This window comes from Pinus tabuliformis, chromosome X (assembly GCF_031772625.1).
Source record: "Pinus tabuliformis cultivar Carrire ecotype Pingquan chromosome X, CPIR1, whole genome shotgun sequence".
NCBI classification, from domain to species: Eukaryota; Viridiplantae; Streptophyta; class Pinopsida; order Pinales; family Pinaceae; genus Pinus; species Pinus tabuliformis.
The window spans coordinates 1,082,430,643-1,082,574,821 of NC_142308.1; positions in this window are offsets into that span (position 1 = coordinate 1,082,430,643).

Below are 144,179 nucleotides of genomic sequence, written 5' to 3' on the forward strand. Positions count from 1 at the left end.
CGTGAACACCCCCATACTACAAGGCTTTAGACCACCAGTTACTCACAGTTTAAGGATTGGGTGAATATGGAGAACACTGACCACACCAGCAGATGCACAGGACCCTATGATGGCCGGCTGCAACCAGTAAAGAGGTCTGCAAATCTAATTCCCTAGTGCACAGACAGGATGACAGCTCTCTGTCACTAAGTGAAAAGAAACCTGATTAACACATTCACTGATACATGCAAGATTCAAACACAGAGGTAGGATGACAGCTCCTCTAATGCTATACATCAAGAGTTCAGGAAAACTACATATTAGGCACAGCCTGGAACAGAATAGAAATGGAAAGTGAGCAATTAACAGCGAAAGAAGCTTGTATTAGCTGAAAATGAAGACGAGACGCTGCAAGTATCAAAGCAGTTACAGTCTCCAGAAGTTGAAACTAACATCAAAACAACAACCATTCACCCTAATTACATATGTTTTCTGGGTATATAAAGAGTTTCATTACAAAGGCATTCTATCATTCTAGGTGCGGAGGGGCCATAATTAACCACCAACAGCTTTAACTGCCTGATGGAGTTTCTGGCGCAATCTGCCTGCTTCGGTGAACAAATCCGATCTTATCAGGTGCTCTACTATCCTTCTCGGGCAGGTGGAGTGTCGTATGGATGAAATTCCATAAATGCTAAATGCATTTAACTGCTTGAGGCTTGTCCTTTTTCTTCTCGTCCATCCTTCCTGTTGAATGCGGTTGTTGAGGAGCTACTGCGTCGAGTACTGGATGCTGGCCACCTTCGTCCTTTCGGGAGTATGGAATGGTTATGGACATGGATAGTTGGGTCAGATCGAGGGGAAGAATCGACCGTTGGATTGGGCGGATTGACGGTGAATACGGCTTGGCGGGGACTATCAGGAAGGCGAGGCGGAAGATGATCGCAGGCCGTTGGATCTCAGGCGGGCAGATCCAACGGTCGCCGAGTGCTGAAAATGCACGGAGTTTATCGGGTGGGAAGAGCGGGCTTGAGTGGTAAGCGGTATTGCTCTCACTGCTATCGAGGGTCGGGCGGTAATCGTACAAGGGGGAGCGATCCCATTCATTGCATGACGTGTGGTGGCGGGGAAACACGAAAACCGCTTTTTATTGCGAGTTAATGTGCGGTTGGTTCACGAGAGCAGGGAAAGCGATCATCATCCAGTCGTGGTGGAGGTGATTAGATGGTGTAGATTTGATTGCACGGGTTTTTTATTGAATGCAGCGGGGAAACCGTTGGATTTGGATGCGGCGACTGACGGTTATGATTATGGTGGAGGGTTTGTGAAGGTGGGTGGTCGTGTGGGCGCGGGTTGATAGGTTTAAGCACCTGGGGCTTAAGGAGAAGCGCTTTATGTGTTTTTAGATGAAAGCAATTGTAAAGGAGGTGAGGGGAGAATGGGCGAGGAAATGGAGAAAGGATGAGGATGACCGATGTAGACCTCTTCTGAGCAAAAAACCAAGGAATGAGCTTACTTAGGCTCCCTGAACATCAGTGACATATAGCAGAACTAACACTGGCTCCTTCTGGGGATGAGATCCTCCCTGTGAGGTCTCAAGAACTTGCAGATCAATGCCTTTCCTGAAAGAACCAATTAGAAAAATTTCCTACTGTTCCATTGGGCATGGAGTCTGGCTGAGCTTATACTAAAAACTGATAAAATAACAAATTTACAATCTTAAGACGAGAAGACCTTAAGCAACATAAATTTTCAGAAAACGCCCATTTACTGGGCCATCAAAAACTGCTTCTCCTCCCATACTTTTTAGCATGAAGGTATTGTTCCCTTGGATATGAGAAATGATAAAAGGCCCTGTCCAGAAAGCATCAAATTTCCCATGGTTGCCTTTCTTCTCTTTCAGTGCATCCCACTTCAGAACCAAATCTCCAACTTGGAAATTATCTATTTTGGCTCTTTTGTCAAAAACTTCCTTGATTCTCTACTGATGTGTTGCTGACTTCTCAACTAGCTATTCTCTGATCTGATGTACCTCTGCTAAATCAACGATCCTTTTTTCCATGTCCTCTTCCTCATTCTGTTCTTCTTGTAGGAACTTTGCCACCGGGAGGGTTAACTGAATTGGGAATACAGCTTCAGTGCCATATACCAACTTACAAGGAGAATTCCCTGTGGATTTTTTGGTGGTCACTCTGTCGGCCCACAGTGCATATTTGAGCTTAGAATCCCAATTCTTTTTGTTGTCTTCCAACAACTTTTTAATTATCCTTATCAGGCTTTTGTTGGAAGATTCTGCTAGACCATTGCCTTGAGGGTAGTATGAGGTGGAATGAAGTAGTTTAATGCCCATTGAGTCACACATGTCCACCAATTCTTTTGCATTGAAGGCTGCTACATTGTCTATGACCAATTTATGTGGACAACCAAATCTGGTGAAGATATGCTCTATCAAAAACTTCATGAACACATTATGATCAGCCTTTCTGGTAGGGATTGATTCAATCCACTTAGTGAAGTAATCCATGGCTACTAATATCCATCTGTGATGGCCACTGGAATGCAAATTGATTTCTCCAATGAAATCCAAGTCCCATTGCTGAAAAGGGCCATTTGCATGTATTGGTTTTAGGGGTAGGGACTTCAATTTATGTTTCGCTTCAAATCTTTGGCACCTGTCACAAGATTTAACAAATAAAAAGACATCAGAGAATAAGGAGGGCCAATAGTACCCAGCTCTGAGAATCTTATGGACTATAGTTTTCCAATAATGATGCCCTCCACATAGGCTGGAATGAAATTGTTGCATAACCTTAATGGATTGTCCTTTGTCCAAACACCTCAAAAGAATTCCAGAGGGGTCCCTCCAGTAGAGAAGATTTTCATGAATGCAATACTTTGCTGCCCCGAGCTTAAGAGTTCTGACTTGTCTTGCACTAAGACTTGGAGGGATTTCTAACTTCAGCAAAAATTTAGCTATTGCATAGTACCAATCACAAGAAGCTATATTTTCTGCCAATGACTGATTTTTCCCTGGTTCAGCTGCTTCCTCTTCTTCTGTTTGACCACTTTTTGCTTTTGTGCTTATGATATTTATGTCCAACGTTCTGCAATTTTCTTCAGCCAATAGTCTGGCAAGGCCCTGACCTCTGACCAGTTTAGTGGGCTTCAATTCTATATTAAATTCAACAAGCCTTGTAATCCATTTAGCCCTTCTTCCATCAGCATCTGATTGCGTTAGGACATCCTTTATTGAAGAAGAGGGCACATATGAAATTATCTTGGAATGCAGAATGTAAATTCTGAAAGCTTTCAAGGACTTTATAAGAGCATATGCCTGTTTTTCAATGATATCATACCTCAACTCAGCATCCCTTAAGGTTTTGCTGAAGAATGCCACTGGATGCTCTGAGCCTTCTTCATCTGCTTGCAATAAAACTGCTGCAAGGGTGTCTTCAGAGGCAAATGAAAATATATGGAACTCCTTGCTGTAATCTGGACTGCTTAACATAGGAGCTTCCATAATATCTTTCTTAATGGACTCAAAGGATTTTCTTCTTGCATCAATGCACTTGACTTCGGACCCCTTTCTCAACATGGAGGTAATATGTTTTACAAGTTCTGCAAAATTTGGGATGAACCTCCTCACAAAATTTATTTTGCCCAAAAAGGACTGGATATCCTTCTTTGATCTTGGGACAAACAAGGTCTATATTTCTTTTACTCTTTCTAGGTCAATTCGGACACCTGTAGCAGAAACAACATGTCCTAACAGCTTACCCTCTTCTAAAGCAAACTGTGACTTTTTAGGATTGACTGAAATCCCAAACCTTCTGCACTTCAGGAATACTTTCTTTAAATGTTGTAAATGGTCTTGATGGCTGCTGGAGTACATTGTTATATCATCTAAGTAGATAAGGACGAACTTATCCTTCTCTCCCACAAATGCTATATCCATAGCTCTCTGAAAGGTGGCTCCAGCATTCATCAGTCCAAAAGGCATCTTGGAATACATAAAAGTGCCCCAAGGAGTGGTGAATGCAGTCTTCTCTTGGTCATCTGGATGTACAACAACCTGATTATACCCTGAAAATCCATCCAAGAAAGACATTACTTTGGCTCCTGAGACCTTCTGCAGCAAATGCTCCATCTTGGGTAGAGGATAGTTGGCTTTCTTGGAGCATTTGTTCAAGTTTTTGAAATCAACACAGAGCCTGATTTCTCCACTTTTCTTCCTCACTACTACCGAATTTGCTACCCATTTTGAATATCTAAGAGGGACTGTGATTTTGGCAACCTGTAACTTTTTTATTTCTTTTTCAATTAGAGGAAGGAGCAAAGGATTTATGGATCTCAAATTCTACTTAAAAGGGAAGGTGTCTTTCTATAAAGGAATTTTATGCTGGATGATCTTTTTGTCATATGTTTTTAGGTTACTATATTCCCAGGCAAAGACATCAGCAAATTGCTTCATTAAATTGCAGTATTCAGTGCTTTGGGCAGCAAATAAATGAGTGGACAGATTTATGTATCTGGGCTGATCTGAACTCCCTATATTATGCTTACAGACTGCAGATTGGTCTTCTTTTTGGGAAGCCTTATAAGGCACATCATTTTGGTCAAACAACTTTTCTAATGGAACCAGACCCTTAGGTATATGATTGCTGGGCAATTGGACAATGCTTTCTTTACCAATTCTATTTCTGAGCTGGGATTGGGGACTTTCTTCCAAGGCTTCATTCTCTTGGTCAATTTGCATTTCGAAAAATTCATCAATGAATTGCAGAAATCTATTCACTTCATCATCATCTTCAAAAACTTTCCAATGCTGGACATTTTCAGGCAAAGATGGTCCATATTTCATCTGAACTTCATAAACTAGTTTGGGAGGCATGGGAGGGATAAACATGCTAGCAGACACAACGAGGGAATCAACAAGCTGATTTTTGGCTCTAGGGATATATGAGATACAATAATTATCAAAAGAATATTTGAGTCTCCATACCTCGTCTCTATATGCTTTCATCCTTGGGTGCTTTGCTTGAAATGTTCTATTTACTTGCTGAATGATAAGATCAGCATCTCCAAACACCTTTATGTTCCTGATTCCTCTGTCTTTGGCTACGTTAAGGCCCAATATTAGAGTCTCATATTCTGCTATATTGTTTGTGACTTGAAAGGCTAGCTTAAAAGGCAGATGTGTGCTTTCTTGTTCTGGAGATATCAACACCACCCCTGCTCCTGCAGTTTCCCTGGAGCATGCTCCATCAAAGAACATCTCCCAAACCTGACTTCCTTGCTCTCCCTCGGCCTAGATTATTGGTTTCCTGATCTGTATTGAGGCCTTATGGGATTCTTCAATTTGGAGAATACAAGCTCCAAAGTCAGTGTCCACAGCATAAATGGGATGATTAAAAGGATTCTTCTCATCACTGATGATGTAGGCCAGTTGTGCTTCTCTGTACAATCTCCTACTTTCTCCTCCAAAAACTAGGACAGTGGCATAAGATAGATCATTCTGTAGTGTCCCACCTTGTCTCTTAATCCATCCTCTAGACAACATCATGCCAAACTTAGGAGGGACATCTGCTACCACAATATCCATCATCATACTCTTCATGGGCAGCTGAGTTAGGGTAATGGCTAGGTCTTTGATTAATCCTAGGCATTTTACCTTCCTTGAATCAAAAAAGTCATGATATGGTCTAGTAATGTCAAGGCCTAACTCTTCCATGATAGCTTTAGGCATCAAATTGTGGCTGGCCCCTGTGTCTAGCAGGCAATTGTGGAGAATTTTGTCATGAATGGTCAAGGAGACATAAAATGATGGGGAATTATCATCGGCAGGTTCGTTCATCGGGCTAAGCACAACTACAAGCTTATCATCTTGCAAATTGACATAGTCGGTGGAGGTTTGTGTGGCTTTCAGCTCAAGAGCCTCAAGGATTGGCTTTCTAAAAACTTCACTCTTTACAAGTTCTATAAGAGGTACAAATATTTTTAACTTCTGGAGTTCTGACTCAAAATTGGAAGGGGAATGGGGCTTGTCAGGACCTCTTACCTCTTGAGCTGGTGCTTTAAGGATGACTGGATCAGCTGCTGGCTTCTTCTACCTGATATTCTGTTGCTCTGTTTGGACAACAGCTCTTTGGGCATGATTCTCCTTGACATTGTTTGCTTTTGACCTCAGGTTATATCTTTGTTGCTCACCAGTCTGCAAAACAGCCTCTCTGTCCCACTCTTGACTGGTTTGGTCCTTCAGTAATGATTCTTCATATGTAGCCAATGTCAAAAAGGTAGCACTGCCTTTGTCTTCCATGCAATGAATTTCATCCTCTTCTTCAAACTGCTCCTCCTCCATGACTACATTTTGGAAAGGAGCCTTAACCTTTTGTTCTTCACTTGCTTCTTTACCCCTTTGTATGATTTGCAACTGTTCATTTGATCTTCTGAATGGATTTGGATTTCTTGGAGCAAATGTGTCTTGAAACCTTGTTTTCCCAGAACTCTGCTCAACTTTCAGCTTAGATATCTCAGCAGCCAATGACTCTATCATCTTAGTCATCTTATCTAATTTGGGTTCTGAAGATGAAGCGGAGGAAGAAGAAGCCTCACCTCTCTGCCTTCTTCTATCAGCATGAGTTTTAAGCTTTTTTGCAGCCATAATATTTGATTCCACCTCTAAGGCTGCATCTTGCATGTCAGCTAGAGTGGCACATCTTCTTTATCTCTAGAGCAGGCATAAATCAGAGTCAAAAGCATTGGCATAAGTGAGTTTGGCAGAGGTGGGGGTAGGCTTTACTTCATCTGGTATCTTCTATACATACAGTTGAATCTTTTATTAAAATCAGGCAATGACTCCCTACTCTCCCTCTTTAGGTTTCCAAACTCTGTATGGTAATAGAGCAGATCTTTCCTATCTCCCCATTGTTTCAGGAATGCATCATCCAATGCTTCAATGTCTGCTATGGACCTATGGGGCAATTCTCTGAACCATTTCCTAGCCTCTCCATCAAGGCTCTGGACAAACACTCTCATCCACACATCATCTTCACTGATATCTAAGATATTAGCATAACTATAAAAAGACTCAAGGTGTTCTTCAACTGTTACTCCCTCTGTACCAGTGAATTTGGGCATATATTTTTGATACTCTCTTGCAGGCATAGCATTCAAAGGAACATGCAAGATCAGGGGTCCATACCTAGCAGCTATAATTCTTTCCATCTTTGTGGGAGCTTGCTGACCTACCATGACTAGGATAGGTGGAAGGATACTGGCAGATTGAATGGTAGGAAGTAACAAAATAGATGACAGACACAAAGGAATATGATGGACTATATGGGGGGCTTTCTTTCGACTGAGATCCAAAGGGGAAGTAACTGAACAAGGAGCTTTATGAATCTCTGAAGGTAGTTCTTCACTAACAATGTTAGGCTCGAAATATTCAAACTGTATATCCTCAGCAATAACCTTCTCCTTCAGCGATACATAAGATTTCTTAGGCTTACCTGATCCTGATGCTCCTTTCTGTGATGTTTTCTTCTGCTTAGCAATCTTCTCAGGGTTAGGCACTGGGTCAGCGGGTGATTTCTGAGGATTTTTCAGAGTATGCCTCACAAACTGAGCTAGAACTGTAATGTGGAGTCGCCACTAGGTTGGTTCTCCAATAGAGTCACCAGATAGATGATTACAACCAGAAATGTGTCCAGACCTTGTCTATCATCAAAGCATGGAACTGTGTTGTTCTCCTAGGGAAGCTGAGCTTCAATCTTCGATCCCGACAACGGCGCCAATCAATGTTATCACCCCAAGAAACTCTCCTAGGTTGTAGCTCGGAGATGCTCGGGAACATTACAAACTCAACTTGATGTTGGAAATGGATGAATGGAAGGAATGATGCTTGTTCAAGCTAGATAACCACTTCTACTTTGCTTGACTCTAGACATGTGTGAACACCCCCAGACTACAAGGCTTTAGACCACCAATTACTCACAGTTTAAGGATTGGGTGAATATGGAGAACACTGACCACACCAGCAGATGCAATTTTCCTGCTTCAGTGAACAAATCCGATCTTCTCAGGTGCTCTAATGTCCTTCTCGGGCAGGTGGAGTGTCGTATGGATGAAATTCCATAATTGCTAAATGCATTTAACTGCTCGAGGCTTGTCCTTTTTCTTCTCGGCCATCCTTCCTGTTGAATGCGGTTGTTGAGGAGCTACTGCGCCGAGTACTGGATGCTGGCCACCTTCGTCCTTTCAGGAGTATGGAATGGTTATGGACGTGGATAGTCAGGTCAGATCGAGGGGAAGATTCGGCCGTTGGATTGGGCGGATCGATGACAGATACGACTTGGCGGGGACTATCGGGAAGGCGAGGTGGAAGATGATCGCAGGCCGTTGGATCTCGGGCGGGCAGATCCAACGGTTGCTGGGCACTGAAAATGCACGGAGTTTATCGGGCAGGAAGAGCGGGCTTGAGCGGTAAGCGGTATTGCTCGCACCGCTATAGAGGGTCAGGCAGTAATCATACGAGGGGGAGTGATCCCATTCATCGCATGACGTGTGGCAGAGGGGAAACATGGAAACCACTTTTTATCACGAGTTAACGTGCGGTTGGTTCGTGGGAGCAGGGAAAGCGATCATCGTTCGATCGTGGTGGAGGTGATCGCACGGTGTAGATTTGATCGCACGGTTTTTTTATTTAATGCAGCGGGGGAACCATTGGATTTGGATGCGGCGATCGATGGTTATGATTATGGCGGAGGGTTTGTGAAGGTGGGTGGTCGTGTGGGTGCGGGTTGATAGGTTTAAGCGCCTGGGGCTTAAGGAGAAGCGCTTTATGTGATTTTAAATGGAAGCAAGTGTAAAGGAGATGAGAGGAGAATGGGCGAGGAAATGGAGAAAGGACGAGGACTACCGGTGTAGACCTTTTCTGAGCAAAAAAACGAGGAAATGAGCTTACTTAGGCTCCCCAAACATCAACGACATATAGCAGAGCTAACAATACCTGCTCAAAACTCCATTGCATGTCCAATATACAATCTAATATATACCATTCCATACATCAAACTACTAATTACACTAGCATATGGAACATGAGACATGCCCCTTTTCTCTTTTTGTGCCTTGGGACATTGATCTTCAGATAACTTTACATCTACAGGTATATGGACCTTTATAAGTTTACATTCCTACATATTAAGCCTTTGCAATATTGTCTCAACATATTTCTTCCAATTTAACCATAATTTCCTATTTAACTGATTTCTTTTAATTTCCATGCCCAAAATGAAATTTGTAACACCAAGATGCTTCATCTTGAATTTAGAGGATAATTGAGTTTTCACATCCTGGATGATTCTTGTCATTTCCAATAAGAAACGTATCATACACATACAAGACCAAATAAATAAGACAATCACCAACTAATTTGAAATATGCAAAATGATCTACTTTGCTCCTTGTGAAGCCAATTCCCAATATATAAGAATAAATTTTTTGATACCACATCCATCATGATTAATTTAACCCATGTAGGGAAATTTTTAGCTTGTATACAAGATCTTTCCTTCCCTTCACTACAAAAACTTATGGCTACTTCATATAGGTTTCTTCTTGCAAATCCCCCTGTTGTCTTCATGTCCATTTGTTCTACTATAAAGTCAAAAGCACTAACAATAGATAAAAGAAGTTTGACAGAAGTTAACTTGGTGTTGATGGCCAAAAATTACCTCATCAACATTTGGGAAGACCACCTAGTCAAAGCCCCAACTAAGCTCTTATCAATTTGGATTGATGGTTCTGATTGGTTCTATTGGGTCTAGTTACCCTGATCCCAATTTTTTTTCTTATAGATGCATCAAAATTACATGTAACTGAGTTTATTAAAAATCATGAAACATAAGCTTATAAATTAAGAGTAAAAACATAATCATGCATGAGATCAAGACACGGAGATTTTATTATGGAGTTCATCCAATTTGAACTACGTCTTCGGGCCCGACTCAATAGTGGTGATCCGGATTTAAATAGGAATGCAACAAATTACAGAGATAACCATAAACACAGATATGTAGCAGAAATAATACTTCATTTCATTAATGTAAAATACTAAAATATGCTTACAAACAGAAATGGAAATACACCAGCTAGGGCGATGGTAGCTTATCTCTGAGAAGAGATGTGGCGGCATGCATCTAAATTGAACCACAATGAGGCTCAAGGGCCTTTTTATTATTGAACAATAAGAGAAAACCCTAAACAACCAAAATCCTAATCCAAGGAGATGTAACACCAAGAGTTTATGGGCCCCGTTGGGGTGAGTTGGACATCCAACTTCCTGGGGTCGTGATATGGTCATATTATCTCTGTTTGACGTGCATGATAGCCCGTTGGAAAGATCTCTCCGAGGACTACGATTAAAAATACGACTTTAGACAGCAAATCGATGGCAGTAGATTTCCAGAAAACGCCGTTTAGGCCTCAAAATGGCTCCAGAAGTTTAGGACCCGAAAAACTGCTAAAAATAGTAAACTGTGCTACAATTAATGAAACTGAAAAACTGAAAGAAGCAATGGTGGGGGTCCACGTGGAATTGGCGGGTGGTCACCAATATCCACTTGGATCATTCCTCTCCCCTTAGGAAGCAATGGTTCCCATTGCGTTGAGTTCCTCCATGAGATGAGGAAACTTTTGCTGAAATTGGTCCTTGGTGAGCCACTTGCCCTGGTGAAGGAGTTGGCCTGCTTTGATAACTTGATACAGTTGAATATTCTGATGGCAAGTGTGCTTGATCTGTGTGTCCATGATTCGGTCAGTTGCAACTTGTTCCATGTAATTTGGATTTAATTCTATGGGTGTGAGCTGTTCTGTAATGTCGGATGTGTCTAGTAATGGTGGAAAGTATGGCCGAAAGCGGTCCACATTGAACACTAGGTGTAGGCCAAGGAATGGTGGAATGTTGATCTCAAATGCATTGTCTCCCACAACTTTGGTAATGATGTAAGGACCATATCGGAGTGGTCTGAGTTTCCGATAGGCTCTGGTAAGGCGTTCCTTTTGTCGCCCACCTGAAACTTGTGTGGTACCCAATGTTGATCATGTCGCTACTTGTACTTGGCATTTGATTTCTCCAGAATGTCGTGGACCTGTTAGAGAATATGTTGGATGTGCTCAATGAAGTTGTTTGCCTTATCTATTTCAGAATAGACATGAGCCGAATCTGTGTGAGTAGCTGCAAATGGCATGGCCACATCAATGGGACATATTGCTTGGAATCCCAAGCCCACCTAAAAAGGGCTGTGGCTAGTCGAGTTGTGGAGAGCCCGGTTGTAGCTGTGCTGAACATAAGGGAGGCTCTCATCCCATGTGCGTGCATTCTTTGAGTTGTACATGTGCAGAATGTGTACGATCATCTTGTTGACAACCTCTGTATGGCCATCAGTTTGAGGATGGAAGGGTGTGGACTTAGTGAGTTTGGTGTCCAACTTTGACCAGAGACTGAACCAAAATGTACTAAGGAACCTGCTATCCCGATCTGAGATGATAGATTGTGGGATCCCAAAGTGTACCCACGCTCGTTCAAAGAAGAGTTTAGCAATGGCTTCTGCTGTGATATTTTTATTGCAGCCCACCATAATGGCCATCTTTGAGAACCTATCAACGACCACAAAAACACAGTCGTTTCCATGCTTAGTGGAAGGAAGGCCTGACATGTAATCCATGGAGATGGATTCCCAAGGTCGACTAGGGGTAGGCGGCGGGGTATAGAGGTGTTACTTCTTGATGGTCAGTTTGGCAATGGCACAGGTAGTGCATGATCTGATGTACTTCCCGACATCCTATCGAAGATTCGGCCAATAGAAATACTTCTACAGTATTGCCACCATTTTCTCGACCCTGAAATGCCCAACAGCTTGACTGTAGTGTGCTTCACAAATAATCTTGGCATGCTCGCTTGAAGGAACACAAAGGTGACCTAGGTGGCATAATAGGGAATCCCGGAGGTGAAAATCTGGAACATGTTGACCCTCCAAGAGTGTTTGGTATGTGTGGTCGAATTCTGGGTCGCTTTTGTAGAGAAGTGGCCAATCAGAAGTCTCATGCCCACAAGAGTTGATCACGGTGGTTAACGCCATGATTGGTGGTCGACTGAGGAAATCTGCAACATTATTGGTGTTGACCCTCTTATACTTGATATTCAAATGGAACTGTTGCAGGTATGTGGACCACTTCTGATGGCGATCATTTTGCAATTTCCCTTGGGTTTTTATGAAAAATAGGGGTCGGTGGTCTATGTGGATGACCGTTTCCTTCCCTAAAATGTAATGCTTCCATTATCGACAGGCCTGCATAATGGAATACATCTCTTTGTCATAAGTGGGATACATTCGGACTGTGTCTGAAAGTGTCTCACTGTGATATGCCACTGAATGCTCATGTTGAGTAAGGACTGCCCCAATATCATAGTCAAAGGCATCTATCTCGACCTCAAATGGTTGTTGCAAGTCTGGTAATGCGAGCACTGTTCCAAATCCCCCTGTTGTCTTCATGTCCATTTTTTCTACTATAAAGTCAAAAGCACTAACAATAGATTAAAGAAGTTTGATAGAAGTTAATTTGGTGTTGATGGCCAAAAATGACCTCATCAACATTTGGGAATATCACCTAGTCAAAGCCCCAACCAAGCTCTTATCCGTTTGGATTGACAGTTCTGATTGGTTCTATTGGGTCCAGTTACCCTAATCCGATTTTTTTTTTTCTTATAGATGCATCAAAATTACATGTAACTGAGCTTATTAAAAATCATGAAACATAAGCTTATAAATTAAGAGTAAAAACATAATCATGCATGAGATCAAGACACAGAGATTTTATTACGAAGTTTGTCCAATTTGGATTACGTCTTTCGGCCCGAATCAACAGTGGGGAGGCCTTCATTTAGTAAGTGGCATGAAAAGAGAATAAGTACAAGTAGATTTAACATAAACACCCTTATACCTCCAATCTGGAAGATAACTCACAAATGGAGAGGCCAACTCTAGAAAAAGACAACATCACTAAACCCTGGTGAAAAATCATGCAGAAATGCTTTTTCGAACACCCAATTATGATAATTAGGCTTCCTGCACCTCTCAGAACCTTTAGATACTTGAGGTAAGGTTCCAACCACCTACAAAGAGTAGGTGCCACTGCTCTACAATGGTATTCTGAGAAATCCCGTAGTTTCTCTCCCTTTTCTCCAACGTGGATAGTCCTTTATATATGTTGGCAGTAAATCTCTCAATTCCCGGGCAATTCTAAACCAATGACAAATTTAGTAGGCAGGTCTATTTTTTTTAATACAAAGGATCTTGGGTTCCACATAATATGCAACAACAAACCTCATAAATATGGCAAAACTCTTAACCGCGTATTTAACCCTGCAACCTTTTACTATCGACGTTTTTCCCATCGATGTTTCCAATCAGCGGATAAACTAAAAGCCTATACATCAGGCGCCCTGCGATAACTGTAGAACCGACAAACTATTAACCATGATATGTAATATATCATGTCCGGGAGTCCATACCACGAATCACAATCGGCGGAAACCAAAATTAGTACAACATGCAACTGCTTCCCCTTTGCGAAAAACGATTGTAATATCACAAATCACAACATAATTATGCGATTGGGATGTATTGCATCGCAAGCATGACTTGCTTCGGGGGCCAATTCTTTCACCTTCTCCTTTTGCGATGGGCGATTGCGAGTTGATCACATCGCAACCAAGACTTGCTTCGGGGGCCGATTCTTTCACCTTCTCCTTTTGGGATGAGCGATTGCGATTTGATCGCATCGCTACCATGGCTTGTTTGGGTTTGATTTTATTTACGCCGCGACCTCTTCCTTCTGCGATCTGCGATATGCGAGACCAATGGCAACCTTCCACTTGGCACTTCCCCATTCGCTAAGAGTGTCTGCCACGTCATCTCCTCCTGCCACTTGTTCAAGTCAAACATAAACTTTGACTTGCTCTAACTTCTTCATATGAGCTCGGATTTGAGTGTCGTTTGCATCATTGGAATCAAAATAACGAGAACTTCGATCCGATGCTAAGTTTACCCAAATTATGCCACTTTGAGTTTTTGAGCCTTTTACATGCCACTAGTACTTTTCGAAGATCCACCTGGATCATACCCCATCAGCCTTCCTGATGACTTATGATGTATCTAATTATTCATCAACAAAAAGAGGCAATCAAATTTGCTCTCTTGCTGCTAGCTTGAAAGAAAGAAACCCTTAACTGAAACAAGGGCTCAACCAAGCCACACTAACTTAGTTGAAACAAGGGCTCAACCAAGCCATGCTAAAGTTTGCTCTAGCATAAGGAGACTTCTAAAAAAGATTTTTAAATGAAAATAAAAATGAATATAAAATGCAAGCAAGAAAAGGAAGTCTAATCTATTTTATCTCGATTAGGACAAGATAGATCTTACCCAATCAAGAACAAAATGATTTAAAAGAATGAGGATTTATCATGTGTTGTATGATTAATATCAAATTGCTGAAAAAGTTCTAACAACTGATATTTTAAGTGCCATGCATGTTGTGTTTTAGAGATTATAATAGTGAAAGATAAACCATCAAAAAGTGGGAACAGTTCGTACAATTCACTGAATATTAAATCTATTTTAAAAGACAAAATTCTGAGTATATTGTATTCATAAATTTGACTAAGCACAAGAGAAAATCATAAATAAATGTCAGATCTATAAAACTATTAGATCAGATAACTGATCTAGTAGACAATCATTCTCATATCAAACAAAAATGAAAAATATGAACACATCTACCATTAAAAGAATAAAATTTGTATTGACAAATAAAAATATTTGAATACAAATTGATAAGACTTGATTTTCTTGCTCTGGTTTCTCGATGAATCTCCAACAATTCTCCCAAAGTCGTTAGCTCTGCTAACATAAGAAAGAGTTGTGATAGTACAAAGTTCTCCTCACTAACATGACTTAAATCTTGAGGGAAAAATCCCCAAAGCACTCAGATCTGAGTATTTTTCTCTACCTACAACTAACATTTTCTTTACAAATATGCTCAAAGTCTCGAAATTGCAGAAAAGAGGAAACCATTCCTCATTCTCAAAATTTATATTTATAATTTACAAAAAATCCCCGAAAAGGGAGAGTTGTTAAAAGATTGGCTGAGATCTTCGATTTTAGTTGGGAAGAATCCCTTTCTCTTCTTTGCTGGTGCAATCTCATCGCTTCAATATCTCTTGCTTCATATCTCCAACAAATTCCATGCCAAAATAAAATTGAAACCAATTGAAATTGCACAACAAAATTGAAAATACAAATTTGGAAAAACAAATTCTCAAATTAAAATCTATTTAAATAAATGAAAATGAATGAAATTGATGCCTTCCATTAATCTATGTAATTATTTATTTGTTTCAAGAGAACATACTCTAATGAATTTGCAACAACCAAAAGCTTAAGTCAACCCAAATTTTCCAAAACAAATTTAGAAATCGATTATTTGGTACAAATTTAGAACTCTAATTTATGTGAAATTTTAGGCATAGTAAATGACCAAATATGATCATGCAACTACTTCCAAATTCTTTTCCATAATTTTAGCTTTCTAATAAGCCATCTCAAGCCTCATTTGCTTGAGCAAATCGTAAAATATGACTCTCCAAAGATTGAGTTTCAAAATTATTAAATATTCGAAAATACAAAGTTCGAGCAAAATTTGGAAAGTTTATGTTAATGTTTTGATTTTTTTTAAACAAATTTAGAAATAGTAATAAAATAGAATAAAAATAATATAGCACACACAAATAAATTAAATAGCAAAAGGTATCTAAACAAATAAAATTTATATTACACTTTAAATATCATAAATTACATATAAACCATAGATGCGAGTTATAAAAAAGGAGGTAATGTGAAGTATGATCTCACGGGAGACATAAATAATGAATGAGATGTATTGGGAAGAGGGGAGCACACGCTGAGTGTGGGACCCATCCCACCTTATAATATAATGAGCTCATCTAAAATTAAGGAAAAGGCCTTAAAGCCCTGCTCACTAAACCTTCAACTCCTCTTACATCATGCTATAATTAATATATTTTTATTTACAATACAAATATAAATGAAATGAAATGATATGATATTTTAAGGTTCATGAGACTAAAAATAGTCTATGAGACCATTAGTTTCCTGTTTTTCGCTCTTTGCAATTTAGTCTTTTTCCGATTCAAATTGATGATGAGCTAATCCAACCTTCCAACAATCTCCTCGCTAAAAAGACAATGCCAAGAAACTAATGCTAATATGTTCTCATAACTTTTTCTGATGTCTTTGAATGCATCACATTCCAAAATGAAATGTTTTTCCGATTCCACAGCCCCAGACGTGCAAAATGTGCACACCCTTTCTTCCCAAGCTTCTTTAGGCCTTTTCCACCATCCTGTTTCACACGAAAGTTGATGTGAGTTGGTCCTTAATTGAGTAATAAGAACCTTTGCCCTCCACGAAATGCTAGCTCCAATGAACTCTTTTTGTTGTAAATCACACGTAGGGTTGAATTCCTCAATGTAATATTTCTTCTTTCTACCCAACTCTTTTCCCCATACCTTTTTACAAAACTTCTCCATAACAAAATCCTTTAGCTCTTTGCTATTTGTGGGACATGCATTGAGGTAGATATCCCATTTTTGCATCCATGTGTAGTTTTGTTTCATCCATGTTTTCTTTCTTTCATTGATGCCCTCATTGAAGATAACATTATGCCATCTACCTACTCTCATTTGTTCAATTCTTTTTAGGTATCTTATGAGCCGCACCATAGCAATTTCTTCAATGAAAGTTGCTCCTGTTTCACTCAACATTATCTCGTAAGGTATCGAACTTTTTATTTTGAACTTGCCCATGATCAAGCATTTTTGGATTTTCTCAATTTGTTTCCATTTTGAGACGGGAGAGCTGCTATCCCACAATTCACACCCATATGGCATCACTGGACAAACTAGGAGTTCAAAAAGCACTTTAATCGTTTTCCAATCCCATAACTCTGCCTCTCTACATCTGTTTTGAAGAGCATATAATGCTTTCCACCCTCCTAAAATTCTCTTCTTTCTGCAGTCCTCCCAATTGAGTTTGTTGTTGAAATCAATCCCAAGGTACTTGTACTCCTTTACTTCTTCAAAAATGTTGTCTTCAAAGAAGAAAGTATGCTGGCTCTGCTTCCTTTTATTAGAAAAAATCATTATTTTGGTCTTGCTAGTATTGACTTGCATCCCCACTGCTCTACAAAAATGCTCAAGGGCATATAAGTGCATTTGAAATCCATGGGCCGATTTAGAAATCAATACAATATCATCAGCATATAAAAGAAGCTTTATCACAAACTCCCCCAACCGAACACCATCTCCACCTTGCATATTTAGCCACTCTTCTAATTTATCAATATATAGACCAAAAAGAGTGGGGGATAGAGGGCAACCTTGCTTGACTCCAATGTCACTTCTAAAGCTTTCTAAAAGGCTCTCAACTTCGGTAGTTCTATATAATGGTTAAATAAAAATTAATTAATAATTATAAAAAATAATTAAATAATTATAAAAAACAATATTTACAAATTAATTAAGATTTAAATTAATTAATTAACTAGTCGATTATATCTATATATTAAATTAATTAAATTTACAAATAAAAGTAAAATATATTTTTTACATATTTAAGTCTAGGTGGTGAAAATCAATCAAAATTTGAACAAGCGTCATTTTCAAACCGTAAGTCCAAATTCAACGAAAGTTTAGTCATTGGGAAGTTGGTAAGAAACCATACACAATGAAGCGATCAAAGTGGAGAACCGAGAAAAGTGAAAATCCCAAAAAATTAACAAAATCAAAGGATGATAGGAGTGATATGACCACAATTTACATAAAGGGTCTCCATATCTTTTGTAAAAAATTAGGGGTGGGGGGGGTTGTGGCCACAATAATGGCAACACATAAGGAAGAAGCAGTTATCTTTGGTTAAAAATATAATGAGTTTAAATTTACCAAAAGGTTGAAGTGATGAATTCCATCAAGCCTTCAAACATTAAAACATTTCCCATGGGTCCCACATTAATCAATCAATATAAGTTCTAAAAAGATAAGTACTTGAAACAAACTGAGTCTAAAACCATGAATCCATGTTTTTAGGGGAATATTTAATTTTAAGTTTACCTCATGTGAGTGATAGAAGAGATACATATAAGAAGTTTTTAAAAATTATATTTCCATTAACATAAATCATTTTCCTTACTTGACATTGCTTCACTACTAGCGAGCCTGTTCAGTACTCTAATGAAGTTGTCTTAGTACCACACAAGCATAACCCCACTTCCAGCGAGCCGGTTCAGTATCCCGACGAGTTTACTTGTGTTTCCCACACATACATGCTTTCAACCCTCTTTTACACCCTTTTGATAATGTTTATTTAGAGAAATGATTTTAACAATTGGGTGAAGAGGGTGGGGTGGTATAAGATATTTTAAACGAAATGTATATAATACTTATAAAATTTTGGCTTCTGCATCTTTCCCTACAACTATCAATCTAGAGGCTTTTATGTGAAGTGGAGGGATGGGTGGGATTCATTGAGTTAGACTCAAGCCAGTTCTTTCCTTGGAAAGATGAACCCTATCATTTGGAAAAGATGAATGTTCCTCAAAGGGAAAAGAATTAAGGTGAGAAGACTTAGAATTCAATAAAGATGTCCTTTTAAGGTAAATGAAAACTCATGAAATTGATAGAGTAAAATTTCCCAATGCATGTTGACCATTGTTGGCAAGAATTTTTTTTCGATATAAATCTTGGTAATATCATCAAATCAAATCCAAAGCGAAAGTGAAATCGACATAATCCAAAAATTGCGAAAGGAGAAAGGAAATGCAAAATAAAAGAAAAAAAGTTGAAACTAAAGAAAACATTGAAAGAAAACCTCAACAAGATGACTTATAAATATGTATCAACAAAAGAACCAGTATGAGGAGAGAATATATGCTTTTCTTAATTTGAGGTTTTGATGAATTATATCTCACAGATTTATAGGTAATTAGGCTTTTAATTCAAACAAAGGCTAGATAACAGTTATGAGAGAAAATGAAGTCAAATAAGATGTCTCTCTCCTTGCAAATTGTTTTTGTTTCAAAATTAAGCCTACATGGAAAACATCTTAACTATTTTATAATAAAAATAAGGCTTATGAAAACAAAATAGAACTTGAGAGACTCGTTGATTTAGCTTATTTGGAACTTGATTAACATCACAATTGCTTTGCCAAATGCAAAAAGGAGCAAAATAAGGAGAGAAAATCTCACATTTCAGTAAGCATAGGTGCTAGTTTTCAAAGAAATTCTCGAAGTCCTATTAAAATAGAGCAAATTAGGAAATACTAAACACAAGGCTAAAATGAAAATCAGAAAAATAATTTTTTTTCTCGGTAAAAGACTATCTAAACTATTGTATTATATGTACATGAAAACTTTTACAAACAGTGAGACATGCCTGCCAGGGCCAGCAAATGCACCCTAGATTTCTTGGCTTGAGCGCAGAGAGCTCCCATGCAGGGGCAACATCTACAAAATTCCCAGCTTCCAAAAGCTCCCGCGCAGGGGCAGCACCGACTAGACTTCCCATAATCCTTGCCAAAATTAACAAAATTCCCCCAGAGAGGCCCAACAGACATGAAAACTAATGCACTAAGGTGCAACTTTACACAAAATAGACACAGGACTGCCCACGCAGGGGCTTACTACTGATATTGACTGAGTGCTATGGCTATCAGACAACCAAAACTGAACCAACATAAACTGAACAGTGTAGAGAATTGACCAGAGACCATACAAACATGAACAAGACAGAGACAGAGGTGTCTGCTGCCAATAAACATAACCGAATTGCAAAACCAAATTACCCGCTGTTGCTTCAATCCTGGAATCGGGCTGAGAGTGGACGGATAGCTGCGAGATGTGCCTCAGCGTCTTCACAGAGGCTTTTATCTTCCTTGATGTACGCCCATCCATGTCCCTCTTCGACGCCTTCCCACATCGCCCTCCATTTTTCCTCGTCAATGCCCGGAGGTGCCGGCCCCAATGTAAGTGAGGGGGCCTGCATAGGTTCCTTCCCCCTGCTGCTTGCTTCCATCGATGGTTGCACAGCTGTAACAACCTCTCCAGAACCTCCCGGTGGCATTGGTGGTGGCGCCGCTGAAGCTTCCCCTCCAGAATCTCCCTGAGGCGTTTCCAACGTGCCCTGCTGATTCCCAGCTTCCGTTCCTTCAGGTAATTTGGTGAACAGGACTGAGACGTGGGCATTGAGCCCAGCATTATCTGCTGAGCCACCCAAAGTGAAAATGACCGAGCCAAACGCGGGCAGCATAGGCTCTCCCTCTCTGGCACCGCCAACCTCCAAGAATTGCTCAGCTGGAAGCGGAATTGCTCTAGCTCTTCGATGACAGTAGCAACAACAACAATGGTGATGCTCGTTTGCTGCAGGTTGTCGAGACGAAGATCCACGCAATGGCCCTCTCCTACAGGGTTGTCGCTCCCACACTTTCGCCATGTATACCTTGCAGCCTTCCTTGAATGCCTGAGAAGTGCCTTGGGCTCGATTACTGAGCGCAACCACCACCGAGATGAATTCTTTTGCGAGTAAGCTGGCTCGTATAGCTAATTGTTCTGGATTGCTTCCGAATTGCTTATCCCTCCCACAGCATTGCCCACAGCTAGAGCTCCCACCTGCGTTCCAGGATGGCCAGACCTCCACTCTCCGCGCAGCGTTCTGAACCTTCTCTTCCCTAAATCCAACATTCCTCTGTATCTGCATCGCGTCCTCGGCACCTTAACGGACTCAATTCCCTCGTAGCCTGTGTGCATTAACTGCATACTACTACCCCGATCGCTTTGTATTGAATGCTTCAGACTCAAAGATTGAACCAGATATCTAAGCCGGCGTTTCTTCAAGAGGCCGTGCTGTTCACCTGGGGTGGCACATGCGTGGCATGTGGCTCACCGTCCTTGAGAGTGTCAACACCCGCATCCGGGAAAATCAGAAAAATAAATAATTAAAATAAGCATATAAAATTTTCTTCTAAAAATTTTGGTTATGATTTAACTTAAAGGTCATGATCTTCTCCAAATTTCAGGCTTTTTAATAAGTAATACCTTCTTATGATAAGAATTTAAAATGTGAAGAAATTTTAATTTTAATGAAAATTACAATATGCATAGGATCATCAATTTCATTTGAATCTAAACTAAGGTGAGAAATAAGCTTATAAAGCTTACTAGAAAAGAAAAAACTACATGTTCGAGATGAAAACAACGAAACTTTTCCCAAAAATGTACTTTGTTTTCTATTCCAGCAGCAATTATCCGCATTTGGTTCTCCTACTTTGTTTATGATCTTTATATGCATAACTAAACGATTCTAATTTTTCATCATCTCCAAGATTTACATAAAATCCCATGGAATCAAACGAAAGTTCCAACCTCTGTAATGGTTTATATAAATATAGAGAGAGGACTTGGTTTAATTCATAATGGGCATTAGATTGGAGAAATATAAATATAAATAAAACAACCGCAATTTAATTTACCTTTCCACGTTCTAAGTGTGCATACGATTTTTTCGCATTAATATGGTAGCTACTCAAGCATGATAGGTATTGAAATTTGATTGGAATGAGAAACATGTTGGCAATCGTAAATAATTACATAATCTTAGGAGCTCAAGCCCAAAATGAATAAATGATACACACTAGGATGAATAGTTCTGGGATGACATGGAGGGAAAAACAGATTGATCCAATAGAGATCAATGTAGATGTCGCATGAAGTGGTTGAGTCATTTTAGGAATGGGAGCCCATAAGAAATGGTATAAGTGCACATTGAAAAGGTTACCAGGATGACTAGGCTACAAGATGATATGGCAGTAAGGGAAAGATTATGTGTTCAAGCATAGAGCAAAGGAAGAAGCACAGGTGGATCTTACGAGTGACATGTTATGGTGAGCTATTTCGTTTGTCCATCCGGCTTATTTGAATGAAAGAGTGCAAGTAACTTCTGAAATGAGTGAGAGCGGGATGATGTGAAAATGGAAGGCACACGGGACCAATAAAAAATGTAGAGTGAGGACCCACATATGCCATACTGTGTATTACATCACCTTGGAAAGTGAACCTCAGGAGAATGAAAGAGAGCATCATGTGAACGCTGTGGGAAGAAAACTTCTGGGATATGTCATAGAGAGAAGCAATGGTTATAGTTGGGGTTAGGATGTGTGTAATGTGTGCAAGAATAATAAAAGGAAAAAGAGGGTCTGCCCATCCATGTCATCCAGGGAATGATATCCTGAAAGAAATGAAGATGTGCTTTAAGGGAAAACCAGGTTGAGGTGGCTCCAGGATCACGTGGAAAGTTGGAAATGAATGCCCAACAAAAATACCAAGAAGGTAAGCAAAAGAGGAATTCATATGCAGATGATGAATGGACCAGATTGTTGAGTAATCACTAAGTTGTCCTGAAGCTTATATAAAAATATGAAACCAAAAAGTAAGCTATGAAATGATTACCTCGAGGACGACTGTAAAAGGTTTGAGTCAGGTTGGCCTTTGCAAATGTGGAAATTTAGAAAGTAGAGGGGCATAGTTCTAGGAGGGAGGAAAAAAAACAATAAAATAGATTAGAGGTAAAAACTTGACTTGAAAATTATTCAAGAAGGGATTCATGAAGGATTTTTTAACAGAGAGGTATTATGATGAGAAATCTAGGGAATTCCATGAATTAAGATTGGGTAATTTAATAGTGAATGAATTTTTTAATAAATTCATGAGCCTATTGTGGTATGTGCCATATCTTAAAGAAAAAGAAAAAAATCAAAGGTTTATCATTGTTTACCTTTTTCCTACAAAGAAAGGATTGAATTGATAATCTAAAAATAATGGATGAAAAAATAAGAAAAACAAAACTATGTTACACCCAGAACAAACAGAAAAGTGACAACTCTAAGAATTGGATGGCAAAGAAGAGTGAAAAAATTAAGTTCAAAAAGAAAGGATTTAAGAAACCTGCATTCTCCAATACTTCTAAAATTTTTCAGGGGGGGAATTATACTAGGAATATGAATCAACAAAGAAATCTTAAGCAGGGAAGTGGGTAGGTAACAACAACATGGAATAGAAAAGGAAGTGGGTAGGTAACAACAACATGGAATAGAAAAGTTGATGAAATTATTAGGCTTCCAATTAAGTGTTGGGGTTGTAACGAAAATCATTTGTGGAGGAATTTTCCAAAAAATCCTTTATATAAGAGGGAAAAAATGCATAATAAACAAGAGGCCTCTACAGTAAATGATTTTTCCTGTAACATTCCAAGGATTAATGCAGTTCTAGATGATAAATAGGTTGGCCATCAATCCACCATGGTAGAGATTCAAGGTAAAATCTTCGGAAAATATATATTTGTGTTAATTGATCGTGAATCTAGTTTGAGTTATATTTCTCCTTCTATAATTGAAAAATGTGGTCTTAAGAAAGACAAACAAAGTAAACCTTAATTAGTGCAATTAGCTACAAGAACCAAAAGAAGGGTTACTAAGATTAGCAAAGACTATTCAATAGATTTAAATGGATTGCACACCTAACTTGACTTGAATATTTTTCCTTTGGAATCACATGATATCCTTATTCACATGGATTGGTTAGGACAACATAGGGTAGCCTTGAATTATTTGGAAATATATTTTATATGTGTCAATGATGAAGGAGTAACTCGCATAGTAAAAGGGGTACCAAGGGCCATTTCAATAAGGCACATATCTTCCTTACAATTAAAGAAATGTGCTAAAAAAGGATGTAAACTGTATGCAATTCAAATTGAATATCACTCTAACAATAATCAGAAACCTTCCATAGAAGATTATTCCATCCTAGAAAAATATAAGGATGTTTTTCCTAAGGAAATCCTAGGACTACCTCCATGAAGGGACATATATTTCACTATATATCTTATCTGTGGAGCAATCCCAACATATAAATCTCCATGCAGAATGAGTATTCCATAATTAATGGAACTAAAAATACAACTACAAGAGATATTATACAAGAAATAAATAATACCCAATGTGTCACCTTGGGGTGCACTAGTTTTATTTGTGAAAAAGAAAGATGGAACCTTTAGACTTTGCATAGACTACCGATGACTCAACAAAATGAAAATCAAGAATAAGTATCCATTACCTAGGATTGATGACTTGTTTGATTCGGTCAAAGGAGCCGCTATCTTTTCAAAGATTGACTTAAGATCTGGATATCATTATATGAGAATTAAAGATGGAGGAATTCATAAGACAACTTTTAGAACATCATACGGGCATTATGAGTTCATTGTATTTCCTTTCGAACTCACTAATGCACCGACCTCTTTTGTGTTCGATGAATAGTGTAATCAGGCCTTATTTAGACACATTTATCATTGTGTTTATCGATGATATCTTAGTCTATTCAAAGAACAAAGAGGAACATGACTAACATTTGCAAATGGTTCTCCAAACACTTAGAGAAAATGAACTATATGCTAATTTTAGCAAATGTGCATTTTATCAAACACAAATTCATTATTTGGGGCATGTTATATTTAAAGAGGGGATTGTTGTAGATCTAGAGAAGATAAAGGCCATTATGGAATGGCCAGTGCCTAAGGATGTGGCTAACATTAGGTATTTCATGGGGATCATGGGTTATTATAGGAGGTTCATAGAGGGGTTTTCCAAATTAGCTTACCCAATTAATTCTTTATAGAAGAAGGGAACTAAATTTGTTTGGAATCATAAATGTGAGGACAAGTTTGAAAATCCAAAGTAATTATGTATGTTGCTCCAATTTTAAAGATCAACGACCCCAACAAAGACTTTATAATATGTATTGATTCTTGTAAAGAAGGTTTGGGGGGAGTATTAATGTAAGAAGGTCATGTGGTAAGCTATGAATCTCAAAAGATTAAATATCATGAGAAAAATTATGTAACCCATGATTTGGAATTAGCATCTATTATTCATGCTTTGAAAATGTGGAGGCACTACTTTATATGGAGGAAATATCAACTGAAAATTGACAATATTAGTCTTAAATATTTTTTTATCACTCAAACTTAAATGCTAAGAAAGCTAGGTGGTTGGCATTCCTTAGTGAGTATGATTTTCAAAATAATACATATTAAGGGAAAGGGAAATGAAATAATAGATGTTATTAGCAGGAAATTAAAATAGATTTTGATTATTTCTACAAGTAGTTGGAAAATAGATTAGTCTGAAAAAAGTAAAAACAATTGCAGATTTTGATGAAGAATATGTTAGAATCAAGGAAAAAACTTAAAAATCAGTCTCAAGATGAGGAAGGAAATTATTTTTCGGTTATGAAGAATATTTGTTGGTGTATAAAGAGAGAAGTTATATACCCAATGATTAAAACATAAAATTATTTATCCCTCATGAGTTACATAAAAATCCTACAACAGGTCATCTTGGTTATCAGAAGCTAATAACCATGATAAGAAAGGATTTCTATTAGCATAATATGAAGTTAGAAACAACAATGTATGTAGCAAAATTTTTAGAATGTCAACAAGTTAAAGCTTTCCATCAACATCTGACTCGATTATTACAACCTTTACCCATCCTAGAGTGGAAGTGGGAGGTAGTATTCCTAGATTTTATCACTAGATTTCCAAAACAAGAAAAAAACATGACTTTATAATGGTTGTGGTAGAAAAACTTAGTAAAGCAACACATTTCATACTTGTAAAGTCTGCCAACAAAGCCATTAATATAGTAGACATATTCATGAAGGAAATCTTTAGACTACATGGTATGCCTAAGACTGTAATTTCAGATCGAGATGTGAAATTTACCTCTAAGTTTTGGAAAGGTTTATTTGAAGGCATGGGTAAAAAATTGAACTTTAGTACAACTTATCATCCCCAAACCAATTTTCAAACATAAAGGACCAATCAAATCCAAGAGGACATGTTGAAAATGTATGTTGTGGATAGGTCCACTAAGTTGGGAGATTATTTGCATTTAGTCGATTTTTCTTACAATAATGGGTATCATACTTCCCTAAAGGTGAGTCCTTTTGAAGTAATGTATGGGGGATGGTGTACAATACCTTTAAGTTGGGATCATCGTAAAGACAGGTTGTTTTAGGACCATATATGTTGAAGGAAATGGAGGAAATAATCAAACATGTGAAACACAATCTAAAAACAACTCTAGACTGATGAAAAGCTACACAAATTTAAAAAAAATTCACAAAGAATTTAAGGTTGGTGACCACGTTTATAATGAAAGTGAAAGCTAAGAAAAACACTCTTAGAATTGATAGTTGTGCCAAGTTGTCACCCATATATTGTGGACCATTTGAAGTGTTAGCAAGGATAGGTCCAGTTGCATATTAGCTTGCTCTTCTAGCAAGCATATAAGTTCATGATGTGTTTCATGTATCTTTATTAGAAAAATATGTACATGATCTAGCTCACATAATTGATTTGAATTTGGTGCAGGTATAACTAGAGGGAGAGTTCCTGGCAGAACCTTTATGCACACTATACTAGAGGGAAGTCATGCTCTGAAATAGAACCATAGCCCAAGTCAAAGTACAATGGAAACACTTCAACCCAGAGGAGGCAACTTGGGAATTGGAAGATGCTTTTAAAGAAGCATATCCACATTTATTTTGAGACTGGGTTGAATTCCAGAGCATACACCGGGATGGTGTCGAACTCAAGTGGGGGAGGGTGTGATATCCCCTGACTTAGTTTCATTTGTGAATATCGTATAGGTCAATTGTGTTAATATTTCCATTTTAAGACTTAAATGGAATTGGTTTATCAATATTTTATTACTGAGAGTTACTTTATGTACATATGTTTTATTGAGTTATTAGTAGAAATATAAAAAATTAATTCAAAGGTTGCAAATGACAAAAAGAGAAATTATGGACTGCAAGTTAGGGGTTGGATTTAATAACCCTTGGATGATCTAAGACCTGGGCATCTACTGAGGATTATATTATTTAATTACAAAAAATTTATTGATCAATAACGCTACCAGGAGGACAAGACATTGTCTTAAGAAACCGGGGAGAGTGAGGAAGTATAGTGGATAGAAAGGGGGGAAGAAAAGAAAATAGAATGTTATGTTGACTTTCAGACCATTGAAGCTCGGGGGTAATCATTCAGGAGAAAGATTCAAGGTTTGGAGGAGATTTGCAACTCCAATATTATCTTTCGGGGAAATACTTGTCAAGTCGGTATTCTAAACCCCTTGTTATTTGTTTTATGTTAAGTGATGTTATATGCAAAAACAATGTTATTATATTGTGAGAAAGTTTTCTAAATGTTTTATGCAAGCGAAAGAAAAAAAAGACATAAATATATGCTTTTAAATATTATATATAGAGTAGCGTAGAACATGTCATAAAATGGCTGAATAGAATATGTTTTTATATTTATGATAAGAGTTTCTCTATACAATTCTATGACAAACATTTATTTTTTGTTTGCACTGATGAAAATACTAATTAAAATTTGTAAATACATGCAAATATGAAGAATTGAGCAAAGAATTACATAGTTAAAAAAAACATTGCGTACAGTACACTGGTAACGTCCCTTCTTTCTATAAAACCTCATTGAAAACACGATTGTAATTACAATCTTAAACAAATACAATGGTGAAGCCAAACAAGATTAATACATTGGAAATAATGGAATTTGGAGTCATTCTCCTATGTCACACAAGTTTAATTATAAACATAAAATATATAGATAGATAGCTTCTGAATGACAAAGAAAATAAACGCAGTTATAGGCTATATTGATTAAGAGATTGAACGCTTTTTGGTAGTCCAAATGAAAGCTCAACAAACATTGTCACTGTAAGGAATGGGAGATTAAATAGAAAGGTCAAGTATGACCCATTTCATAGATAAAAAGGAGAAAAATATCCATAGACTCAAGTTTTACAACCTTAGTTAATATAATAAGCCCTTACAAAATATTAAGTAAAGACCCTGCATACAATATGGCTTTTACAAAATAACATATTTGTTATCTGGAATGGTAAAAAGGACCTTTGAGACAAAATTCAACAACAAATTTACCTACTGACTAAAGGTTCTTACCATGGTACTTTTAAATAATTACAATGAAGGCACACTTTCCTTTTAACCTTAAATTCTCTTTCATGGTAATGTACTACATAGCCTCCCTCGTAACTAAATTAAAAACAAAACCCTAGTAACTAAATTGAAATAGAACCCTAGTGTCTTTATCCTTGATGAAAGAGTCAACCATATACATAATAAGCACATAATAAGCGAACATGAGTTTAGGAGCACCCAACCTAAAAATAAGGAGCCGAAAAACCTATTAAGTATTGGAAAGGATCTACAATAAGTATAAAGGAAAAGATTTCAAAATACGCTAGAGTCTAACTGTACATGTGAATTATCAACACTATTAAAACATAAGTGGTGACATATTAACAAAAAACAATATCAATGAAGAGAATAAGAGACAATAGGTTCTCAATATATGTGAGGAGAACCCTGTGTTTTAGAAACCACACCCTTTTACCTAATGCAAAGATAAAAATTTGTTAAAAGTATAAAAAGAAATTGCTTTAAAAAAATATTAATTAATAAATTGAGGAAGGGTTAAAAGCCCTGCGCATGAATGGAAAATTTTGTATAAGAAATAAAGTAGCCATGACACCATGTTTATAATTGTGGGCATAACATAAATATTTATTCCAAACATGGCCAAAAGAAAATAGGATGTGCTAGTGTTTTCAAATTTAAAACTCTATCTTAAGAAAATGACTAAGAAATATACCAAGAATGGAAAGAGAGTAATGGGGGATTAGTTTCTTTGAAGAAACGCTAACTTATGGAGTTGTTTTTAGTGCGATTTTTTGGACTTTCCGGTGCTGGAATTCAGTGAAAAAATTTAAGGTGAAATCTTGATTTGTGTTATTTAAACTAGTTTTTTTTATTGTATACATGGATTCAACAACCTGGAAAACCTCTAGGGCACTTCGATTGCACAGGATTACCCATCAAGCTTGTGATTTCAATAAATTTCTGCCGGATTTTAGAGAAATTAAACCAGAAAAGCCCACCGTAAAAACTTCCAAAAAATCACACTAAAGACAACTCTATAACTTATTACCTTATGAAAAAAGGTCATAAACAACTCCATATGTATGTGTTAAGTATGCAATGAGAAACAAAAAAAAAAAAAAAAAAGGCATTTCAGAACCCTGGAATTTTTCAAAAACATAAAAGAAATAATGTCGTTAAAAAAAGAGGAATGAAAATGTTACTTGGAAAAGAAGGGAACGAAAATAAATTTTGGTCACGACTTCAATTAAAAAAATAAAATGCAAACCAGTTGAAGATTGTTCCTCGCTTGTGATAGAGACCGAGAAGAGTCTCAATATCATAACCTTCAAGACCAAGTGAAAAAAGGAAGGAATAAATTAAAACTTATGAACAATTAGTAAAGGGAATGTAAAAATCTGAAAAGAAATAAATAAATTAATTTATACCTATTTGACCACATTGAGCCACAAGGTACCTGCATCAAAGGAAAAGAGTTTAAGCCCGAAGGAGAATGGGAATTACAATTATTCCTAACCAAGTAGAGTATGGTGAGTTGAAAGAACCCTATTGCAAAGGAGAGCAAAGCTCTATCGGAAAACCAAGGCAAAATGACCGGATGAACCACCAGAGAGAAGGTCGACAAGGCTGAAACCTAAACCCTAACATTGATCACCATTGGATCAAGAAGATTAAACCATAGTCATCGATTGAAAGTTCACATGTTACTAAGTGTCTTCACAAGAAAACAGGTGGGGAAAGATTTGTGTGGATTGTTAAAAACGATCCATGTGGATAAGCAGGGTCCACATAAATGAAATTCATCTTCCAGTTGTAGAATGTAGTCCCCACAATTAAATTCATATACCAAATGTGAGACATATCAATGCTTGGTGTAATGGTGTATAGTTATAATATAACAAGAAGATCGAAAGATTGAATCCCATGGTGGCCATTGGTAAGGTGCATATAACCATACAAGTTTTTGAATAATTAAAACATAGAATGTGACGAAACTCACTATATACCATGGAATAACATGTAAAGTAAAGGGACTTATAACTTTATCATAAAGAATGAAAACGGGGGTGAAAAACCATAAGTTTTATAACACCATTTTTACAAAATAAGTTAAAGAATCAAGCCCTACATTGACACAATAAAGAGGTGTTTATTTTTGTACAAAATTTTTCCTTCGACAAAAAAATAAGTTTAAGCTTACTATACGATTAAAACATAGTAAGGGAAGGATATAATGGATTAGAAGTTTCCACATAAAAACCTTACGATAAGGAAAATAACAAACTTAAATGGAATGGTAAGGAAATGAGCCTAGCTAATAATAAAAGTTAAAAAAATTAACTTGTGTTTAAATATTATTAAGGAAAAATTTAGTTAATAAATAAGTTAGTATCATAGCACTGAGTAATAGTCTTATAGAGTACTACTTTAGTACTGGGAATTAGTCAACAATATTTTCTTTTTAGGTTGTATTTTTTTGGGGGTTCATTACAACAATGGGAAGATCATGGTCACATCCATGGAATCCACACAATGGGAAGATCATGGTCACATCCAAGAATCCACACAAAGCTCCTCCAAGAAACAACGACAAGTGAATAAGATCATGGAATAACATAAATATATCCTCTCCTCACCCAGGGGGGTACCTCTGCACTATGGGTTCAATAATTCAACCGGTCTAACCCCCAATGCATTACTACCCAATAGGCCAACCTACCATCTCTCTCTCCTGGAGAATGAGGAAATATAGCGAAAAATTCAAGAGCTACTCCAAAAAGGGAACATCCAACCAAGATCCTCACCTTGTGAAAGGCTAATTGTACTTGTGTAAAAGAAAGATGGGACTTGGCGTCTCTACATTTATTATTGGGCCTTGAACAAAATCATAGCTAGGAATTGGTACCCCATTCTTTAGATTGACGACCTTCTTGACCAACTCAAAGTTTCCAAGTATTTCAGTAATATTGATTTGAATTTTGACTACCGCCAAGTCCCAATAGAACCAACTGATGTGTGGAATATTTCTTTCAGGTCTAAGGAGGCTCTTTTTGAATGGTTGATCATGCCTTTTGGTCTGGCAAATGCCCCGATAAATTTCATGAGGATGATCAATGATATATTGCACCCTTTCACCAACTCATTCGTGGTTGTCTATCTGGATGATATCCACATCTTTAGCAAGAATTGGGAAGAACACTTGCATCATATTCACCAGGTCCTCCACACTTTGCAGTAGCACAAGCTATGTGCTAACTTAGAAAAATGCTCTTTCAGCAAGGACAAGGTCTAATACCTAAGCTACATTATTGAGGAGCAAGGAGTGCATTTGGATTCAACTAAGTTCCAGACTTCCACCTTCAGGATGCACTATTATGCTAACTGGGACACCTTTGTTTTACTTTAAGCGAGCGTGCCACGCTGATTTGGGAGGCATATTATAGTAGAGTAGCAAGGCACATTGGTGTGGAGAAAACAATGGTAGTATTAAAAAAGTATTTTTTTTTGGTCAAAACTTTGACAGGATGTTGGCAAGTATATTAGGTCCTGCACCACCCAAGCCATTGCCAAACCAACCATTAAGAAGCAATACATGTACACCCCTTTGCCTACTCCTAGCTAGCCTTGGGAATCCATCTCAATGGAATATATGTATGACCTTCCTACTAACAAGCATGGTAATGACTATGCATTTGTGGTAGTTGATATATTTTCCAAGATGGCCATTATGATTTCCTGCAAGAAGAGTATCACAACAGAAGCCACTGCCAAGCTTTTCTTCGAACATGTATGGGTACATTTTGGGATCCCACAAATCATCATATCAGATCGGGATAGAAGGTTCCTAAGCACATTCTTGTTGATCCTCTAGTCAATGTTGGATACCCATCCCACCAAATCAACTTCCTTCACCCCCAAACTGATAGCCAGATAGACACTGTCAATAGGGTTACCGTGTACATTCAATGCATGTAAATGTCCAAGCATCCATGCACATGGGACGATAGTCTCCCTTATATTTAACACAACTACAATAGATCTCTCCATAGCTAAACTATCCATAGCCATTTTCATGTGGACATGAGATTTCAACCATTGGGTCCCATTGATGTCGCACTTCCATTTTCAACTACACATGATGAATCTACACATGTTCAATCTGAAGATGAAAAAGCTACCAATTTTATTGAATGAATTAATCACATCTGATAACAAGCCCATGATATATTAGAAAAAATCCAATGCTAAGTAAAAATAACGCCATGATCAACTTTGGGTGCCACATAAGTTTTAGGTGGGAGACAAGGTTTGGTTACATTTGCATAAGGAATGCCTTACAGGAGCCCATTGGAAGCCTCAACCACTCCATTATGGATCTTACACCATTACCAAGGTTGTGGGGGGTAACACTTTTGAAAAAGGTATTCCGCCTACCTTGGCCTACATCCAATGTTAATTACAGACCACCTTCGACCACACTATCCACCACTATTTGACATATCATAAATCACAGAGCAGTCGAAACCAACAGAGCTCAACCTAGATTACATTGAACATGCCAAAATTTATCAAATCATGAAAACAAAAATTAAGAGCACTCATCAATAGACGATCCAGATGTATCAATTTGTCAAAGTAGGCCAACTTTTGCACCAGGACAAGTGGTTCACTAGGGACCATGTTCAACGCAAGTTCCCCATCTAATGGAGGCACTCAATGCAATGGATACCATTGCTTTATAAGCGGGGAGGAGTTATACAAGTGGATATTAGTTTCCAACCACCTATTCCACTTGGCTTACAACATAGTTTCCTATTTTGGAGCACAATTTCCTATTTTGGCAATTTTCTAATTTTGGTAGTTTTCAGGTCCTAAATTTCCAGAGCCATTTTGAGGTGATAAACAATTTTTTTTTGGGAAACATGATGATGGTAGTAAAAAATATTACTCCTTAGATACAAATTTTCAATGGGCTATCATGCACGCTAAACATAGATCATATGGCAAATTTATAACCTCGAGAAGATGGCATTCCAACTTACCCCATTGGGGCCCATAAGCTGTTGGCGCTTCATCTCATAGGGTTAGTTTTTTTTTTTTTTTGAAATTAGGATTTTATGATTGATTCTTCATGATAAAAGGCCTAAAAGTCTCATTGTAATACAATTTAGGAAGGTGTGTATCCGTCACATCTCTTCTCAAAAGATAAGCTACCATCGTTCAAGCTAGTTTACTTCCATTCTACTTGTATACAATTTTCATCATTTTTCATTATTTAATTAAAGTCAAGTTTCATTGCATCTTTGTGTTTTTGGTTAATAATTTATATTTCGTTTCGCTCCCTTCATAAACTCAGATAAATCATTAACACCTTTAAGCTAAGTAGTTGACACCATAGCCCAAGCAAGATACACACTAGTAGACTCTTTGACATCCTTAGCCGAAATTTTAAATTTTTTCCCTTTCATCTTATTGTTCTAGCAATATAGGTTTTTTAATTGTAGATTTAGATTGCAATTTGTTTCAAATATTATGAACTAGAAGAATTTTGAGGTTTAAAATGGACCTCCTAAGGAAAATAATAAAATAGGAGTTATTAATTTTTGAACGATTTATTTATTTATTATTATTATTTTATAACTTATTCTCTATATATTGTTACTCAAATTTCAAGTGTATGAACTTGTTGGATGCATAATTAAATTCAACATAAAAAAATATCCACTCTACGTACTTTGATGTGTTTAATTTCTTTTCTTAGTGTAGGTATACTCAAAAGTATGTAGAGTGTGTATATGTTGGATGCAAAATTCAATTTTACATCCAACCAGTTCTTACAAATGACATTTGAGTAAACCTATACAAAGATAAGTCGAAAATGCAATTAAATAAGGTTGTTTTCTTCTTTTTCCTCCAAAAATATGCATCCCAAGGGATGAATAATCATCTTGAATCCTTTTTTTTTTTCATTTAAAGTTGTTTTTTTTGATATATTTTTCATTTTATTCCTATTTATTTATCTCAAAATTCCCCCTATGGTAATGATATAAATCTAGATTGGAATTGAGATTTTCCTTATAAGATGGAGGATCTACTGCATTGGATTAAGTCTTTGCGTCTACACACTTCTTTGAATATCTTGAGCTTCTATGTGATCCATGCTTTTTAAACCCAAAACATAAATGTTCATATAAGATAAAACCATAGCAAAGCCACTATGACTTGAAAAATTTCCTTCCTCTTTGAATAGCTTACCATTCATTGAAAGCACCAATAGAGTTACAAAAACACAAAACTTCCATGAATTCATGTTCCAACACTTAAACTTTAAAAATCATTTTCCAATACCCTTAAATTATGTGCATTAAATGAAACTTGGAGAGAGGAGAGCCAAGAATAGAGACCAAAAATAGACACAATGAAGAGATGGACAACATCCTAGATACTAAGACCTAGTTACATTCTAGTTATGATTGTATGCAATGAAAGAGATGTATTCTGGAGGTCATAGGGCATGATGAAGGAAATTCATGGCTAGCAAGTTCTAGATCTTGCAACTCAAAGCTAAAGAAAGTTCTAGCAGGAGATATTATGGATCCTTAGGTGGAGTTTAAGAAAAAATTACACATTAGAAGTGTCACCAAGTGTTCCTTGGGTTGCACTATTAGTGATTAGGATGATGTAGTGTGCTCCATATCCTTGCCATACATAACACTTTACAACTTCCCCATTCATTTCCATGTAATTCATACAAAAATATTCTTTCTTATGATTAATTTATATTCCATTCAACAAGGTCTAGACAAGAAATCCAAAGTCAAATACAAGTAAAAAAGGCTAGAAATGAAGAGAAAATGAAAAAAAGTTAACAAAAATGGAAAAAATTTGAACTATGAAACCTCACTATGAGATCAATGCTTGTAGTTCCATGCTTAACAATGCATATCTAAAGTAAAAGAGATTTGATAAATCAAAGAAATAATTAAATAAATAAAGAAAAAGGCAAAGAAGGTGTTGGTAAGAAAGAATTTAGCGGAAATGGTAACTTAAAGCTAAAATCTCTCTCTTAAAGGTTTATGTGTAAAACATCCCTAGCTCTTGAAAGCTACTTGGAAAATATTAAAGAAATATACATCATATTACATAACTTTGAGGTTCAATACATGAAGTTTCCTTTTCCCCTTCCATAAGTTATCCATCATATCGCTTACCTTGAACTTAGTAATATAGGAAATACCTCTTGTATTAGGATTTGCTACATGTAATAAAGGTTAAGGTTATCCTCTCATGGTAAAACTTATGGAAATATGTTAGAAACCTAATCTTTATGGATTATGGTATATTGTATTATTCTCTTGAGGAAGAATACAAAGGGTCACAAATGAATGTGAATAGTCTTCGAGAGTCCAGGAGACCTTGGAAGATTAATCCAATGGTTAGAAGAAAATATATTTATGTATATCATACTAATGACATATGTATCACACATTTATCTTACTCTCTCCTCCATTTTCTTGTGTCGAACAATGGTATGAGAGTTGTGGCTTTGTGGCCCAAGAGCCATGAGTTTTGTGATCTTCCATGCAACCTTAGTGAATTTTTCCTTTCTTTGATGAATTTATACATTGTTGTGTGAGTTTCTCTTGTACACAATTGTTTCCTTTCTTAAATTTCACTCTAACAATTGGCATTCCATTTGTGTAGAAAATCCTGTAGATTCACAAGCTCATGTAATTTACTAAAGCAAAAGACAAGAATCTACTTATACTTTCAACCAGTGAAAGCCAATAGATCGATGAAAACAATATGAACAAGAAGAAGACAAATCAATGGCACATAACACAAGATGTATCTGTGGAAATCCACTGCTCAAAACCCCGCTATCTGTATTGCATATATCAGAAATATAAGTGAAGATACAAATCTTGTTCTCACTAGAACAATTCCACACAAGTATGCTCAACTCTCTCAGCTCACAAGCTAGCTCAAGCCAGATCATTTAGCCTATTCTATAGCTCTCCGAGCCCCTAATCTCTTGTGTAATTCCAAGGATGAATAGCCCATATTTAAAGGGAATTCATGCTTCCAAAACTGTGCAATACAAACATAGTATCAATCTTTGATGCATGCATGATATTTACAGTCTAGTAAATAAAACCACTGATAGTGCATTGTCCTTGCACTCTATTCTCAACTGGGTCTTTCTCTAAACTGATATGCATCAGTTTCTCATGAGGGAATCTCCACTTAATTGGAGTAGCACTAGTGGATGCATTAGTGCACCAACTGACTGTTAGTCCTCCATCAGTTCCAAAAACAATTTAGAACTAATTTAACTGAACTTAACTTAGTAAACTGAGTGATCTACTTTCCAAATCATACTGGACCCCAAAAACTTAGGGAGAACATTTACATGACTACAAAAAGACTTCCAAATTGAAATTCCTAAGCTAATTAAGTTAATTAAACTTAATTAACTATTTACAAGTTTCTATGAGAATAGAATTTGATTTTAATTCTCAGTTTAATTCAAGGACAAATTAAACTGGAATTTCTTGTTGCCATTTCTCAACACTCCCTCTCAATAAGAAAGGGATTATCAGCTACCTCGATCCTGTCTTTGTGAAACTCGAATTTACATCTTGAAAATTCCTTTTTCAAAATGTCAACATCTTGCTCCTTCGTGGGAATGTACTCTAACAACATAATCTGCCTCAATACACAATCTCTAAGATGATGATATCAGATATCAATATGCTTGGACTGATCATGAAAAACTGGATTTTCAAAGAGTTTGATACAACTATGATTATCGTAGTAAATCATAGTTGGATCCATCTGCTGACCAAACAAACCAACCAGGATCTTCCTCATCCATATGGCCTTACATGATGTCTGACTCACAACCATGTGCTTTGTCTCTTCCGAACTGAGTGCAACCGATCTCTATTTCCTGCTATACCAAGAAACTGTTGCTGACCCAATACTGAAGATCCCTCCTGATGTGATCTTCATGTCAGATGGAATCCCTTCCCAACCTACATTGGTGAATCCTTGAAGCTTCACTCCCTCTGTACCATAATCCATACTGAGAAGTGCCCATCAGGTATCTCAACACATGCTTTGCCGCCTTCCAATACAACTTGGTAGGCCTAACCATCGCTTGACTAAGCTAGTTAACTACATAGCACATATCCAGTCGTGTGTTCACCAAGTACATGAGTGAACCCACAAGATGCCTGTAAATAATAGCTTCCACTACTTCCCCTGAAGTAGCATCCTCCTTCCTCCAGTTACCTGCTAGAGGAGTCTCCATGGGTTTGCTGCTCTCCATGCAGAATCTGTTGAGTATCTCATTGACATACTTTCCCTGAGACACAAACAACTCCCCATCTCCCTACCTCCATTCCAAGAAAGTAATGCATGAGCCGCATGTCCTTCATCTCAAACTCTCTTGCAAGGTCCTCCTTACAAGACTTGATCAGCTGATCATCACCTGTCAGTATGAGATCATCAACACAAAGTAAAATGATCAACAATTTACCTTCCACCACTATGTGGTACAAGTTCACATCTGCTTCACTCTTCGCGAAGCCCAACCTGGTGAATTAGTTATCTATCCTAATGTACCAAGCACAGGGTGCTTGCTTCAGCCCATACAACACTCTCTTGAGTCGGCACACATGCGACTCATGGTCAAAGGTTTCAAAACCTTCAGGCTGCTCTATGTACACCTCTTCCTCAATCATGCCATTAAGGAAGGCTATCTTCACATCCATCTGATGTATCTTCCAACCCATCTGTGCTGATAGTGCCAATATAGATATGATTGATGAGTACCTTGCAACAGGAGCAAAGGTCTCATCATAGTCAATCCCCTCTACCTGTGAAAAGCCACGGGCCACAAATATAGCCTTATGCTTCTCCACACTACCATCTATAGCTTGCTTTACCTTGTAAAGCCAATGGGAGCTCACCACTGACTTTTCCTCTGGTCTCGGGACCACATCCCAAACACTGTTATGAACTATGGAGTCATACTCCTCCATCATGACATCAACCCAAATTGGCTACTGCATTCCTTCCTTAAAGGAAGATGGCTCTTTCACAACATTCGCCCATAAGATCCATGTATCCAGTGTACCTCTCAGGTGACCTCCTCTGCCGACGCTGAGAAGTGGGTTCTCCCACATTCTCCCATGAATCATCCAACAATTCGTTAGCCTCTCTGGTGTGCTTTCTTCCCTCTTTGGAAGACTCTACCCGAGTGGATGTCTCCACTCCCAGATCCTTTGCATGTGGCTTCTCCACATCAATCTAAGGCTCCTCAACCTTAGGAGCTCAAAACTCCTCATTCGCATGAAACTTGCATGGCCTTCTCCTCATCGAATTTGACATCCCTGTGAACCACTGTCATCCTGCTGGTCGTCAAGTACACCTGATAGTTGTGAGGTGTATCAGTGTACCCCAAAAATATCCCCACCTCTGATGTCGGATCAAGCTTCTTCTGTGCATCTTTAGTGACATGGAAATATACCGATGACCCAAAAATCCTGAAGTGACCAACATCTGGCCTCTTAACAGAATAAGCCTCATCTGGTGTCTTCATCTCAAGTATCTGATGTGGGCTACGGTTCTGAACATAAGCTATTGTGTTGCCTGCCTCAGCCCACAAGTGTAGTGCTAGGCCTTGATCATGCAACATCACCCTCGCTGCCCCTACTATACTTCTGTTTTTCCTCTTGGCCACCCCATTATGCTAAGGGTTATGGGGTGTTGTCAACTCCCGTTTAATCCCTTCCACTGCACAGAAGTTCTTAAACTCATTTGAGACATACTCACCACCATTATCACTCCGTAGAGATTTAACCTTCTTGCTCGACTCTTTCTCCACCAATGCTTTAAACTCACAAAACTTTGTGAAAGTTTGATCCTTTTTCTACATGAAAAATATCCAACATTTACGAGAATAGTCATCAACAAATATAACATAATACCTATGTTTGGCCATGGATGTTGTCGAGAATGGTCCACACACATCTGAATGGACTCGCTCTAGAATAGCCTCTGCTCAACTGTCTTTGTCATGAAAGGAAGACTTGGTGTATTTTCCCAAAGTACACCCCTTGCATGTATCAACTTTCTCAAGCATACCTTTGGGAAGACCGGTAGAGATTTGCTGCAATATCTTCAAAGCCCCATGATGCAAGTGGCCCAATCACCTGTGCCACAACTCGCCAATGTCTCAGCTCTACACCCTTTATGCTTTTGTGCTCAAAGCAACACACTCATCTACCTCCAACTTATAGAGATTCTTCACCCGAATCCCTAACTTCTTTACTTGACTCATGGCTATGTGTCAAAGGAATGCCTTTCCTTTCGAGAATATCACATCATAGCCTCTATCCTCAAGCATGGAAACATATACCAAGTTCTTCTTCAGCTTGGGCACATATATAACATTCTTCAAGGTGAGTGGAGCCCCATGCTCCCTTTGAAAAGTAATCGCACCCAATCCAGTAACACTATACTTTTCGTCATCATCCATCTCGATATGCATCTGGAGATCTTTCTCCTCCAGGTCACTGAATAACTCTTTGTCGCCAGTCATGTGGAATGAAGCTCCATTGTCTAAGTACCATACACTTCCCATCATTGATGACACCATGCATGCAATGAGGGAAAATTCCAATTCGAATTGAGAGGCTAAAGCCTCACCCGCCGCTCCTCCTGAGGACTTCTTCTTGGACTTCTTGAGTGGACAATTTGTAGAAAAATGGCCCAACTCATGATAATGAAAGCACTTAACTTTCGTCATGTCTTTCTTCTTACCTCCATGATAAGAATCCGATTTGGAATGGGAAGCTTTCCCTTTCCCTTTCTTTGCCTTAATCGCTAAGGCACAATTCTCTTAATCATTAGTCTTTGATGAAGAGCCATCACTGGTGTTCCTCCTGATCTCCTCCTGCATCAAATATGACCATAGTCGTTCCCAATCCGGAAGCTTCTCCCGACCATTGACAAATTCCTGATAACTATGCTAACTCTTTGGGAGTCCTAGAAGAAAAAGACTCGCCATATCATCGTCGGAAATTGTGATTCCAACACTTTGAAGTTTATCATGACATTGAGTGAACTTGGTCAAGTATTTTGGAATCATCTCGCCTTTCTCCATTTTGATTTTTCGAAGTTTGTCTTTCAGTACCAATTTCCTTTGGTCACTGTTGTTCTGATACAATTCCGTCAATGTTTTCCACATAGAATATGAAGTTTCCTTACCATGGAGACTCGAGACAATGTGGTCTCGAACTCCCTCAAGGATTATCCACCTCGCATTTGCCACACACTTCTTCTATTCGGCCAAATTCTGTGCATCTGATGCTGCTGGCTTAGGAATTTCTTGATCAATGAATTCCTTCAAGCCATAATCTTCTAGCACAACCTCCATTCTATCCCTCCAGGCCATAAAATTTGAGCTTCCTTCAAGGCATACTCGATTCGCCAACCATAGAACACCATTTGCTGATCTTGAAGTATGTATTGCAAATTCGAATTTCACTTGTAACCCAAAACTCAAAACTTCGAAATATCCTCTAGTATATTGTTCTCAGCTCTGATACCGTGTAGAAAATCCTGTAGATTCACAAGCTCATGCAATGTATTAAAGCAAAAGACAATAATCTACTTCTACTTTCAACCAACGGAAGCCAATAGATCGATGAAAACAATATGAACAAGAAGAAGACAAATCAATGACACATAACACAAGATGTATATGGGGAAATCCACTGATCAAAACCCCACTATCTGTATTGCATATATCAGAATATGAGTGAAGATACAAAGCTTGTTCTCACTAGAACAATTCCGCACAAGTATGCTCAACTCTCTCAGCTCACAAGCTAGCTCAAGCCAAATCCTTAGCCTATTCTGTAACTCTCCAAGCCCCTAATCTCTTGCGTAATTCCTAGGATGAATAACCTGTATTTAAAGGGAATTCATGCTTCCAAAACTGCACAATCCAAACATAGGATCAATCTCTGATGCATGCATGATATTTACACTCTAGTAAATAATACCATTGATAGTACATTGTCCTTGCACTCTAGTCTCAATTGGGTCTTTCTCTGAACTGACATGCATGAGTTTCTCATGAGGGAATATTCAGTTAATTGGAGTAGCACTAGTGGATGCATTAGTGCACCAACTAACTATTAGTCCTCTTTTAGTTCCAAAAACAATTTAGAACTAATTTAACTGAACTTAACTTAGTAAACTGAGTGATTTAATTTCCAACTCATACTAGACCCCTAAAACTTAGGGAGAACATATACATGACTACAGAAAGACTTCCAACTCGAAATTCCTAAGCTAATTAAGTTAATTAAACTTAATTAACTATTTACAAGTTTAATTCAAGGACAAATTAAATTGGATTTTCTTGTTGCCATTTCTCAACAATTTGAACCCTTGCCTTTCCTCCCATTTTCTGGTTCATTTACTTACACCTTTGCTCAATAACCTTATTACCAATCTTGGTTTGTGTATGATTCATAGATCTTAACCCTTCAAGGTTTTTCCTTGGCTGGGAAGTATTTTCCATTAATCAATATCCATGTATCCAAAGGTTTCAAAGATAAATAGTAGAAACAAATCTTTTAAGAGTTGTATTACATGATTAGAGATATCTCTGTCCACACCCAATATAGAGGACACGTCCACAATATATAAATAGGCCCTCAAATTATCCACAATACTTAGAATATTAATATTATACTTATTATTGCTATTGGCCCTATTACGTAGAGAATAAGAGTTGACAAAACACGATCAATATCCACCAAGTGGCCACAAAAGCTGGCGATGACAATGAAGACAAGGGCCAAGTCAAGTGACCAGGTGCTAAAGGTGACGATGAATTCAATTCTATTGAAGAGGTCACATTAGCCTCACTAACTTTTAGGGATATGATGAAAAACAAAAATCATTCTGCTCCCTCCACAAAAATTTCTTATATTTGTGTTAGACGTTCCTCCACAATGTGCTCCTACAACACACACTTTGTCACCGAACAATATTGTGAAGAGGACGAATGAGTTGTTGTTGCATTGGCCATTATTGTTCTTTTGGTTTTGTTCTTCACTCAACAATTATACATCAACAAAGGTGCAAGTAAAGAGACTATGAAAGCCCATGTATAGAACTACTATGCAAGTAAAAATGTTATCGTAGAGACTAGAAGCATTGAAGTATCTGCATTGATACCAATATGACAATGGAATTTTTTACTTCTTTTGAGGCATATAATAGGTAGAAAGACTTGTTTCATGGCATGCACATATGGTCTTGATTCAACTGCATTTATTATGCCTTTGAATACTCTAAGTGCATGTGATAGAGTTTGAATTTTCAACATGAGAGGAATTTCTTTTTCTTGATCCCAATTCATCAAAGGCATTGATTAATGGTCATTTTTCTAATTGTTGCTACTACCTAATATGAGAGTAGAAACATTACATGGGGATTTTCTTAAGGAATCATAGGTATTGTGACCCTTGATATTGAATGAAAACTAAAGTGGAGTTGTTAAGTGTGTTACTACGAACTAGTGTGAGTTGATATTTGCAGATACAAAATATACTTGTGGCTAGTATTTGGATGTGTGAAAATCAAATCCCTCTAGTAGTCCACAACAACCAATTGTGCTCATGAGTGAATATCTAATGTTTTGGAAAGAAGGGTCACATTCAACATTTTTTAATGCCATATTTGAGAAGGGAGAAAACGAGACATTTTTTTCTTTTGAAAATTGAGTCATATATTATTTAAGTATGAATTTGAGCACCAATCAACTTAAGAATCAACACATTCAATCTTGAAGATTAATTCAATTTTTGAGTACTTTTTTAAATTAAGATTGCATCGCAAAGGGGTGCATTTTAGTAGAACTAACACCCTTTATTTGTCGAGTTTGGTTTTTGAGTGGTGGAGTTGCAAGAAATCCAAAGAGGGCTAAATTGTTAATTTTCCACTGCTCTATGCTATATCAATTACTTTATCCCAATTCAATCCTTCATTAAGCAATCTTTTCAGTGACAATTATTTCTGCCAATAATCAATAGTAATTGAAGACATAACAATAAATGCAATGACAATAGGAGACAATCAAGAACATCAACAAAATACATTGATTTGGTCGAAGCTCATGGAAAAACTCCACAAGGGGGAAAATCCTTTGAAAATTCTTCTTCTATTAGATTATCATAAAATGTTCAGCAAAGAGTACAATGAGTCAAAAACCATAAATAAGAGTCAAAGTTAAATTTGACTTATCCAACAAATCTACCATCCAAACATCAATATGCCAATGAATAAATAGTCAAATGTGGTCAACTATCATAATTTGCAATTCTGGTCAATGATCAACATCACTCAATGTGCTCTAACTAGTCCACAATATTGTGGTCAAAGTGCTCCAATAAAACCTGGTCAAAGGTCAAATAGTATGGACTCAAGTGCTGGTCAAATAGAGCAAAAAACAATCCAAAAGCACCTAGTCAAACTCAATCAAATGGGAGAGAAACTTTTGCGTTCAAATCTGCAATTTTTCCTTTGGTCAACCCAAGTCAAATTGCTCCAAATGCCTCATTTTCTATGCCAAAGGATGTGGCCTGATGAGATAGAGATACCCCAAAAAAATCAAAGTCAAAATCTCCTCCAAAGGTCAAAGTCAACGTTGGTCAAAGATGCATAACATTGTTGGAAATGGTTTCACTACTAAGAGGGGGGAGACTCAGTAGCGACCGTGTTAATTTAATTTTTATCTCTTTTTACCAAAGCACATGATTCAGTAATTCATTAGGTAAACTTGTGGAACCGACAAGAAATCAATGTATCAAAGCATGCAAAATCACCATATAAAAACACCATAAATAATCAATAAGGAAATCATGCACATAATAGGACACAAATGTTTTCTGGTGGAAAACCCTCTCTAGGGAAAAAAACCACCCACTGCTCCTGCTCAAATCTTCTATTATGCTAAACAAATTTGTACATAGAGTAGCTAGCACCCACTACCCGGAAGATTCGACTCCTACAACAATGCATTGACATCCATCAACTCAGAAGTACCTACTCACACGTTTCTGCAGATAAACATCTATTGGAAGCCTCCACTACCAATGAGCCTCACCCAAAATCCATTGGACTATCCAACCACCATTGGATTGAGATCCTCCTTCTCTAATCATGGTCTACTTGTATCCACAAGCATGAAGTATCTACGCCTCCAACTCCTCCATCTGAACTACATTTAAAAATGTTTCAGACTAGGCTCATAAACTTGCTCAACATAAGAAACCTAACAACATATCTAATCTGAATATCAAATCTGATATGCACAATCTAAACACATCTACATATGTGTAATTATTTATGTAATGTAGCACTCACTCACTCCACACATACACTCACACCATCAATCAGTGAACACACCAAGTCAATCCATACAAACAAAAAAATAATCACAAGAATATATGTCAAAATATCATCAATAATCTCCAATCAATACCTTGGGCAAATACCATGGTTATCCCAATATCATGGGCACTTGTACCATAGTAAACTGCGAGCTCAATACCATGGGTACATACCATGGACCCTCGTACCATGGTAATCTTCAAGCCAATACCATAGGCAGATACCATGGTTAAGCCAATACCAAGGATACATGTACCGTGGTAATACCAACACCCAAACCAAGAAACATATGGGTACATATGTCAAAGAGTACATCTATTATCCCATCCATCAAATATTACATCTACCTACAACAGGATCATCTGTACACTCAATCCAACTGCAACACATGCCCAGGTTGACATCAATGCCAACCATCATACGTTGCAACGCAACACCTACATCATCAATGCCAACCGTCAAACATTGCAACACAGCACCTACATCATCAATGCCTCTACAATACATCACTAATGCCAAAAATCTCCCACTTTGGCATTAATGTCAACCCCGACTAAACCAACCAATTGATATTGTCCTCTGAAACTGAAACCTATAGACACTCCCCCTTTGACATCAATGGCAAAGGGCATGACATCATAACTCCATTGATCATCCACTAGATCCACAACAACTCCTCTTAGACACCAGTTGGGTATCAACAAGAAACAACAACCCACCAATAACCATAACTCACTCTGTCTTGAAGCAACAACAACATACTCAAGAAATAGATCCAACTATATGGACAACATTGTCAGACCGGCTCAAACAACAACAACAAACCTTATCCATCAACATAGTGTGGGCGGCAACAACATCCTCTCATGACCATAAGCAACAACAATCTCTCCATAACCGGCAATAATGGTAGCAATAACACAACTCTGTCACTCAACATCATGTTCAATCATCAACTCTAACAATGACAACACTCAACACAACAATAACAAATTGATATCTCATAGTAGCAACAACACTTAATCAGTAACATCAACTATATCAACCTCAATAGAATAGCACAACATAAGAACCAACAATATCAACAACACTCTGACTTAGTAGCAGCATGAATGTATCCAAGTAGCAGCAAACATACGATGGGAAGTAACATCAACAACAAAACTTGATCCTAAACTCAAGGAGAAACAACATCATCCTATGTTCAACCAACACATATATAGCAACAATCATGACCAACCAAGTCCATCAAGAAACAACATATGAGCAACAAACTTATATAACAAATCCAACCACCTCACTCTCAACTAGGGCAACAACATGAACATGAACAACATCAGATCATCAAATACACATTGTACATGCTCCCCCTGAGCATGTACTTAGCCTGAAGTCATCATCATTAACTTGCAAACAATGCCTTCTCGTTGAAGACTATACCTCATGGATCAAGGGACAGACTCCATATCACTGACACAAGGACTATTCCTATCACCAAATACTGACATCATGGACTAAATGACTTGAATGATTGACTACAAGGCTTTATATGCATTTTACAAGGCATCAAATGACTCTACATAATGACTTCACATGTCATGACCAAGAAATTTTGACTTTTATTACAAGGCCTTCTAAATGAGATACATGGCTGAATCATTCTTTTTCATGACATTGACTGACATAAATCACACTCACACCTTGAAAAGGCTTCAAAATAGAGTACATATAGCATAAATATACGTGACTCTGACAATGACATTCATATATACTGACTCAAAACCTCTCAGAACTACAATCTAATGGACATTATGCCTAGCTCTTTCACAAACTGCTTCATTTACAACGTCAAGGAAATAACAAGATGAAGGTATGCTCAGCACACAACTCGGCCTCCTGGACAATATATCTCGGCCTCTAATAAGGAATGCTACGACACATTAAATTTGTGTCTGGAAAATGACTGATATTCCATGGACACTTACATTTAATACAAGATTCACCTTCAGAAATTGACCTCTGCCAATTTGGAACTGAGTCTCTAAAATCAAAATTTTAGAAATTGCCAAGGAAATCACGTGAACCTCCTGAAACAATAAACTTATTAGTCTTATATTTATATGCTAGAAAATATGACAGATTTCTGAAAAGAAGTTGGCTTTCTACAAGACATAAGCTTGGTCCCTGTTCACTGATCAAAACAACATTTATATATGCAATCCATCTCTTCCTCAATACACCAGATATGAAATAAACTTGATGAATCTAGTTAAGCGAGTAGGAGAGAACCAATTGAACCACTGGAAATATGAGCTTAGCTTTGACATAGATAACATATGCACAGAAAATAAGCTTGGCCCCTAGGATTAAGCACTTAGCCTTTCTAAAAATTGATGTTGAATTTCTAAAAGGGTGTCAAGGATGATTTCATTCCTTTCTAGAATATGAGGCTTCAGACTTGGGTCGTTTACTAAAGATGTGTACGCCTTCTTGAGGAGGATTCGATCCCCTATACAAGATGATATTGGCTGTCTTATTCAGCAAGTGCCCCCCTATCCTTGAAACAAACATGTGAAGCACACTCCACGAAAATTTGAAACAGGTCCAACAAATTCCAGAAGTAGCTTTTTGCGGGAAATGATAGCAGCACGCCTAGAAACAACTCGAATCCTCCATAGGCTTATTCAATTCACACGACATTTTTATTGAAGAAATCGTTAACCCAACTTAATATGATGCTAATACAATTCAAGCGCATAGAGCTCAATTGACATAATTGTTTGGCCTCTACTATGTTTGGTGGCATTTTGTTATTGCTACCAAACTTTCTCGTCTGTTACATAGTAGGACTTTGCTTCCCTTCACTGCCAACTTCGGTTATCTAGTCGATGCCCAAGTGATGTTTGAATAGTCACAAACCTGAGATCCGATGTACATCTGTAACACAATTCAGGCTTTGTTTCAATTCGAGTGGAACCCTTATTACATAGTATTACTAACAAACGAAGCTAAAACGATATACTTTCTCTGCAATTGAACCCAATCCTTAGCAACGCTCAACCACAGGGCTCATAAGAATGTTATTTGTAATCAAGCTAGACACATTCAAACTTGTTGTTTCTCCACTTCATTCGCTTGCAGACCACGACTATGAAATAACAAGGGATCTTAGCCTTAGGCCATATGTTGATCAAACAAAAATACAGTCCAAATCACTGCAGAGATATTTTTGTGCTAAGTGTAGAGATATTTATGTGCTAAAGCATGGAGGATCCCTTCAATTATGTGCACTCATAGTTTTCTTCATTGCACTGGCTCTCTATAAATATATCACTATTGCACCAAATATATACAAATCAATTCCCAAATGCTATGACAAAAATAAAATAACAGATAATTCCTCAAATCGTTTGCTTGCCCCTGCTCCGAGGATAGGGTCGGAGTAATCATAGGTTTTAGCCTCAGAAAACCATGAAAATTTTCCTCATGTGAACTATGACTTATTTCATATATGGTGCGGGTATATCTTCAGAATGAGAACATACATCTGCCACAAGAGTGCGGAATGGACCTTAGCTCACTGCCTTAGGAGGTTTGCATTAGAGGGTTGAAATCCTGCAAAGGGGCCGAAATTGGTGCAGAGAAACCCTACTTTTGATACACCCAATGCATAGCAGCATAACATCATCCTCAACACCCAAGTACTACAATGGCACTCGCAAATTGACTCACCACTTGCTACTAGTAGAAGACACCATACCATTCCATCACATTGTCACAACATACAAAAATCGATTCACTAATCCATTATACGCATATTAGTATCTCAATTTCACTCCATACACATGCAATGATCACCAATGCACAAAAATACAGGTAACTATACTCATTGAAATTTCACTCTAGGAATATTTATGTCGAGTTTATGACCATTGTATCAAAACTTGGAGTCGATCCATGCCATGATAAATACTAAACTAAATTTGCAATGCCCCAATAACTCCACCACATTAATGCAATCACTTCTTGATTACCAATCTATGCATTTACACTTTTCTAATATGAACATACCACCTTATTAACTGTGAACAATATTAACACTTATTAACTAATTTTATTACACAACGCTGGAGGACTTGGACCATATCCAAGCCACTATCAATCACCATGACCAGATCAAAGAAATGAATGCGTTCTTTTCGATTCCACAACCATTTTAAGCAGAGATTGATATGCATGAGAGACCAAATCAGACCATGGACATTCTTATTTATCTATTTACTCTTCAATGATGCATGTTTTCTTTCTCTTTCCCCATTTTTTATTTTTTTTAATTAACTTCAATTCTCCATGGTATATTCACATCGATTTGTGTATCTTCAATGCATACCCATTTTTATTCTTGATCAACCCCTAAATTGAAATGTTTGTAGATTTTTGACTTTAGATTGCAAACACAAATATTTTTCTTCAAATTGAAAAGATATTTTTATTTTGATTGTAAGTACTAACATCATGAGATTCAACTTTTGTTTCTGCAAGAGAATCATGGAGCCATGTGGCCAAATTCAACTCATGCATTAAAATTAACCTCATTCGAAAAACACACAAAAAGGAAAATAGTGCTTACACCATCTGCTGAAGACGTTTTCTTGGAGGAGCTCCCCGTGAAGTTATGCAAATTCTTCTTCATGCTCACCCTAAGGCCGAGTTGGCCTCAATTATTTTCTTTCTCCTTTCTTTTCCATATTTTCTTGAGTTTCACGTGTTGGTTGGTTTGATGCATGTTGAAGAAAATTGAACCAGAGTCCTTCTTCTTTCGTCTAAACTGCATGAGAGTCGAGGGAAGCTTGCAATATTTGGCTTTATGGTCGATATTTTCACATGTATAACATCTAATGTGCTCAATAAATTGTGGACATGGCTCAAATTTTTTCCTCATTTTCTTTCTATAGTTAATACATTTATAGCCAAATTCATTGCATAAATAATTGTACCCATAAAGAAAACATTTTTATACCCGGAAAATGATGGGATTGCTTGAGAATTCAGCTACTGGTATCTCTTGGAGTGATTTATCTTTTTTCTTCTAAAATTTATTGAAGTGTGCCCAAGTTTCTGACAGTTGTAACACCTCACATTTCTCATGCTTTTAATTGTCACATTCTCCGATTTCTGGTCTTGATGATGATTTCCTTGATTGCTTCGAGGTTTCTGTAATTACTAATATGTTCCTCTAGTTGATTACCAAGCTCCTCTTCAGTCTTTCTTGCCTTCTTTAACTGATTTTGCAAATCTGGATTTTCTTCCTTAAAAGCATATTCTTTCTCCTCAAGAATCTACAACAATTTCTTCAGATATCTATTTTCTAAAATCAGCTTCTCAATTATCCTTGCTTGAGCTTTGTTCTCGGCCTCAAGAGTCACTAATCTTCTCAACTCTTCATCTTCAGATTCCTGTACTAGAAATACACCTTCCTCACTTCTTAAGGAATCAACTTCAAAACTCTGATCATTATCCTCTTCAATAATTCCAAGATCATCATCACTAGACTAGCAACAAGAAATAAAATTTTCATGACTGAAAATATTTCTTGCCATACCTTTTACTAAGAGGAGAGGTTCTTCTGATTTTGCAACATTTTTAACTTGTTTGCATCTCTTCCTTTTCTGAGACTGTTTCCTCTTATTCTTAGCCATGGCCCACGATCTGCTCTCAAGTGATCAAGCTTCATCGAGAGAACCCCGCTCTGATACCAATTATTGGAAATGGATTCACTACTGAGAGGGGGGGGGGAATTAGCAGTGCCTGTGTTAATTTAATTTTTAAATCTTTTTACCAAAGCACAAGATTCAGTAATTCATCAGCTAAACTTGTGGAAGCAACATGAAATCAATGTATCAAAGCATGCAAAATCACCATATAAAAACACCATAAAGAATCAAAAAGGAAATCATGCACATAAGAGGACACACATGTTTTTTGGTGGAAAACCCTCTCTAGGGGAAAAAACACTCGTTTTTGCTGCTCAAATATTCTATTATGTTGAACAAATTTGTACATAGAGTAGCTAGCACCCACTAGCTAGAAGACTCAACTCCTACAACACTGTGCTGACATCCATCAACTAAGAAGTACCTAATCACATGACTGCAAATAAACATCTACTAGTAGCTTCCACCACCAATGAGCCTCGCACAATATTCATTGGACTATCCAAGCACCATTGGATTGAGATTATCCTTCTCTAAACACTGTCTGCTTGTCTCCATAAGCATGAAATCACTATGCCTCCAACTCCTCCATGTGAACCACATTTCAAAATGTTTCAGACTAGGCTCATAAACTTGCTCAACATAAGCAACCCAACAACATCTCTAATTTGAATATAAAATATGATATGCACACTCTAAACTCAGCTACATATGTATAATTATCTATGTAAAGTATTGTAGCACTCACTCACTCCACCCATATGCTCACATCATCAATCAATCAACTCACCAAGTCAATCCACACAAACACTAAAAAATAATCACAAGAATATATGACAAAATATCATCAATAATATCCAATTTTTACCCTGGGAAACCCGTACCATAGTAAACTACAAGCTCAATACCACGAGTACATACCATGGTTAAGCCAATACCATGAACCCTTCTACCATGGTAATCTACAAGCCAATACCATAGGAAAATACCATGGATAATCCGATACCAAGGATACATGTACCATGGTAATAACGACACCAAAACCAAGCAACATAAGAGTACATTTGTTAAAGAGTACATTTGTAAGCCCATCCATCAAAGAGTATATATATGTAACACAATCATCTGTACACTCAATCCAACTGAAACACATGCCCAGGTTGACATCAATGCCAACCATCAAACATTGCAACACAACATCTACATCATCAATGCCACTGCAGCACATCATCAATGCCAACAAACACTTCAGATTTTCGGCCACTTGTATTTTCATCCTCCTTCTCCTTTGCACATGTGAGAAAACCCGTGCAATTTTTAGATGTATCGAACCCAAGAATATAAGAGAGATGTGTGAGAATGATATTTCTAAATGAGGCTCCTTTACTTGTATTTATAGTCATTGGAGGAGGGGACATGTGTCCTCTAGGCCAACTTGATCAAATGTGTACTTGTGGGCTTGTCTTTAAAAATATACTTTCCCATATCCAAATTTAGTGCTTTAAAGATCAATTTTGGTCCTCTTGGAAAGAGGAATATAGTCCAAGGATTGGAATTTGTCACTGAGCTTCCAAATTAACATAAGTGACTTTAATTGATGATTTATTACAATTGTTGAATACTGTTATACTTTCCACTATCAAAAATCCTATTATAGTTGACAAAGCAACTCTCACTATTGTTCAAAATTGCTTACAAAATTCACAGGGAAAAATTGAATTTATACAACTTTAGCTTTAATAAGAAGAAATCAAACACAACAATCAACATTCTGAAACATTCCTTCAGAAAAATTCTATTTTTTATTTTAAGATTCTTATGAGCAATTGGAACATTATAAGATAAGTGATGACACTTCAAAAGTAATTTCAAGTGAAGATGAAGAAGTTATGCATGCACTTTCCAAGCTCATCATTAGACCTTGGTTAGGAGTCATCAACAATAATCATATAATCCATATCGAATATGACAAGGAAATGACCTTTCACATTACAAACTATTCCAAACCAATCTAGTTCTCGAGCACCATATTCCTTCAAGGAAATTCATTTTCACCTACTCCACTTCCACATCAAATTCCCAAATACTGACATTGTCATCAAGTTGGTCATGTTAAAGATCGATGTTTTTATCTTCATCCTTGTGAGAATTGTGGAAAGCATAATCATCATTCAAACAAATTCCTTAGTCATAAGAACCCTACAAGAGTAAAGGTTCACCTTGGATTGGTTTCTTCTTAGAAATGGTCATCAACAACTAAGAAATATGTTGGTCGTACTAAAGAATTCATTCTCGAGTATTGACACATCTTGTAGTGGAGATATTTTTCTTCTCACATTATAAATAATAGGGAGAGAAAAATATTGATTGAAAATCAAGATTCAAGTTTTGAACTCATATCAATCAAGAAAAAACAAGCAATCCTGAGCCATTGCTAGAACTAGAGCTAACAACTAGAGCCTTGAGCCAACGTCATCTAGAGCCAAACTCACAATTGTAGCTAGAACCATGTTCCATGAGTAGGTTTTAGTTTGTGGTCCTCCTTAAGCCAACATTGAGTAGAAGAATTACAAATTCTGCTAGGTAACCATTTATGGTCATCTTTAAACCACCATCTATGAGCACTTCCATTTTGTAGAATACATCAACTTTTAGCTAAACTAGGAATTGTTCTTGGAATTACTTCTAGACAAGTTCCAGAGTTGGTGGTCGACCTTACTACCATTTAGTAAAAGAATTTGGGTTTTGTTTCCAAATTGGTTTGTGGTTTTCATTAAACCATAAAATTCAGAGAGCACATTCAACCATTGGCTACTATTTGTTAGGAAACCAGCTCACAAAAATATAGAAAAGATAGATGAACACCTTAGAATTTAGCCTCTTCGAGGGGGCAACCTCCTTTACATTACAGAAATGAACAATTCTTTGATGATACAAATGACAAAACCTCCTTTCTATATATAGGAGTCTAAGGGGTCACAATATAACCAAGCTGACCTAACAATAATAATATAAAGGCACAAAAATAGCAATAGAGGGATTCTATGGGGCACAGTAATTACAATATGGGGACAATAGGGGCACAACAATATTAATAAGGGATACAACTACAATAGTAATGGGGGAATCACTAGTATTATAGGGACCTAACATGCCCCTCTCCTTCAAAAAAGTGTTGTCCTCAACGCTTGAGTAGTTCTGGATGCTTATGTATAAAATTCTCATCTTCCCATGTGGAATCTTCAGCGAATAAGTTCTTCCACTTGATGAGATATTCCGAAATTGATCGATTTCATAGCTGTCGAGTTCTTTTTTCTGTGACTGCTTCCGGTTCCAATATAATTTTTCCTTCCTCGTCAAGCTCTGGCAATATTGTTTGAGCTATGAGCTTGTTGCCTATAACCTTCTTTAAACATGAAACATGGAAAACTGGGTGCACTAGAGAAGCTGCAGGAAGCTCCAATTTGTATGCTATAGTACCAATCTTTTGCAACACCTTGTACGAACCATAATACTTGGGTGATAATTTATTATCCTTTTTAGCTTGCTTGAGGGACATTTGTTTATATGGGCTTAGCCGTAGGAATACCCAGTCACCCACATCAAAACTTCTTTTGCTGCGATGTTGATCTACCTGTTGTTTCATTCTATTCTGCGCCAACACGAGGTTATCCTTTAAGATTTGGAGAACTTGTTGTTGATGCTCGATGTGATGTTCCACTGCTTGAACCTTAGAATTTTCTCTTAAATATGATGTGATGGATGGTGGCTGATATCCATAAAGTGCCATAAATGGGGTCATTTTTGTTGCAGTATGGAAGGAAGTGTTATACCACCATTCAGCCAGAGGTAACCATTTGACCCATTGTGTTTGTTTATCAGAAACAAAGCAACGAAGATATCCCTCCAAACATTTGTTTACTATCTCAGTTTTCCCATCAGATTGAGGATGATAAGATGAGCTATGAGCTAAATGAGTACCAAGACAAGAAAATAATTCTGTCCAAAAATTTCCAGTGAAAATGGGATATTTGTCATTTACAATAAGCTTTGGGTTTCCATGTAGCTTTTGAATTGTTTCCGTAAATGCAGTAGAAACTGTACTGGCTTTAAATGGATGTGATAATGCATAAAAGTGTGCACAATTGGTAAGTCTGTCAACTAACACCATGATGACACTCTTTCCCTCAGACTTGAGTAAACTTGTGATAAAATTCATTGAAACCTCCTCCCAACGTTGGCTTGGAATGGATAAAGGTTGTAATAGGCTTGGGGTCTTAATTGTTTCAACTTTATTTTTTTGGCAAACCAAACATTCCGCCACAAACTTTTGAATATCTGATTTAAGGCCATCCCAAAAAAAATCCTTCTTAACCCTGTGGTAAGTTTTTAAAAATCCTGAGTGCCCTCCTAAGGGAGAAGTGTGCAATTCCATAAGAATATTTTGTTTGAGTTGGGAATTCTTACAGAGGTATAAGCGATCTTTGTACCATAACGAATCATTTTTCTAGCTAAATGTGTCAGATGTACTGGAATCTTGTTGCAACTTTCGAATAAGTGCCCACACTTCTTCGTCATTCTTCCATTCCTCCCTTGCTTCGTTTATCCAATCTAGTTGGATAATAGAAATGGCACACATCAATGCTTCCACATCCTCATCCTTTCTTGAGAGTGCATCTGCCACAACATTTTACTCCCCTTTTTTGTAGATGATTTCAAAGTCATAACCCAACATCTTTGTGACCCATTTTTGTTGCTCTTCAGAGGATAATCTTTGTTCTAAAAATATTTTAAGGCTGTCATGATCGGTTTTTACCTTGAAATGTCTTCCCATTAGGTAGGGTCACCATTTCTTAAGTGCATGTAGTATTGCCAACATTTCCTTCTCATAAATAGATTTGTGTAAATACTTTCCCTTGATTGGACGACTTTCGAAAGCAATGGGTCTTTCAGCTTGCATTAAAACAGCACCAATTCGATTTCCTAAAGCATCACATTCCACAATAAAGGTTTTTGTGAAGTCTAATGTAGCTAAGATCGGTGCTTGGCACATTTCCTCTTTAAGATGTTCGAAGGCCTTTATTACTTTTGGAGTCCATGAAAATGCATCTTTCCTTAACAATGTTGTTAGAGGTGCTGCTATTCTGCCAACTCGAGAAATCCTCGCAGATGCTTTATGGCTGTGTGGATTTTCCTTTCGTTAATGGATTTAATTTTTCTAGGGTCTACCTTAACTCCTTCATGAGATACAATATGCCCCAGATATTCCACCTCTTGTACTCCAAAGAAACATTTGGATCTTTTTGCATATAATTGTTTCTCCTCCAATAGTTGTAGCACCCTGTCAACATGTTCAACATGATCCTTCCAAGACTTGCTGTAGATTAGTATATCATCAAAAAATACTAACACAAATTTTCTAAGGAAGGGTTTGAAAATGGAATTCATCAAACCTTGAAATGTAGAAGGTGCATTGGTAAGGCCAAAAGGCATGACCAAAAATTCATAATGACCCTCATGAGTTCTAAATGTTGTTTTCTGAATGTATTTAGTCTTCATTCCGATTTGATGATATCCTGAACGAAGATCCAACTTGGTGAAGTAAATTGATCCATGCAATTCATCCAATAGTTTATCAATGACAAGAATGGGAAATTTATCTTTAATAGTGAGTTTGTTGAGCTCCCTGTAATCCGGACACATGTGCCATGATCCATCCTTCTTGTGCACCAATACTACTGGAGCAGAGAAAGAACTTTGACTAGGTTGAATTATACCCGCCTCTAGCATTTCTGCAACCATACGTTCAATTTCACTTTTTTGGGCATAGGGATATCTGTAAGGCCTGATGTTCGGAGGAACACTTCCTGGAATCAAATGAATAGCATGATCCTGATCACGAATAGGTGGGAGACCTTTGGGAATCTCAAATACCTTGGAATGATTGTCCAAGACTTTTTGGAGATCTGGAGAAATAGATGTTTTTGATATGGGAACCTCTAGCGAACATGATTGTGCAATTACGCCCCATTGTTCTTTCCTTAGAAGCTTTGTCATTCCATTAGAGCTGATTATCTTTCCTGGTTTCCCTGCGATACCTCTTAATTCAACTTCCTTTCCTTCCGAAGAAAATTTCATGAAAATTAAAAGCTATTGTACCCAAGGATTATAGCCATTGGACTCCTAGTACAACATTAGCACCACCCATTGGAATGGAAAGCATTGGGCTATTCAATACATATTCTCCCATGGATAGCTTGATATTATGGCACTTTCTAGAGCAATTTATGGTTCCTCCACTTGCAACCACCACTTGACACTCTAGTGCTGGATATAATAAGCAATTCAATTCCTTGGCTATCTTACAATGAATAAAATTATGGGTACTTCTCGAATCAATCAACACTATTACCTTTTTCTTCTTGATATGTCCTTCTATCTTGATAGTTTGAGGAGTGGTAATTCCAGCCAATGCATTACAAGATATTGTTGGATTCATTTCTTCTTTCTCTAGGGTTTGTACCTGGTGTATATCCTCCTCTTTTTGTGTTTCTTGTTCCTTTTCTTCCTCCTCTTCACAATCTATGTAAAATAATTTCTTCTCAGCACACTTATGACCTTTAGTGTATTTTCTATCACAACTATAACAAAGCCCTTTTGCATTTTTTTCTTCCAATTGTTGGGGTGTCAACCTTGTAGGTTGTGGATGGCTGGGGGAAACAACACTTCCATCCTTATAGTTGTGAGTGGTAGGCTTCCTTGTTGCCATAATTTTGCTTTCCATTTTTCTTGCCAACCTGAATGCCTTCTCCAATGAGTCAGGTTCCCAAAGGCGAACCTCATGTTGGATGTTATCCTTTAAAGTCACTATGAACATATCAATCCTATGCTCATCTAGAATATTTTTTACCCTTATATTCAATTTTTGGAAGTCCTCAATGTGCTTCGTCATTGAACCCTTTTGTTTGAGGTTTATCAATTGGCTAAAAAAAGTGTTGTTTTTTGTATCCTCATAATGTGCTATCATTTCTTCCGTAAAAATTGCCCAAGTCACAATTTGTTTATGAGAGGAAAGTCATTGATACCATACAAACTGGTTTGGTTCCAAATATAAAGTTGTAATGCGTACCTTTTGTGCATTTTGCACATTATGGAGATCAAAAAATTGCTCCATCTGTAGTATCCATGTTACGGGATCCTTGCCATCAAACTTCATCATATCAATCTTTGGAACATGGTGAGTCTTTGTTCCAATGTTAGAGTCTATGAAATCATGATTAACATTTCTTTTGTTTTCATCATGAGTTTCCTCTACAACATTTTTGCCATTAAGAAGCCTTTCTTGTAGCAATTTTGTCAAACCTTCCTTCAATCCTTCAATGTCTTTCTTCAAATCTTCCATGTTTTCATTCTTCAAATCATGATTAACATTCCTTTTGTTCTCATTATGATTTTCCTCTCCTACCTTAGGAAGTCGTTCTAGTAACAATGTTTTCATACCATCCATCTTAGCTTCCATCTTAGCTTCCATGTCATCCATCTTAGCTTCCATGCCATCCATCTTAGTTTCCATGCCATTCATCTTAGCTTCCACGCCATTTATCTTAGATTCTACGCCATTTATCTTAGCTTCTGTTAGCTTTTGTGAGAGTGACATTTGTTGCACTTGGTCTCGTAATTTTGATATATCATGTAGCATTTCTTCCTCTTCTTCATGAGTCATGCTAGAGCTTTCAGGTTTTTTACTAGGTGTTTGCATTTTCTTTCCTCGGGGCATCAGTTACCGATAATAATGTTTCACTATGCCCTTTGAATTTATTCAAACTAATTTTTTAAACCAAGCTTATGCAAAAAGTTAAAAAATCTACACACCTTTTTTCACTTTGTAGGAGCTTGATATTGCATCTGACGTATCTCTATAATTTCGAATCTTCTAGTTCTGAAATTGTGACCTGCAGTAGCCCTCTGTGTCCTCTTTCCAATGTCACCAGTCTGATCGAATTTAGATTCTCTAAGAAAGAGTTATGCAAAAGCTCCCAATATGACCCGATTATATACATTTTCAAAAGATCGAACTTGTATGAAGTGCTATGTGTCACTGTTTTGACCTTAGGATCTGAAAAATATATACAGGAAACTAAAGTCCATCCTATTTTTGTAACTTCTTACGAAATTTCAATCTGATGCTCAAAACAAAAGTTATGACTATTTTTCCCAGGTCACCTGTTTTGAATGTAATTCAGGAGTCTGCAAAAAGGCCAACTTCTTCATATCATATCTCTGCAAATATAGCGCGAAAAGCTCTGAAATTCGGACCCGAGGTTTAGAACGATTTCAACCCAAATGGGCTTTTTTTTTAGTGTCTGAAACATCGCAAAAAAAAAGTTATAGCGAAAATTCCACAATGCCCTGTTTGGAGCAGCGAAACCCTAGAATCCACAGCTCTGATACCAAATGTTAGGAAACCAACTCACAAAAATATAGAAAAGATAGATGAACACCTTAGAATTCAGTCACTTCGAGGGGGCAACCTCCTTTACATTACATAAATGAACAATTCTTTGATGATAGAAATGACAAAACCTCCTTTCTATATATAGGAGTTTAAGAGGTCACAATATAACCAAGCTGACCTAACAATAATAATATAAAGGCACAAAAATAACAATAGATGGATTTTATGGGGCATAGTAATAAAAATATGGGGACAATAGGGCCACAACAATATTAATAAGGGATACAACTACAATAGTAATGGGGGAATCACTAGTATTATAGGGACCTAACACTATCCATTTTTATATTTTAGGTATCTACTTGGACTCACATGCACACATTTAGATTAAGGGGGGAATGTTGGAGATTTAACTCGTAGGGATTGTTATGTATTGTCTTGTTCCCTTGAGCAAAAATATGAAAAGTCACAAATGAAGGTGAATAAGATTCAAGAGTCTAAGAGACCATGGAAGATGAATCCAGTGGCCACAAGAAAATGTCTTTACATGTCTCATACTAATGATAAATGTATCACACTCTTATCTTAATCTCTCCTCCATTTTCATTGGTCCAACAATTATGTTATGTTGTTTCTAGAAGAGAACATTGTGTGCATCACCTACTAACTTGTAAAGGGGTTAGGCCCACCCTTATAAGTGGATTCCTTGCAATGGGATCAATATAAATGCATTAGGGTTGGCATCAATACCCTGTGATTCATATACTTGTATATAATAATATAACTACATTTGGACACATGCTGCTTTCATTGAGATATGTGTCACTACATTGGGATTGGTGAAAGTGGGTCAAATGATGACAAAGACTCCACATTGTCATAATGTGCCACATAGACCAATCCTATAGGGAATACTTGTATTGGTAGAGGAGTATTCCTACATGTGTGGGTGTATTGCCACACATATGAGATTGTTGGAGTCAATTATGATTTTGATATACACTTGGACAAGTTGTTATAGGTGGCCATGATTTAGTTGAGGTGGTTACAAGCTAAGTTTATCACTTATCTCTTGGAGCATTTCATTCCTTGAGCCACATATGTGAATATTTATTAGAGTTTCTTCTATTGTCGAGCACATCTTTAATAGTTGATTGTTCTTCTACATCATGAATTAATTCCTTGCTTCATGGGATTTGTTAGGAGGGTGCATTTATCCTTGGGCCCTTTGTTGACCATGCATGTGACTTATATAAGGTTGTTAGCATAATTTTTGGAGGGTTCTCCACTTATTCTTCATTTTATTGCTTTGGGGTGGTTTTAGACCATGGTATTGAGTGGGGATCTTATATTTTCTTGTGGTTTTGCTAGAGCACCTTGTATTAACTCACATTTTTTTTTCCATATAGTATTCACCTATGGTTTCATGAGGTGCTTTATCTATATGAGGATAGATCTTGTTCATTTTTTTTTGTTGGAGAATAATGAGAAGATCCTAGTCTTGCCTTGAAAAATCTATTGTGTAGTATTGTTTATCTTAAGGGTTATTCTAGGTCATATATTAGAAAACGTTGATATTTTACATATTTTGAGGAAGGAGCTACTAAAATACGATAGAATGGAACCATGTTGTGTTAGAGGAGTACTATAAGGAATAAATAGCTTTGACTTACCCTCTTTGTTCATCTATGTTTAATATTTAAACATTAATCCTAGACATCCAAGGATTCCAGGCTTTTGCGACTTTAGGGATAACATTGAGTTCATCTTGTAGCACTTGGATGTTGATTCTTAAAGGAACAACCCCCTTAAGATGCTTGATATTTTCAAAGGTTATAGGTGATTCTCATAGGGAAATCCTTAAATGGTGCATGTGACTTCAATGCATAAGGTAATTGATCAACAACTTGAAGCTAGGTAGTTGACTCCATAGCCCAAGAAAAATAGGCATTGGTATACTCTTTGACTTCCTTAGCCCATATTTTAATTCTTTTCCTTTCATTTTATTATTCTAGCAATATAGGGTTTTTACTTATAGATTAAGATTGAAATTTGCTTCAAATATTATAAATTAGAGAAATTTTGAGGTCTAAAATGGACCTCCTAAGGAAAATAATAAAAAAATAGTTATAATTTTTTAAAGGAAAAAAATGAAAAAGGAAAAGAAAATTATTTTATTGTATTTTCAACTTATTCTCTATATGTTTCTACTCAGATATCAAGTATATGCACTCGTTGGATGTAGAATTTAATTCAACATGAAACAAATATTCCCTTTGCATACTTTGATATATTTTAATTTTTTCCCAATGTAGGTCTACTCAAAAGTATTTAGAGTGTGTACTTGTTTGATGCAACATTTAATTTTACATACAACAAGTTCTTACACGAAAATTGAGTAAACCTATAAAGAGATAGGTAAAAAATTCAATTAAATAAGGTTGTTTTCTTCTTTTTCTTGCAAAAATATGTACCCCAAGGGATGAATCATCATCCTAAATTCTTTTTGTTCATTTAAAGTTAATTTTGTTACTACATTTTTTGTTCTAATGCCCACTTTTTATCTCAAAATTCCCCCTATGATAATGATCCAAATCTATATTAGACTTGAAATTTTCCTTGCAAACCCAATCTTTTTGCCTACACAATGCTCTTAAAATCTCTTGAGCTTCTATGACTTTTAAACCTAGAACATAAATGTCCATCTAAGATAAAACCAGAGCAAAGGAACTATGACTTGAAAAAGTTCCTTCTTCTTTGAAAATCTTAACACTCCTCGAAAGCATCAATAGAGTTGCAAAAACATAAAGCTTCCATGAATTCGTGTTCCAACACTTAAACATTAAAAATCCCTTTCCCAAACCCTTAAAATTATGTGTATTAAATGAAACTTGGGGAGAGGAGAGGCAAGAATATATACCAGAAATAGACACAATGATGATGATGGACATCATCCCATACACCTAAGACCTAGATACATTCTAGTTATGATTATATCCAATTAAAGAGATGGGTTCTGAAGGCTAAAACACAAGTAGTTACCGAATAGTAGTGCACACAAATACCATTCCACATATGACATTTCAATACTAAATCCTTCAATTAAGATTTAACCATCCACAAACTAGGAGAGAAGCTTAAGAGGTGAATGGCAAGCTACTTTTTGTTCTCCTTACAATTTCCTTTCCTTATTATCCCACCTTGCAAAATAAAATATCACAATGAGGGATACAAAAACAATATAGAGTTTGTTTCTAAAATGCAAGGGAGAGGAGAGATCATCTGTTTATAAGCCATCATTGACTTGAAGTCTGAATAATGAATTGGTAATACATGTGTTAATAAATTTTGAGGGAACATGGCATTCAATTGAATCATAATATCCTTAGGTTGCTATACAATAGTTTCTCCACTTTTTTTTATTCAAATCCTGACCTTGAGGAATTAAGGATAATTCTTTCATTAAAATCTCTACTTGACTATTGAATTATCTTAGGACATGGAAATATAAAACTAAATGTAGACTAAGAATCTCTTGGTTAATTCAATCAATGATCTAAGCTATGTTATTTCCAAACGAGGTTAGATTAATAACCATTGTTTTGATAATAGTGGTTGAATCTTGTATAACAATCAATGATTTTATATTGATTTCAATTGTGAGAGAGATACCTTGAAGAAAAACATAGGCTTCAACAAGGTTGTTTTAATATATTCTTGGACCCTAGCTAGGAAAATGTTGCTTTCAATTTTCCTTCTAGATTAAACATGATCACCTCCCCATGCACCTACAAATCCTAACAAAAATTCTTATTGTTAATATTAATCAATAGTTTCATTAGTTGTGCATATTTTTTATTGACTATAATGGTCACTAAGATCTCTTGATATAGTTTTTACAAACTTTTTATTTTCACCTTGAACAATTTAATTACAAAAGATGGTGCTTATATTTTGTTGAGATCTAAGCTCTCGTAGCTCTTGACACTGAAAAAAAATAATCTATTCTGCCATCTGATAAAGGAGAGTTGTGAACTAGCAAAGTGTGAACTCAACATTTATAGAATATTATTTTCTCCACCATAAAAGAAATGAGGTCACTAACCATGCTAGTTTCTTTCCATGAATAATCATATCCATAAACCATGAATTAGACTTGCTCTAATACCACTTCTAAGGCGCCTTGTGAGTCATGGGATTGCATACACATTCATAAGAAAGGCACAAGCTATTATGAACCTTGTGTCTTAGAAATGATAAGAAACCAATAATTACATTTAACTTCAAGGAGGAAACCTCCTTTTATAATAAATACAACGTATAAGACAAGATTTGGTGATCCTAAGATTAGTTATACTTAGTGTGTGTGTGTGTGTGTGTGTATAGGTGACAAAGGGTAAAATTATAATAAATGAGACCTTGAAATATTCTATCCAACATAACGATATACCAATAGAAATATAATCACTCAATATGTAGGGATTAATGAGAGGTTTAAGGGTTAACACGGGATTATATAGGGCTTATTATGCCCCTCCCATTCAAACATGTGTTGTCATCAACAATTGACTATATGCAAGTGTTTCTACATGAGAAACTCATCTTCCCATGTCACCTCTTCTATTGGTTGTTTCTTCCTTTTGATGAGGTATTCCATAATTGCTTGATTTCTCAACTGCTTAATAATTTTTTATAGGACTTTTTCTCATTCTAGTATAGTTTTCCCTTCTTCATTAATATCTAGTAAAATGGTTTGGACAAATCTCTTGTCAATAAATACCTTCTTTAAGTAAGAAATATGGAAGATTGTATGTACACATGAAGAAGGAGGCAAATCCAATTTGTAAAACATACTCCCAATCCTCTACAACACCTTATAGGGGCCATAATACCACGATGCTAATTTATTGTCCTTATTTTGTTGCTTGAGTGACATATGTTTATGTGTCCTCATAAACACACAATCCCCCATTTCAAATTCCCTTTATTGTGATGTTGATCTAGTTGGTATTTCATCCTATTTTGTGCTATAACCAAGTTTTCCTTCAATAATTTGAGAACCTCCTATTGGTGTCGTATGTGGTCCTATACTATTTGATCCTTTACAATACCTTTCAAGGGTGATGTGATGGATGGAGGATTATATCCATAAAGTGCAATAAACGGTGACATTTTTTTATGAATTATGGAAGAATGTGTTATACCACCATTCTACCAAGAGAAACCACTTGACCTGTTTTGTCTATTTATTAGATGCAAATCAATGTAGATATACTTTTAAACATTTATTCAAAATACCAGTTTTCCCATCATATTGAGGATGGTAAGATGGGTTGTGAGCCAATTGAGTACCCAAATAAGAAAATAATTTAGTCCAAAAAATTCTAGAGAAATTTGGATCTTTGTCGCTTACAATAATCTTAAATATCCCATGTAGCTTTTGGACTTTTCCATAAATGCTTCTACCATTGTACTTTTTTTAAAAGGATGAGAAAGAGAGAGAAAATGGGCATATTTTTTCATTCGATATACCACTACCATAATTATACTATTTCCATCAATTTTGAGTAAACCTATAATAAAAACCCATTGAAACTTCTTCCCAACATTAGCTAGGTATGGTTAATAGTTGTAAGAGCCTTTGGGTATTAATTGTCTCTTCCTTATTTTGTTGGCATACCACACATTCAACTATAAAATTTTTCACATTTTCTTTAATACCTTCCCAAAAATAATCTTTATTGATCCTACAATATGTTTTCAAGAATCATGAATTCTCTCCTATAAGAGAAGTGTGTTACTCCAAAAGGATCTTATGTTTGAGTTAAAATTCTTCCATAAGTATAAGCGATCTTGATACCACAACAAATAATTCTTGCACAAATTTTTCTACTGCATTAGGATCCTCCGATAGTTGTTGAATGATCTTGCATACCTTCTCATCCTACTTCCATTATATCATTTCTTCTTCCACCTTGTTAGATTATGGAATGGAAATAGTGCATAGTAAACCCTTCGTGTCTTCCTCTTTCCTTGAGAGTGCATATGCCAAATTATTTTGTTTTCCCTTTTTGCAGTCAATTTGAAATTCATAACCCAACATATTTGTAACCCATTTTTGTTTCTCTTTTGAATATGGTCTTTGTTCCAATAATATCTTCAAACTATTAAGATTTGTTTTTTACTCTCAAGTGTCTTTCTATTAGGTATCAATAACGTTTCTTAACTACATGTAGTATGACCAACATTTATTTCCATAGATGGTTATGAGTAAGTTATTTCCTTTAAGTTCATTACTTTCAAAGGAAAGGGGTCTTCCTTCTTGCATAAAAACTGCACCAATGCCATGGACTAAGGCATCACACTCCACAATGATTGTTTTTGTGAAGTCAGGTGTAGCCAGGATGAGGGTTTTGTAGATAACCTCTTTAAGTTTTTCAAAAGATTTGGTTGCTTCTTTAGTCTAAAAAAATGCTTCCTTCTTCAATAAATTTGTTAGAAGTGATACTGTTTAACCATAATTATTGAAAACTTGTGGTAATATTCTATCAAAACTGAGAATCCTTTGAGTTCATTTAGGGTCTTGGGGTTGGCCATTCCATCATAAATTTGATTTTGGTATGACCCACTTTGACACCTTCATGGGATACAATATGACCCAAATATTGCACTTCTTGAACCCCAAATATACCCTTGGAAGACTTTACATATAGTTGTTTCTCCTCTAATAGTGTTAAGACCTTATCAACATGTTGTACATGCTCTTCCCAAGACTTGTTGTAGACTAATATTTCATCAAAATATACTAAAATAAATTTTATAAGAAAGGGTTTGAAAATAAAATTCGTTAAGATTTGAAATGTTGAAGTTGCATTTGTAACCCCAAATGACATAACCAAAAACCTATAATGACCTTCGTGTGTTTTATAGGTTGTATTAGGAATGTCTTCTTTCCTCATTTTGGTTTCATGATATCTAGAATAGAGATCTAATTTAATGAATAATATTTTTATATGCAACTCATCTCATAATTCATCAGTGATAGGAATATGAAACTTATCATTGATTTTTGTTTTATTGAGCTATCTGTAACTTGAACACATATGCCACGAACTGCCATTTTTTTACCATTGGTGAAAATAAATCACTATAGGTAAGTTGAATGATGCCAATCTCTAACATTTCTTGAACCATACACTCAATCTCACTCTTTTGTACATATGGATACCTCACTACTGCATAGTGCACTAAAATCCAAAAGCCTTTCATCGGTTATTAAACAGACTTGTATCGTCACTCTCACATACTTTCTAGGCTCATTGGTGAAACTTAGTCGAACAATATGATGAAAAAATGGTCGTCGAATATCCAACTCACGTCCCTCATAAGATAACTGAAAAATAAGGGATGAATCATTGGCTGACATTCTGACGCCTCCATCATCAAATAAACGATGGACATGGAGGTCATATTTTTGATGCCAAATCATTGGTATCTACAATGTAATGTGATAGAAATGATGTCATATAACCGACGTGCCACCTGACGATACGAGGTCAAATATTCGTTAGATAATACAAAATCCGGCAAGAGTTCTCCGATGAAGTCACGTTGGAGAATTGAAAGGTATGTGTAAAATCTGATAAGTGTTTTCTGAAGATAGGCTATTAGAGAGTATAAAATATGACAAGAGTTTTCAGATGATCCAAAGTCAGAACTTTGATGGAAAGAAAGAAAGACATTATTTTAACGTCCACGAGGCTAAAGATAGCCTATGGGATATATTGTTTCTTCATCTACTTGATGTATTCGACCCTTTTTCTATGAAGCTTCACAATAAATGCTTCCAACTTCTCGACAAACGCCTCGCTAAATAGATTATCCCAAGAGCTAGCTGCCAACATATCTGCATAACTTTCCCTGTTGTCTTTGAAGGCCTCACATTCTAAAATTAAATGTTTTTCTGTTTCCACTTTTCCGGAAGAACAAAAAATGCATACCCTTTCCTCCCACACTTCCTTTGGTCTTTTCCAGTGCCCTGTTTCACAACAGAGTTGATGAGAATTAGTCCTTAACTGAGCAATAAAAATTTTGGATCTCCAAGAGATATTGGCCTCTATGTATGCTTTTGGTTGATGATTATGAGTGGGATTAAACACTTCAATATAATATTTTTTCTTTCTTCCTAGCTCCTTATCCCAACTATTTTTGTGGAACTTTTCCATAACAAAAGCTTTTATCTCTTTGTTATTTATGGGACACACGTTCAAGCAAATACCCCATTTACTAAACCATTTGTTATTTTGCTGCATCCAACTTTTTTTCTCTTGCACAATCTATCATTAAAGACAACCTTAGGCCATCTACCCTCTTCCATTTGCTCAATTTTTTTTAAATACCTTATGACTCGCACCATAGCAATTGCTTCAATAAGAGCAGTCCCTGTTTCACTTAACAAGATATCATAAGGAACTGCATTTTTAATGTTAAATTTGTTTGTAATCAAACGCTTCTGAATTTTCTCAATTTGTCTCCATTGCATGTTAGAGGTACTGCTAGCCCACAGTTCACAACCATAGAGAATCACTAGAATCATTGGAAGCCCAAAAAGAGTTTTAGTGGTCTTCCAGTCCCATAACTTTGCCTCTCTACACCTATTTTGAAAAGCATAAAATGCTTTCCAACCTCGCAAAGTTCTTTTCTTTCTACAACCATTCCAGCTTAGGTTTTTGTTGAAGACAATTCTGAGGTACTTGTAATCTGCAACTTCTTCCAAAATGTTGCCTTCAAAGTAGAACTTATGCTGGTTATGTTTTCTTTTCTTAGAGAAGACCACTACTTTTGTTTTGTTGATATTGACTTGCATCCCCACACTTCTACAAAAATGCTCAAGGGATAGTAAGTGCTCTTGCAAACCAAGAGCTGATTTAGCAATTAGAATAAGGTCATCTTCATACAAAAGAAGCCTTAAAACAAACTTGCACAAATAGATACCATCACCCCCTTGCAAATTTAACCACTCCTCAAGCTTGTCGATATATAAACCAAAAAGGGTAGGAGATAGTGGGCAACCTTGCTTGACCCCGATATCACTTCTAAAACTTTCAGAAATGCTTGCTAAAGTTCTTATTTTAACTTTCACCTCTGGATAATTATAGAATATAGTGAGGGTTATCCCATGTTGTGGCATTGGAGATTCAACAGATATGTACAAAATACGACAAGAGACATTCAACCAATATGCATCATAAATCTGATGGATCCATTGTACATCTAGTGAGAGATTTCTGACCATTATACATTGAAAATCGGATAGATGAAACCATATATGAAAACACCATTGTACATTCGATATGGTGTATAAAAAAATGATATCCACTTGCAAGCGTCCACATGTTGCCAAACCTTTGTTTCTATCTAAAGATTGATTTGAGTATGGATTAACTAAAGTTGTCAGGGAATATTTCTTCCTTCAAATGCTCTAATCAACAATTTACATCAATGAGGATACTTCTTTCAAGTTGATATCAAGGCTCAAACCCCACAATTATGGGGTCATTATGCTTAGAAATCCCCCTCAGACATGTGACTCTCTGACCAAAAAAACAGAAGAATGGGATTCTTACATAAACCTATTAGTTTCAAACTACATAAGTTTAAATGATGACTTCAAAGATGATTTGGTCTGATAAAAAAATCCTAGAAATGGGAACTTTATTGCAAAACTTGGTTATGATTTGTTCATGGAATCTTCATTCATAAGTGAAAAAAGTGGAGGTGGAGAATGATATTGAAACTCCACTCTCCTTTGAGATGCAAACACTTTGAATAACCTTAATTAATAAACCATTAACATGGGACAATGAATTAAAGAGGCATTGGGTAGCCCCAAGAAAATGCTCATTATGCAAATTTTCAATAGAAAATATCTCTCATATTTTTATCACGTGTCCTTATATGATGTAGGCTTGCAGTAAGTTATTTGAAGAACTTATTACAAAATTCCCATGGGCATAGTTTGACCTAGTGGAATTTTTAAAATATTGGAAAGGAGATAACTCTATAGCTCTTTTTGAATATTTTCCCTCTCTTTGATCAATAACATATGATGGGAAAGAAATACAAGTATTTTTCTCTTACTAAACATCCCAATAGAAATCATTGTTGATCTAATTGTTAAGATTTTTAATGAATTCAAAGTTGCACCAAAGTTTAAAATTAGAAGAGTCTTGATTATGCCTCTATTTGTTCGGGACATTCCCTAGGGATTTTTCGATGGTGCAACAGAGGGCCCTATGCCTAGATACAAAGTGGGTGTGGTTTCGTTTCTATCCCAAACTCATTTTTTGCAAGTGAGATATGCTCCAAGGAAATATCTCAAATAAGAAGGCATAATTTATAACAATATGAACCCTATTATATATTGCTTCTCTGAAACATTTAAAGAAGTTACAAGTTTGGGAGACTCGAAGATGGTAATAGATTGGGAAAATAATAAGGTGGTTAGAGAGAATGTTCTCCTCCATCTTGTGCTTCAGGACATTCAAGATTTGATGTAGTCCTTCAAATGAACCTCCTTCACTCATGTGCTCAAAGAGTTAAATACTAAAGAAAACACTCTTTTGAAAGAGGCCTTGGAGATTCTCGTTGGGATTTTTTGCATTATATAATTTCTTAATGGAAAATAGTTTGACCAAATGGGCCTCAATTTCTAATATCTAAATTTTCATAATTGTTTGATAGTCCTCTCCATTATGTATTGTTTTTTGGTCTTTATCAAAGAGAAATGAAGACTCAGAAAATCATATAAAAAGGATGAAATTTACTATTAGGATGTAAAATAGGATGCAATATGGTTCACTTCAAGGATATAAGAGTCAACATATGATAGGGGTTACTCATGATTTTATGATGGATTCTTATATACTCAATATCAGATAGGTATATAATGAAATACATATAAATACCCCAACGTCCCCCCATCCCCCTGACTTTCCCTAAAATTTGTGAGTGTTCCCATTCATCACCACTATGAATCTCCCCATTACCGCATCTCCCATCCCCCCTAAATTTTGCTAAAATTTGGGGGTGTTCCCACACGTTCCCCACTATGCATCTGCCTATTCCTATGTCCCACTGTCCCAAAAACTTGATGGTACATTGATTACAACAATATAACCATTGTAATACAATGGAAGTGCATAAGAAAATCCTAAAGATATGATAACAATGGAAGAAAAATAACCAAGAACATTGTTGAAGGAATGTATCAGGAAAAGAATGGGATATAGTAATAATAATAAAAAGACACAAAACCATCAAGAACATGTCGAGGGGTTTTGTAATTGGAACTATAACCTAAGGTCAATAGAAGGAGGAGAATATGCAGTCTCCTTATATTCGCCCTCGGTCAATGTGATAGTATCAATGCACCCTCTCAAAAGTTCATTTAACATCACCTACTACCTAAGGTTAAAGAGGCTTGGTTGTGATCCTAGATGGAGCCCTAAATCAAGAGATCCAAACACACCTAACACTGAAAGGCCAAGGGAAAAAACTCTAATTGGATCATTTGATTGTTCGATAAACCCAAAAAGTAGTACTCTATGTATATGGAATCTATCTCTAGTTATGGTCCCTCCTAAAATTGTTCTAACTATTGGTCCACTGAAGTCTATCCTCAAATCCAAGAAGTAGGCCAATCCATCAAGGAGGTTGGGAGGAGATCCAAGGTTCCATTTATCTTATATCTAAAGAAACATGAACATGTGTATGTCTCTTACTACCTTGAATTGACCAAGTACCCAACAAGGAAAAAATAGGATCCCCCTAAAAGACTCTGGACAAGAAGGAGTTAATAAATCTCAAAACATCCATAAAAAGTAACAATCATGAGTCTAAATTTTTGGTATTGGTAAGTTTTGTGAATCAAATTGAATATTTTTGGACGAGTGCTAGAAAATGATTCACAACAAGGGTATCGATGCCAAATTAATTTGGATTAAATGATGAGTGATTCCATTATTTCTTGTTTTTAGGGTGATAAAAAATGATATGATTTGAACCTTAGATCCATTATACTTGTTCTGATTTTCAATTCAATATGTTTCAATTCCTTGTAAACATTAAATTTCAGTTTTGATACTACTTTTAGTTTTTTGTTGCTCCTCAATAGGTTAGATCAAATTCCTAGGATCACCTATAAAGAAAGGTAGCACTTAAGCATGAACTTCTTGCACAGGGCTCAATTGAACATGAAAAAAGTTGCTTGAGGGATTTTAATAGTGACCACTTAAGAAAAGTAGGAAACAATTCTATCTTGTAATTTCACTTAAAAAAAGGAAAAATTAAAGTTTTATGTTTTGAGGTCGACTAATCTTAGAAATATAATTGTAATGTTCTAGAAGTTATAGAAAATTAGTAACTCATATTAGGATTTAATCTTAGCTTGTTGAAAATTCAGTAAGAAAATCTAGTTTTGACTTTGCCTTGGTCAAACTAGATTAAAATTTGAATTTCTATTTTAGCACAATACTTGGAGGCAGTTAACTGAGGTGACATGGCTCTTGTCACTCAGTTAAATATGTAAATTAGAGTTGGAGAAGCTTGAGTTTAGTTCTAAATGATTAATTGCTAATTTGTAGCAATCTATTTCAATTAATTTGAGTTATTTTCAGTTTAACTAGTTTTAGCTGTCAAAAGAACTAGTGGAGGTCAAGTTGTGGAAGTGGAACTTCAACCACACTCAGTGACCAACCAATTAACTAATCAATCAACCCAAAATAATTGTTGAATGCAGAGAATTCGAGATACCCAGTTGAGATGGAGATTCCAAGGCAATGTACTATCAATTGTATTATATTCCCATGTGGTGCATGCAATTAGAGATTGACCTAAGGCCATTGTGCAATTCCTTGGTGTGGAATTTCTAAAAAAGTAGGGGAAATTTCCCAAGGGAACAATGAAAGGAAATAAGAGCTTGGGAAGACTTTAAATTGGCTAAGTGTTGGGTTAGGTTTAATTAGGCAGGTAGAGGGATATACTATACACTTGTAGGGTGTGATCAAGCTTGAGAAAGCATTGTATTTCTCCTATATTCTATGATTAATGTAATATAGATAGTAAGGGGTTGTGAGCAATTGATTTCCCCTAGATAAATATTTGTCATGTGTGATGTTTCCTTTTACATCTCTATAATTATTATTTTAGATGGTGAATTAACTTCCGCATATCAGTAGAGTAGCTTCAATTCTTTTGATTTAGTAAAATTCATGAGCAGTATTGAATCTACACATTAATTTCTACATAGATGTACATCTCAAGATTGAGGTAGGCGACAACTAAGATTGAATGTATTAGATATCTTCTCTAAACGCATAAATAACATAAGATAAAAGAGGGAAAAGTGGGTTTAGGGAGAAAAAATAGCAAGAGAGTTAGAAGAGGGTAGAGTGCATTCAAGGAGAAAAAAGGAGTACATAGTTGACGCAACCAACAATTACAACCTACCATATAGGATATACCACTTTTTTAGTAGTCTTTTCTTCATGCTCAAGTTGTACATGCTCCAATATGGGAGTATATTTTTGTTTGAGGTTATTTTATTGACCATACAATTGTTGATTCAAATCAAGATGTAGATATCACCTTCTAAGCTTTTATCAAAATAATGAAATGTTGATAAGGACAAATCCCTATGTATGTGATTTATTTCTTCCACTATTCATTTTTCAACTAATGTGTAAGTGATGCAATGTTTAGAAATTTATTTTTTTGTTGTTAAATAAATTTTGTTTTTGAGCCATTTAATTAAAGAACAATAACACAACAATCACCTAGGCTAGAAGAATTTACATTGTTCCCATGTGCTGAGAATTTCAACATAATATCAAAGCCATGCATAAGAAATATTCCATATTCTATCTACAGAAAGACTTACTCTAGGGTAGAATTATCTCCAAACATTTCTTCAAGGGTTTAAACAAATATGTGTTGGTGATATTGGCATGTGTAGACCGGATAATGGTTTAGAGATTGTTGATACCCAAGATCTTCCAATTATTGGAAGACTGAGTTTGTCCAGAGAGTTGATTTTCTAGTTAGGGCAAGTTATTGATCTTATTTTTTATGTTGACTAATTTTTTATGTTGAAGTTGTTCTTGTAGAGTTGTAGAAATGGCCACTCTAGTATGAATGAGTATGACACTGTGGAGATAGATTCCAAATTTTTATCATACAAGTGCAAATTGCGGAACCTCCAAAAAGCAATAAAATTATGGTACCATTTGGTGACGACCATCATATTGCCTACGAATCCCACAGATTTGATGAAGTACAAAAAGCCTGCATTTAATGCAAAGTCAGTCCTATTGAAATTGATGAAGGATTGTTTGGTCACCTTTGGATCACCATTCTTGCCTTCCCTAAAACAACGGATGGAATACAATCTCAATATAGGGTAATAGTTTCTATATCTTGAGGAAATATTATTATGTTCTTCCTGTGCACATTAATACAGATATTAGGTGGGAAGCCAAGGATATAGGAGTGGGAGAGTGAACTATGGCGGATTAGGGTTTTTCAGGCCCTGCAACGGCAGACCTGCTCAGGCCACATCGCATCCACAACAGTTTTTCTGCACCACTGGCAATAACATACGACAACAAATAACACACTCTTCATGGATTACCTTACGGGGGGGACTCGGAGCCTCCCCCCAACACTCATAGAGAACCTCAGACTTAGAATCGAAATGAAGGGACATCAGTATTGGGTCAGACTACCATTAGGACAAAGCAGGCAAACCAGATAAACCAAGGCAAACAGAAAAGGCCACATGAAGCAACATAAACGAGCCAGAACACGTAGACAGATAATGCAGGAAACGATGAGATTCCTAAAGCAACCTTGACAACCTGCAAACCTGTTGCAGCAGAAAGACCAAAGATTGAACTACCAAGTCAAAGGATCAACACCCAAATCCAGTTCATGAAGGATCATGCTTTAATCGGAAATTTATTGGCTTCTGGCCCATGGAGAAAGCTTTGCAGGGATGGATTACAACTAAATGGAAACCAAAAGGGTACATCACCCTGCAGTTGGGACCAAAAGGTTTCTTCACGACAGTCTTTAACTACATAGAAGACCAGAATAGGGTAATATATGGTGGACCATATTTCTTCAATGTTGCGGGTCTGTACCTGAGAGACTGGATTGAAAGATTCAACCCAAACAAAGAGGATTTAAGCTGGGCACCAGTATGGATACGTCTATACTCCCTTCCTCTAGAGTATTGGGATGAAGATTCTCTGCAAGACATTGGAAATGGCTTGGGGGAGTTCATAAAAATTGCGGAAGAGACAAAACTCAGAAGATACACTTCCTATGCCCGCATTTGTGTCTACATGCATCTCAGCAAAGCTCTTCCAGACACGGTAAGTCTATATCATGATGATTTTGAGTGGATTCAATCAATAGATTATGAACATGTCCCATTCAGATGTAGAAAATGTCATGCCCATGGCCATCTCTTTCGTGACTGCCCGTTAAATGTAAAACCCCCAACTTATACCTCCTTAGAGAAACCTGATTCTGAAGGATTTACCAAGGTAAACAATCGAAAAAAGAATCACAAAAAACCTGCTTCATACCCTAAAAATCCTCCCGTCAATACCTCAATGCCCTCTACTAGCAATAGCTTCGACATTTTGGCTCAACCTACATCGCTAGACTCTGAGTCCCCCATGCCCTCCACAGAGCCACTTAAGTCACCCTCTAAATTCAATCCCACAGACTCAAGGCATGTTCAAAAGCCCTTGCAGACCAAAGAATTCACCACCTCCATTCCCAATGTGACTCCAATCTGGAAACCTCATGGTATGGACATTGACACCTTTCAACAAGAACCCAATGCATCTACGAAAGATTTGGTGGAAAGAAGTAAGCCCAAGCATATGGAAGAAGAGCCTAAAAGTATAGACATAGGCGATATGGACATATTGGGCCTAGAGCAAGCTTGCAGGAACAAAGAATTTGACAAAATCCCAGAAAGACAGCTCGAAAGTTTGGAAGTTATTCTTTCCAGAGCACATCAGCAAAGATCTCTAGGTATTCAACCAGGGAGTCAATGGGATGGGAAAAATATTCCTAAAGACACCAAGAAATGAGGAAGAAAGACAGACCTACAAAGAACCATCTACATTGGGGAAATGTTGGTGGACTCAAGAAAATATTCCAAGCTAACAAAGTATTACCGTCCCCTCCCTGATACTGAATTATGAAGCTCATATCTTGGAATATAAGAGGGTTAAATAGCCCTGGGAAGTACAAGATGATCAAAAATATGATATAGCAGGGGAAACCTCAAATTTTCTTCATGCAAGAGACAAAATGTAATACTACCACACTTGGCCAAACTCTCTCCAAAGCTTGGCCAGTAGTCAATCAGTCGCCGTGGACGCCTTGGGAGCCTCAGGAGGACTAGCAATAGCATGGGATGAACGAGCTATCACGCTCACTAACATCCATGTGAATCATCATTTCATTCAAGCCACCTTCCATATTATAGGGACCAATGTACATGGTCATCTTAAAAATGTCTACTTTCCCCAGGAAGCATGAAATAAGTTAGAAATTCTGAATACGTTAACTTTGCTCAACTCCCCCAGAATTTATCTGCTCTGGATAACAGAAGGGGACTTCAACATGATTACTAAATTGGAGGAAAAAAGTGGAGGCAGAAACAAACTGGATAGTGAAAGTACCCAATTAAAGAATTTCATACATAACAACTGGCTTATTAATATGCCATTCAATAATGGCATCTACACATGGAATAATAGAAGAGCAGGTACCCAACAGATTACCTCCCATCTTAACAGATTCCTTCTTTCAGACAATGCTATCCATCTTGGAGGAGATCTTTCAGCCTCGATCTTACCTCTGTCCGGCTCAAATCATTGGCCCATCTCGCTTCAGTGGCAAAGAACTGGGAACACCACTCGAAGACCCTTTCGCTTTGAAGCCTTCTGGCTGACGCATCTAGACTTCCTTAATCTGGTACATTCAACATGGAAAAGCTTCAGTCCCCTAGAAGGAACAAAATTGTTTCAATTCCAACAAAAACTCAAACATCTCAAACAGGACTTCAAGCAGTGGAACCAATTGACCTTTGGGAACATTTTTCAAGCTCAGAATGCTTTAGCTCAGGAAATGAAAAGAATCTAGTAGAAAATAATAACTGAAGGAAGAAATGAATCCCTCTCAGAGCAGGAAAAGCTCCTTCAGAATCAGATTGCAGAAAGAGAACAACAAGAGGAGATACTATGGAAACAAACATCTCGAGTCAGATGATTAAAAGAGGGAGAGCAAAATACAAAATTTTTCCATCGCACTACCATACAGAGAAGAATGCACAACAATATCACTCATATTCAGAATCAGCAAGGAGACCGATTGGAGACACATGAGGATATTGAAAAAGAGTTCCTTACACATTTCAAAAATGTGCATCAAGAACCACATGTCAACCGACAACCAGCTATAGAAAATATTATCCAAAATATCCCGAGAATTATTACAGAGGAACACAATCAAATACTCCTTCATCCGATACCTCTACAGGAAGTCGAATCAGCTATGTAACAGCTCAAGGAAGGAAAAGCACCTGGTCTAGATGGTTTTACCTCAAACTTCTTTCATAAAATCCGGGATCTCATTAAGGAGGAAGTTTGGCAGGTAGTAGAAGAATCACGGACTCTTTGTTGGATGCTTCCATCACTGAATGCAACCTTTATTGCTCTCATCCCAAAAGAAGAGAAATCTATAACTCCAGACAAATTCAGGCCTATCGCTCTCTGTAATGTTATATACAAAATCATATCTAAAGTTATAGCTTCTCGCTTGAAGCCGCTGCTACCCATGCTCATCTCACCAGAACAATCGGGATATGTGGAAGGGAGGCAAATCACAGATGGCATCATTCTCACCCATGAGATCATACACTCCTTGAAGCATCTCAAAAAAGTAGGTATGCTCCTCAAAATTGACCTTTCAAAAGCATTCGATAAGTTAAGTTGGACTTTCATTCAGAAGATGCTAACAACCTTTGGCTTCTCTCCTCCATGGGTTAGATGGGTTATGAGTCTTATATCTTCTACTCTGTTCTCCATTCTCGTCAATGGAATTCCTTCCACCCCCTTTCATCCCTTTAGAGGCATCTGTCAAGGAGATCTCCTATACCCCTTTCTTTTTGTCCTAATGGCGGAAGGGCTAGGTCGAATTATCAAAAATGCTCTTCAAACACAGCAGCTCAGAGGAATCTCCTTTCCCAATACCCCTGCATTCACTCACCAACAATTTGTGGACGATAATATGCTGTTTGGTCACCCCTCGGTTCATGAGGCCCTTAAATTCAAATCCCTTCTGAATGAGTTCTCTAAAGCATCTGGAGCCAACATAAATAATGTCAAATCCCAAATCTTCTTCTTCCATACACCCGCCATCACTCAATCATCTATAGCTCGTATTCTTGGTTTCTCGATTGCCTCTCTCCCTTCTAAATATCTGGGTGCCCCCATGACTGATTCTACTTTAAAGCACTCCTCCTGGCAAGTGCTCCTAGAAAAATTTGAAGCTCGCTTTTCCTCCTGGACATTCAGAGCCCTAAATATGGCTAGTCGTCTAGTGTTAGTCAAAGCTGTTCTACAATCCATGCCTCTTTATCTCTTCTCTGTTTTGGCAGCACCAAAATGGGTGCTTAAGAAAATAAAAAATCTTCAGCGAAATTTTTTATGGGGATCCTCAGGACAAAATAGAAAATGGGCACTGGTCAAATGGACAATAGTGTGCCTTCCAAAAAATTATGGGGGTACTGGCCTCTGAGACCCTCAACATAGCAATGTTGTTATGGGAGCAAGATTATGGTGGAAATGGCTCTTTGCTCTGCACACACCTTGGGCCATCCTTTGGACTGCCAAATACGCAAACAATCGACCGCCAGATGAGTTAATTCGACTCACAGAAACGAAAAAAGGTTCCTTAATTTGGAATGTGGCCAGTCAACACAAAACTATAATCCAACAACATAGTTTCTGAGAAATAAGGGATGACAACAATGCATGCTTTTGGGGAGATTCCTGGCAGCAAAGACCCAAGCTAAGCAATCTGATCAAAACTCAACAAATAGAGGATTAGGAAGAGCCTCAGATGGATAAAGTTAGCCAACATTGTATGCTTACCCTTAATCAGGGATACAGACAATGGCTCTGTGTGGCCCAATTCATTAGGCAAGGAATAGAGTCTATACATAAGGAATTGGACACAGAGCTTACCAATCAGAAAATTTGTTTTTCTGACAAGAAGGATATAATACGTTGGGGGTATAATTCTCATGGTACCTTTACCACACAAGAGGCATACAAACTACTGATTGGCAATCAAACAGTCAAGGATCCTCTTTGGGATAAAGTATGGTCACCCAATATTTGGCCCAAAGTCTCTACTTTCCTCTGGCTGTTATGTCAAAAAAGAATCCTCACTTGGGACAACTTACGGAAAAAAAGCTTCCACGGGCCCTCAATATGCCCCAACTGCAAACAACAGGAAGAGACCATCCAACACCTCATGATCACATGCAATTTGGCAAATAGACTCTGGGAAAAAGTAAGCTTTAGATGTCAAAAAGAAGGCAGAGTTAAAGAGGACATTACCAACACCATCTGTAATTGGCCAACCAATCCGTACAAGAGCAAACTGCTAAATTCTTTGTGGAAAATCATCCCAAGTCTTCTCATTTGGTCTATATGGAAAGAAAGGAATCGCCGCATCTTCAAAGATCAATGTACACCAATAGAGGTCCTATGGAGCAACTTTTGCAATAATCTTCAGGAAACCTTAATGCTCCAAACTTGGCATGAAGAGGACTTCCCTACCCTTCCACAGGAGCAGAATATATGGACAAATTGGAATCTTCGGATTAAACAGGTACAGGTGAAACACAATAAATCCTCTTCACATCACCATACTGCCAGCAAATGGATTCTGTTGCCACATAATATTATTCAATTAAACTTCGATGGGGCCTCTAAAGGCAACCCATGCAGGGCAAGATATGGAGGAATATTTAGGGATCACAAAGGCAAACCTCTATTAGTATTTATGGGCTCAATTGGATGGGATACGAACAATTCTGCTGAGCTAGAGGGGCTGTGGTAAGGGATTCTTCTAGCTCAACATCATGGCTTCTTTCCCTTAGTAATAGAAGGAGATTCTCAGATTCTTATCAATATGGCTAAACAGATTCTTTAGGGGACCCCTGCACACAAAGTGGTCAGTAGCTGGAGATTGGCAGAACGTTTAGAACTGAATAAACAATGGCTCGCAACTAATAGAGCAATTACTTTCAAACATATCAGAAGAGAAGGCAACAAAGTGGCTGATCTTCTGGCAAATTTGGGCGTGGATAGTGATCAAACTCTACACACAAGTTCGTTCAACATAATAACCAATGCTTCCTAGTTATAGGAATATCATGAACTGGTACAAAACGACGTGGAATTTAATGGAGATTAGACATGAGGATGGCAGACGGCCAAGCCACATGGCCACTTGCATCCCCATCCATGCCAATTTATGGCGAGGCACTGTCAAATTGCAAGAGCCATTAAGCTGGTGCTCAGGTCAAGACGTACGCGGCAAACTTAATGCTATGGCTTCTGCAAGCCTGAACTCTTTCACCCCTTCCCCTCTCAATTGCTCTTGCCCCCCTAATGCTACAGAGTCAAGCTCCCGCACAACAACATGGAGGCGTTGTTGGCTGCTCAGCTGTGTTGATTTGGGGAATAGCTTCCATTTCTCCCATACTGATCATTGTGCTCTGAATTCTTCACAGAATACCACTGTTCCTCGCCTGTAGCTCTATCAACTCCAATGTAAACTCTACCTCACCATCTGTAATCAGTGCCAATACTATTGTCATCTCGGCCCACACCATATATAGTTGTCTTTCCAAGGGAGCCATGACGCATCTTCGCCATTGGATGCGCAGCAGGAGAGGCAGCAACCGAGGCCGAAATATTCCACCCCCCCCCCCACGCCGCCTCCTTCTGAGCCGACGATCCCTTCTTCCTCCCCTTCGTCTTCTCCATCCAGAGGTCATTCTTCTGGCAGATTTACCGCCACCCATAGTGGAAGAGGTCGAGCTCAAGCCTATAGTGCAAGTAGAAGGAACGCAACATCTCAAGCGACTAACTCCTCTGCCCCCCCTCATCTGTCGCACCATTCAACCCAACTCCACTTCCACAGTGCCTTGAATCAGCCTGTTATCATTTCCACTAGCATAGTAGCCTTCAGTGAAGAAATTGGACCGCAGGATAAGCAGGATGCTTAGACCCATGATCCAATCCCAGAGACAGAGGATAAAAACAAGAAGAAGGCAAAGGAGAAGCAAGCCATCAGAGGGCGACATTACTCGAACATCATGTCTGCTTCGTTCAGTCACAAAGATGGCCATGACAACATTTCGCAGGGTGAGGACATCTCTGGCGGCAAGCATGCAGACGAAGGCGGTTTGGGTGGCACGCAAGCGGAAGGGAGCATCCCTGGTGGCACGTTTGAAGCGGTGGAGGATCGAGATGAGTACAGATGTCTCATTGTGGAAGAGCCTCCACCAAGCGACACCTTCCCAAGAGGTTCCATGCAGCTAGCTGTTCAAGAAGCCAGGTTTCTTTTTCGATGATTCATGGGGTTTTTAATGTTTTTTCAAACTATGTGGTTAATTTTGGTAAAATTACTTAGATTTTTATGTTGGTTTTGAACTGGGACCCTTGCGTGGGATCTTTTTTTGAGTTTACTTGGACTGGTTTCCCCTCAAAGGGCAGTCCTGTTTCAGTTTCTATGGACTCATCATGACATAAATATGTTCCGCACTGCAGAGGCCAGACCCTCGTTGTATTTTTATTGTTTTCTTTTATTAGAATTAGCATTACTTAGAAAAAAAAAATAAGGATATTAGGTGGTATTTCTTAAGAAACAATTTTATTTGTGTTGATCTTTATGAGGCTAAAAGTGTGTAGAAATGTATCCAAACTAACCTCAATACATTGCACAAAATATAGGAGGTTACATTGAAATCTACAACATAATGTTGGTGAAGCCTGAAAAAAATTGAATTTTGAAGATAGAAGTGAGCGAATTATGGATAGTGAAAGTTAAAATATTAGATGATGCATATCACACCTGTATTTTTAGCTGCACAAGAAATAGGATACTCAATCAAGGGATATGAAATTTTATAATAGTGAAGTAATGGAAAATAAATGCACTCAATAAAGGATAATCATTGTAGGTATATAATAGAAAGGGGAATAGAAAAACTTATAGTACACATGTCCCGACTAGTAATTTTTCATTTTTTATATGTGACAGGACAAAAAATAGTCATTGGATGGGATGTGTTAAATGGAGCATTTTCTTTATGAGTGACAATGACATGACACTAAAAATTGGAAGGAACACTTGAATGTAGAGGAATTTTTAAAGAACCAAAAACTTGATGACTCAATGACATGCCAATATTAAGAAGCAATACAAATTTAGTCAAGATGTAGTCAAAGTATCATTGATGTTAACGGTATAATGCCTTGCACCCCATAAGGGGAAACCTACTTTGCTTAAAAAAAGAATGACACTATAGGAATTACTCCCCCTTAAGTCCCAGAGTGTTCGCTTGGAGGTCATTGTCCACAAAGGGAATTCAAGGCATGTTCTCATGTTACAATAAAATGGACTCAAAGAGAGAGGACATATAAAAGACAAATGAAATAGATAAGAAGATAATTTTCCACATGCTTAAGTAGGACATACACATCCACAATGTTGTGAAATGTCAAAATAATATCCATGGTAATGTTATCTAACAAACTTTCTTTTGTGGACATTTTTTCAAATTAGATATGAAATTAGAGGTAGTGAATGTCTATATCTCTCCAACAAAGAGGGTAGCAAGGTTCTAGAAAAATGTGTCAATGAGAAAAGTAAGCTCATGGTTGAAACCCATACTAGAATTTTAGGATTTTCAAGTAACATTGCAACATCCGATGGGTGAAAATTTGATTTTTTGGAGATTTTGAATACAATCTAATGGACACCGACATTGAAACCAACAAGATCCATATACAAATATTATAGGAACCATGAGGAGTTTAATGGTTGAAGTAAAAAGTTTTTGACAAGAGAATGAAAGAGTAATTAAGGACCAAGAAATAAAATCCCAACTAATCTAACTCCTAACAAAAACACAAAGGAATTTCGAACAAAGATAGAGTTCTAATAATGTTGTTTCAAGTGGCTCAAGAAGGGACTCTTGTAAAAGGTCCCAAAAGTCATAAAGGTCCTCATGTGATGAGATATAACAAATCATCCCATCATTTTCATATGTCAATCAACCATATACTTTCAATGATACACTAAGTAACTTAGGTTTTCCTTTGATTAGTCACCAAAGAAAGAGACATCATTGAACACCTTGTAGGGAGAATTTTGCAAAGGAAAAACCACCCTATAAGTGAAGAATTTATGATCCAAAAATTAATAACAAATAATAACAAGAAGGCAGGTTTTCCCTTTTGGGTTTCTTAGGTAGGTTATGTGTCTCATGCATATTTTCATGGGATTTATTTCATATTTTATTCCCCTGCAAGTATATGTTAAAAGAGCCTTGTATTTATTGTTCAGATTAGGTTCTTAGAATTTAACAATGAGAAAAGTTTGGTGAGAGATCTAAAGAAAAGTCAATTTAAATCACACTAAGGCTATGTGAGTTTGCTGTGAGGCCAAACAGTAACGAAATCGCTAAGGAAGAACGAGAATTTTTGAAGCTGGATGGATGTCTTCCAAGTATAATTTGGGTTCTCTTGAGGCTATTCGAAAGACTATTTACACTTTGTGACAGACCCAAAGGTTTTCTAAGGCGAATTCGGTGCTCTTCAGAAAATAGATCAGAAGGGTGTCCTGAAATAGCTAGATCATTTCCGAGGTAGCTAGATTATTTATGAGGTAGCTTGGCTTATCTGAGGCAACTCAACCTTACCTTGAGGCAATGAGATCACGTTTGAGTAGCTCGACCACATCTGTACCAGAGTATGCAGTATTTTCGGTTTCGAAGTAGCTTCAGAGGGGCTTCTTTTTGAGGTGTTTTCGGAGTATCCCTCGATAAATAAACAACTATCACCCTCATAAGGACAACAACCGTATTTACTACAAATGTTTTGTTTAGCCCGCGGATTAATATAGAATCATCCAGGATTAAATTGCAGCTGACACTACTTAGTTGAATTTCGTTTTAGTATTGAATCATTGAATATAGTATTATATTTAAATTCCAATTCTTGTTAATGGATGGTCATTCATAATTTAGTGTGGGTTTAAGGATGGTAATACTTATTCATTACTATTGTCACTGTTTACTTCATTGTTGAATAAGGGAAGAAATTTTGTTGAAAATCCTAGTCTTCTAAGAAACATAGTTCATCACATTTTGTTTCAGAAGAACACAATCACATTTAGGATATAATGTAAATGGAAGGTAATAGTTAAAATTTATTCGCTTACCATGGGCATATGAAGCCATGGCCTCATTTATCCCATTCATGCAAATCATTATTCATATATAATTATATATTTGCTTTTTTCTATGAAACAAATATTTATATCGGATATTTCAAGTTTGAAATCATAATATACATAAAACTATCATTATAGGTTCAAAAAATAAAATAGTATTATGATTATCTTGCTATTAAACCAAAATATTGTATATCACTATTTATTATAATTTTATACATTTACATACATATTATTCATTTTGTGGAGCCCAAAAGTTGTGGAGGTTATGACTTCTGGAAGCTAGTAGCTTTTCCATACAATAGCAGCACCAATTAACCATCATGTTTAGGGGTTCTAGACTCTAGACTATACAAGAAATAAAATGGTCACTAATATAGAATAAAGACTAAAATTTAAAAGATAGAAGAGCAATTTGGGAGAAACATGCTAGAAATAGAGAAATTCAAGGTTGAAATCAACCAAATCCAAGGTGAATTAAATAAAAACATAAAACAAGAAAATGATACTTAAAATCAACCATATTCCAAATACATAAATTGCTTGTCAAAGTGAGCACATGATCCAACCAAAATGTTAATTTTCCCAATTCATCCACAATTTCCGTCACAACCCTCATAGGCCATAATAACCCACTAAGGTACATTCAACTATTAATCATGAAGGTATAATTGTTGATACTTAATGAAAATGAAAAATAGATAGTGGAAAAGATAAACGGTGGAGAAGAATTTTGGCATATATAAGGTTCAAAATGAAGAAGAAAAAATCAAATATCATCCATGCCCTTTAATGGCAGAACATAAAAATGGTATGTGTGTTGGAAATCCTCAATGGTGTATCTCATTCAACTTGAATATTTGTAATTGTTTAAAAGATTCTATAGTATACAAGAAAAAAATTGGAAAAAACTTACTAGATTACATACAAAACGAGATGACCAATACATTCATGATCAAGAAACACTTATGACAAGAGTGCTTGAGTTATTATGAGATCAATTATAGATTAATTTCTTTGTGATAAAGCCTCACATTAGAGGTGCCTGCTATTAAAACCATGAAAAGAGATGTATATAAGGTGAAAATAAAGGAAGTGAAACTAAATCAGTCATATAAAAAATATCACAATGTTTATTCAAGTCAAACATCCTCCCAAACCACACACCAAAAAATCAAGATGGCTTTCACACATCAATGAGAGGGAAGTAAACAAAGTTTGGAAGCTTAAAGACAAAATGAGTTAAATGCATGAAATCTATAAAGAAATGGGATCCAAGACATAGATGCAAGAAAGAAGATATCAAAAAAAGTATATAAGGGTAGAAAAAGAGGATGAGTTAAAGATTGGATTTGAAGAAAAAGGTTAGGAAGAAGATAAAAATCACTACATCATTGCAAAGTTATAAATTGAAAGGAAAAAAGGAAATATTATACTTATAAAATAAAGTCACATATGGGTTGAAATTAGAATGTGATAGTGATAAATCCATGTCAAAAATATCATCAACCTCAATCTCCTGGTCCCAACAAAAGATGAATGAAGGAAGAGTACCTCAAGAAGAAACTATTACTTGAAAAGAAAAACGAAACCTAAATTATGTAAAGTGCATTCCACATAAATTAATGACCATTCATAATGTTTAAGACAATAGGAAATGAGGACGAAACCCTAGAGTTTCACTCGTAACAATGTTAAAAAAAATATTATAAACCGTAACCCTAAAACTTATAGGAATTACAGAAAATAGGAGGTAATGATATTACTTGATTTTTGGAAGTAGTCATAAATATGTAGAAACCAAATTCATTAAGAACTTTAATCATTTTTGTGTATCTTACCAAGGATGTAAATATTATCGTAAGTAATGGAGAAGAGGTCAAGGAGACAAAAATATGTGATCAAATTTCTATAGAAATACAAAATTTGGAATTAAACAAAGGGCTTTATGCTTTACTACTATATGGAATAGATATTGAATGAAGAATTGAATGTTTGTTTCATCTAGGTGGTTCCACCACCAATACAAAGGAATAGTTAATGGAATTTTATTGACAAGCTGTAATTTTTTTAATTATATGGCCTTGAAAACCTATTATACAAGCAGAGGCTTCATAATTAAAAGGATAAGGTCAAGGAAATAAAAAAAAGGGAAATCAAAGGACATTTGAAAATCAACTCAATGATTCTAACATTAAGGTAGGAAGAATGTATTATATGAATGAGTATCAAGGCTTCATGTTACATAACTAGGTCAAAGAACTTCAAAGTATGGTGAACACATTATAAAGGAACCTTACTAGTTGTCAATATTTGATTAAGAATAGGGTCAAACCCTTGCAACAAGATAAAGATGATGCCTCAACAAGGCATGCTCAACTATAGGAAGTCTTATTAACTATGTTTTCAGGGAAAAACATCTTGAAAGGAGAGCTAATTTTTTGAATATAAAATAATATTTATAGACATAAAACATAAAAATCAATTGTACTTAGATGATAAGGGTGATGTTATCATTCTGATGTGGTCGAGTAGAACTAGAGACAAAGACTAGTATAAATGAATCACTTCTTCAAAACTATGGTCTATTTTAATGTACCCTTAGGTATTAAAGATTTGAAATAGCTAGCTAGAAATTGAGTTGTATCTTATGAGATATATGTACATACATTGGAAGTACATTAATAAAATATTGTTTCTGGGAAGGTAAATATTAAAATTTCAACCTTAAAGTATTGCCCGTAATATAGTCTTAGAAGAATAATATATACAAAAATGATTCAGTAAGGAATTAGGGTAAATCCTTTTAATTTATAACAGTATCAAATCTAGTCTTTGTATAGTGAGACAATGGCTAATACAATGACAATAATTATCCACAAAGATCCCGTGTGCATATATGCCATGCAAAACCAAGCAAGGGTAGTATAAATATATAATTGAAGAAAACTTGAAAAATGTTTGAGACAAACAATTGGGGAATGACCCCCTTTAAATATTTGACTCAAATAATTCAATGTATTAACCATAAATCATTATATATAGACAATGAGGCCGAATTGTCCATTCTGAGAGAAATAAAATTAAGGGCTTGAGTCATGGCCTTAATAGCTATTTTCTCATGGCTACATTCTAACCAATAAATTAATATGCAAACAAAGATTTTGTTCCCAAAACTAGGGTTTTTTCCAAGCACCCATTTTTCTCTCAATGAGTTGGTCTTGTTGCTTCTTTTATACTGTATGGTGTGTCTAAGGTCTGTGCTTTATAATTTTCTGCAAAGTACCATAAGCCAGAGCAATAAAAGGAATAGAATGATATGAAACCTCTAAGTCAATTTGGGGAGCAGTAGGTTAATGCAGTAGGTCTATTGCTAGCATATCTATAGGCCTGTCTAACATATCAATGCTATGATTTAATGAAATTTATTTTGCGTTTGCCTGTTCACACATAAGGTAAAATAATTATGGATTTTACTATGCATGTGAAGGGTGAAAAAATTAGGGTTTTTACCATGTCTTATTACTCATCTAGCTTATCATTGCGCTGGCTTCTCATACCTCTGACTTCTCCTCCTACCCGTATGTAAGGTTCTTCCTATGTGATATAATTTTGGCTCAATGCCAGGGGCTCTTTCACCATTTGGAGGCTAAGTACTATAATTTTGGCTTAGGGCCAGGGTTCTTTCACCATTTGGAGGCTCTGTAGGTTTTTATAGACATATAATGAAATTTTTGCTCCCCTAGGTTAATATATTTATCAATCTAGAAGCCATCAAATATCATGAGGGAATGCTCCACTAGTTAAGCTTACATATGTTGTAGGACATGTGAAGGCCCACATACCTTGAGCATTGACCCAAGTCAAAGTTGCAAGACGGGTATGATGTGAGGCAAGCATAAGAAAAATGAGAAAGAAACATCAAGCAAGAAAGAATATTGGGATAAGGGAAAAACGAGTTTGAGTACTACACAATAATGATAAAAACTAAATTACGAAATCTAAAATATGAAATTATGATCAATAAGTCTGACTACCATGTAGGTGATGCAATAAATAAACTATGATATTAGTACAATATCTTATTATTAATATTGGGATAAGGGGAAAACATGTTTGATTACTACATAATAATTATAAAAACTAACTTATGAAATCTAAATGATGAAATTATGATCAATAAGTCTAACTACCATGTAGGTGATGCAATAACTAAACTATGATATTAGTATAACATCTTATGATTAATATGTAAGTGATACAATGAATTGAACATGCAAGTAAAGCATGATCAAGTATAATAATAATAGAATCTTGATTATAAAATCATCAACAAGAGAGAAGAAGACCATACCTATACTTAGCTATAGGTGAGGCATGAAAGTTTAGGAACATGTTGGGATGAGCTAGATGTCTACATCATAGAGGTTAATGAATTTCCTCAAGGTGGAGTAGGGATAGCAACACCAACTCATAGAGAAGGGATGAAGGATAGATAAAAAATGAAATATGGGAAGTGATGATAGTAGTGTGATTCTAACAAAGAAAAAGAGAAATAAGAAGGCAACACTGGCATGGCATTGGAAAAAAGCATGAGGTGACACTAGAAATATTTTTGCAAACATCATGAGGTGACATACGTTGAATAAGAGCCAATGCTACTAAAAGTGGTGACCTACTAATCTAGGGATATCATGAGCATGAAGGTGATGTATGGTAACCTTGATCTAGTGCAAGCACATGAGGTGACATATACTAATCCAAGAAAAATACATACCATGATAAGTAGGATAGTAAATAGTAATAAATAATTTCATATTCTCGACACTTATGTTATAATTTTCTCGTTTGGTTGTCAATTTTTTTTTGTGAGTCATATTTGAGTCTTGAAACCCTCCCATACTGTCAACATATCCATATACTATAACCATGTCAAATTTCAGAGCGTACAAGCACAAAATGGAAAAAATGTTGGCCCCATTCACAACCCCCTCTGAAAGGTGTCAACTAATGAAATCATAATTTCCACTAACTGGTAAATGTTAAGTGAATTAAACATTTACCTGAAACCGCGAGTGTGGAGAGAATTCAACACATGACCTCTCATTAGAAAATTAATTTTATTTAACGATAGGAACTCGACTAATTGTGCTAACCCTAGGGGCTAAATATATACCATGATAAGGAGACTAAAAAGTAATAAATAATTTCATCTCCTTGACATTTATGTTATAATTTTTTTGTTTGAATATAGAATTCTTCATGTGAGTCATATTTGAGTCTCAAACCCCTCCCATACCATCAGCACATGCATCTAGTATAACCATATCAATTTTCAGTACATACAAGCACAAACTAAAAGAATTTCAATGTTGGCCCCATTCACAACCCTCTCTGAAAGGGGTGAATTAATAAAATAATAATTTCCACTAATTGGTAAATGTTAAGTGAATTGAACATTTACCTTATTGGATGTGGAGCCTGATTATCTTCTTAATTCATAGGTCTTGTTTTAGTCGTGTTTGGATCCCAATCCCCGACGGGGGAGTGTTGGGGGTCTTTCCACCCCACTATTGCTGTCGAGGGGGTCTGGGGGGCGGGGGGGGGGGGGAGGAAGTCATGGAAGAAGAGATTGCCTCCTTGATGCATAGCTAGACTTAGGACTTAGTCAAGTTGCCTACTGGTAAAATAACATTGCAGAATAAATGGGTTTACAAGTAGGTAAATAGAGGTATAAGGCTATACTTTTGGTGAATGGATTTTCACAAAATAAAGGTATAAACATTGATAAAAAAAATCTCTTGTTGTTAAAATGACTTCAATCAGAACTATTTTAAGTCTAGTGGTAGTAGAAAATTTGCATCTTGACCAGTTAGATGCAAATAAAACCTTTCTCCATGGGGATTTGGAGAAAGAAATATATATTTAGAGGCCACAAGGGTATGATTTCAAAGGGAAGGAGAAATTAGTGCACAAATTGAAGAAGAGCTTGTATGGCTTAAAACAGGCTCCAAGGTAGTGGTATCTAAAATTTGATAGGTTTATGTCTGAACAAGCTTATATTAGATGTCACTTTGACCTTTGTGTTTATCTTAAAAGGAAAAATGATGGAAACTATATTATATTTCTATTGTATGTAGATGACATGCTTGTTGTAGGGTCTAACATGCAGGAAATAAATGTACTCAAAGGAAAATTGGAAAATTCATTTACAATGAAGGATTTGGGTGTTGCAAAACAAATCCTTGGTATGAGAATGACTAGAGACAGGAAAAATCGTAAATTAACATTTTCTCAAAGTGAGTACATAGAAAAGGTGCTAGAAATATTTAATATTTAGAATGCAAAACCAATCAATACACCTTTAGCTAGCCATTTCAAACTAAGTAAGGATATGTGTCCCAAGACCTAGGAAGAGATGGATTATATGTGTAAAGTTCCATATGTTGTTGGAAGCTTAATGTATGCAATAGTCTGCACAAGGCCTGATGTTACACATGCAGTGGGAGTTGTAAGCAGGTATATGAACAATCTAGGAAAAGAGCATTGGAGGGAAGTGAAGTGGATTCTCAGGTATTTGAGAGGTACCACAAATCAAGAATTATGTTTTGGAGGTTCGAACATTGATCTACAGGGACATGTTGATGCAGATATGGCAGGTGACAGAGATAACAGGAGGAGTACCGTAGGATATGTGTTTAGTTTAGGTGGAACAGCTGTCAGTTTGGTTTCAAAATTGCAAAACATTATTGCACTTTCAACAACGGAAGAAGAGTATGTTTCTGCTACATAGGTTCGTAAATAAATGATTTGGTTACAAAGTTTTATGGATGAGTTAGGAAAGAAGAAAGAGATGAGTATAGTGGTAGCCAGAGTGCCATTCATCTTGCAAAGAATTTGGCCTTTTATTCTAAGACATATACAACTCGGGTATCATTTCATACGGCCAGTTTTGGATGATCGTTAGTTGAAGATGAAACAGATACACACTAGCCAGAATCCTGAAGATATGTTGACAAAAGTTGTAACCAAGGATAAATTTAGTCGATTCTTAGTTTCATTTGGCCTTTAATAATGATGATGAAGATGAGAAACAACTAGGTCCAAAGTGGAAGCATTTTCCGGTAAGTGAAGCAACAATGGAGTTGATTTAATTAGTCTCCAAGTGGGAGATTGTTGGATGTGGAGACTAATTATCTTCCTAATTCATAGGTCTTATTTAAGCCTTGTTTGGATCCCAATCCCCATCAGGGGGGGTGTGGGGGTGGCTTTTCCCCCCACTATTGTTTTTTGGGGGGTCTGATAGGGGTTCGATGGCAGTGCTCCCGAAGCTAGAAATAAATGAAAAGTCTCCTTATAAAATATTGTAAGTTCATAGTCAATCTGGTTTGTTCATTAGGCAGATGATCTGATGGTAGAAGTTATGTTTAATTTATGGTTTTTTTTCCCTAGAAGGAAACTCCTCGGTTTATATGAGGGAATTGTTTTACGGATAGGTAACATTATTCTGAGTGAGAAAGGGAGAGGATACTATGTGAGAGCGAATAGGAAATTACAGTGGATCTTTTGTAGGTTTTATCTCTTCATTTTGCTGTATAATATAAAAGGAAGGACTGGTTGTTTCTCCATAAATGTAGCCCAAATTGGGTGAACCACGCATATATGTGTCTCTCTTGTTCTATGCATTTTTGTATTTATGTTTCTGCAATATTTTGTGTATTTCATTGCTCCGTTAATTAATTTATAACATACCTGACCCCGAGATCATGGATAGAATTCAACTCATGACCTCTCATTAGCAAATTAATGCGATTTAATGATGGGTACTCGACCAATTGAGCTAACTCTTAGGGCTAAATACATACCATGATAAGGACACTAAAAAATAATAAATAATTTCATCTCCTTAACATCTATGTAATAATTTTATCATTTGATTGTTAAATTATTCGTGTGATTGGTATTTGAGTCTAAAATCCCTCCCATATTGTAAATGCATTCATCTACTATAACCATGTCAAATTTTAGTGCATACAAGCACAAACTAAAAAATTTCCAATGTTGGCCTCATTGACAACCCCCTCTGAAAGGGGTCAATTAATGAAAATAAAATTTCCACTAATTGGTAAATGTTAATTGAATTGAATATTTACCTAACCCCAAGAGCATGGACATAATTTAACCCATGACCTCTCAATAGCAAATTAACCTACTTTTACGATGGGTACTCGACCAATTGAGCTAACCGTCGGGGATAAATATATAACATGATAAGGACACTAAAAAATAATAAATAATTTCACCTCCTTTACATTTATGCTACAATTTTTTTGTTTTGATTGTAAAATTATTCATGTGAGTTATACTTGAGTCTCAAAACCCTCCCATATCATCAAGTCATGCATCTACTATAACCATGTCAAATTTTAGTGCATACAAGCATAAATTGAAAATTTTTCAATGTTGACCCCATTAACAACCCCCTTTGTGTGGGGTCATTTAATGAAAGCATAACTTCCACTCATTGGTAAATGCTAAGTGAATTGAACATTTATCTAATCCCTCGAAGCATGGAGTTAATTCAACCTATGACCTCTCGTTGGAAAATTAAGGTGCTTTAACAATGGGTGCTCAACCAATTGAAGTTGATGGTATAAACTTGAATGAGCTTCTCTTGGTTTCAAGAATAATATATTCTCTACTGGAAAAGGCCAAACACGTGAAGATGAAATCACATACGTCCCATCCCCCACCCCTCACATCATTCTCAATTCCCCAATACCCAATTTATCTACTATAAAATATTTGAAAGCAACATAGTAAAAATCAACCATAGATACAAACTAAGAAAACAAAAATTTAAGGTAAATGAAAGAGAAAAAATAAATTGAAAACATATAAACAAATGCCTCGTGCATTTTAACATTTTGATATCATTAATATTATTCTTCATCCAAGTCAATATTTGTATCATCCAGTTCAAAATTGGTGTTGAAAGGATAAGCCATATATATTGGAAATAATAAAAGAGGGGTGAATCAATATTTCCTATAATATTTACAATTGGTTAGGTTTCGTTAATTATTCAAAGCAATAAGACTGAGCATAAAACATCACATGAACAATATACAAAATTTTGTCTCAACCTAGTGCTTTATTATGCATGATGTACATTAAAAATTTACTAGTTGAATTGGAAGGAAGTACAAGAATCCCTAAGGGGTTTTACCAACAAGGCTGGAAGGAAGAAAATTATCCCTAAGTTTGGGCTCCCATACCAGGGACAATGGCCCAACTAAAATTAGCTTTACATCATAAGTTTCTACCTCTGTTGTTGCGCTAACACTGCCACTACTCTAATTATCCACTGTCACTTCTATTGTTGCTGCTCCATTTGTCCATTAGCACTTCTACCGCTACCATTGTCCACTATTGCCACTGTTGCACCTGTTTCCACTGTTGCTACTATTTCCACTCATTGTTTCCTCTATATACTTCTCCGTCTTCTCCCATTTCCCATTATAATCATCATAAAAACACATCATATATCAAGGTTACTATCATGCCAAGTGTACCGACATCAAATGAATTTCGTCATTGTCATCAAGGTCAACATAAAGTTCTCATTTAACCCCTGACTTAAAATCCTATGAAGTTAAACTACTCTCATATATAGCAAGCCTTCTACAAGACCCACATTGTCATGAATGATTGTTAGGAGTACAAGCATCATTGCCATGTGTCACTGTAGAAAGTATTTTCCATAGACCACTATCCAAACATCATAGTCATACATCACTATTATGTCGCAGTCAAGTCATACATTATTGTTTCATATTGTAGCATTATTAACTTAATTAATTTACCTCACAATGTTCTACTAAAGCAAAGGTAACACATATACAACAATGCAACAAGTTCACTACCATATGTCAAGGTCACTGTCGAATTTCTAGGTTATGGATCATTGTCATATTAACATATACAACACTATCACATATGAAGATCACTGTCATCACTGTTTGATAAATATTGTCACAATAATCATTATAAAGTGTCTTTTTCATATACCAATTGTCATGTAGATCTCGGTTATATGTCATAGTCATGCCTCTAAGCTATCTATATATATATATATATATATATATATATAAGTCACAATAATGCAAGACCACTATCTACAAGTTCATGAAACCATACAACATCATTTCCAAGGAGATATTGGCAAAGAGATACAATGCCACTTTAAAATAGTCACAACCACCAATACACAAAGGTCACTACCAAGTTTACTATATATCAAAGGTTATCGTCACCTAGATTGCGTCATCATTGTCATCAAGATTAGTATTGTCACTTAGGTCATAATCACATTGTCTTCTAGATCACATCCCCATGGTCTTACAGTCATATAGGTGACTATCAAAAATCTTATTGTGTTATTATTAACAGAGTCACTGTCATGTCTACCTTAGCATTTGCAATGACCATGGTAGATTTGGGTTCAAGGCAGGTTTATGGAACCTACAACATACAGCAATACGATAGTAAAAAAGAAAATATTTTTTTGTGTTTTATTTTCCTCTGGTAAATAGAGTAAGAAGAATGCTACCAGACTTGATGAGATTAGCCTTTCAACGTCTTTGATTAGGGTTTCAAAACTTGTTGATGATGGCTTTATTGTAGGTTACATAAGTAGTATTTTCTGCCTCAGGATTGTACCCAAATACTAGGTACACAGATCACTAGTTCTTAGATCAGTCTAGCTTCAAAAGAGACAAAGCATCAATGTTTCAAGAAGAAAACTTAATAATGCAAGGTCCCAGAGAAGTAATAGTTCATATTTGTCCTTGTCATACATTATTGTTGACTATTGTCATATTTTAAGAGTGCATAACGTGAGTACTTCACAACTTCTTAATTGAAGAGTCGCAATCATACTTCATTCGGACTGCAGAGATTTTTGCTACATATAACTCCTTCAAGAATACTTCAATGCTACCCAAAATATTTTCCAAAGTGTCATAGAATAGTGAAGAATATTTGCAACAAGAAGTGTGCCAAAAGTCACCGTGAACACCAACTTGCCTATAGTTAACTAGGTCATAGAGTTTAGGGTTTAGATGCAGGGCGAGCACCTTTAAATATTGCACCATTTTTACTGCTTCAAAACTTCATGATAATTGTATGCTATCTCTTCACAATCCTTGCAAAATGTGTCATCAGTATTAAATGTTGCAAGTGATGGTGATAAAGAGATTGAAAATCATTATAGACTTTAAGGTTTGAAGGCATCATTTTACTTCAATATTTTGATTCTTCAATGATGATAAGAAAGTTATGCAAAAACCCGAACATATCCCATAAGCCAAGAAAATAGTGTGACCCAGATATCTGCCTATAAAAGTTACATAATAAGAACTAGTGTTTACTACTTCAGGATAAGGGATGGAATTGAACATTCATGCTCTGCAATAAAAGCTTGAAAACCTAGTGAAAACTTTGGATCATAATTCACATTCACCACATAGAATTTCAGAGAAAAACTACTGTTGTAATTGTGTCATTGGGAGGGGTTCCACAAGTATATCCTTTAAGTATTTTCTCTAGGATGAATAAAATAGCTATTTGCAATTTAAAACCCAACGAAAACCTTGTGTAAACAAAAAACCTAGCCAATAACTAAATACACTTATCCCAAACTTCTCCCTATGTTTGATCAACTTCACTGAGTAGGGCCACATGAGATTACAGAGGAATTTTATCCTTGTCATTGTGATTAGCCAAGTGCCACCTTTTGTAGAGATTGAAATGGCCAACATATGCAATAGGAAGGAAGTTGAATTCATGTTTAGAGGGAAATGTTTAAGTTTCAAATTGGAAATTAAAATGGATAAAAAATTATAATGAGGCCAACATGCCAAAGTTGAAGGAAAAACATTTATTTAAAATTTAATTTTGGAGACATAATATTTGAGGTCGATATCATTGATTAAATAAATTTGATAATCAACTTTACCCTTCCAACATTTCAAATTTGGACCATATATCCTTGATCAAATTAACTTTACTTCAACGATTCATCCATTTTTTCCACATCATCCAGAAATTAATATGATGCCACATCAGGTACCCTTTGGGGTTTTTACCCAAATCAAGGGGCCTGAACCTTTGACCAAGCATATCCCTCTAACTGTGAGGCCTCTCGAGACACTCCACATATCAAAGGAATCATTATGATGAGAAAAATCGACTAGCAAGGTTCTCCGAGACAAATTCAGTGATCAACATCATCAAAAACCTCCAACAATTGTGGGGTATGAACATGGTATAGGGAGTGAAAACCCTAGAGCTAAGGTTTCATCATTGCATCATCTTATCCATGAGATCTAACATACTGAGGACATCAATGAAGACATCTTGCACCTACTGCACCCGCTTTGACATCAATGAAAATATACTCAACAATCTCACCCTCAGTCATTGATGTCAACACATCAACCATCTACTAACCTGCTACATAAGCTACATGCTCCTTTTCTTCGATCCTTTCCAATATTCTCTGCCCATTTGACATCATTGAAAAATGTTAACTGATATCTTGTTTCGACATGGATCCTCTTGGAAATGTGTTTTCTGGCTACATCATCTCTTCCATTTCATAGACTCCCCAAGACAACATGATCTCATGTGGAATCATATAATCCTATGATGTAGCTCCCCTTGCCTCCATGCTTCTAATCTTCCAAATGCACTATAATTCAATGCGAAACCTATTTTTTTTACTAGACCCTAGTGGTCTTGTCTTCCTACCCGGCGAATGCTTTTCCTCTTTGGTTCTACAATCTCATCAAGTTGCTGCAATATTGTCTTGTTGCTTCTACAATCTCATGCAATATGGTCAAAGTTATGGCATATGTAGCACTCTACATATGTCCTAAATAATGGGGCAAAGGTGTTGTAACTTCTATTTTCGTAAGCATTTCTAATTCTGTCTTGTCTTCCAGAAAATCTGCTTCTAGGGATTTGATAAGATCCTCTATCAATGCACCTGTTACATTCCTTGCACTCTCCAAGTCTATTTCCATAGTTAGAACATGCATAGCAATAACCATGAAATGTGCTTGCATACTTGGGTGTATAAGGTGATGATCTCCTAAAGGTGTATTGTCCTTGAGAATAGCTTTGTTTCTCTCCACTTTTTCCTACTCTTCTATGATTTGGTGTCTTGAATGCATCATCTTGACTTCTTGAGGCATTTGTCTTCCAACTTCTAGTGTTGGTTTACTTGTGTAAAACTTTAAATTTAGGCTTCTCTTCATCTTTGGAACGAGGCTTCTTTTCATGAGGCTACTTCCCATTATGTGACATATTTCCTCTTTGACATCTTCATCCTCACAGCATGAGAACTCACCAACATATCCAAGACCTATCTTGATAAGTGGTGATCTTTGGCAGAAAAATGTCATCCAAGACTTGTGAGCTCCTCAATTTATGATTTAGTTTGTCCACTTCTGCTCTCAAGGTGAAAATTCCTTATTCATTTTTTATGCAATCATCTTCCTTCTGCATCATTTGACTTCTTAATACTTCCTTAATCTTTTTTTCTTCTTCAAGTTCCCTCTTCAAGGTAGTTATTTTCTTGCCAAGTTATTTATCCTGCTTATTCCACTTATTTGATTTTTCCTTCTCCTTGAGCTATTTTGTCAAAATTCTTTCCCTATTATTTTCCTCTTGAGCATACTTTTGAGGTAATCCACTTCCTTATTTGATTCATCAAGTTAATGATCCTTTCTTGACGTTTGTTGTTTCTTAATTTGATCTTAAAGCTAGGTGATTTCAACTACAAACCATCTCCAATTATCGTAATGCTTCATATTTTCCTTCTTTAACTATTCATGTTCTGCATGAAGCTTATTATACAAAAATATATTCAAATCCATATCATGTTCCACCTTTTGACCTTTTTCTTTGAGGAACTAACATCTTCTTCGGGATCAACAACCATCTTATCTTCAATTGCAGTCTCCACCAATCAATTCTAAATGCTACGGATTTGGCTTCAAGAAGTTAAGCTTCAAATAAGGCCTGACTCTGATACAAATTATTGGAAATACTGAGAAGGGGGTGAATCAATATTTCCTATAATATTTTCATTTAGTTAGATTCCATTAATTATTCAAATCATTAATATGAAACATAAAACATCACATGAATAGTACACATAAATTTCATCTCAACCAAGTGCTTTGCTATGTATGATGTACATACAATTTTTTTCAGTTGAACTATAAGGAAGTACAAGACTACTCGAGGGGTTTTACAGACAAGGTTTGAAGGAAGCAATTCTCCCTAATTTTGGTCTCTCGTACCAAGGACAATGGCCCAACTACAATTATATTTTCATCATAAGCCGCTACTTTTGCTACTGCACTAACACTACCACTACTCCTACTATCCATTGCCACTTCCACTATTGTTTCTCCATCAGTCCATTGTCACTTCTATTGTTTCCATTGTCCATTTTTTCTACTATTGCACCTATTTCCAATGTTGCTATTGTTTCCAATCATTGGTTTGTTTGTCTACTGCTCCATCTATTTCCACTGCCCATTCTCATCATCATAGAAACAAGTCATATATCAGGGTCATTGTCATGAAAAGTGTACTGACAGCAAAGGAATTTCATCTTTTTCATTAAGGTCAACCTCAAGTTCTCATTTAACTCCTGATTGATAATCCTATGAATTTAAATTTCTCTCATATGTAGCAAACCTTCTACAAGACCCACATTGTCATGAATGATTATTAGGAGTACAAGCATCACTACCAAGTTTCATTGTTGAAAGTCTTTGCCATAGACCATTATCCATACACCATAGTCATACATCACTATTATGCTACAATTAAGTCGTACATTAGTGTTTCATATTGTAGAATCATTGACTTGATTACTTGACCTCACATTTTTTTGGTAAATAAAAGGTAACACATATACAACCATGCAACAAGTCCAATGCCATAGTATGTCACCACTTCCAGATGTCAAGGTCACTGTCGAATTTCTAGGTTATGGATCACTATCAGATTAACATATAGAACACTGGCACATATGAAAATCAATGTTATTGCTGTCTGATAAATATTGTCATAGTCATAATTATAGAGTGAGTCTGTCATATACCAACTATTATGTAGATATTGGTTATATGTCATAGTCATGCATCCAATATACATATATATATGCCTCAAATCTCACTATATCATTGTCTACAAGTTCATGCAATCCTATGAAATCATTGTCAAGGAGATATTATCAAAGAGATACAATGTCACTATAAAACAATCACAACCACCAATACACAAAGGTCACTATCAATTTTATTGTATATCAAATGTTATTTTCACCTAGGGTGTGTCATCACTGTCATCAAGATTAATATTGTTATTTAGGTCATGGTCACACTGTCTTGTAGATCACTTCCTCATGGTCTTATTGTCATATAGGTGACTGTAAACAAGCTTATTGTTTTAATGTTAACATGATCACTACCATGTCTACCTCAACATGTGTAATGATCATGGTAGATTTGGGTTCAATTCATGTTTATGGTACTTACAACATACCACAATATGCTAGTAACAAAGGAAATATTGTTCTATGTTTTATTTTCCTGGCATAAATAGAGTAAAAAGCATGCAACCAAACTTTATGAGATTATCCTCTACTCATCTTTGATTAGGGTTTCAAAATTTGTTGATGATGACTTTCTTGTAGGTTACATAAGTAGTATTTTTAGCCTAAGGAATGTACACAAATACTAGGTACATAGATCATTGGTTGTTAGATAAGTTAAGCTTCAGAAGAGAAAAATCATCAATGCTTCATGAAATGGACTTAATAATGCAAGGGCCCAAAGCAGTAATAGTCTAGATATGTCCTTGTCATACACCATTGTTGATTGTTGTCATTTTTCAAGAGTGAAAAATGTGAGTGCTTCAAAACTTCTTAATTGAAGAGCCATATTCATACTTCATTAGAGCTACAAGGATTTTTGCTACATATAAGTCCTTTAGGAATAATTCAATGCTACCCAAAATATTTTCTAAAATGTCACATAATAGTGAAGAATATTTGAATAAAGAAGTGTGTCAAAAGACACCGTGAACACCACCCCTAGTTAACTAGGCCCCGAAGATTAGGGCTTAGATGAACGCTAAGAACCTTTAAACATTGCACCATTTATTGCTACTTCAGAACTTCATGAAAATTGTACTTTATCTCTTCATGGGCCTTGCAAAACATGTCATCAGTATTCAAGGTTGCAGGTGATGGTGAGAAGGAGACTAAAATTCATTATAGACTTCAAGGTTCGAAGGCATCATTTTACTTCAACAATTTTCTTGTTCAATGATGATAAGGAAGTTCTGCAAAAACCCCAACATATCCCATAAGTCAAGAAAATAGTGCCCTGGAGATTTACCCTTAAAAGTTACAAAACGAGAAGGCGTTCAATGCTTCAATGAAATGGATGAACTTGACCATTCATTCTCAGCAATAAAATCTTGAAAACCCAATGAAAAATCTCGCTCAGAATTCACATTCACCACAAAATATTTCAGAGAAAAACTAGTGTTTTAATTGTGTCAATGGGAGGGCTTCCACATGTCTGTGCTTCAAGTTTTTTTCTCTAGGAGGAATATATGATCTACCTTCAATTTAAAACCCATCGAAACCCTTATGTAAACAAAAACCCCAGCCAATACCCAAAGGCACTTAACCCAAACTTCTTCATGTGTTTGATCAGCTCCATTGAGTAGGATCACATGAGATTACAGAGCCATTTGATCCATGTCATTGTGATTAGATGAGTGAAACCTTTTATAATGATTGAAAGGGCCAACTTATGCAATAGGAAGGAAGCCTACTTCATGTTTAGAGGGAAATATTTAAATTTCAAATTCGAAATTAAAATGGAGCCAAAAATATAATGAGGTTGACATGCCAAAGATGGAGGAAAAACATTTAATATAAAATTTAATTCTGGAGACATAATATTTGAGGTCGATATCATTGATTAAATAAATTTGATAATCAACTTTATCCTTCCAACATTTCAAATTTGGACCATATATCCTTTATTAAATTAAGTTTACTTCAACAATTCATCCATTTTTACCACATCATTCAACCATTAATATGATGCCACATCAGCAACCTTTGGGGTTTTTACCCACATCAAGGGGCTTGGAACTTTGACCAAAGACAAATTTGGTGATGTGCATCATCGAAAACCTCCAAGTTCGGGGTATGAACATCATCCAGGGAGTCCAAACCTTAGAGATAGGATTTCATCACTGCATCATCTCATCCATGTCAGCCAACATACCGAGGACATCAATGACGACATCCTACACCTATTGCACCCGCTTTGACATTAATGAAAACATACTCAAAAATATCAACATCATCATCAATTTCATCATTTCCAACCATATCATCGTCTATATCATCATGAGGAATATTTCTTCCAACATTTGGTTTGACTTATTCAAGTTCTTTATATGATAGTACATTTTCGATATCATCCTCATCCATAACGTCGCCTCTAATAACATCTTCTTGAAATTATTTGACGCCTTTGTCTGACACATGAACTAATTGTTCCTCTACATCATCTTCTTCTACTAGATTATACTTTATCGTCCTTCCTCTTGGATCATATCTAACAACATATGACCAAACCCCTCTACCTGAAACCTCTGAGTAAAATACTTGTTCATAATCTCATGGAAGAACATAGGGCTCTAATCTTCGCTCAATATTCCTTGTATTAATGATGGTAAATCCATTGGCATGCTCAATAACATTTCTCTCGGTATCATATTCGTTCATTCGTATCATGTACTATTTGACGTCCATCATAAAATATTTTTAAGGATTTAAAGTCACACTCAAGTATATATTCCAAATCCTCATAGTATCAATTTTCAGGTACTTACGGATGTTTGTCACTTCCAGAGGAAACATTAGTAACCTGGAATACTAGTGTAATCCCACTATTAGAAGTTTTCATCTTTTCATCCTATTTTTTGATGTGAAATTTGTAGCCATTGCACCACATAGCCTTGTAGTGTTTCAACTACAATATGTTAGGCACATAAAAAATGCATTTTCAATTGGTAAACATATTTGTACCTGGAAATTATGCAAATCAAGAAAAAAAACACCATATACATCAATATAATATTAAGAAAAAATAAATAGTATGGGTGGAAATGCTTGCATGTTTATCTTTTAAACCTTCCGCTAAATCAATTTTCCTCTCTGTAAGATTGGTATCTCTTTCATGTTTGGATTCTTTGACCAATGTAGCCATACCATTCCATGATAAGATACCATCATTATAAATCCATACCTGTCTAATCAAGATTGTTTGAAATGTATAAATGTATTATATCCCACTCTCATCAGACTATATTAAAATAAAATAATTCACATATAATTATTCACCACAGTATACCTTCATAATAATGGATTATGCAGGAAGGCTAAAAATTAAATAAATATGATGTACATGAAAACCAAAATTCAAATGTCTTATAAATCTACACCATCTACTTACATGTCACTTTCCTCATTCTACCTTTCCCCAATAGGTGCCCCCCTTTAAATTTGTTGATGGAGTTGACATCCCAAATGTGATCCACATTAATACTTGCAAAAAATTTAAGAATATATTTAGTAATATAAGCCATGGTTTGATATACCATATCTCCCTCTACCATAGAACCCTAAGGACACACTCTTTGTCTAACTAAAGTCTTCAATGATTTCAAGTGCCTCTCAACCATCCAAATTGACCTTGTGTGTACAAGTACACACTTTTCAATCTCCTCAACTAGGTGTATGAGGTAGTATTCTTGTGCATTGAAAAATGTCAGATGCGGATACTTTTTTATTTCACACATTAGATGAGGAATTTGTCTCCTCCAATACTTTATTTCTTCTTTATTGATTTATCTAAATGAAAACCATCTACAATTGATGCAAGAAAATCACATGTTTCAACAAAAAAGTATATATAAGTACAATATAAGTAAAACACATATATTCAAATATAAGTTGTGCGACAAATTGAACAAATTAAATTACAATATGCATATAAATTGCCACTTACATTATGTATTTTCTAAGCTTATATATAACTTGTTTGACATTGTTGTCAAATTTGTTTGGGAGAGATAGAGGTAGAACATATTGTAACAAAAAAATGAATCATTATTTATTCCTAAATTAGTAGAAAAAAACACTAACAATATGTTTCACCAATATAAAAATATATACACCAAAATAATTACCTTAATCAAGGTATGCCAATCATGAGTTTTTACCCCACCTAATTCACCTTTCTTTGTTAGGATATTCTTTATGTTTGAAGAAAATCCAGTGGGAAATTTAATTTTTTCAATGACCTATTTTACATCCTTGCTTTGTTGCTCTATCAATAACCATGGAAGGACACTTATATTTTGGTCTCCATTGCTATTTAAATGAATCATACTTTTCATTGTATGATTGGCCTCCTTAATGTCATTACAAATCCTGACAAGTTTTAGGCTTCGTCACTCCTTCCATCTAAGATTTTCCATAATGTTTCTATTACATTATTCCCAATGTGCATTGTATCAAACAAATGAAAATTTTCCAGGTGCTCATAGTAGGGGATACTACTGAATTGCACGGGATAAATTTTCATTCATCGTGGAATGCCCCATTATTAATGCTTTCATGATCACGACCTTCAAGGTGAAGCATAATTAAAGATATTACAACTATGCTTGTCAATTAGTAAAGTGAAAAATATGCAATAATAATATAAAATATTCCAAACATTTCATGCATGATATATAGACAATTTGTTGTTCCATACCTTGACGACTAGTTCTATTATATTGTAATTTCCATATATGAGGTGTCATTCTCCGTGATTGTAATCTAGTCTCTTCTTTCCCATTGAAAATATGTTTTTTGGTACTTCGATACCTATGGTTCTTAGAGAGGAAGTGCCTATACTCATCAAAAACCTCCTTTCCTAAACTTATAGAATGACGAGATTTCATCTTAGGACCACAAACTAGACATGCAAATTTACCCTTTGTTTGAAGACCTGCAAGAGATGGATTAAATTATATACCAATTATTTGAAGTATGTTATTCAAAAATTATGTATGACTTGAAATTCATAAAATAAAGAACTATTAAAGTGCAATGTAACATTATAAAATACCACATAAATGTGTTAGCCTTGGGGCATCATGAATTATCCATATAAGCATTGCATGGAATTGAAATTCCTTTTGCGTACTTACTAGTCTAGAGATATCATACATAGTGATTCCTTTCGATAACTCTAGTAAATCATTAATAAGAGGATAGATATATATTTTCATATATTTGGCTTGGTACTTACCTAATCAATTGAACATATAATACATAATTACTACATATATCTGTAAATAAAACATATTTATGAAACAAAGATGAAAAACGAAATGTTACCATATTGGAAAAAATATTCTAAACAAAATACCTAGAAGAATCATTGCCAAAATTATTTTCTCCCTCTTTATTGACATGCATGGAGGAATGTTATTATTGATAACAAAAACATACCACACCAAGTAAGTAGATATGAGCTCTCCAAATGGATTAACACCATCAGTTGCCAATGAAAGCCTAAGATTACGAGGTTCATCTTTAAAATATGGCCATATTTCCTCTATCTTCTTAAATGTAGATCCATCTGCAGACATTCTAAGAACATCATCTTTACTTTTTCTCTTTGCATGGTGTCGAGCCGTAAAAAGGGTCTTTTTCACCTCTAATTACCTCACATTAACTTGTCAATCCAGGAACGATTTGTTATCTCAAAGAGTGTACTCAGTTTGAGGCTGTCATTTGTTAGAGTAATGCTAGTAGTATAGCTCAAGAAAATACAAGAGTAAACGGATGCTTGAAACAAGATCTACTTACAGCAAAATACTTTAAAATTAAATCAAGCACTTGGAAAACTAAACAATTTATCAGTCAAGGGTCCAGTAAAAATAACTCATCCCTTTGGAAACTGATGTAACTAAAGGTAATCAAGGAATAGATCATCAATCTGGGGACTAGACAACAAATGCCAACGCCCACTACAGTTTCAGATCGTTTTGCACACCAAAGCAACAATAACGCAGATAACAGGAAATGGAACAACAACTAAGAAATGGAACAACAACTAGAAAATGTAACAGCAACTAAGTCTGATGAACAGCAACACCTTAATCTACAGGAACAAGTGCAACAATCGTATCCTACAGAAATTGGATGGCAATCTTTACTTAAAGGATAAATCGGACAACAAATAGAAATGGAACGGCAACCAATTACCAATGAAATATAGAACAACGCTTAGAGCCAATTGTGAATACACAGTACCGAAATAAATAACACACACAGCACACAGAGATATTAAGAGAAACAATAATCTGCGTCTGATACCACAAATATTGATCTCAGTTAGAAAGGATAACGATCGCAATTCATAATGGAACAACAATCGTAATAAAGTATAAACCATAGACGAATACAGTAATACCAACTTAAGAATATTATAGCTCGGTTACTCTGCAATTGAACAACAATAACATTCTGTAAAGAACAGTAATGTTACATTAATGACTTAAAGGAACAACAATACGCTATAAGGTCAGAATGAACAATACGACTTTCCTGTTGCAGAGAACGATATTGTAAATATAACAGAGCTGTGATATAAAATAACAAAACACACCAAATTACCGATCAAAGTTGATAACGAAAACCACACACGAACTAAAGATAATGATACAGGAGCAAGTGTTCCACCAAGGCCGGGCCCTTAGCCTCCAGGGACATAGTGCTTCAAATTATTCTAGGATCAAAGATGGAACAACAACCAGATTTATATTAGAGCATTAAAACAGGGTTACAGTGGATCACTTCTCAACGAGACTCGATGATCAAAGTTTTCAAATACAGAGCAAAGTCACATAAAAATTAACAGTCTCCTCCCCTGGGGCTATCAGTGTTGCCCCTACTTATAACAGCTGAAGCAGAGATATCAAGGATGCGAAGATAGTTAAAGCAGCGATCCCTCAGGATCAAAGGATCCTGAGGGATTCGCCAAGCTGTTAATCCTCAGTTATCCGGTCGTTTTCTTGTGCTGAGTCGATATATCCTTTTCCTTTCCTTGGATGAGATGTTTTAGTTTAGATCGTCTTGTTTGCATATGGTTCCCTGCCAAAGGGACAGCGGTTAGCTTGGCCCTGTCTTTTTCTTTGAAGCGGAAATCTTTAGTTTTTCCCTTTTCCTGCATAAGAAATGGAAATTATTAGCGTTTTCATGTTGCATATAAATCTTATAGATTTTTCATGATTTCCCATTATCTACCTAGTTCATGATGCAAAGATGTTATGAGTTCTAAAGAAAAGATGACAAAATAGTTAATAAAAACATACCTTCTTCAGTACTCCACACACCCCCCTGCTTACCCTTTTTGATGCCCTCATGAAAACATTGTAGTTGACATGTAAGGCAGTGAGAGAGTAGGCTGGAGATGGGATCTCATGTGGTGGTCTACAGCCATGATGCCTAACTAGGTGTTCAAAAGGATGGCCTGTCTGACCCTCAGGCATTTCATACAGGGCTTGGTATCCAGGTGCAGGGTGCCAAATAATCGTACTCCGAAACCTATATCCTAACCAAGATGGCCCTAGCCTCAAGATAATTTCGCCATAGAGGTTCAAACGATCAGTGGCTAACTTAAATTTCTCGTAATTAAATGGTTCCTTGAGTTGGATGTTCGGATTAGAGGTCTGATATCAAAATTTAGCAGCTGCAATGGCAAGGTTCTTAATGGTAAAGAAGTATTCTATCCCTTGCCGATTGATTGCTGTATGAATGGGTCCTAACGCGTCAATCACGCCCGGAGTCCTCATGAGGCTCCTGTCTTTATTCCATAACTGTAATGGATCTCTAGGCTCAGCTCTTACCCATAAATCTAATCCGTTTTCTTATCTTTGGAAGGCATTATAGGCTTTAAGCCATTTGATTTGATTAACTCCAAACGAAATAAATGCCTGCAGTTGGATATCCCCAACAAAAGGGCCGGGGTTCTGCTCTATCTCTTGATCTAACACAAGGTTATGTAGATAGAGTTCACACAGTAGTATTTGAACCTTTACTCCATAGTGCTTACAACAATTTATAAAATCATCAATAATATTAATTTGTATAGGGGCTCCTGCTTTGACGGCCTTAATTTTCAATTGCAAATATCGTTCCATTAAAAACAAGGCATAATTCTTGGCAGGGGCTCTACATGCTAGGACGTCAGTGTACAAAGAGCATAAGGTATCCATCTGTCTGATAACTACATCTAATCTATGAGTTACCTTTGCGACTTTTTCTTGTTCTTTTCACCATCCTTCAAAGGCCTGGCTTTCAGATAAATTGACATTCCTTAGCTGTTGTTGTAATTCTTCATACTTTTCTCGAGAAACTGTTTGTTCCATGAGTTTTTCTACTGCTTGCTAAGCTTGCATCAAACCCTCTCATAGGGTTACTATCCTTGGATCGTTGTCCCACGTAGTAGTGGCCAGTGGAAGATTTACTTGAATCTTCTTATTGCGTCGCCTTGTGTTTATAGTCTGTATCCCTTTAGAGGATTGTGCCTCTGTCTGAACTTCCTTGTCACAAGCCAATATATCGTCTGTTTGCACTTCAACATGAGCAACAGTGAAATGTTGTTCCTTTTGCTTTTGAACGACAGTCTGCACTTTAACAAGAGTTTGAACAACAGACTGTTCTTCAACAACGGTTTGAATAGCAGACTATTCTTGAACAACGGTTTGAACAGTAGACTGTTCTTTCGACAGGGTTTTGAACAACATGCTGAACAAGGGTCTTTCGAACCTTTTTCTTGGGGGGTCTCACCGAAGTGGCTGCATGTCTTCCCCCTGAAGTTCTTTTTGCTCTCTTTCTCATTCTCAAAACCCTAATTTGCTGTCGAAGTCGAGTTGTCTCTGCCTCCACCTGCTCAGGCTGCTCGGTCTCTTCCTCTATTTCTCCTTCCTCATTTCCTCCCACTTCTTTCTCATTCTCTTCTCCTTCCAATTGCGGGGGTTGTTCATCCCCTGAGTCGTCTATCTCCACAGGTTGGCTGGTACTCCCTTGGGGATTTTCCAACCTCCCTCTAATTCGTGCCAATCTAACTAATTTTCTTCGTTTTGATGATCTATTTGGTGTACTGGCAGTATGTTTGCATTTTTGGGCTAGCGGAGTCGGTGCCCCATCTATCATAGCAATTAGCTCTTCCGAGCTGCTCTGCTACTGAGCAAGACTATGGCTAACTATCAGCCGTATTAGTCCATGGTGACTTACTACCGATTCTACATGTTGTGACTTTTTCATGCTTCGGGCAACATCATGAAGTAATGAATTTAAAAATGCAGGTAGGTTCACAGAGCATTTCTCTTTTAATACAGCTAAGAGTTTAAGGTGTCGTGGTCTTACCACGTCTTTCCTGCCTTCATAGGTGATGTAGCTCTAGATGATCCTCACCAATTCTGCCCATGGCTCTCCTAATGTTGCTGGTAGGACTCCCTTTCCTCTGACTGTCAGGTTCTGGCCTTCATCCTGGAAGATCTTCATGATCTTTTGCAGTCTCTCCTTCTTTAGAGTCCACACAGGTCTAGTGGCTGGTAGTCCCGAGACCTCTACAATTACGTCATCGGTAACTGTTATGTGTTTTCCTCTTACTGTGGAGTGGTATTCTTGCAAGTTTTGCAAGAATTCTATTGCCACGGTCTCGTTGGATTCCTGTAAACGATTAAGATAGACTAACCATCCTGCCCTTGCCAGGATTTCCCGTGCAGCGTCAGAAACTGTCAATACCTATGGTTCTCTTCGAATTGACCTTCCTCCCATGCTTTCATTCACTGTAAAAACGCAAAGACGGCAATGGAATAGCATGATATTCAAACTATTAGAAACATAGAGAAAATAACAAAATCGTAAGGCTCGTTCAAATCTTACTAATTGCTGCAGACTATGATACGGAAATATCTTAGGAACAGCAAGGCATGAAAATTGAAAAACGAGATACCGTTAAGCCTTGCTATTCCCGAGTAAGAGTTTGCTGAATAATAGCCTGACATGTATGTCAGCAAATTATGAAGTCACCCCCCCGCAATGTGATAGGCCATCCTCGGCCGTCAAATGAAGGAGCGGCGGGCCAATTTGTTCTGGTACAGGGTCATAAAGGAACAGTGTATGCCAAGATGCCATGTTTACAAACGAAGCAAGTTACCTGAAATCGAGGTGTATAATAGGATCACTTAATAAATAAGAAAATGCAGTTACATGATGTGAAGCTGGGAGGATAGAACAACTGACGTGCACAACGAGTGTAATGCGATCATTGTCTACTTTTTCCGTCATGATTGGTTATGATGGATTTTCATGTGTTTAATGGTTCGGGGAAGTGATACGCATAATCTTAGTTGACAGATTTTAAAGGTATAAGACAGAGAAGGGTATTAATGATTACTATTGGTGTATAAGAAATGTGACTTCAATACCATTAACAGAGCTATGCTGCCGACAGGTGTCCATAACCTTGGTAGAGTTATTTGTTTCACCCATGGAACCATGATCCTTTGTGTATGCCTAGGAAGTATTGTTTAGTGTCAAAATGGAGGTCATTATGCTGGCTTGGTAACCAGTTAAATCATAATGCCATTCACCAGGAAGGAGTGAAAGGTGGGCAAGTCGGCTCGTGATGAGACCTCATGTTCCAAGGACTCTTTATTTTTTCTGATGTGCCTCTTGGACCATATCCCTGGTGTGGTGGCCATAGTGGGAATGCCACTTCAATTTCTTCCTTATGATCATGGTAGGCTGGCTCTTGATGAGACCCCCTATCCTACATTTGACAATTCAAAACATTCTTCTTTTTTTCTTTTATAAAATGCTTTCCTATTTATACACAAAGGGTGGTTCGACCCTCCTTAAGAGTAGGAATGGTGGAAGAAGTCTAAACATCTCAATAGAAAAATATATACCCTTTGTTCATATTCCTTAATAATGATAAAAAAAATTATGGGAATTTAAAAAGAACCAACATGATAAAGATGACCAATCATGTCAGTATTAGTAGGGTAATGACAACAAAAGTGATGAATAATTGTGTCCTTTTTTTGTTCCTCTTTATCAATTCACAACAATTTCTTGTAAAAGTAGCGATTTTATATAATTTGCTGATTTCAGTATGCTCTAGCTTTGTATCCATTGCATGAGTGTATAGCTGTGCTCCAAAAGACCTGAAACAAGAGGAACAATAGGTATCTTTAAGTAAAAGGAATACGAGAATGTTTTCGTTTGAAAAAGGAAGGGCAAAGGAATACAAGTGTTGTTCCTTTTAAAAAGGAACAACAAAAACCGAAAGTGTCATTCCTTTGAAAAAAGGAACAAAAAAAACCGAACATGTCGTTCCTTTAGAAAAGGAATAGTAGAAAACGAAAATGGTCGTTCCTTTGGAAAAGGAACAACAGAAACGCAAGTGCTAAAAGTGCCGTTCCTTTGGAAAAGGAACAACAAAAACGCAAATGTTGTTCCTTTGGAAAAGGAACAACAAAAATCAAAAAGTGATGTTCCTTTGGCAAAGGAACAGTAGAAAACTCAAATGCCTTTCCTTTGGAAAAGGAATAGCAAAAATCAAAAGTGTTGTTCCTTTGGAAAAGGAACAACAGAACACTCAAATGTCATTCCTTTGGAAAAGTAACAGCAAAAATCAAAAGTGTTGTTCCTTTAGAAAAGGAATAGCAAAAACTCAAATGCCATTCCTTTGGAAAAGGAACAACAAAAATCAAAAGTGTTGTTCCTTTGGAAAAGGAACAACAGAAAACTCAAATGCCATTTCTTTGGAAAAGGAACAGCAAAATGAAAAATAAGAAAGAACGGCTGAAACAAAAGGTGTTGTTCTTTTGAAAAAGGAACAACAACAACAACAAAAGTGTACACAAATGTTGTCCCTTCAGGAAAGGAACAACAAAACAACAACGCTGTTTCTTCTGAAAAGGAGCATCAAATATATATATATATAGATATAGAACAAAGAAATTATGTACAAAGTGTAAAAACAGGTGAATCACTTAATGAATCACAGGTGAGGAAGATTGCTCTTCCTCCTGTAGAATTTGCATATCGGAGTCCTCGTGTAGTTGCTGGCAGAAGGATTCCCGAGTAAGTGGTTTGCGGTATAATCAAACTCGATGGCCATTTACTTTAAAGGTATGTCCAGATCCATCAATAGTGACTAGAGTTAGGGTGCCATTATCATGTACCTTCTGGATTTCATATGGCCCCAGCCAATGAGTCTGAAGTTTCCCGGGAAAATCCTGAAATCTGGAATCGTATAAGAGCGCCCAGTCTCCTTCGTGGAAGACTTTGTTTTTAATGAGAGCGTCATGCCATTTAGCTCGCTGTTGTTGGATTAATGCAGTATGTTGAAGGGTAGAGAGCCTGATTTCATCTAGCTCATTGATCTACTGTAACCTATTAATCTATGCCTTGTTTAGATCTAGGCCTACTTCTTGTGCTGTTCGTAGTGTTTGGATTTCGAATTCTATGGGGAAAATAGGTTTCTTTCCAAACACCAATTGGTATGGTGAATAGCCGGTAGTGCTTCTCCATGTTGTTCTGTAGGCCCACAAGGCTTTTGGTAGTCTTGCAGCCCAATCGCATCTATGTGACGCAATGGTTTTTGTCAAGATTGCTTCTATTATTTTGTTTCTGCTTTCTACTTGACCGTTTGCTTGTGGGTGGTTTGGAGTAGTAATTTATGCTGGATATGATAGTTCTTAAGTGTTGCAGCAATGTTGTTACCAGTAAATTGTGGTCCACCGTCTGTAATTATGTCTCTTGGAAGCCCATCTCGCACAAATATATGAAACATGAACTATATGACAGAATCCTCTGTAGCTCTGGGTAATGCTTCTGCTTCAACCCATTTGGTGACATATTCTGTTGCCACTAGAATATATGTTTTCTGGTTCGATGATGGGTTAATTGGACCAACAAAATCAAGTGCCCATCGCTCGAATGGTTCAATAACCAGTTGTGGGTTCAAGGGCATTTCGTCAGACTAGCCAGGGCGTCCTGTCCTTTGACAACTGTCACAAGTTTGAACAAACTTCTTTGCATCTTTGAAGATCGTAGGCCAATAATACCCTGTTTACAGCACCTTATGTCCAGTTCTCTTATCGGAAAAGTGTCCGCCACATGGTCCGTCATGACAAGCTTTCAAAATATCAAAAATTTCATCCTCCCGAACACATCTCCTGATGTGCATATTTGCTCCTGTATGGAACAAGTAGTCCCCAATCCAGGAAAATCGAGCACTTCGTTGGACAATCTGCTTTCGTTCATTGGGGGTCAAATGTTTTGGTAATTTAACTATTGCTAAGTAATTTGCAACATCAGCATACTAGGGTATTTTAACAGTGACAACAAACAAATGCTCATCTGGAAATTGATCTTCAATTGCTGCTGCGTCCACTGGTTTTGGCATTCACGAGAGAAAGTCAGCTACAAGATTTTCTTTTACAGGTCTGTCCTTGATTGTAATATTAAATTCCTGCAATAAGATCAACCATCTAGTTATTCTACCATTTGTGATTGGTTTATTTGCTAAATATTTTATGGCAGAGTGATCTGTATACAAGATAACAGGATGCCTGAACTTATTGACAGCATGTATTACAACTAGAAATTCCTTTTCAGTAACAATATAATTCAATTCAGCAAGGGATAATTTCTTGCTAATATAATAAATTGCATATGGTTTTTTATCTTCTTCCTGCCCAAGGACTGCTCCAATAGTTGTATCTGAGGCATTTGATGAAATTTGGAATGGCAGGTCCCAATTTGGTCCTCGAAGGACTGGAGTTGTGGACACAAGCTTCTTTAGATCCTGAAAAGCACGGTCACATTTTTCTGTCCAAAGAAAGTCAACATTACCTGTCAGTGCATATAGAGGTGCAGCAATATGTGAAAAATGTTCTATAAACCTTCTATAATAACCAGAGAATCCGAGAAAACTGCGTACCTCTGTTTGAGTGGTAGGAGTGGGAATTAGCAAAATTATTTGAATTTTGGCTGTCTACTTGTATGCCAGCTGTTGAGATATAATGGCCTAGAATAAGTCCTTCAGTCATCATCATATAGCATTTTTCATGGCTTAAGCAAAGCCTGGTGGCAATGCAGCGCTGCAGGACTTTTTCCAGTGTGTCCAATGCTGGGTCAAAATCATCTCCGTATGGTGTAAAATCATCCATGTAGACTTCGAGCCCCTCATTTATTAGGTCTGAAAAAATGTTGAGGATAACTTTTTGAAATGTGGCAGGAGCATTGCATAAACGAAAAGGTAGAACTCTGTAGGCAAATGTTCCCCAGGGACAAGTAAAAGTGGTTTTGTCTTCATCTTCAAGGGCAATCTGAATCTGATTGTATCCATTGAAGCCATCTAAGAAAGAAAAGAATTTTTTTCCTGCTAGAGTGTCTAATACTTGATCAATGAATGGAAGTGGAAAGTGGTCTTTTTGTGTTGCTTTGTTTAGTTCTCTATAGTCTACACAAATCCTCCACTTTCCATTCTTCTTTGGTACCACAACAAGTGGAGAGACCCATTTACTATCGGAGATAGGGTAGATGAATTTAACATCTAAAAGTTTTTGAAGTTCAGCTTTTACAACATCTTTTAGATGAGGATTAAGTCTCCTTTGTGGTTGGCAAATAGGTCTCGTATCCTTTTCTATGTAAATGTGGTGTGTACATAACTGGGGGTCAATTCCTTTCATATCAGGGTAGTCCCATGCGAATGCTTCTTTATGTTTCCTCAATAATTGGATGAACTTCTTTTCTTGTTCGGAAGTCAGGTTGGCATTAATGTTTAAAGTCTTTCCTGGCTCAGTTTCCATAATTTTGCTATTTGAAACAGAGGTAGTAGGTATTGTTTGATCATGTGTATCTTTAAGAAGATCCTCTTCTAATTCATTATCAAATGCTGCTTCTATCATGTGACATTGTACGTGGGATCTGGGTTCAGCTTGGCTAATGAAATTATTAATGGCATCATCTTCTGTTTGGTCTTTGAAATTGAGGGCCTATTGTATGGTTAATGGAGATCTAATATTTTCGATGAGGTATGATACAGGATGCTTGTTAGTTTTTATTATTGTGACACTTGGCTGCACTGGGGGGTATAAAGCTAGATTCTTAATATTTGTCCCCCTAGTAATGGTCATACTACCTTGTCGGCAGCCAATATAAGCATCGACACTTGCGAGCCAATGTCTGCCTAAGATCAATGGATGTCCATCAAGTCGGTTTTTGGGGTTTATTATCAGAAAATCGGCCGGATACTCCCAGGAATCAACAGATGCCATAACATCATGTAGTGTACCCTCTGGCCTAACTATAGATCGATCAGCAAGTTCTAATAAAGTGGAGGTCGGTTCTACTAATGTAATGCCTAGTTTTTGGCAAGTAGTGGTCATTAAGATGTTAATTGCAGCTCCTAGATCAACTAAGGCATTTGAGAAGGTTTGACCATAGATTTGTACAGTTACTATTGGATTTCCTAGGTCTTCGTATTTAATGGGTGTTTCTTTTCCTGATAATAAGTCAGATAAAGTGCCAACTACTTGGACTTTTGGGTTATTTGTTATTTTCCTCCATGGTTTCTTTATACATAGTTCTTTGATAGTCTTTGCATATATTGGGATGTCTTGAATGGCTTGGAGGAGCGGGATTTTTATGTACAGGTTTCGTAATTCTCCCAGAATGTCAAAATCAGGATATTGTATAGGTCGAGGTATAGTTAAGCATTCTAGGAATGGAGGAGAGGATGTGGTTGCTAGATCATGACTTTGTTGTCTGGTCATGTCCTCTTCTTGTAATGGTTGTTCTACAGGCAACTGATTTTCAACTTGAATTGTTTTATCTCCCTCTGTTCCAATGATACGCTCAGATCTTAATAGAAGGTCATTACACTCCCTTAGATTGGTTCCTATCTCTGGTGTTTCAATTATTTGAATGGACTGGACCGGTCTGTTATTTGGATTGGGGTTGGGTTGGGCTGGGAGTTGCGACCTTAAGTTAGACTGGGGGTTTTGTTGTAGGGCTGGCAGTGTAGGTTGAGGGAGCGGGATGGTTCCTACTGGCTGATTCATCGGTCTTTGCCAGTTTGCTTGCCAGGTTTGAATCTGTGAAGTAGGAGGAGTCCATTGTGGTGGAAAAACATAGTTTTGCCAATATGGTGGGGTATAGGGGAAATTTGGTCAATTGGGTTGGCTTACTTGATTCGACCATGGAGATGATGAAGGGAATGATTGTTGTGACCAATTCGGGAAGGGAGGTTGATTTTGCCACATTGAATTATATTGTTGAGCATGATATTGCGGAGGCTGGAAAGAAGAAGCTGGGTCTGAAAACATACCTATTTGTCGCGGCTGCCATTGACGGCACTGATTAAGTAGATACACCGATTCTGGCTCTTCTTTTGCCTCCTTGTATACTGCTTTCAATCCAGGAAGTGAGGGGTAGCTTTCTGTGGAGTGGTCTTTTGTACAAATGGTGCAAACTTGAACTGCATCTAATGGACACTCCTTATGGTTGTGTTTCTTTCTACATCTAGGACAGAAGATTGCCAAATTATGTTTTGCTTCTACTTGCTTTTGTTTGGCCTGCATAATATCAAGTTGTGTTGTCAGCATCCCCAATATGTCAGTTTTAAAATTTCTAATAAATTTCCAATTTCTGCACGAGTTACTCCTTCTACCGAAATTCTATTATCTCTTACTAATCGATCATGTTCTGCTGGTTTTAGCCTTGTGCTGCCTCTTGAGCTCCTGATACATAAATCAATAATGTCAGCAAAAATTTCTTAATAAATATCTCCTTTCCCCATAATGTTGAATGTCTCAATCCATTGTTCCTTCATTCCCCTAATTTATGTTGTTTTTAATACATTATCAGGTAAAGGTAATGATGCTTAAGGATATCTTTGAAGATTATACTGGAATCGTTCAATATACTCTTCTAATTTTTCATTTGGTTTAGCTGCCATATGAAATATTTCATCTTTTAACTCTCGAGACCTGCAATAGTCCTGATATTTTTTTAGAAAAGACTTTTTCATTTGATCCCAATTATTTATAATACCACCACCTAATCCCATAAACCATCTTAAAGCAGCTCCTTTTAATGTAGAGGGAAATAATTTCAGTTTCTGGGGATCGGTGGTATAGTCATATCCTCTACACAGCACATCGAATTCAAACAGGAATGCATCTGGGTCTTCTGATGTAAGGCCATGGAATGTAGGGATATGCTGGAGGGGAATTGCTTTCATAGGTGCATTAGCTGCAGTATCCACAATGGGGTATTGCAGTGTAGAGGTTTGGGTGTTAGCTGATTCTGGGCCATTTGGTCAAATATGTGCCAATAACCTTATGGGATATCTAGGAGAGTATTCCTAGGTTGTCGAGGGGGAATGGCTCTAATGGGGATGGCCTTGACAACACTTCCTTTATCTGGGATGATGAGAGTGCCTAACGTCTTGGGGGATTCAGGTTCTTGAATTTCATTATAAATTATTTTTGTAGCACTTCCCTTATCTGGGCTGCTTAATGGCTGAATTACCCTAAGAGGAGATTTTGGTTCTTCAGCTTCTCCTGTTTCTCCTCTTCCTTCACAGAGATTGCTAAGGTTCCCTTCCTGCAATGATTTTAGGCTAGAATTTTCAATTTCTTGAAAATCTTGCTCTTCGGTTTGACTATGCACCTCAGCAAAGGCTACAGATGGTGATCATGTGGCCTGAAGGGAACTAGTAGGCTGTCTAGAAGTAACTTTTCTAGGTCCTACTAAAGGCTAAGATTCTGCTTTCTTAAGGATTTCGTCTATAAAGGTCGATCGGCCAAGGGTCACTGGCCCCTTAGCTTTATCAGACTTGGGTAGAGGTTTGGGATTCTTTTCTGGCTTTTTTTGCTTAGTCATGCACACAAATCAACTGCTAGGTTCTACCCAAACAAAACAGCAACAAATCTGCAGGAAAGCGGGCAAGGGAGCAGGGCTATTACATACTCCACACGCAGGTTCTTACCTTCCATTTTTAAAACCTAGCTCTTTCCTAACAGGTTCTTACACTACTATGGAAAAGAAACAAATGGCTACACTCTTCCCCGGCAACGGCGCCAAAATGTCGAGCCGTAAAAAGGGTCTTTTTCACCTCTAATTACCTCACATTAACTTGTCAATCCAGGAATGATTTGTTATCTCAAAGAGTGTACTCAGTTTGAGGCTGTCATTTGTCAGAGTAATGCTAGTAGTATAGCTCAAGAAAATACAAGAGTAAACGGATGCTTGAAATGAGATCTACTTACAACAAAATACTTTAAAACTAAATCATGCACTTGGAAAACTAAGCAATTTATCAGTCAAGGGTCCAGTAACAATAACTCATCCCTTTGGAAACTGATGTAACTAAAGGTAATCAAGGAACAGATCATCAATCTGGGGACTAGACAAAAAATGCCAACGCCCACTACAGTTTCAAATCGTTCTGCACACCAAAGCAACAATAACACAGATAACAGGAAATGGAACAACAACTAAGAAATGGAACAACAACTAGAAAATGTAACAGCAACTAAGTCTGATGAACAACAACACCTTAATCTACAGGAACAAGTGCAACAATCGTATCCTACAGAAATCAGATGGCAATCTTTACTTAAAGGATAAATCAGACAACAAATAGAAATGGAATGGCAACCAATTACCAATGAAATATAGAACAACACTTAGAGCCAATTGTGAATACACAATACCGAAATAAATAACACACACAACACACAGAGATATTAAGAGAAACAATAATATACATCTGATACCACAAATATTGATCTCAGTTAGAAAGGATAACGATCGCAATTCATAATGGAACAACAATGTCAATTGAACAGCAATCGTAATGAAGTATAAACCATAGACGAATACAGTAATACCAACTTAAGAATATTACAGCTCGGTTACTCTGCAATTGAACAGCAATAGCATTCTGTAAAGAATAGTAATGTTACATTAATGACTTAAAGGAACAACAATACGTTATAAGGTCAGAATGAACAATACGACTTTCCTGTTGCAGAGAACGATATTGTAAATATAACAGAGCTATGATATAAAATAACAAAACACACCAGATTACCGATCAAAGCTGATAACAAAAACCACACATGAACTAAAGATAATGATACAGGAGCAAGTGTTCCACCAGGGCTGGGCCCTTAGCCTCCAGGGACACACCGCTTGAAATTATTCCAGGATCAAAGATGGAACAACAACCAAATCTATATTAAAGCATTAAAACAGAGTTACAGTGGATCACTTCTCAATGAGAGTCGATGATCAAAGTTTCAAATACAGAGCAAAGTCACATAAAAATTAACAGTCTCCTCCCCCAGGGCTAGTAGTGTTGCCCCTACTTATAACAGCTGAAGCAGAGATATCAAGGATGTGAAGATAGTTAAAGCAGTGATCCCTCAGGATCAAAGGATCCTGAGGGATTCACCAAGTTGTTAATCCTCAGTTATCTAGTCATTTTCTTGTGCCGAGTCGATATCTCCTTTTCCTTTCCTTGGCTGAGATGTTTTAATTTAGATCGTCTTGTTTGCATATGGTTCCCCGCCAAAGGGACAGCGGTTAGCTTGGCCCTGTCCTTTTCTTTGAAGCAGAAATCTTTAGTTTTTCCCTTTTCCTACATAAGAAATGGCAATTATTAGCGTTTTCATGTTGCATATAAATCTTATAGATTTGTCATGATTTCCCATTATCTACCTAGTTCATGATGCAAAGATGTTATGAGTTCTAAAGAAAAGATGACAAAATAGTCAATAAAAACATACCTTCTTCAGTACTCCACACATGGTAAGCCATAAATTATTCTATGCCTTTGGACCTAAACAATTGCCGCAAATGTGGAATTATGGGAATATAACAAATAACCTTGCAAGGCACATTTTTGTTGCTTGATTAGTTCGATATCTACTAATTTGAAATTTCAGGTATTCTTCTTTTAGCGCATGTTCTCCATAATACAAAATATAATCATCAAGACATGCATCAATATCTCGATACTCCATTCCAATATCTTTCACAATGGAATGAAAATCACAGTATGTGGAAGGTAAAAAAATTGATGATGGTAATAGAAATTCACCTAACAATCTACAACATAATTAAAAAATCAGTACTGCTTAATGTAAAAAATATTAATCGTACATATTGCATCCCAATTTTATAGATGATCAACTAAAAAAAAAAAAAGAGGAAAAAGAAAACATTTATCATCCGAATTAGATCATTATATTGTTTTTCATCCATCTCAATGCATTGGGAGTGGAAAAAGTGGAGGAATCATCTCACATGATTGTTTTTACCTCTGGGATCCAGCTTGGCGAGACGGGGTCTGAATCCTTCCAGGAGTATTTTTTGGCATCAAACAATGTTCTTTGGGGGGTAAAACTTTGACCCTTTTGCGTGTACCATTTCATGCTATTCTACACACAGATACCTTTCCAACAATGCAAGAAGCGCGTCAATCGGAATACATATGCAAAAGTTATGTCACTTATAAGTTGACCTTCTTGTTTTCACACCTATAATTCGGGAGGATGTTGCGCTAGCGCCCACTATTCATGGAAAAGGGGCTGGCCATGTGTTTGTGATGTAAAATACTATAGAAGTTTATATTTTGTATCTCTAGTTAAGAGTTTATGTAGTCAAACTTAACCACTAGTATGCTATTAGGCTATGTTATAACCGGGCCACTAGGAGGAAGAGGAATTCCATTCTTTCAAGATCATTTTATTCCATATATGATAAAAGATAGCTAGGAGAGATAGGAGGTAGAGCACATAGAGAGGATATGTGAACTATAATAGCCCATGGGTCACATGTAATACTTCTTTGTACCTGTAGCCATATTTCTAGATAGAGAAAGAGAGTGAAGCGACCTCACCTTCCAATTGGGTTTTCTCCCGAAAGGGTTTCCCAGAGAGCATATATTGTGTCTTGTGTGTGTGTGTGCTTATTTTTTCATTCTCTACTTTTCTACATAATTTCCATTCGCATGCATGCAATAATTAGAGTTAAATCCATAGATCTTAAAGTTTAATAAACTGTAATAGTGTATATTTTTTAGAGTTATGATATAATATTATTAGACCTGGTATGACGAATTGTTCAGTGGAGTATCCAGGGAATTTTATGGATCATTTGGTATCAGAGTAGGTTTCTTTGGGTATTTTTGGATATTTGTAGGGGATCTAGGTCGAGGAGGTTGGAAACCGTAAAACCCTAATCATGGGCAACGAATTTGTAAACAAACCGCGCGATCCTATAGAGGTGAGGTTTTCACAACTTGAACAACAAGTCGTGGATATAAACCGAAATGTAAACCTCCTCATGGCGGCCCTAAAGAATAAGCTAGGGATATTTGGAGAAGATGGGGGTTCGAATGCAGAGGAAAAGTTAGAAGGGGGATCGAGATATTAGGAAGACATGGAGAATCAGCCAAAGAAAGAACTTGAAAAAGGTCAACCCAATTCGAGTGTCGTGAATCAATCCCTATTCAAAATGGAAGCAAAATTCAATATCAAGCCATACCACGGTGAGATCGACGCTTTGAAGCTGAACCATTGGTTTCAGCAATTGGAAGTTTATTTCAACGTCCATCATATCGAGGAAGGGAAAAATATCTCATTCATGCAATTGAAATTAGAGGGCCATGCACTAACTTGAACGGAGAGCCACACTGAAACCGTGAGGTTGGAGGGAGAACCTCCAGTGACTAAGTGGGAGGATTTTGAAACCCTCATTAAGTCACAGTTTTATCCCATTGGGTACGGGGAGGACCAATGGATTTAGTGGCATTACTTCAGGAAAAAGTTGGGCCAAATCATGTAGTGGTACACCACAAAATTCAAGAAGATGGCTATAATGTTGGGTATCTCTCCAAAGAACCCAGATGTACTCCTCAATTATTTGGTGGGTCTACACTACCATCTGCATGAGAAAGTGATGCTTTTCAAGCCCAAATCAGTGGATGATGCTTGTGTAGAAGAATAGTACTTGGAGAACATAGACCTGGAAAATAGCAAAATCAAGTTGATCGAAGAAAAAGGATCAACATGAAACTTGTGAGGGAAGAAGAAGAAAAAAGGGGGAAAAGATAAAAATACAGAAGCCACAACACACCAGTCCAAAGATCCTAGGAACCATTGCAACCACTACAACATTGACGACCATATAGAGGAGAAGTGTTGGAAGTTGAATGCAGAGCTAAACCTGAAGAACAAGAATAAAGATAATAAGAAGAAGAATCTCATGGGCACTGATTCGAGCGATGAAGTTAAAACATATTAGACATGGATGAGAATATCCTCTGTACATCAGTGTAGAAGGAGGTGAATTTGAGTAGCTTTCATCAATAGGAAGAGAAATAAATTACCAAACTCTTCCATAGAAAGATACAAGTCAAGAAGACAAAGATTGATGCTCAGTTTGACTCAGGATCGAAGGTGGACCTCATTACAACAGAGTTGGTCAAGAAATTGGGGCTAGAAGTTCGTGATCATCCAAATCCATATCCACTCAGATGGGTAAATAAGGATGCAAAGTTGAAGGTAAAAAAAAAAAGTGAAAAATTAGATTTGCTATCAGTGCTGATTTTATTGATGAAGTAGATATGAATGTGGTTCCCCTTGAAGTATGTGGAGTCATGTTTGAGAGTCCATACATGTACATGCATGATGCAATATTCATGAGGAGAGTTAACCAGTACCACCTCATCAAGGATAGAAAATAATTAATCATCAACTCACACAAAGGCAAGCCGAAAATTTCATTGGGAAGTGTCAACCAAGCCAAGAAATTTATCAATTCCATCAAGAAGTAAGTTTTATTGTTTTTAAGGGAAATTTAATCTAAAGAGGAGTCAATAAGGGGAAGGGCTTCCCTGGATGAGTGTACTAAGAAACAAAAACAACAATTGGAGGAGTTGTTACAGGCATACAAGGATGTGTTCTGAGAGCCTAAAGGGTGACTACCTAAGAGAGAAGTGGAGCACGAGATCCATCTATTTCCAGACTCCCCATTGCCAAATATTGGGCTATAAAGACAATTTGTTATAGAAGCAAGTGAGGTCAAGAAACAATTGTAGCAGCTACTGGAATAGGGTGTCATTCACTCGAGTACATACCATGTGGGTCACCCATCATCATTGTGTCAAAGAAGGATGGGATTTGGCAGATGTGTATAGATTATAGGGAATTAAATAAAATCACACTCAAGAAAAGATACCCCCTGCCTAGGATAAATAGTCTGCTAGATCAGTTGCATCAAGAAAAGTATTTCTCCAAGCTGGACTTGAAGTTTGGATATCATCGATTCAAGTCAAAGAAGAAGATACATGGAAGGCTGCCTTCAAGACCAAGCAAGGTTTATTTGAGTGGTTAGTTATGCCATTTGTCATATGTAATGTACCAACTACATTTATGGGATTAATGAATGATATATTGTGCCCTTTTATAGATTCATTTATTATTGTCTATCTGGATGATATACTAGTATATAGTGCTACCTCAGAGGAGCATAATTTACATTTGACGCAAGTGCTGGAAAAATTGAAGAAGCACCAATTGCTAGCAAATCTCAAGAAGTGCAAGTTTGCGTAGTAGTCCTTGGTGTATCTAGGGTATGTGATCGATGGAGGAGAGCTAAAGATATATCATTCCAAGATGGAGGCCATTATGAAATGGTCGGTGTCTACTAATGTTTCTAAGGTCAGGAGTTTCATTGGGGAAACAGAGTACCTGAGGAAATTCATAGCCTCATTTTTAGTGGTAGTAGCACTGCTCCACGCCTTAATAGCAAGTGGCAAGATTTTCCAGTGGGTAAAAGGTTAGCATAAGGCTTTTGAGGAGCTAAAGAAGAAGATTAATCAAGCGCCAGTTCTGGCATTACCAAACTTGTAGTGGCCCTTTCAAGTGGAGATATACGTGAGTGGGTATACTATGGGAGTTGTCTTGATGCAAGGAGGAAGGCTAATTTTCTACTATTCTAAAGTATTTAATGGGGTAGTTCTTAACTACCCTACCTACGATAAGGAGCTTTATGCCATGGTACAAGCTGTGAAGAAGTGGAAGCACTATCTGATCGGAAAGCAGACAATAATACACACAGATCACTAGTCATTACAGTACTTGCAGGCCCAGAGTAAGCTACAACAGACCAGGCATTACAGGTGCATGGGGTTTTCCAATAGTTTCATTTGGTGATCAAGTATAAGAAGGGAAACACAAACAAGTTGCTCGATATGCCTTCAAGGCCACCCGCATCAAAGATTACAACTTTGGGGACTCTTGTGCACATGACACCATTCACCCATGGTGCATACATAGAGGCTTATTCAGAAGATGAGGAATTCAAGGGGGTGTACTAGCAGTTGCAAAATCAGATCCATGTGCACGTCGATGGTGACAACACCATTGACTACCATCTCCGGGATGGGTTACTGTACAGGTTGGATAAGTTATGTGTTCCTAAAGGTGAGTGTTTGAAGTTGATTAGAGAGGCTCACACCTCCAAGGTTGTAGGGAACTTTGGTGTAGGGGAGACCATGGTTAACTTGCAGATGTATGTGTATTGGCCCAATATGCAAGAGAAGGTAACTAGGTTCATAGGAGGATGCATGCTTTGTTGTACCAGCAAGCCTGGAAACATGAAACAGGGTATGTATCATCCCTTACCTATACCTACTCGTCCTTGGGAAAGAATTTCCATGGACTTTGTGGGAGGTTTACCGACAACTAGGAAGGGACATGACTGCCTATTCGTGGTAGTTGACAGGTTCAGCAAGAAGTGTGTTCTAATGCCCTGTAAAAAGATCATAAACGGAAAATAAGCAGCAAACTTGTTCTTTGGAAAAGTCTAGATGCACTTTGGGATACCAAGGAGCATCATTTCATAGAGGGAGACAATATTTCTCAATGTATTATGGACTACGTTGTGGGAGAATATGGACACAAAGTTGAAGAGATCTACAACATTCCATCCATAGACAGATGGGCAAACAGAAGTAGTCAACGGGACTTTGGTGCAGCTTTTGAGGGGATACAAATAGAAGCATCCGAAGAAATAAGATGAAAATATGGTATATATACAACATTCTTATAACAAAGTAGTCCACACTTCCACAGAAAAGCCCCCATTTGAGACTTGTTTTGGATATTTTCCACCTTCACCTTTGGATATTGCATATGGGAAACAAGGAGGGGTGAGGGAAGATCTTACTGGAGATGCTTTGAGGGATGAAAAAATTATAGAGAAGATCAGGCAGATTCATATATAGGTACAAGAAACACTACAAATTTCGCAGAATAAGTATAAGGTCAAGCATGATCAGCACAGAACAGATAAATCATTTAAAGTGGGAGACTGAGTATGGATACAGTTGAACAAGGAGAGGTTGCAGGGGCTTGGCAACAAAATCAAGGCTCTAAGGTATGATACCTTTTAGATACTGGAAAAGGTGGGTGATAATGCCTATCAACTCAGTTTACCACCATATATGTGCATTTATTCAGTTATGAATGAATTTGAAACTATATGAACCTTCCATGCTAGATCAAGAAGAGGAACAGATCCTACCCTTTGTGGAGGATTTGGCACCAAACGCTCAAATAGAGTTGACTGAAGATACAATTTTTCAGAAGAGGTCAAGAACTACAAGACAGGGATAGCATGACCTTTGGCATAATGGGTTGAAGGGACGAATTCCATGCAAAGCTAAATAGTACACTAGAGAGAAGGCGGAGGAAAAATTTCCTCACCTCATTCAATAAAAGATTTTGGGGATCAAAAGCCTCCAAAAATGGGGAGGTGTGATTTGAATTGGATCATTATATTGTTTTTCATTCATCTCGATGCATTTGGAGTGGAAAAAGTGGAGGAATCAACTCACAAGGGCATTTTTACCAGCAGGACCCAGTTTGGCGAAATGAGGTCTGAAACCTTTTGGGAGCATTTTGAGGCATCAAACGATGTTTTTTTGGGGGGGGTAAAAATTTGGCGCTTAATTGCAACACCTTTTCATTCTTTTCTACACACAAAGACCTTTCCAATGGCACAAGAAGCGTGCCAATTAGAGTCTGTATGCAAAAGTTATACCACTCAGATGTTGACCTTCCTATTTTCACACCTATAGTTTGGGAGGATGTCACGTCAGCCCCCATTATTCATGGAAAATGGGCATGCCACGTGTTTATGATGTAAAACAATCTAGAAGAGTTTATTTTGTAACTCTAGTTAAGAGTTGATGTAGTCAAACTTAACCACTAGTAGGCTATCGGACTGTGTTATAACCGAGCCACTAGGAGGAAGAGGCCTTCCATTCTTTCGAGATAATTTTGTTCCATAGTTGAGCAAAAATATCTAGGAGAGATAGGAGGTAGAACACACAGAGAGAATATGTGCACTATAGCAGTCCACGGGCCACAGGCATTAATTCTTTATACCTATAGCCATATTTCCAGATAGAGAAAGAGAGCTAAGTGGCCTCACCTTCCAACTGGGTTTTCTCTCAAAAGTGCTTCCAAAGAGCATATCTTGTGTCTTGTGTGTGTGTGTGCTTATTTTTTCATTCTCTACTTTTATGCATAATTTCCATTCACATGCATGCACTAATTACAGTTAAATCCACATATCTTAAAGTTTAATAAACTGTAATAGTGTAGAATTTTCAGATTTTTAATATAATATTATTAAATCTATTGTGATGAAATGTCTACTGGAATATCCATGACAGTTTACGGATCAATTTATCATCATGTACTAAATGTCACAAAATATGTTACTTATCTTAAGAGTTGTGTGACACAAGTGTCTAACAAACCATTCTTAACCTTTAAGTTCACTAACAGTGATAGAGCAGAGAGAAGGCTTATTTTGGAGCCTTCATAAAGAGGTTAAGTTGTCTTCTCAATCATAGGTCTATCAAAAACACCATCTATATGGTCGTCATCATCATCGATTCAAACATTATTAAATGTATCTTGGATCAATATATTTTTTCCCTCTTCTTCAACTGCGTTATTCGCATCGTCATCTTCTTCCATAGGATCATTAACTTGATCTTCAATATTCGCTCCATGTTCCTGAGCAAGCGCGTGTACAAAGCCACGTCATCCTGATCCATGGCTAGTGCTCTAGGGCATTGGTTTTTTATAATTAAAAAAATCAAGTGATATTAGTGTAAATAACTAATATTAAAAATATACAAAAGAAAAATTATAATATAATATAGGAAAACAAAGACAACAAATCAATGATGAAGCTTGTGCAATTTATAAACATGTTTATGAATATGTTGAAAAAATATATGAAAAATTTTAGTTTTCTTGACATGTATAAAGAGAGACAATTTGTGAGATATATACTCACAACTAGCAAAAGCAACATATTCTTATTTCACCTTCATCATTATGTCATATTCTTTCTTGATTTCACTTGGAGACCACAAGTTTGGTGTGGATGGAAACTTTCCCCAACCAAACTAATCGGAGACCACAATTTAAGTTATAAGGGGTTCAAATCTAAGGGATTAGAGGTTAACACATTATGGGTTAAGATGTTATTGGCATCCAAGCGTCAAGGGTACTTATGAGTTGGTAGTATAGATGGATCAATCAACCTAGGTGAGAGCAAGAAACAAAAACAACAAACCAATGATGAATCTTGTGCAATTTATCAGAATGTTTATGGAATATGTTGAAAAAATTTAGGGAAAATGTTATTTTTCTTGACATATAGAAATTCTAGAGACACTTTGTGAGATACATAGCCAGAACCAGCAAAAATAACTTATTCTTATTTTTCCTTCATCATTATTTCATATTCTTCATTGATTTCACATGATGACCGTGCAGGATTTTAAGTCCATGGAAACTTTCCCTCTAATTTCAAGCCGTTAACCCACCCCTAACCTATAAACCATTAACCGACCCTAACCCTTTAATATGGCCTAACCCCTAACCCCTAACCCCTTAGACCCTATCCCCTTAATCCTTAAGAACTTAACCCCATTCCCCTTAATTAAGTTCTTAAAACCCTAACCTAGAACCGATTAACCCTTAACACCTAAACCATTCAACCATAAACCCTTAACCAATAACCCCTTACCCCCTAAGCCCCTTACTTGTTGCCTAACACCTTAAGCCCCTTAACTAATAACCCCTTACCCCCTAAGCCCCTAAACTAATAGCCCCTTACCTGTTGCTAATAAATATTGTGGAACATAGATAAAAGTAAAATAATATTAAAAAATTATCTACATGGCATTTTTTAATTAATTTTTCGATTTTTCCTTTGGAGGTTACTTTTAGGTTAAAATTTCCTCTAATATGTTGCATTCAAATGGAAGGAATCATGTTTGAAGAAATTCCTAAGATAGTCCTTTAACTCGTCATCTTTGGAAGAAGAAGACCTTGACCTCAACATTTTTGGAATTTTCATGGCAACTTCAAGAAATCATTGCAACAAACTTATTGGAATAAGGTAAGTAGTCCTTAAGGGACGTACAATCAATAACTCAATTGAGATTAGGGTTTTGAAATCTCATTATCTTGATTCTATGGCTTTTAGTTTTATTGACATCTAATTTCTTATAAACCCTAGTTAAGAAAACCTAACTCTATTCTAATTGTTTTCTAGCTTAATAGTCTCTAGGGTTTGTACATATTCTAAAGAAAAGTTACACTAGTAAAGTATAGAACTGAATTCAAAACCCTGGAACTAACACCTTGAAATATGACTTAGGGTTTAGAATTTGTTGTCATACTCTTGTACTTGTATACCTTTGGTACCTATTAATTAAATGTTGCAGGTACATATAGGAATATTGAAATAAGGAGTCATTAAAAAAAGGCGTCCACCCTCTTATAAATGATAAGTATTATCTTTATTATCCTTTCTCTTGTATTCTCCTCGGAAGGACTAATCTTGCAGATATGAATATTATGGCTAGGCTCAAAGGGATCCCTTCAATAAGGAAACCCTACAGGGTTTGTAAAAGAAATAACTCAAGGTATGTAGCTAGTCTTCTTTATAAAAAGGTACGATCATTTTGAAATTTTCTTTATAGTGCTAACCCTCTCATGTTTAGGGTGTTGAATCATCAATATTCTTATTTAGGATGATTAATATTTGGTTTAAATCAATTCTTACTATACCATCTATCTTTCGTTCACTTTGGTAAACCCTAACCTTTAGGGATCACTGTAAAAACCATATCCTTTTGATGCTATGGGTATATTGATAATAATAATCAAACACTAGACTAATTAGGGATTCTTGATAATGTCTAGAACCTATGATGAAATCCTACTCCTTTGATTTTTAAGGTTTGTTGATGTCATGGAACCCTCTCCTTTTAGGGTTTGTTGTTGATGTCTAGGTTATATGATAAAACCTTAGGTTTTTAGGGTTTTTGACAAAACCCTTGTAATAGTTAATGTAAATTCCTAGGAATGAAACCCTAGGTGTATGTCCTTCCATATGTTTGAAAACTTGGCTTGGTCGAGTGGTTGTATATCTAAAATTGAAGTTTTTATGTTTGTGCCTAGGGTTTATGAAAAAACCCTAGTAGAGATTGATATAAGTTTGTAGGGCATGATGATGAAACCCTAAATGTAAAATTATTTCGCTGTGATTAAAATTATAACATGATATAGTTGTTGACATCTAAGGATTTAGTCTAGATAAATTGAACCTAGGGTTTGTGACAAAAACCCTAGCATAGATGGTTGGGAAAATTTAGGGAATGAAAGATGTAACCCTTGTTGATTGTAAACCTAAATTGGTTTGGGTTTTGGATGTCTAAAGTTTGATTTGTTGTCTTAATAACCAGTGTTGCTCCCATTGTGATGACATGCTAATAAAATTGACTTCATGCTCCTGTACATATATTTGTGTTTGGTTTGTTGTTAAAATTTTGCAAGTACATAGTCTTCAAGATGTTGAAGATTCTTACTTGATGATGACTTAATGATGATTTCAAGCATGATGGAAAGAGTGAGCTATAAGAATCGTGATGACATTGAAGTTTACATTGATAATTGATAGATGACATTGTAACCATATGAAGATATAGAATGATGTTCATAAAGGAATGAAGTTTTAAAAGGTCGAAGTTCTTCGATGATATGATGATGTGAAAGAAAGAACCTAATATATGGATGGAAGAATAAAGTCGTTAATGGACTTGTCCTCTAGTTGAGAGGGAGCTTGATTGAAAAGTAAATCTCTGCCAATTGATAACTTGATGTAAATACCATGAGGATGTTTGAGATCATAGAATATCTAAAGCACTACAAATGGTTATTTGTAATTGATGAAGATGTGAGAAAGATTCAGATGTTTTGAAGAATTGCTGATTCAGGTGGATGTTGGTGGCTACCCACCTATCCCATTTGGACCCCCACAACTGTCTCTTTCAGTTTTTCAGTTTCCGCAATTGTAGCACAATTTACTATTTTTAGCAATTTTTCGGGTCCTAAACTTCTGGAGCCATTTTGAGGCCCTAAACGACGTTTTTTGGGAAACCTGGGAGCAACATGGGTCCATGGATTGATGTTTCTCTTCCCAAAGTTATAGTTTTCAGATAGATCTTTCTAATGAGCTATTGTACGCGTCAAATGGAGATCAGGTGCCAAAGTTATGACCCCGGGAAATTGATGTACCAATTTACCCAAACGGGGCCCACAATTTGGCGTTTCATCTTCCAGGGTTAGGTTTTGGGATGTTAAGGGTTTTCCATTGTTTCTTAACAATAAATAGGCCTTCGAGCCTCATTGTAACACAGTTCAAAGGCATGTAGTTGCCACATCTCTTCTCAAAGATATGCTACCATCGCCCTAGCTGGTTTGTTTCCATTACTGTTTGTAAGCATATTTCAGTATTTTACATTAATGAAATGAATTATTATTTCCATTGCATATCTGTGTTTATGGTTATCTCTGTAATTTGTTGTGTTCCTGTTTAAATCTGGATTAGTGGTATCAGAGCGTCTGCTTTTTCTTTATTTTTCTTTGCATGTCCCCAATGAGGTCAGGATATAAGGAGTTAGGGCTTGAACTGGTTGAACCTTTGCAAGACTAGCCTTGAAAATCCCGACAACCTCCCATGGCGGATGAGAAGAAAGACGAGGGGGCAGGAGATCCTATCAAAATCTTGCTCAAAGAAGCCCTCGAGCGACAAAGGAACGTGATGATGGGAAACTTTGCGTAGATCCTTTAGTGGCTACCCAGAACCGATGCATCGGCTTCCAACAGCTACTCTAGAAATGCCATGCCATTTAAGGTACAAGTTAATTTTGAAATCCCCATATTCGAGGGTCAAATAGACACAGATTTCGTAGATAAATGGTTAAATCTGCTAGATGGGTATTTTTTTATTCATGAATTTTTGAGTCGAGAAAAGATTGTTTTCGCTCTTCTAAAAACAACCCCCCACATCAAGGACTAGTGGGAAACATACTCCGAGCAGAAGAATGAAAGTACGGGCTCACTATTTTCAGCCACACCCACTTGGGATTCATCCCGAGATGCCATCAAGGAGCAGTACTACCCTGTCAAAAGCTATGAGGACAAATACATTAAATGGACCACACTGCGACAGGGAAGGGACCAAGATGTGCTAGAGTTCACAAACATTTTTCATACCCTTCGCACACAGTTGGGTATCAAGGACTCTAAGCTGCATTTGGTACTCAAATACCGCGACTGCCTACACAGATACATCCAGGAAGAGATGGAGTTCCTGAACATCTCCTTGCTCGGCACGGTGTATCGATACACTGTCAAAATCAAGAAAAAGTTCAAATAGAAGAAGCAAGACTTTGGATCTGCAAATCCGAAGATCAAAGGGAAAAGCCAAGGTGGGATGACCCAAGACAACCCATTGAAGCTGCAAGAAAAGAATAACACCCCAAAGTCAAAAAAGGACACAGGAAAGTGGTGTGAGTTCCACAAGAGTCCCACTCATAACACAAGTGAGTGTCGGACAAAGCAGTCGCTGGTGGCCGAGTTGAAGGCTTCACAATCAGATGCATGTTCTGATCCTGAGGCAGAAACTGACAAAGGGAATGGGAAAGGGAGGCAGATCATTGATACGGAGCCCAATGTCACTGTTGCCACCGCCAAGATCTAGAAAAATGAACTTGAAGACCCAGAGGAGGGGGAGCGTCTTTTCCACTCACAGATGTGGGTGAAGGGTTCGTCGACGCAATTCATTGTCGATAGTGGCAGCCAAAAGAACCTCGTTTTAGTAGAGGTCATGAAGTGGTTGGGCCTACCAACTACACCACACCTGTAGCCATACAGTATCGGGTGGCTTCATGAAGGATGAGATCTCAAAGTTCACTAGAAGTGTTGCCTTCCCTACAGCATCAAGCCCTTCACAGAAGAGGTATTGTGTGATGTTACACCTCTGGATGTTTGTGATGTATTATTAGGCCAGCCATACTTGTGGAGGCGACATGTTGTGTATGAGTCAAGGCCTCAAGTTGTCATTATTTCTTTGGGTGATTCATTATACAGGATACCGAAGGTAGCCCCACCTACTGCCACCTCTTTGATCACTGCCAGGAAAGGCAACAAGCTCATCTCACAGACTAGGAAATTTATTTTTTGTCTGGTTCGCTCCCAAAGTAAGGGGAAGATTGTTGCTACATCCATGACCCCTGCGAAGGGTTCCTCCACGCAGCAGCAGCAGCAAAGGGATACAGTCATGACAAAACACAGGAAAAACTTCTCATCACCCACAGGGGTACCACACAAGCTTCAGGTGGGCAACAAAGTCTGGTTGCATCTGCAAAAAGAACGCCTTACAAGCACCCATCAGAAGCTCAGACCACTCCGACATGGTCCTTATAGAAATACCAAGGCTATGGGGAGCAATGCTTTGGAGCAAAACATTCCTCCATTCCTTCGCCTGCACCAAGTGTTCAATGTGTACCATCGTCGACCATGCTTCCCACCATTACTGGACACATCAGAGATTGCAGAACAAGTTCAGCAGATGGAGGAACTCAACGCAATGGGGACCATTGCTTCCTAAGGGGGGAGGAATGATCCAGGTGGATGTTGGTGGCCACCCACCTATCCCATTTGGACCCCCACAACTATCTCTTTCAGTTTTTCAGTTTCCGTAATTGTAGCACAATTTACTATTTTTAGCAGTTTTTCAGGTCCTGAACTTCTGGAGCCATTTTGAGGCCCTAAACGACGTTTTTTGGGAAATTTGGGAGCAACATGGGTCCATGGACCGATGTTTCTCTTCCCAAAGTTATATTTCTTGGATAGATCTTTCTAACGAGCTATTGTACGCATCAAACGGAGATTGGGTGCCAAAGTTACGACCCCGGGAAATTGATGTACCAATTTACCCAAACAGGGCCCACAATTTGGCATGTCATCTTCCAGGGTTAGGTTTTGGGATGTTAAGGGTTTTCCATTGTTTCTCAACAATAAATAGGCCTTCGAGCCTCATTGTAACACAGTTCAGAGGCATGTAACCGCCACATCTCTTCTCAGAGATATGCTACCATCGCCCTAGCTGGTTTATTTCCATTACTGTTTGTAAGCATATTTCAGTATTTTACATTAATGAAATGAAGTATTATTTCCGCTGCATGTCTGTGTTTATGGTTATCTTTGTAATTTTTTGCGTTCCTGTTTAAATCCGGATCAATTTCTAAGGCTAAGTTTGGTGTCAGTGCATAAGTTGAAGAAGGAAGCTTTCATTAAGATATATTTGGATTTTGTGATGAAGCAACATCAAAATAGTTGAAGACCCCAAAATTTTGTATATAAGAACATATATATTGAATGTTAAGCCCCTATACTACTAGTGTAACCCCTTATCGTTATTAGTACAACCCCCTTATTATATTGTTGTACCCATGTAGTCCCCATATTGTTACTATTGTGCCCCATAGAAGCCCACTATTGTTATTATTGTGCCCTTACATTATTATTGTTATGTCGGCTCTGATTATATTATGACCCCTTAGACTCCTATATATAGAAAGGAGGTCTTGTCATTTGTATCATCCAAGAATTGTCCATTTGTGTAATGTAAAGGAGGTTGCCCCCTCGAAGAGGCTTATTTCTAAGGCTTTCATCTATCTTTTCTATCTTTTTGTGAGCTGGTTTTATAACATTTGGTATCAGAGCTTTGGATTCTAGGGTTTCGCTACTCCAAACAGATCATCGTGTCATTTTCACTATAACTTTTTCGCTACGAAGTTTAAAAAGCTAAAAAAAAAAACCCAATTGAGACGAAATCACGCTGAACCTCTAGTCTGAATTTCAGATCTTGTCTCGCTATATTTTCGGATATATAATCTTAGGAATTTAGGGTTTTTGCAGACCCCCGAATTACATTCCAAACAGGTCACCTTGGGAAAATTGTCATAACTTTCTCTCTGAGCATCAGATTGAATTTTCATAAGAAGTTATAGAAAGAGAACATATTGTAGATTTTTATGTATATTTTTCAGAACCGAAGGTCAAAAAAGTGGCACGTGGCACGTCATACAAGTTCGCTATTCTGAAAAGTTGTATAATAAGGTCATCTTGGGATATTGTGCTTAACTCTTTCTTGGAGAATCCAATTTCGATCAAACTAGTGGCATTGGAAAGACGACACAGAGGGGTACTGTAAGTCATGATGTCAGAAATGGAAGATTTGAAATTACAGAGTTGCAGTCATTTCAAGATCGAGCTCCTAAAATCAAGAAAAAGCAAGATGAGGAAGTTTGATGGCAAGGATCTGGTAAATTGGATACTACAGATGGAGAAATATTTTGATCTACATGGTGTACCACTGTTACAAAAGGTATGTATTACATCTAATTAGTTAGAACCAAATCAATTTTTATGGTATTAAAGGCTTTGTTCTCGTAAACCACTTGTCACGTGGTCAATTTTCACGAAGGAAATGATAGCACATTATGATGATAAAAAGAGAAACACCTTCTTTAGCCAATTGATAAATCTCAAACAAAAGTTTTCAATGGCAGAGCACATTGAGGACATTCAAAAATTGAATATAAGGGAAAATGATATTCCAGAGAAGTAGAGGATTGATGTCTCCATAGGGACTTTAAAGGATAACATTCAACCTGAGGTTCGTCTTTGGGAACCTGATTCATTGGAGAAGGCATTCAGGTTGGCAAGGAAAGTGGAAAGAAAAATTATGGAAACAAGGAATTCTACCCCTCACAAATATAAACATGAAAGTGTTGTTTCTCCTAGCCTTCCACAACCTACAAGGGTGACGCCAGAACAATTGGAAGAAAGAAGAGAAAAAGGGCTTTGTTACAATTGTGATAGCAAATGCACTAAAGGTCATAAGTGTGCTGAGAAGAAATTATTTTACATCGATTATGAAGAGGAGGAAGAAAAGGATCAAGAAACATCAAAAGAAGGGGATATACACCAAGAACCAACCCCAGAGAAAGAAGAAATGAATCCGACCATATTTTGTAAAGCATTGGCAAGAATTACCACTCCTCAAACTCTCAAGATAGAAGGACATATCAAGAAGAAAAATGTTCACGAAGTGAAAGATCACATCAAGAAAGAAGAAGTGAATCCAACCATATCTTGTAATCCATTGGCCGGAATTACCACTCCTCAAACTATCAATATAGAAGGACATATCAAGAAGAAAAATGTTCAAGAAGTGAAAGATCACATTGAGCATCAAGAAATGAATCCGAACATATCTTGTAAAGCATTGGAAGAAATTACCACTCCTCAAACTCTAAAGATAGAAGCACATATCAAGAAAAAAAAGGTTCAAGCAGTGAAAGATCACATTGAGCATCAACAACAAGTTCTCCGAATTTTAAAGGATAACGCCACTTTGGTGTAGAATTGAATGAAACAACAGGTAGATCAACATCACTGTGAAAAATGTTTTGATGTAGGTGATTGGGTATTTTTACGGCTACATCTCAAGCAAGCTATTTATGAGAAAGAAATGTTGGAAATACTACATGAACTTAAGAAATGACAACTTTACCCAATGGGAAGACACTTCAAGGTAAAAATGGATCATGATAGTCTTAAATACTTTTTAGAACAAATATTATCTTTAGAAGAACAAAAAAAATGGGTCACAAATATGTTGGGTTATGACTTTGACATCATCTACAGAAAAGAGAAGAAAATTTTTGTTGCAGATGCACTCTCAAGAAAGGATGAGGATGTGGAAGCATTGTTTTGTGCTATTTCTATTATCCAACCAGATTGGATAAACGAAACAAGGGATGAATGGAAGAAGGACGAAGAAGTGTGGCCACTCATTCAAAAGTTGCAGAAGATCCCAATTCAAACAATACTGCCAGAACTTGAAGAGGAAGGAAAAATCATATTGGAACCTGGAGCAGTCACAAAAACAAGAACCCGACAGCTACGAAATCGATCAATTTTAGAGTATCTCACAGGTGGAAGAACTTACCCACTGAAGATTCCACATGAGAGGACAAGAATTTTATACATAAGCATCAAGAACTACTCAAGCGTTGAGGACAACATTTTTTGAAGGAGAGGGGCATGTTAAACCCCTATACTACTAGTGTAACCCCTTATTGTTATTAGTACAACCCCCTTATTATATTTTTGTACCCATGTAGTCCCCATATTGTTACTATTGTGCTCCATAGAAGCCCACTATTGTTATTATTGTGCCCTGACATTATTATTGTTATGTCAGCTCTAATTATATTATGACCCCTTAGACTCCTATATATAGAAAGGAGGTCTTGTCATTTGTATCATCGAAGAATTGTTCATTTGAGTAATGTAAAGGAGGTTTCCCCATCGAAGAGGCTTATTTCTAATGCGTTCATCTATCTTTTCTATCTTTTTGTGAGTTGGTTTCATAACATTGAAAGTATACTGATTTGGGTTGTGAAGCTATTAGTTGAACAGATATGGATCTCTCCTAATAATTTCTTGAATATTTGATAATCATACTTGATAATTTGATAACGAGAGATATAGTACCATGAACTTCCAGTGATGGTACTTGGGAGGACATATTAGTCGACTCATTGATCATGTCTAGATCTTGGTGAGGGAAGGTAACATTGGTCTTGTGGAGCTTTGACCTTGGATATGATGACTATTTCCCTGTGGGTTGGTGTTAGGGATGAAGCATGATGGTACCAATAGTGGCAGAAGCCTGGATAACACCTTAGTCCCGTTAGTGTCTTAGATCCTTGATGAGTGTGTGGCACTAGAATCCCTGAGTTGGATTCTTTGTATTAGTGTCATGACACTTGGATCTTTGATGAGGATACCTTGGCACTGATGGTATCCTGTAGTAATCTTCTTGAATTTGGAACACTTCAAATTGAGGTCAATCTTGTACCAATTGAACTATTATGAATACCTCCTTAGTGAAGAGGGAATGTTGAGAAATGTAACTAGTATCGATCTTCATAATTGTATTTGAGTCATGATGTAATTGTCAAAAGAAAAAGAAAAATCTATTGAAAAAGAAAAAATATTTTAACATGGGTTTCATGCTTTATTATTTTATTTCTATGTCAAAGCCTCCATTGAAGGCTTCTAGGGTTGGGTCATGAGTCTATATCCTTGTAATTATGGTCTAGTGCCTGATTGGGCACATTGTATCAAAGGAATAAAACTATATTGATGTAATTTGATCATACTCTTCACCTCCATCTTTGGCCTACCCTCTATTCATGTAGGCCTAAAAGAGGACACTCAAACCACTATTTATATCCATGCATTCGACTTGGTTTGGAGTAAGAGAACGAAAGATTTGTTCTGCAATTACCTAATGAAGAAAAGGATGTGAGTAATTCTAAGAATAAAGGATATTCTTAGCAAAAAGAAGAGACATTTGTAGAAACTGAAATATCTACTATTATGCCATGCGAGTAATCTGAAATATTGCATGGACTGACTTACTATACGGCTGAAGGTTCAGACCAATTGCAGGGTTGAAATTACAAATTATAGAGAGGATTACAAAGAGGTACGACGATATAGGATTAAAAAGAGGGTCGGAGGTACATAATTACATAGAGGGTACACTTGATCTTGAAAAGTTGATTAATGTTGACTTGCATGAGCCAGAAGTTGACTTGTTTGAAGGGGAGGCTAGCTTGATGGATGGAGGAAAGTTTTGGTCTTGGTCAAGGGTCTTGATTGTCTCATTTGATTTTGTTTTTGAAGAAGATAAGAGTTTTTGGGTTTTCCCAAGGATGCATGCCTACATCTTGCATCTTTGATCTTCATGCATTTATTATTTTGATAGTTGGATGATTAATATTAAAAGAAAATATAAATAAGTAAATAAGAATTAAAGAACAACACAAGTAATTATCAAAGAGAAAATATTTCTGCCTTTTTTATTTTCCAACAACCCTTACTCCTTAAAACCCTTCTACCCTCTAAACCCCCTAGGCCCTAAACCCTAACCTATTAACCCCTAACCCCCTTAATCCTTTAACCGGTTAAGAACTAAGCCTAACTTATAATTTGAAGTTGAATTTTTTTATAATTTTAATATTTTAAGATTTTTAAAGACATAATTTTATGATACATTTTAGGTAATTTTTTTTTATGGGTATTGTTTCAAATTTAATATTTATTAACAAAAAGTTATAAATTTTAATTATATAAATAAATTTTATTTTTTTAAATTACACACAAAAAAATAATATATATATATATATATATATATATAATAATTACGCTTTCCATATGCAAACATTGCGAATCAGTGAAGTTAAATTTCGTCCTCCTTTATCTAATTGTGTTTCACCACGTGGTTATCGTAAGGGGTTCGAGTCTCTGCCACAACCACGTTGTCATCGTCGCCGCTGCCCCCCAAATTTTAGAGGGAAAGCGAGCCCGAAACCCCCCACACCACAACTACAGCAACCCCGTGCCACCCCAGCCACTGTCGCTGCTTCTTTGAGCAATAGCAATGTCTCCAGCAACAACAGATGTTTAAAACATGTTCCATATAAATTCCTAACAAACCTTTGGTGCTTGAAAATACTTGATCTCAGTTGGACTGATTTAGAGTCATTGCCGGAATCTATAGGCTGCCTGAAAAACCTTGTGAGGTTAAAATTGTCATGAACAAAGATCACGAGGCTTCCGAGGTCTGTGAAGAATCTCAAAAGGCTTAAGATAATTGATCTCTCTTGGTGTTGGAAGTTAGAGCACCTGCCTTCCGTGATGGGCAGTCTCAAACATATGGAGTACATGGATCTGAGCTGGAGCTGGAATTTAAGATATCTCCCACGTTGACTCTCTGAACTCACTTCTCTCTTGAGTCTCCATTTGTACAATTGCTCAAATCTCACTTGGGGGCATGAGCGACGTGACTGTGAATAAAACTCAATATCGGACGAGCATAAAATGCGCTTATCCGCTCTCTGCAAGATGTCGCATTTGAGACACTTGGACATAGACTGCAGGAAAGAAGTAAACATTCCCGACAAATTAATGGGAACTTCTGTGGAAATGAGAACCCTCTGATTGAACATGAGAAAGTGGGAAGCTATCGCAGAAGGCAGGAGAGGCATGGCGAATCTGGAGATACTTCGTCTTTCTGTTCGGGATCTACATCAACTTCCAACTTGGATTTCGTACTTTAAAAATATCAGGTGGCTTGAATTATCGCATTTCCAGAATATTAAGTAGCTTCCCCCGTTGGAGAGGATGCCCCAGTTGTGGCGCGTGCAAATTGAACATTGCTCCAATCTGAGAGGATTGGTTGCAACTTCGGATCTGCATATGCCTTTTCGACTCTAGAGGTGTTGTGTTTAGTGAGACTCGATAAACTAGAAAAACTACCAGCATTAGAGTCGGGGTCGATGGCCGGAGTTCGCATGTTGAGAATTATTCGATGTGATAATATTAGGAGGTTGTCTCTGCATATGCCTTTTCGACTCTAGAGGTGTTGTATTTAGTGGGACTCGATAAACTAGAAAAACTACCAGCATTAGAGTCGGGGTCGATGGCCAGACTTCGCGTGTTGAGAATTATTCGATGTGATAACGTTAGGAGGTTGCTTGAGGGAATCGATAAGCCGAGCAGTTTGAGGATTCTCGATTTAAGTCGTTCTAATGAATTGATAACGAGTCACAGGGAATCACAAGAAGATACAGGAACATCTAAAAGTCGGCAGAGGATATGTCGTCTCCCTCAACAAATTCATATTCACACTCACTCTTGTGCAAAAACTACATCTGTAGATTGCGTCCACTAGAAGTCACTAACCATTTCATCGAAACTCTAGAAAAATCACTTCAATAATCCATCTAATTGGTTTTGTAATATCACCCTCAAAATTCTGAAAAAGAGCCGTGGATTTAGTGGGAATAAATGTGAAAGTTATGTGGGTTGACGTTTTGCATTGAATTGTTTTAAGATTTCTCATCACTAAAGATTCTATCACTTTATTAGATTCTTACCAGTGCCAAACACACTGATATGCAAGATTCTCATATCTCTAAAACTTTAAGACTCTCAAACTCCGAATGCCCTGAATGAGCTTTACCCCTTTCTTATATAGCAAAAGGAGGGAACAAGCATTCATTGATTGAGCCAACAAACTTTTGTACCAATATTTTGTGAGTCATGGAGATGTGGCTCAAAACCCACCAAAAGTTGGAGAAGTGCTCCGAGTCTTGTGACTAAAGAATCTTTGTACCGGAATACATTGTGGATGATTTATCAAATCCCATGGAAAATATACTAACTAAATAATTACATGGTGGATGCTTTTGTATAGAAAAGCCCACAAGAAAACTGATCATGAATTGTCCTCATGATTGGACATCAATATTACAAAATGGAATCTTTTAAGGATAGGCCCACAGGTACCTTCAAAAGACTATGATTTCGGAGAACCGAAATCTTTTATACAGATTTTCATCCCATGGTTTAATAAAAATTCTCATGACAATCATGGGTTTATTTAAAATAACTCGATGTTTTATTTTTGTTAGTACAAGCCATTCATAATGCCTGACCATGTATTCTCTCAAGATCTCATTATCAGAGAGTGGCGTTATATCTTTAACAGTGTCATAAAGAGAGTGAATGCAAGCAGGAATATTATGTTCAAAACATGTGTTGCAACCTAACTTGCTATATGCTTCATGATACATTGGATCAATAGGTGTTCTATTAACCCCGTAATCTGTCCACCATTTTTGTAACCATTCACACTGTTGATTTCTCTACATGATCCCAGTTGTCCCAAATTTTAATTTAGTGTAGTGGGTTTTGTCCTTTCCATCAACATTTAGCATATCCCACCATAACTTCTTATATCCTGCAAAGTCATAGACTATGTCAGGAAAAATAAGCTTAGGATCATTTCCGGGCCATAAGGCTGCATTATGTGTCATCATTGGCTAGGAAAGATTCCTAGTGTGATTTATACTGATATATCTGTTATAGATTCCTCTTTGAGTTCCACCATGGGACCAGATCATAGTGATGTCGTGGAAATCACTTTTAAGGGCATCTTCTGCAAGGAGTGCATCTACTCTACTTTTTGTATAGACCATGTCATGGATCCATTTACTACCTTTAGGGTACACTCTCCTTTCGGGTACTAGATGCAAAATATCTATATGTGCTTGCAAGTTTGCATCTAATACTTTTGTATTTCTTAACTGCCAGGTTGGCTTCCAATTTTCTCTATACTCAAACCAACTCTGATTATCAGGGATTGTTCTCAGAGTTTCTTGTTTTTGACTTTGATCCCATTCTGTAACAATCACCATCACATGTTCTTGTTGCTGGATATACTCCCTACTGAGAAAATCTGGCAAACAATTTTCTACTCCCTTAATGTGCTCTACTTCAAAATCAAAGTTAGCAAATAAGGCTTGCCATCTGGCAAACTTAGCTTCACCTGAATTTTTTATATCTTTGGTTAATACATTTTTTAAAGCCGAGGCATCTGTCCTCAGCAGAAACTTTTTGTTTACTAGATGTACTTCAAACTTATTTATACAATTCCACGTAGCTTTAACTTCTTTTTCTATGGTGGAATAGTTTCGTTCTGTAGGGTTCCAAGTTCCTGATGCGAACTGGGCAATTTGTTCTATCTCTTCCTTTCTTGTTTAAGGATGCCTCCCCATCCAATATTACTGGCATCAGATTCAACAATTTTGAAGGCATTATCATCAGCAACATACAAAATAGGGAGTGTCTTTACCTTGGCCTTAATTTGTTGAACAACTCTTGTGTGTGCCTCTGACCACTAGGGTGGTTCCTTCTTCAATCTCTGATTTAGCAGACTTCTGTCTTTTGCACAATCTTGATAGAAGTTGCTAACATAGTTGAGACGTCCCAAAAACCTTTGAAGCTGGGTTTTATCAATAATGACATCTAGAAATTTGTCCGAAAATTCCAATGCATGTTTTTGTAGATATATTTGCCCATTGAATATAGTGTGGCCAAGGAATTTTATAGAAGTCAGAAATACTTCTATATTTTTCTTACTCAAGACCAATCCATTCCTTTTTACTAGTTGCACAAATGTTTGTACATGTTTAAAATGGTCTTGGATATTTTTTGAGAAGATTAAAATATCATCAATGTAAACTAGAAGCCGATCAAAATATGGCTTGAAGATGGAATCCATTACCTTTTGGAATTTGGAGGGAGCATGCTTCAAACCAAAAGGCATCATGTCCCATTCATAATGTCCTGCAGGAACGTTGAAAGCAAATTTGAATTTGTCCTTCTCAGAAATGGCGACCTGCCAGAATCTTGACTTTAAATCAAATTTTGAAAATACTTTTGCTCCTACTATCCTTCCTATAAGATCTCCTTTGTGAGGAATAGGATAGGTGTTATCAGCAAGGACAATGTTTAAGGGTTTATAATTTATCACAAGTCTTGGAATACCCCTAACTTGCTCTGCCCGTTTATTTACATAAAATCCATAACAGTTCCATGGACTATCGAATTCTCTGATGAGCTTCCTGTCTAGTAACTGCTTGATTTCTTTTTCACACAGTTCTTTGTATTCTTTATTCATTGGAATAGCTCTGATTTTATAAGGCCTTCCAATATATTCTACTTTATAGGGTAGTTCAACTGTGTGCTGCATTCAATGCCAGAAGGCAATTGGCCCTTCTGAACAACATTCATCTTCTATCCTCTTTTTGAGATCAACGATATTTCTTTTGATCAGAGGATTTTTTAGTTGCTCTTCTACCTGTATCGTGGATTTCAGATCTTTGAGATCTGTCAACTTAGCTTTAGCTTTGTCCAGTTCTTTGATTGTCTGGACCATGGTAGAAACTCTTGGATTTGAGATGTATGGCATCTCAATTCTTTTTGAACTTCCTATAGAAGTTGGAACAGTGATGAAATAGCCAACTCTATTTTCTTTCAGTCTTATTGAACCATGTGGTTCAATTGCAGCCAAAAAGATATTACCCAAAATATAATCTACTGGAATATCTACAACTGCAAACTTTATCTTTAAATGTTGGTCAAAACAGATAGAAGCCTTTGGTACTTCATACCTGAGTGTTTTGTTTCCCAGACCAACCACCTTTCTATCTACAAAGATCCAATATTTTGCTGGAATAACTTTGATATTTAATATATTTACATCTACACCAAAATCTAGTAGTGCAGTTAATGAAAACATTTCTCCTTGTATGAAAATACTTACCTATACATGATGTTATTGATATTCAATGGCCAAAATTCTCATCTCCCTGAATCCTATAACTGGATCCTTTTTCCCTTCAATGATTTCTACCTTTGATTCTTTAAAGGTAGATGTAGTGATATTCCATTCATCGACAGTTGTGACTATGCACTACTTTCCTTTTTCTATTTCTGCTATTTTAGACTTTAAGACAAAGATTTCAGTTTTGAGGTTATATACTTCTCTGCTTACTTCTCCCAAGGTGAGCGAGCGAACCTTATCCTGCAGTTGGTGCTTCTGAAAAGACCTGGTGTTTCACTCAAAGGAGGCGTTCACGAACAATGGATTTTTAGCAGAACTTTTGGAAGAATTAGAAGAACGAAGTTGATCCATAAATGCTTCTGTGAGTATGTTCTTCATTTCGCTTTCTTCCATGATGCGAATTTGTGAAAATATTTTCATCTCCTCTTCTTTTGTCTGGGCCATCAACACCTTTTCTTTCTGTGGTGTTGTACAAGTTTCTTCAATGGAAGATCCACTGTAATAGCTAGAATCAGAGTCGGAACAAAATTGACTTTTGCAATTTTCTGAATCTGAACAATCACAAGGCTGCATATGTGTATTTAATTCTTTTGTAGAGGAAGAATCAGAAGAGGAACTATATGAATCAATAGATGATTCCTCGAGTTGTTGCTGATGAATTTGTTCTCTGAACACTACGTTAGGACAATGTTCTATTGCATGACTTTTTGACCCACATTTCATACATTGTATTTGGGCCTCAGTTTTGACAGTTTTACCTCACATGAACAGAGATTGAGATTTATTACCTCTATTTTTCTTCGATTCTTCTCCTACTAGACATTGATGTGTGTCCAGTCTTACCAAAAATCCAACAAGTAAGCTTGTTCCATTTCTCCTGTTTGGAGGTATGCAAGTGTATGTTAGAAGGCTTGTAGTAATGCGTTCTAGGGACATACCTGTAATATCCCTTTCTGGGCCTTGAAGAGGCCTTGGGTCTATAAGAGACCCATTTTCTTCCTTTGTGATATTTGGTAGTCTATTTGTGTTCTTTCTTGGCTCTCTTTTTAGCTTTTCTTCTTCTGACCAGAGGATCATCAATGGTTAGACCATATTTACTACAGATAGATTTAATATCTGGAAGCCTTGATAATTTGTCTAAGGACCTGTTTACCTTAGAGCTAGTACACAGACTGACCAATGCTTTAGTGACGAGAGAATAAATTTATCCTCAGGTATACGATTCAAATGGCAATTGAAATACTTCTTGCAGTCTGATATAGTCAACGAATCTAGAAGACAAAGCTGCAAGATATACCTATTTCCATAGAATTTTTTTTGAATCTTTCACTTCGTAGATTCTCTGCATCCAATCTCGGTGAAAGTCTTCGAATTGTGACATCTTACTACATTTGAGGTTCATCATTATGACCTCATGCTTATTAGCAATCTCCGTCTCAGAGCCACACCAGTGCTCTAAGATCATAGAAGTCAGAGCTCCAATCATATTGCTCTGAGTTGTCCCATCTGAATTATGTATAATATCTCCCGCTTCATCTTTGAGTACTTCACTCTCCATTTTTACTAGTAGAGCTAGAGATGATTTAGTCTCCCACCATCTGAGAAGTGTTCTAGTAAAACACTGAATGATAGTCTTACATGCTTCAACTTCATTCTTTCCTCTAATACACATTAGCTTGTACTCTGTAAACAT